The sequence below is a fragment of the Petaurus breviceps genome, unplaced genomic scaffold (genome assembly GCF_028583685.1).
Source record: "Petaurus breviceps papuanus isolate PSGF00001 unplaced genomic scaffold, PetGlider_PUasm1.0 37, whole genome shotgun sequence".
NCBI classification, from domain to species: domain Eukaryota; kingdom Metazoa; phylum Chordata; class Mammalia; order Diprotodontia; family Petauridae; genus Petaurus; species Petaurus breviceps.
This window is the reverse complement of record NW_027186296.1, coordinates 50,277,822-50,391,481: the sequence shown is the minus strand read 5'-3', so window position 1 is coordinate 50,391,481 and position 113,660 is coordinate 50,277,822. Positions and strand designations below refer to the sequence as shown.

Sequence of the window (113,660 nt, the reverse complement as noted above, 5' to 3'; positions counted from 1 at the left end):
ACACACACACACACACACACACACACACACACACACACACACACACATACACACACCATCACCATCACTACCACCAGTCAAATTGGATGGTTTAGTTTTCTATGGGTCAAAACAGCTGCTGGCTCTCCTCCATCTGTTAAAGTCACCCAGGCTCTAGCATTCACCATTTATTGATAATATATTTGGTACAGTTGAAAACACACTGGTTCTTAAATCAGAGGACCTAGATAAAATTTTACCTCTGACATTTATTATCTGAGTCACCAGGGCAAGTCACAATCTCAGTTTTCTCAGCACTAAAATGATGAAGTTGGCCTCAGAGATGGCCTCTGAGGTCCCTCTCATCTCTATCTAGAACTGCAATCCTGTGTTATTTTATGTGCTCTTTAAAAACTCCAGCCTCTCTCTTATTATCACTTATTGGTTTTCTGAGAGATGCCTACACATGCAAAACTAAAATCAATAATAGAAACTATTTCCTGGGCCAAACCCAAATCTAACAATTGTCAGCTACCTCTTCTGGGGGGAAACTTTTGCATATATCGCAATGTGATTTTTAAATGATGTCTCTGTTGAATTTGGTTTGGGAATTGCAGGCTAGTAGATAGAATTATACTGAAATCTTTCTTGACTAAGATTACTGGGTGTTTTCTACATCCCTGCTCAATTTTTTTCCCTTTTTAAAACAGATAGTGGTATGATTCAATCATATTTGTTCATGTGACATTTTGTGTATGAAAATGACCACTGACAAATTCATGGTCAACTTTTAAGTGGCAAATATAAAAAAGAAAAAGTGGGGCTCATCACATGCATCCAAAGGAACCTTGCAGCAAACCCTTTGTTGTTAGGACTCTGTCAAAGGGATTCCTCCTTCCAGTTATGGGCTACTGTTCTGACTTTCCCCTAAAATGATGGAGAAGAATTGGTGTCTCTAAAAGAGGCTGAACAAAAGAATAATGTAACCTAGGATTTTAAAGACTTCAAGTGGAAGTATTAATTGCATAGTACAGAGTCCTTGGGACCTTTATGAGTTCTTTCATATATATATATACATATATATATATATATATGTGTGTGTGTGTGTGTGTGTGTACATATGCATATATGTGTAGTGTTTTTTTTAATAGAATAAAGGAGATAACAATATTAAGTTTGCTCCCTTTCCAGGTTTGGGAGAGTGTGGGGAGGATGTGCTTCTTATCCCTTTTTTTCTCCTTTATATTTCTCAAAAGTAGAAGAAATTACACCTGAGAAAGTATCTCTCTCTCTTTTTTAAAGATGAAAATTAAAATTCCTCAAGGCAAAACTATCTTCACGATGATTAAAAGAATAGGTTGGGAGGAGGGGAAGGGAGCAAGGACAGGTATGTTAGAAATGACAGATATCATCTAAAATTGTGGGGTCATGTGCCCCCTAGTATTGGCAATTTTAAATTACCACCCATTATCTCTAGATTAAAAAAGAATGAAATAAAAATGAATTTGTAATACTTCATATCTTGGCTTTATCACTAGCTGTGTAATCTCAGACAAGTTACATTTAACCTTTCTGGGCCTCAGTTTTCTCCTTTATAAAATGAAAGGAAGCATGTGACTAAATCATCTCCAAGAGTCCCCAAAGCTCCAACTCCTATATGTTATGAAGTAGTCTTGACCCTAAATATCTCTTTGATGACATTCAATTATAAATTGTGTCTTTTCAACTAAGATTGCTAAATTCCGGGAGAAACACAAAATTTTCAGCAGACATTTGGCAGTTACAATATATAACAAAATAAAATTACATGATAATTACCTTGAATGTATATAGTGCCTTTTTACCAAGGAACTCAAAACACTTCACATATATTTATCTTCTCACTTATTTTCAAACATAACTGTGAAAGAAGAAAGGGAAAAGTATTGTTTAGATATTAATAGATACAAGAAAAGGAATTAAATCTTGGAAGTAAATATAAGGGTAATGATCCTAATAGTAGAGGGAATTTTCTTATCAGGACTTCCCAAGACCAATGAAATCACAAGTTTGGTCTCTTACCCCCTTCACAACTCACTCACACCAAATGATCATTATAGTAAGCATAAGTAATTTACAGAATAAGTAAAGTCTTAAGCCTTATCAACAATTCACATCTAATTTGTATTCTGAATTACTAAGTGTTATAGTATTGTGGCATATTATAGCTCAATCTTTGAAACAATACACTGAAGACAAGTGTTACTACTGATGTCCTGATATCTTCTAGTACTAGTTATTACAGACAAGAATGTTATGGAATGCAAGCTGAAAAGACTGTTTTGTATTACATCTTATTATCTAGCTACTGATAAAATTGTTAAGGATTCATTATAGTATTGTTCCTGTTATAAGTTTTCTCCCCAGCACAGACTCTAAGAAGAAAGTGTATGCCTCAAATGTATAGCTAATTAAAGAAAACTAAATTACTGGTAAGTAATATTAGCAATCTGGACTTTGTATTTTAGCATTTTTAAAGTTTAGTCACTTGAAGAAGAACTAAGTGTTAAATGATTTTCAGTAATTAGCACTGTGAATGAAAGTATTTTCAGGATTTTTTTTTTTACTATTTCAGTAAAAATGACTAATGGCTAAGTAACAAAGGGGTTTTGTTGATTGTTTTATCCTCTGTCATGATCAATTGATAAACTAGTAATTATTTGGTCTGGCATTTTCTTCTATGGGAAGACACCCAAAAGTCTACATGGTCCTATCCAAGGAGGGGGTGAGGGAAATGGAGAAGATATGAATAGAAAGAATGATTATAATTAATAATAACTAAGCATTCAATTTAAAATGTCTTAACATTGACAAATTAAGATGAGGCAACTTGACTCCTTGAAAACAAGGACTGATTTTGCCCTTTTTATTTATTTTTATTTTTTCATCCTCATTGCTTAATATAGTAGTGCCTAGCACAAAGCATGCACTTAAATAAATATGTGTTGACTGATTAGAGATAGAACACCTGGGTTCAAGGCCCAAGGCTGAACAACCCTGGATACATCTCTTAGATTCTCAGTCTCCAGTCTCTTCAAGAGGGGCTGACCTGGTACACTGGCAAAGAGAGGTTCCTACACAAGGGAAATCTCAGGTCAAGATCAATCAGTCAATTAATCAAAGTGAACTAATCTTTATTCTTGGGTAGAGTGTCCTTACTCTTTATATAACCAAAATATATGCTCAACTGCTATAAATTTACAAGATTTTTTGTCAACATTAAACATCATAGTGGGATTTGGGAGTGTGGATTTATGTTTGTCATGTATCTGAAACAGATTCTCTCCTGTAGATTCTCTGCTGAATAACTGGGACAAATACCTTTCTCAGCCTTTTGTCTAGTCATTAGTCCTATAAACTTAATGAGAAGAAAAGGTTGGATTAAAGCTCAAACCCTTTACTTTAACTGAAAATTTGACAGCACATGGCTATGCAAGAACCAGGCAATTTCAAATTAAGTGCAAAAACCTTTAGAAAAGAACAGTTTTTTTTCCAGCTCCACTAGAGTCAAGGGCTTCTCTCAGATAAAGCTGTCTTCCTTTTGCTGACTTCCCAACCTTTATTGCTTTCAATAACAAATATTGGAAATAATTGAACTATTTCAGAAATATCATGGTTGCTGAAGGTAATTTTTAACCCAACATATGTCCACCATCACTAGAAATCTCTGTTGAAAATTCAGGCTTCATATACAATTGTTTTTTAAACTTTGGGATCCTTAATCTATCCTGCTTCCTCTCTACCCCAACCCCCAACTAAAAGCCATTAGGATTTTAAAATTAAACTTTACTCCATTTTATTTATTTATTTGCTTTTTGGAGGGCAAGTGGGGTTAAGTGACTTACCCAAGGTCACACAGCTAGTAAGTGTTAAGTGTCTAAGGCCATATTTGAACTCAGGTCCTCCTGACTCCAGGACTGGTGCTCTATTCACTGTACCACCTAGCCTCCCCTTTACTTCATTTTAATTGGTCTTGAGTTTTATGATATGCCTGTAACCACAACAACACTGACAAAGACATGATTTTAAGGCAGTATACAAGTATGACTATAAAGTAGTGAGACTGATTCTCATCTATGACTTGTAGCAATCAATCTCACTGCTTCATAGCCCAGGACCCAGGATTGACAATTGCCCATCTTTCTAAGAACTTAAACATAAAAACATTTTAGTCAATTCTGAGCCCCAGAGCCAACATATGCATAAACAGAAGGACCTGGAAAACCACAAACTCCTATTTTGTGAGACCAATAAGAGTTTCAATGTACATGCTCTGGAGGGGAGTGGATGAAAAGAAAATAAGCGGTATTTCACTTTACTCCAGGGTGAAAAGTCCTCTATTTCTCCCCTCATCTATAATACCACAAGGTTCAAAGTTTGGGATCATTCACAGAAGTACACTAGCCATGAGACTTACTGGCTCACTAACCTGGCTTGATTTCAGGCAAAGGTTAGACAAATGCTTTTGTACAACTCAAATTTATCTTTATACCAAGGCATATCATCTGAATGTTTGATCATGTGACTGAACTACTAAATCCATGTCTAAGAGGTAGGGTAATTTCAAAGCCTATTTCAGAGATGCCTGGAGCTCTAGATAAACACTTGCCACACTCTTAGTTTCTCAAAGTGAGTAAGTTGCTGTAGAACCTTGTTAGCACATTCCTCACAAGCATGAGAATAACCTACACTCATATACATTTAAAGGTTTAGAGAGTGCTTTTCTCATAACTACTCTTAAAATATCATCCCAATTTTGCAAATGAGGAAACTAAGATTCAATGATGTTAAGGTTACTAGGATCACACAAGTAGTAACTAACAGAGCCTGCCTGGCCTTGAATGGATTTTTCCTGATTCCAAGTACAAGACTATTGTCTTTGGTCCCTGACTTAAAAGCTTAGTCTAGGGGACAGAGAGCTAGTCTCAGTCAGAAAGACCTGGGCTCAAGATCTGCCTCTAACATATACTGTCTATATGGCCTTAGGTAAGTCTCTCAACCCCTGAGCATCCCAGACAACTGACCATTATATTAATATGATTAATATTATAGAAATAATCACAATTACATCTAGATATCACATTTTAAAGTTTGCAAAGCCCTTTAAATCATCTCACATTTGAGCATCACAGAAACTCTGTGATACAGGTACTAAAAGTATTATTATCTCCATTTCATAAAAGAGGAAACAGAGGTTTAGAAACATTAACTGATTTACTTGCTCATGCTAACACAGATAGTAGGTATTAGAGAGGAAATTTTAACCCACATCTTCCTGATTCTCAGTCTAGTCTTCAATCCACTACCCATGTTGTCTCACTGTAAGTTATTCCTGACCAAAAAAAAAAATACCCAACAGCCCACATTTGCTCAACAAAATATATGTCTTAGAATTTCACAAGATTTTTTTCTGTCATTTTCAGCTTTGTCTGATTCTTTGTGAACCTATCTGGGGTTTCCTTGGGAAAGATACTGGAGTGGTTTGCCATTTTCTTCTTCAGTTCATTTTATAGATGAGGAACTGAAGCAAACAGGGTTAAGTGACTTGCCCATGGTCACACAGCTCATAACTGTCTGAGGCCATATTTGAATTTAGGAAGATGAGTGTTCATGACTCCAGGTCAGGCACTCTACTCACTTACCACCTACCTGCCCTATTGTACAAGGTGCTAATGACAAATATTAGATTGACACTAGGGAGGAACTGAGATATTAGGCATTTTAGCATTATTAGATAGGTGCAGAAAATTCTATAGATACAAAGAAATTGAAGAGGGGTTAATGAGATAGGATAGATATAGGAGAATGCCCTCCAAATATGGAGATAAGCAAAGTGCCCATTCCAATAAAAAATAAATTAAAGCGATTTCTACTTAGAAAAAGGAAGAAATAATTTTGTGGTGACATGGGGTAAGAAGGAAAAGCTTTTGAATTCCTAAATAAGTGAAGACAGTTTCATATTCCCTTTAAAGAACTCACCCCTTTGTCCAGTAGTTCTATAGATGAACCCCAAAGTAAAAAGTTTTGTATCTTGAAAAGTTCTTTAAAAATAAAAGGGAGAAATAAAAACCTGGATCACAAAGTATAAATTCTTCTCTAATGGTTGGAAAGTCCATTGAAAATAATTAATGAGTAAAAAGCCCTCAATCTGATAAATTCCAAATTTCTAGTCCTTGTGTTGTGCCATGTGTATGATGTTTCTAAAAAGAAAAATTTCCAAGAGAATATCCTTGTATTCAACAGTTACTAAGAAGTAGGAGAAATGTTTTATTTTCTCTAATAGACCACAAGGTGGAAGTTTGGTGGAACTGACAACCAGCATGCATTCTTCCAAGCATGGCATCATGTATTCTATCCTTTAAGGCAGAATCAGTTTTTTTCCCCCCTAAATGATCATAAATACCTGTTATTTTAATTTGAGTAAGTCCTTTTCAGTTCTGATTTGTAAGTGTTCAGAAATACTTTAAAATATAAAACTTTGAAACTTGCAGCCTTTTTCATATTACTTGAATTAGACTTCCTAATAAATGAGTCTCTTATGAACAGTTTGTTCAACATTATGTCATTATACAAACCAAAGCTTCTAGATCTTTTAAAGGATCAGTTTTGGGCCCCAAGATAAGGAAGGGGGTGGGGAAGCAGTTTAGGAGCAAACATTTTGACTCAACTTTGTTGCAAGGTGCTAATCTTTCAAGGTAAAAACAGGGATGAAAATATCTTTATATTCAATTCTTCCTTTCCAAATCAATCCCAACACTGGGCTAAGAAGTTTTCTTGCAGATATTAAAATTTCAGTCATTACTCTTAGACAAAAGACAATCAAGCCTAGAGAGGTTTAAAAGTTCTCCCACTATTGTTGCTTAGTTGACAATATATAAAAGAGGCTCCTACCTTTCTGAAACTTCAGTCCACAATGATGCACCTCACTAGTAAAAACGTCGCCAGAGACATGAATTTCCAACATTCATACCAGCTTCATTCTCAACAGAGATCAACACACCTCATCTCTGAGCTTTGAAATTCTTTGGGGACGCACCCTCTAAAGTTGCAAGTCAAGATTTCTGACTGAGAGCAATTAGTGACGTGATGAAAAGTGACTGGGTGAAGTTTTGAGTTCTCACAGATAATTGCTTCCTGTTTCACCAATCTGAAAAGAGAAAACTGATGTTCAGACCCCAAATTTTAAAGTGCACTAAATAGTCTAGACTTCGGAGCACTTTTGTACACATAATCATTAATCAGCAGCTGAACAGGATGGGTTGGTTGCAATAAAAGGGAAAAAAGAAGAGAAAGAAACTTGAAATACAGTTCACAACTACATTGTATGAGCTGGTTTGACAACTATATAGCAATGTGTATACTTCTGGGAGTGTTCAGAGAATGAAGAGCTTATTGAAAAATACCACCATTACCACTGATTGAAATATAAGCTAAGCAACATAAAGAACAAAACAGAGAATTTGCTCCCTTTGACAAGATTTATTTCCATGAAATTTATTTAAGTTAATAAAGCAAATAAAAAAAGTCTCACTTTAATCTTACCTTTTTATTACAATGAGATATATAACCCATTTTGCTTTTTACTTTTTTGGCTTTAAAATATAACCATCATGCAGATAGTAAGAATTAAAAAAAACCAAGACCTAATTGAATTGACATAAGCAGCACTTGGCACATAGTAAGCATTTAATGAACACTTTTTCAGTCATTAATTCATTCATTTTTGCTTTGAGGATTTCAAATTCACAGTATTGGCCAAGGGTATATAAGTGTACAAGCATTTCTTTTGGATGGACCACCTCTTTGTGTCCCTTTTTCCTCTTCTTATGTCTGAAGATGAAATGCAACCAGAAGTTCAGAATATTTAGAGGTTCTTTTCCAAAGAGGAAAACCCACAACAAGTTGATTCATGTTGCTTGGCTAATGTTATACGCCCACATTGGCAAGCTTGATTCATACTCTTCTCATTGGGCTGTACTTGTCTCCTTAAACCTCTCTTTACTTTTAATTTGCTCTAATAGTTGACTGATAAACACAGTCTAAAGACAAACAATAGAAAATGCCAGTTTTAAATGTTCAAATGAGAAACACCAATTTTTCAAATTTCGCTACTAAATTTGGTTTAAAGAAGAAAAATTGGTAAAAAAAAAAATTGATACTGCCTTGTCAAGAGAAACTGGCATTTAGATTCAAAATGATAGGTATTTATAATCCTTTTTTAGTATATTTTATGAAGTATATTTCATAATATTCTTAATCTCTTTTAAGGGAGCTCTCTATAATCATAAAAGTTCTGATAGATCATAACTTTCATGACAGGAGTTTTAAGTATGTGATATTTATTTTGATAACATTCCTACAAAGTAGGAGCTATTATTCTTCCCATTTCATTCTGGGGTTTGGGTCACAAAGGGACAAAGCCGATTAGGGAAAGCTAAAAGTAGACACTAGAAGAGTAGGAGGGATCTGGTAAATAGACAAACAAATGTTCAAGTCCAAGATAGTCAGGTAAGATAGGGAGAAACAGGAAAGCAGGTTGGGACTGGCAAGGTCCAGATTAAGGAAGACACACATCAACAGGGATCAGGAATTCAGGGTAGGAAACTGGGCAATAAGAGATTAGAATCTAGGGGACAAGCAAAGAGTACCAGTAAAAGGACAGAGTTTGATGCTACAGTGAAAACTTTAGGAGTCAAAAGAATCCTGAACACTTCCTGCCAGACTTCATCTTCAAATACAGGTGGGCTTAAGGTTGAAGGCAGTGGTTAGCAGCCAGAGCTGACTGATGTGGGAAAATAAGAGGGTTAGAAGCAAGGAGTTTCTCATATCCCATGCTTCAAAAAGACATCAGAAAAGTGCATTTGCAGGAAAAAAAAAAACCTAAATGACCACTTGAGAATCCCAATTTGAACAAAATCTATGTCTTATGTTTTAGCATAAGCTACATAAAAGAGTTGTCTCTCAGAATATAGGGGGCAGGTAGTTTCTGTATACACACACACACACACAAACACAAACACAAACACACTCTGGAAGCAAAACTACAATAATTAAATTCCAAGGTCTCAGACCGTTCACAGAAAATAACCAAGGTGATATACTGTAACAGACATATTATAGACAGATTTACATAACCAATGAGACATATATGTGTGTATAGCTATACACATTATATTTATATATATATGTATATATATATCTATAAAGTATGGTGTGAGGGCTTGCTGAGCTCTTTTCAGGCTTGTTCATACATTTTTTGTGTCCACCTGCCACCTATTTCTCACCTGTGACTTCAAGAAGCTGTAGCATACACAGCAGCCACATACCAGTAAACCATCTTGGCAGGTGGACTAAACCAGGTTAAGCATAATCAACAGGCCTCAAACCAGTGGATGAGTTAGGGGACATCTATCCGAAGCACGTGAAGACTTCCCCTGGCAGATTAGGTTGATAGAATAATTTATTCCAATGGCCATGAAGGTGGCTAAAGCAAATGCTGTGGAGCACTCAGAGCTTGGTCAGACATTGAAGATGCCAAGGTCCATCCATTTCCTTCTGGGCCATTGTCAGTCATTCTGACTTTTGTGCTGCCATTGGACTTCAACGACTCTGGAAAGGTGAGTGAGGCTAACAGCTTTGCCCAGTTCTGAGTCATTTAAATCCAATTCATGCACAAGTCAAAACATTACCCCATGATGTCACTGGTACTCTTTGAAAAGAAGGACATTTTCTACAGAATGTGCACATGTATGTATGTATGTACATACATATGTACACAGTCAAAGAAGGATTGAATCTGTTTTGCTTGACCGAATATTTGTTACAAGGAATTTGTTTTTCTTTTTTCTTCCAGTGTCATAGAGAATGGAAAGGAAAGAAAATAGATTTCTATTCATTAATAAAACAACTTTTAAAAAAGAGCAGGGAGAGTGTGCTACATATATGGAATGTTGTGTGCACTTTCAGATAAGGTGACTTCTCTCGAAACAAGCATGGGAGTAATCTATAAATGTTTGTAACATATAAACAAAATGCATCAATGAAACTTTTTAAAAACTACACACAAAACCTTACCTTTGTTGAAATGTGTGTAAGTATGGGGAAGTGGAGGGAGTTTTTGAGACAAATCAGTTATTGCCTAGGCTAGAAAATCTTCCTTGTTAATTCTAGCTCCACTTCAATCCTGGAGTAGTTTCAAATACCAGTTCACTAAGGGGATTCAAGTTGTCAGCTTCAAGCCCACTAATGGACAATATGTCTGGGTCTAAAAACCAGTTTAGTTAAGTTCAGAAAGCCTCATCGGGTTGGCCACAAGGTGTTGAATATCCCAACCATCATAATTCTCATATACTATCAATCTATAGAGAGGTTATGATGTGTGTTTGGGTAAGGAGTAGCCACAGACAAAATCCTTTCACTCTTTAATACTTAATAGGATATTGACATGCTTTGTAACTGATCTCAGGTTACTTCAGTTGTATATAGTTTGTTTCCTAACTAAATAAACTTTGAAAAGTTATACTGTTTTTTAAAGCCCTATTGTATGGTACTTAATATGATTCTTTAAACCTACATGGTAGGTACTCATTAAATGCTTCTAGCAAAGTATTTTTACAGAAATGAAACATTGTAAGTTATACAAGAGTTACAGGAATGTTGTTAAAAACAATCAGTGAGCATTTATTTATTAGCACCTGTGTTCCAAGCACTGTGTTAGGTGTTGGGTATACAAACACATATGTATTAACAAAAATTAGTATAAAGCACCTACAAATCTACCATACAAGTCAGTTAACAAGCATGTATTGAATGCTATGTGCTGGGCAGTCAGTATGCTTATCCCTGGGAATACAAATACAAACAGAAAGAGACAGTCCCTGACCTCAAGAAATTTACATTCTTATGGGAAGAACAACACATAACAGGGGCTAAAAATTGGGTGGGGGGGCGGGGAAAGCATTGAGGGGTGGGGGATGAAGATACCTAGCACTGAGACTTGGTAGAGAAAGTCCTGTGAAAATGAGTCAGCAGTGCATGCTGGAGAGAAAGGAACACATGGGGGCCCCTGGGGCCCCTTCTCAAACTGGAGGTAGTGCAAGGAACCAGCCAATCAGAGGGAGAGGCCTCAGGGGCTGAGGGTATTTCCAGTGTGAGTAGTACAGTAACCAGGATGAAGAGGTTTTTATTGTATAGGCAGAGAGAGTCCTATGAAGATGAATCAGCAAGACAGCCTAGAGAGAGGTAAAGAGCTTTGAGGTTTCCAAAGTGCTTAACAATTATCATCTCATTTTATCCTCACGACTACCCTGGGAAATAGAGGCTATTATTATCCTCATTTTTCAGATGTGGAAACTAAGGCAGACAGAAGGTACATAGAAATACACATAGAAGAAAATATGTTTAATAGGAATGTATATGTAGAGCCCACATCAGATTGCATGCTTAGGGAGGGAGGAAAGAAAGGAGGGAACAAAAATTGAAAACTTGTGAAAGTGAATATTGAAAACTAAAAATAAATAAACTAAAAAAATACACATAGAAAAACACAACACACACAATTAAAATTCAATTCAATTCAATAAATGACAAAAAATTTTTGGGCACCATGGTATAGTTGTTCTAGAGCCAGACAACATAGCTTTAAATCCTGTTAATTATTTCATGTGGGATGATGGGCAAGTTTCTTAACCTTTCTCTGAACATCAGATTTCCTCATCAATGATTATCTAATTTGTGGGTGAGACAAAACAGATAATTAACATACTGGATGACAGGATCCAAAATTATCTTGATAAACTAAATCACTGAGCTGATGCTAATAAGATGAAATTTAATCAAGATTAATTTAAAGTCTTTTACTGGTATTCAAAAAATAACATTAAAAGTACAAGATGGTGGAGATATGGTTAGAGAGAAAAGTTTTCAGAAAAAAAAGATTTTGGAGGTTAGAGTACTATAAATTCAACATGAGTCACCAGTATAATATGGCACCCAAAAAAGCTAATGTGATCTTGAGTTGCACTAAAAGTTATAACTTCTAGGAATAGGGAGATGATAATCCTTCCATACTAATCTCAACAAACATTTATTTATGCCTACTTTGTGCCAGACAGTCTACTAAGCAGTGAGGGTACAAAACAAAAAGTGAAAAAGTTCTTGCCCCTAAGAGGCTCTTAGCATTGTGGTTAGACCACAGAAGGAATACTGCCTTCAGTTCTGAGGGCCACAGTTTAGAAAGGGCATTGTTAAAATAAAGAACATTCAGGGGACAATCACTTCATATTAAGGGACTGGAAACTTGTATCTCAGCAAAAAGAAGTCCATTAGAACTGTGTTCAAATATTCAAAGAGCTATTATGTGGAAGACATCTAAACTTGTTCTAGTTGGCTACACTGGGCAGCACCTGAATCAATGGGTAGAAATTACAGGGGGGAAAATTAGGCCTGATTTCAAGAAGAAATTTCCCAACAATCAGAGCTGACCAAAAGTGGAATGGGTTACCTAAGGGGTATTGAATTTCTCCCACTGGAGCTCTTCAAAACAGTCTGGATGACCACTTCAAGGACATAGTAGGGCCCCCTTTTGGGTATGGTTCACCCTTCCATATCTAACTCTCTTCTATATCTAAAATTTCTCTGATTATATAAAACAACTATAAATAATAGGGATTAGACTAAAAGATCTCTTAGGTCCCTTACAACTCTAAAGCTATAATCCTATAAAATATTTCTTAAATTGAACTAAATAAATAAGAGGACCCAAAAACCTACTAAACATACACAAATTTAAAAAGACACACACACACATATATATATATATATAATGGAAATGTGTACAGAGACATAAGAAGCAGTAAGCAAAGAGCGTTTTACAACACATGCTTAGAACAGAAGTTGGGAATAAGTGGTGTGTCTCTATTATCTTCTAAACGATCAAGATTTCAGGAAGATTTCATTATATTTCTCCTCCTATGCTAGGAAGTATTCCATAAGGAACTCACAGAATAATTGAGGAGAAAAGGGGAGGCATGTAATAATTAGCAAAAACAGTATTATATCAACATTTTACAATTATAGTACTTGGCTGGATAATACAATTAGAGAATAACACAGTATATAAGGTACTAATAGGGCAGTAAAAATAAGTGCTAAAGGAGTTAGAAAACAAACACCTTTGTATTTGAAACTACACTTACTGTGAGGTTCCTATGCTTCCTAAAACAGCAACATAAAATTATTGATATAGATTGTATTTAAGAAAAAGGAACACTGAATTTACTGTGTACTTCTTGATTATGAAACTTCATTTCTAGTTTTCTTCACAAACAGTGTATTTAAAGATCCTAGTATGGTCACACGTGGCAATAGTCAGAATAACCCATGAATCATCCTTGCATGATAAAAGCTGTGGCTCACAGCTTCCATAATCTGCAAATACTGAAGTGATTTGATCTCACATCTTGGATCAATTCTGCCATTCCCTTTATTTTAAGTCAATAAAGACATAGATACAGTGTGGAGGAACAGACACCTAAGCACAGATCATGTTATCAATACATTAAAAACAAAGAATAATATTGAATGAACTAGAGAAAAGATACTTTTCTGCCCTACAAATACCATGTGCTTTTCAGTAAATATTTAACATAGGCTATTTCTGTACCCATAGCACTTTTCTGTTCTACTGAATATTTTTTTACTAAATGGTCACAGTACAAAATACTCTAAAATAATCTAATTAAATTATCTCTTTATGAGTTCTAACAGTTCCCCAAACACTGTATGCATTTTGATGCCTAAATTACTTCCCAAATTATCTCTAATGCATTAAGGATATCTTCTAATGCCCTAAAAAAAATCAACATGCTCAAGTGCTCATGTTTTATTTACTACCAGAGAAAGACTTGGGCACTAGGGAAAATGTAGCTCATTTTTTCCCTATAGTCTTTAAGAATAGGTATCTCCCTTTTAAATAAGCCTCAACATAAACAGATGAAATGATTTGTCTAAAATCACATGTTATCTGTGGCAGGAACTAGAAGCTTGATTTTCTTTGATTCCCATGCCAATGAAGGATGAAACAGTGTGGTAGAAGGAATCTTGGATGTCAGAAGAGACGGGTTTGAATTCTCACTCTACTATTTACTCTGTATTCATTTTCTCTGTTTGAGTCTCATTGGTCTTATATCTAAAATTAAGGCTTTAATACTGTTATTGGATGGCAAGAATGCCAAATTCCCTTCCAGTTCTATTTCATGTACTACGTTTTAAAGCCAATTCCAACTCTGCCATTCTGTCTTAGTCCTTCTTGGTTTGAAAAAAAAAAAAGTTTTGCCTGACCTTCTAAAATGACCTTGTGATCACTCTGTAAGCAGCTTATATATGCCTATATGTACATACTATCTCCCCCATTAATGTGAAAGGTCCTTGAGGGAATGGACTGTTTCCCCTTTTTCTTTCTCCAGGTGATAGCACGGTGCCATTTGGCACACAGTAAATAGATGCTTGTTGACCGATTCATGTCCTTTTCCCTTGATATTTTTACCTAACTTGTTCACATCCAATAGAACCAATGAGACAGATTCATCCTGTACAAAAGAATTTTACCACCATCTGCTTTGCATATCAATGTTTTAAATGGCATGCTGTGTTTGTGTACCTAACCTCCTACAGTGGAAATGTGTCACCACTGACCTGAAATTAATGGAATGACAAATCTCTGGTATGTATACTCTTGCCATCCTTTTACTATTAATGAGCAATATAAGTAATAATGCTCATTTACTTTTTACTGTATTTTTCAAAGAAATATCACCATGCAAACAGGAATGCAGCAAAAATCAGTGAGCAAATGGTCCCTTTAGGAAATGTGTGGGGTATGTCAGGGATAGAGAGAGTTAGAAGCTATGGTTTCATTTGTAAAAAGAACTCCCATAAAAGGAAACTTCTACCAATGTCTCTAGGCACCTTCTCTGCAACTTACTACCTAGAGAGCACTGAGAGTTAACTTGAGCCTGGGTCACATAGTCAGTGTTAGAGATGGTCCCTCAACCCAAGTCTCCCTAGTTCCAAGTTTAACATTCTACCCCTGCTGCCTTTTATCAAACATCACAGTACCCATAAATCCCAAATACTAACATTAAGATCTTCAAATGTCAGGGGCGGCCAGGTGGCTCAGCGAGTAAGAGCACCGGCTCCAGTGTTGGGACGACCTGGAGATCGAATCCTGGGCTCAGACACTCAGCACCACACCCAGAAATAACTGGCCGTGTAACCTTGAGCAAGTTACTTAACCTTGATTGCTCAATTAAAAAAAAAATTAAAAAAAAAGATCTTCAAATGTCTTAAAATACTGACAAAAGCTTCCAGAGAATCAGGTTGAATTTATAAAATTTGATTACTCCCAAGTGGCGCTCTAGTTCCAAAGATTCATACACTGTAAATTTATAATAAAAACTACCCATGAAGTGAGGGAATATGCTATTGCCAAATATTTTTTTAAAACTCACAGGCTATCTTTCCTTCTATGTATACATTTATATATTAAAACTTGTGAATATTTTGAAGACTCATTCATCTAATAAAAGATCTTACAAAAAATCGCTAAAATGTCTTATCTTTAAAAAAAATTTCTTTACTGTTAAAAGGGGGGGCATTTTATCCTTCAAATGCACAAGAGGAAAAAGCATCTAAGTATCACAATTTAGTGGAAAACTAAAAAATATAATTCAGATTTACATTAGCAGACTACACAAACCATTTTGTTAAATAAGGGGGAAAACACACCAAAATATGTGATTAGAGAAATTTTAGGATTTTTTGATTACCCCTGTCAAATAAAAAAAAAAGACTTAGAAAAATGTTCCTGCCTTTATAATTTATTGCATACTTTTAAAAGCATGTGCATATGTAATAATGTTGCATAATATTCACAGTACATGCCTCAAATGAAAAACGAGAAAGGAGAGAACCTCAAGCACCTAAGATGCACAAATGTTACGATTTTCCTAGCAATCCGTTCTGTATCACCACTTCTATAAACTGGCTATTTTCATTTTTAATGTAGACTGATGTTTTAGAATTCCACAGCCTTCAATCATTAGTCAGACAGTTCTCTCAAACTTAGTTGTATGGATGCCTAAACTTTTCCATGAAATAACAGAAGAAGAAAAGGAATGATATGCATTAACTTGACTCTCCTCTTAATGGTTTTGTTTTGTGTTCCTCACAAATATTAGGACACTCCATTTGAAGAAAACAAACAGAAACAATTTTTTTTTAATTCTGAAAAAGAAAACTTCAGATTCAGAATCATTCTTAAGCATAAAAGATTCAATTGGAATTTAGAGAATTTTGCATTCAGTTATTCTCAGAGGAAATGAAATGTTATCAACAGAAATAAAAAAAATCTCAATGAAGTGACAAATTTATATAAAATGGTAAATGATTATAAATATAGATAAAAGTTTATTTCAAAACATGGGAAGGTGTAAAGCATAAGTATCAAATGTATAATGATAACAAACCATTGATATTATCATTCTACTTTTCATCAGTAAACAACCCAATCCTTGCTATATTTTAACTTTATATTCCTTTAGGATTTAGTAGTTAAAACAATTCCCTTTTGCAAACAAATAAAGGCAAAATGACATATAAAGAACTAGATTCAATAACTGAGAACTCCTAAGTTTCTAACTTTCAATGTAATGTCTATAACATAAAATGGATGCATTATTTTCTATTCTATCTAGTTCTTAAGTCTAGCTTCCCAACTCTAAGGTTCTACCTCATACCCATTTGATTGGCAAAGATGACAAAAAAGGAAAATGACAAATACTGGGAGGGTTCCAGAACAAACATATTAATGCACTGTTGGCAAAGCTGTGAACTGATCCAGCCATTCAGAAAAGCAATTTGGAACTACATCCCAAAAGACAATAAACTGTGCATACTCTTTGACCAAGCTTTTCCACTACTAGACCTATACCCCAAAGGGATCAAAAAAGAAGAAAAGGACACACACATATTCATAACAGATTTCTTTGTGTTAGCAAAGAACTGGAAACCCAATTGGGGAAATTGTTGAAAAAATTTTGGCAAGGGATAATTTCAGAGGAACCTGGTTGTTTGAAATGATGCAAAGTGAAGTAAACATAATCTGGAGACTATTATTTACACAATAATAACACCCTAAAGGCAAACAATTTTAAAAGATCTGAGAAATCTTATTGATTCAGTGATAAACAAGTATTCCCAAGGGGACATCAGCACTAGGAAAGGAAACACCAGCTACTCTTTTAAAAGCCAGTTTTACTCTCTTGGCTTCTTCCTGACTGCAGGTAAGGAAAGACATACCATTCTAGTCTTTCTGGGCCTTTCCCACGTTCAGGATATTTGCTTGGCTTCTTCCTGCCTATGGGAAAAGGGCAGAAACGCCATTCCATCAGACCAGTTTCCTTACCTGGTGCTTTCTTCTGCCTATCTCCTATCCCACACTATTCCTGTTAGCCCGGGAAGTGTAAGGTATGATTGAATTTTGTTTCCACAGAAACTATATAAAAAGATGATTTGAAGTCATACTGGTGGCTAATGTCAGAAATAAAACTGCTTGTGGAGGGGAGAGTGGGGGAGGTTAGCCTCCTTAAAAATTAGCATATCTACTACTTGGTTCTGAAAAGACCTCTTGCTGTACATCCAAAGAACTGCTAGGCATGGTATCATTCACAAAGGATAAGTATGAGGTCCAAAAACCTAGACCTGGTCTTAGATAATGGGACTTTTATCACTGATATCCTAGGTTTGAATCTTCATCTCTCTTTGGTCAGTTCTTAGAAATTGAGGAAAATCCTTTCTCATGCTATCTGAGGCAGATAAAAGGGGAGGAAACATTTTTGGCCTTTCCTTTAAATATAAGGAAAAATGAAGATGAGAAGGGAAGTGGGAATTAAAATGTGGAAAGGAGAAGATGTAATCAAGGGGTAGTGTTTATTGAACCCTGGAATCCTGACCAACGTGGGTCAAGGTTGGAAATTTGAATCTGGAGGAATTATAAAAGGGCTTTTGGAACTAGCTTAATGTGTGCTTGCCTGACCTTTTTGACAAGGGTTAGAGGCCAAGTTACCCATCCGAAATGACATGAATTTAAAAAAATTTTTTTTCTAAATTCACTCATGGCCAAGTGGAAAGATACATCATCCCATTTTTTCCAGCAGATTGCTCCCTCTAGCATCCCCATTCTTGCATTCCTCTTCAGGATTTCCTTATCTTTAGGCTGCTTTCCTACTACCTACAAACAAGTTCACATCTCCATCGTTCTCAAAAAACCCTTACTTGATCCATTCATACACAAAGTATCTCCTCATATTTCTTCATTTTGTGGCTAAATTCCTTGAGAAGGCTATCCACAATCAATGCCTCCCTTCCTTTTCTCTTAACTCTCTCTGGCCTGGCTTCCAATTTCAGCACTCAATATTCATTCTTCTTAACCTCTCTGGAGCTTCTGACAATGATGATCACCGTCTTTTCCTTTTCTCTAGGTTTTTGGGACTCTGCTATATCCCAATTTACCTTCTAACTGCTGCTGTCTCCTTTACTGAATTTTGGTCAGTCACACCCACTAAGGGTGAGTGTCCCACAGTGTCCCCCAGGTTCTATCCTGGGCTCTTTTCTCTGGTGATCTATCTCATCCGTTTCCATGGATTTAATAATAATCTCCATGCTAATGATGCTCAGATCAACTTACCTAATCCTGACTTATCTTGACTTATCTCAAAATGTCCAGTATCTCAATTAGCCGACCTATACTAAACTCAGCAAATCTAAAACCGATCTTCAATCTTTCCCTCTTCCAAATTTCCCTATTATTGTTCAGGGAATCACCATCTTAGCCTAAGTGTCATCTTCAACTTCTAGTTTTATCTCCCAAATCCAATCTGCTGCCTAGTCCTGTCAATTTTACTTTTAAAACATCTTATATGTGCCCCCCCCCCTTCTCTTCTCTCACACTGCCACCACTCTGGTACAGGCCCTTATGACCTCACTTGGACTACAATAGCCTGCTTCAATTTTCTACTTACTCCAGTCCATCTTCCACTCAGTTGTTAAATAGATCTCCCTAAAGCACAGATCTGAACATGTGACTTCCCTATTAAAATTCCAGTAGCTTCCTGTCATAGACACAATCAAATGCAAAATTTGGAGTTTAAAAGTTCTTCTTAATCTGGCCCCCTACTTTTCCAGCCCTCTTAAACCTTACTTATCCCTCAAGTGGTCTGAAATTCAAAGACATTGGCCTTTTTGTTCCTTGCATAGGACATTCCCATTTCCACAGGAGCCATTTCACTGACTATCTCCCATGAGGGAATTCCTTCTTTATCTCTACCTCCTAGCTTTTCTGGATTCCTTTGAATGCTAGCTAAAACCCCTTCTGTGAAAATCCTTTCCCCATCCTCTAACATGCTTTTCCTCTTTTGGCTACCCTTAAATTTGTCCTATATATGTCTTGTTGGCTAATAGTTGTTTTTCATGTTTCTTACATTAAACTGTGAGCTCCTTGAGAACAAAGATCATCTTTCCTTTATATTCCAAGAATTTAGCAGAATATAGTAGCTACAATACAGTGGACAATACATTCTTGTTGACTGATTATGATTTTGCTACTCAATTCCCTACAGATAAGTGATGGATTCAAGATGCAGATTAAGACATATAGTTTTGGATATGGTCAATGTTTAAATTTGTTTTGTTTGACTATACATATCTTCCCCATCCCACCTAATCAGAAGGAAATGAGAGGGAGAGGAAAACATTAATTGAAAAGTACAATTAAAACTTACTGCAAGTCTAGCTATCCTTTATTTAGCATTATCAAGATTACTCGCACAAGCAAAAATTCTATCTGCTTATGAGAATCATTATAAGCTCTACTGTGGTTATCAGGCTATTTGTTAGTTAAGTAACTAAGTGGGTAAGGTTCCAATAAGGCATAAAGAAAGGTCTGATTTAGGCTAATTATTTTATTACATCTTAAAAAGATTAATCCTCTAATAAGATTAAGATCTCTTGAAAATAAAATTCCATTTAGAGATCAGATTCCTTATAAATGAACTCAACACACATTGAAAAAAAACATGTGTACACATACATATATGTCTGTGTGTTTGTATATACGCAAGGCACAGTGCTAGATCCTAAGGAGGGCAAGGTCCCTGTCTTAACAGAACTTCCTTTAGAAGAAAATTATTTTAAACTTGGAGAACTGAAGGAATGCTTTATGGAGATGGCATTTGAGCTTGGTCCTAAACGATAGGTATGAATTAGGCTAGTAAAACTGTGGGGAAATGGCAAAGAGGGGTACTATAAGTAAAGACAAAAAGGCAAAGAAGGATTTAGTATAATGGGACCGGAAAGGAGTCTCTTCTAGTCCCATAGTATGTGATGTGGAATAGTAGGAGACAAGAGCAGAAAGGATGGAATCAAATTATGTAGCACCTGAATGAGGCCAAGGAATCAGTACTTGATTCATTAAACAGTGGGAAACCAAAGGTTTCTTGGTGTGGAGGTTGTATAGGACATTATCAGTTTGCTTTAAAGAAAATTAATCAGCAACAATGTACAGGATGGATTAGAAGGTGAAAGGTACTGAAGGTACAATTATGAGTTAGGAGATTTATTAGTACATGTCAGACCCTCTAGTTCAAGGTATAGTGAGTTGTTAAAGGTTTAAAATAAAGGTCAAAAATGAGAAAGAAAATAAATCAATGAAGCAAACACCTGGAAGATGTGAGAAAGAATGAGATAATGGATACCATGGGCCAGTTAGCTTCATTTCTTCCTTTGAAAATGGGAGGAAAAGACAAAAAAATTCTGAGTGAAAAAGGACAGAAGTTGGGGCACTCATATAAAATGGCCTCTTTTATCAAACGAAAGTAAAAAACAGTCATCTACAGTGAGTAAAAAGGGGACAGATGGAAGTGAAATAAGTCTATGACAAATGCTGTGAGGAAAGTAATAATAAGCCAACTAAAGACGGATATGATTTTAAAGCCAAACTGAGGATCTCAGATGACATAGCATTAATTTGTTTCAGAATAAATTAACACTATTTTGTAACTTTCTCCAGCAATGCTCAGCACCTGCAGGAGGAGGTGAACAAGAGGACCAAAAGAAGGCAGAAAGGCAAGAGAGACTGACAGAGTCTATAGTGTTAGTAAAAGCAACTGAAATAATAATGAGATTTAGTCTGAGTAGATGAGTGGTGACACCAAAAAGAATCAAAGGGGTTAGATTTCTCAAAAAGGGTAAAAAAAAAAAACCCAGCAGATTTTTATTTATTCTTATTTATTGCATCAATGTGTTTTAACAATTTCAATAATGCCGAAGGATTGTATGGAAAAAGATGTCTCCTGTGCAAACGAGAAATTGCTCTTTCTAGTTCTTTCAAGCATTTCAATGTCTTACAAGATATTACAGTTTGGTAGGCAGTACTCTTTGTAGCTGCTTGACAACCAAAAGATGACCGATTAGAAGATTCTTTTGGATCTAGAAGCTTGGCAGTAGACTCTAGGTAACTCTGGTTCTTTTCTCCAGTCACACTGATAGTTTCCCTTATCTCTGTAATGTCTTGAAGGTTTAAAGATGTCTGTTTAATGTTTGATAAACATTTTTCTTCCACTGATTCCTCTTCAGAATCTTCTGAGCTGTCATAATCGACAAGGCTTTGAGAAGTTCCTGGTGAAGATGTATTATCAATGCGTAAGTTGGATTGCTTCGACTTCACAATCTGCTTGTCTTTCTGTTCCGTATTTGTTCCAAAAGCAGTAGGATCAGAGGCCAAGGGTAAAAGAGCATAATGATTTGTACCACAAAAAAGAGGATGGTGAGTAGCTTGGTTGTTGCTTCTTTCTTCAACACGTGAAGTGACAATACTAAAAATATGAACACCATCTCTTAATTCTGCTATATCGAATAACTTACAAACATTTGAAAAATTGTGCCCCTCTCCTTGGAGCAGTTTTAAATACCTAACAAAGTATTCAAGAAAGCAGGTTTCTGATGAAATTAAAAAATCAAGGAGAACTGTTGCATCAAACCCAATGTTTCTTAAGAGAAATAAAAAAATACAGTGAGGATTAAAGCCATGTTCATGTGTCTGATGGTCCCAAGTTTCTTTTTCTTGGGTCATGCCCTTAGCAGCTTCATTCCATGCTCTGTAAATACATGTAGTTATACAATCCAGATTAAATATCAGCTCAACTACCAATTGTTTTCAAAGCAAATACTTAAAAAAAAACATCCTTTTCCAATATACTTAATAATTTGATCCAAAATGACAACCAGAATGAAAAAAGCAAGATACTTAATACATTCAGTGTGACCATGACAAACTGAACATGTAAAGTTCATAGAGCAGCTATTCCAGATGAAAAAAATTCAGATTTATACAAAATCAAATCCAATTTAGAAATATTCCTTTCATTGTGAGGGAATAAGAAACCAATTTTGATATAAATAAGATAAGTTCTAAAAGCTGTATATATTTTCAAACTGGATTCATATTTGACCTCTTTTAAGCCTAGCTCAAAACGCAAAGGAATTTATGTTCTTGATTAAAATCCTTTGAAAATTTGGCCCTAATAAACATTCAGTCTCATAACAGATGCTGCCAGCAATGTCATAATACAAGTAAGTACTGGCAGCAAAAAAATTTCACTTAAAATCATTAATAAGCAAACTTTCTCACTAGCCAAGAAAAGGAATAGAAATAAAGAAAATACTTTTGGATCTCAAAGAATGCAGAAGCAGAACCAGGGTAAAAGGTCATCTGTAATTTCATAATCAATTATAGATACTGTCTTTATGAAGATGTCATCACAAAATCATTTTTAAAGAAACTAAAATTCAAAATGGAAAGTTTGGTTATATTGCAAGTATATACTTATATCTACAAATATAAAGATGAAGATCATTTTTAAAGCAAGTAGTATTTCTTATTAATGAAAAAAATTACAGAATTTTAGAACTAGAAGAAATCCTCAAGAGCATTTAGTGCAATTTCTCCACTTTAGAAATGAAATGTTAAAGCCCAGAGAAGAGAAATTATTTGACTTAGGTAACACACTTAGTAGAAGAACCAGGACTAGAATGTGTGTCTCTTGACTCAATACTCTTTTTGCTGTGCCATTTACAAAGCTGCCTCAGTTAGACAAACTTTCATTGTGAGGGCTGAAATTCGTCCTGTTAATTTATATGTATAAAATTGGGCCCCATCAGAAAGTATGAATAAACACTTAATAGGAAACCACAGTTTTAGGGCTTGTTCCAGCAAAAAAGTAATAAATGCTTTTAAAAGCAACTATTAAAGTATTCTCATTTTCCTGGGATTTATTAGTACAATAATTACTTTTAAATATTTTTACTGGCTTAACTAATAAACACTATACCAACCTAGTAAACTTTAGATAAATGCTTAATGATGCTTTTGTAGCCTCCAGCATGTCATCGTCTTGTTCTATGAAGATTTTAGAGATCCATTCACAGTGATGATGCAATTTCAGGGAAGGCTGAAGGTGCTGTTTTAAGAAGGTCAATAACCCAGACATGAATTTCTGTAATTCAGCTTAAAAAAAAAATCCCCAAAATAAAATAATTAAAATATAAGCAATACTAAAGTATTCTGTGTCTTTATACAAAACTCTTACTTACAAAAACACACTCTTGTCAATAGAAATACTAAAAAAAAATTTTCTCATGGTATCTCAAGAAGGTAACTAAGTTTTAAATGGCCAATACAAAATGGAGTTAGTCATTTAAACACAATTCTCAAAAATACTTTTTATAAATCAATAGTTTAATATAGGAAACTATGGATGAAGATAATTTTTTTCAAGTAAGTTTTTTTTTTTAATTTAAATTGGTAAGTAGAATATGTATAAAAGGTTTATAACAAGTTCTGCAGTGGAAATAGTAATTATGTAAATTCAAAAATTATTACTGAATAAATATAGATATGATATAAATAGCTGAAGCCTTTGCTAATAAGATATCACTAAAACTTGAAACATTACACCTTGGGGAATTTTTTTTAACTGCAATTACACTCTAAAAGTACATAGCAATGCCACCTAGTGTTCTAAATTAGAACTGCATGAAATAGAAATCTTTCTAGAATGTTTGCATAGAAAAATCAAAGAATTTAATTTGCAAGGCTTTTAATTTGTTGTAAACAACATCTTGGTATGAAACTTTACCATGGAATTAATATTCTCTCCAGGTAAGGCTTATATCCTATGGTTTCTCTCAAGTAAAACCAAGGAATCCTTTTTACACCTAAACTGAAATATCAGAATTTAAATGGTCTTCATTTGATAGAATATCAAAATGTAACATAATAAATTAATAAATTAACCTAACTATTCAATCAATTCAATTCAATCAAAAATTCTCTGTATGCAACAAAGGATCCTCCATAATCCCCCAAGAGATCCTGAATAAGTGAAGATTTCATGCAGCCATTTCTTTAGAAAATATGTCACTAGTCAGGTCCATTTCTAATTTTTATTTATCAACTTTTTTTATGTGTCATTCTTTTACACAGGGTTATTATTATAAAAACACAATGCTTGTGTGACTATGAATTAATTTTGTTGGTCATTTTGTTCACAGAAAACCAGACACTTAAACGATATTTTTTAAAATAATAATTATTTTCTCTAAAATAAATTTAATCCATAAAATGGTAGCTGAAGAATATGCTCATTTAGAATTAAATGAAAGCAACCAATTACACAAATTTATTTCTATATAAATGCATTAATTTATAAATTATAAAAACTTAACAGTCATTTACCTAAGTTTAGGGAAAACCTCACTGGTTCAAACTGGAAAGATTTAATAAAGCTTCAAACTTAGAAAACAGCTGGTAAGATCATGCATGTATCACTCTGCTTGGAGGGTGGGAGGCAAATTAACAAATTACCTTTTACTTCATTTGCTGACGTACAATTATGCACCTTGATTTCTAAGGATTTCAGTAAAACCAAACTTGATGCTCTAAGGATGATGAGGTCATGGACAAGACTTTTATTTCCAGGTTGAACTTCACTGCCTCCAAAGTGGCTGGGTTTTCCACTAATAGATAACTGCTTCAACCATCCCAAATTCACAGCTTGCAAAAAAGCATTACCCAAAGTTAACATGTCCATATCTAAATAAGGATCTTGTTCAGCTAAAGTGGGAAGTGAAGTATTTAGCACATCTTCACCCACTTTATGTAACAGACATCTTTTAAGAAGGACGATGAACTGCTTTTTGACTAAAGAGTGAATAGGCCAGGTAATAATGTCCAAAGCACAAAATATTTTCAAATAAAAAATCCTCTGGCAAGTGAAATATAACTTCAAGTGGATTCTGGAGGCTATAAGAATTTCCAGCAACTCCAGAAAACAAATCAAGAAATTTGTAACTTTAGGATTTAATGACATATCTTGGTAGTTTTCAAAATGCTGAGAAAAAACCGAACAGTAAAAGACTTCAAAAAGAAAATCAAAAGATGTCAAAAACTGCTTCAATATTTCTGAAACAAAAAAGAAATTATAAATGGTAAATAGAAGACTATGTAAGTAATTAAAGCACAATTAAACATACATATTAACATTTTAAACAAATTTTAAGACTGATTTTATATTTGTCACAACCAAAATCATAAGAAAAACAAAATAACTAACAATTTCTACAACAAAAGCAGCTCTATGAGGACCTTAAAAACTTATGTGGAAAGCTACTTAGTAGAAAAATATAAACCAGAATAAGATAAAAATGTAAGTATAAAGTACTCATAAAGTTAGAACTTGTAAAAGGAGGGAAGGGAAAAACTTGAACTTGAAGGCTATGTGGCATAGCAAAAAAAAAAAAAAAACAACCAACAAAAAACAAACAGGGGACTTAGATTTTAAGATTCAAATCCTGTCTCTAACAATTATTACTTATGAGACCTAGACAAGTTATTTAAACACTCTGGGAGTCAATTTCCTCTATTACTGAATGAAGTTAAATAGTCTCTTCTAGCACTAAATTTCTAATATATAATCTAAAGTTCATAGGGTGATTTAATAATTGAAAACTTCAATTTCTACTTCAAAAATACAAACTTATTTTAAAAGTTAACCTATTACTCTAGGACTTTCAAAAATGTTATAGGGAAAGCCTGTCTTTCCTATTTTAGAGATAGACGGGAAGCTGTGAAATAGAACTCATTCTATATTATAAGCATGAACTTCTTTCAGTGGTAATGATAATTATGTCAAAGAACTGGCACCTGCTTTCTGTAAACATGTAGCCTTCAATATTTCTTTTATTACAGCTGTAAGAGTCCAGAGACAATATGAGATTGTATTACTCTCAGGGTAGTCAGAAAGAGTTTTTAAACAAAAAGATGTCCATGTTTTATTTACTATAGCCTGTTAGAAAAAAGAAAAAAAAAGGAATAAGTTATGCTTTGAATTTTACCACAAACCAATTATTCTTCATGATACAAATTTAATTCCATATAAGCATTTTAAAATTTTGGTCAAAAATTTATTTTCTCTCTTGCCCTTGCCATTGGAAAATGTTTTAAAATGCAGTCAGGGAAAACAAATTTTCATACTGGTCATGACCAAAAATGTCTCACTCGAAACTGAATGCCTCACCTCTGTCAGGAGGTAGGTAGCACACTATAATAAAATATAGTATCATGGGACCTCTGTCCAGTGCTTGGTCACTATATTGTTTGCCTTTAAAATGTCACTTTTATTGCAGATGGTTCTCCTAGTTCTGCTTACATCAGTTCAACAAATTTTCCTAGGTTTCTTTGAAAGCATTTTTTCATAATTTTTTATAGCACAATGTTATTCTATTACACCAATATAGTATAGTCTGTTCAACCACTCCATTTGATAGGCATCTCCTTGCTTTCCCCTTTTTTTGTCACCACAAATAGCTGTTGTGAATATTTTTGTACTTGTAGATCCCTTTTCTTTTTCTCTGATCCCTCTGGGATATAGGCCCAGCAATGGTATAAACAGTTCAAATGGTACACAGTGTATTGAGTTTTTGAGAAGTTCTATTTCTCAGAATGACTAAATCAATTCACTGCTTCACCAACAGAGTATTAATTAGCTGTTCTACTAGAGTCCCTTCATTAGTAATTTTTCTTTTTATCATCTTTGGGATGAAAGCATGGAAAAACTTGAGAGTTGTTCTAATTTGAAGTTTTTGAATTATTAGTTTTTTTAATATGGCTAATGATAAATTTTATTTCTTCCATAAAAAATTGCCAGTTCATATCATTTGACTATTTATCAACGGGAGATTGACTTTTAGTCTTTTAATATGAATCAGTCTCTTATGTTTCTGGGAAATTTTGCCCTTATCAGAGAAATCTGCTTCAAAGATTTTTTTTCTTTTCTTTTGTCCTCTCTAATTTCTCCTTCAAAGACTTTCCTCCTCTACTTATCAGTTATTATTCTAAGTTTAACTGCATTGGCTTTATTTGTAAAAAGAAAAAAAAACTTGTTATTTTTACATAATCAAAATTCCCCTATAAAATATTTATACCAAATGATATCCCCACCCCCAATTTTAGAATTCTATGAAAAAATTCCATGAAAAATTCTATGAATAGGCTGTCTGAAATTACATATCCTAGTATTACTCAAGCCAATAAGTGATATTAATTGCTATTTGTTTATTTGTGAAGTAGAAGCTAAACTATAGGGTGGCTAGGTGGCGCAGTGAGTAAAGCGATGGCCCTGGAGTCAGGAGGACCCAATTTCGGTTCCAGGCTCAGACACTTAACACCACACAGAAAAACTAGCTGTGTAACCTTGGGCAAGTTACTTAACCCCAACTGCCCTCCAAAAGACAACAACAACAAAAAAGAAGTTAAACTATAAAAGAGGAAATGAAGCTCAACTTATTTGCATATAGTATATATGTATATGTACATATAGAGAGATAGATGTGGTAGGGGGACTATCTTAAAGGCTATTCTTAAAAATTTATGCTAATTTATATATTTTCACTAAACTTTATGATAATAATGTATTCAAGTTTTTGAATTCTGATTCTTTACTCTCACATTTATATTATTAGAATGTTATTTAGCATAATACAGTACTAATCAAAGGGTTTAGAGAATAAAATTTTATCAGTGCTTCTTAAATTGTGGGTTGCAACCCAGTCTAAGAAGCACTGAAGGGGTCATGAGTGGACAAAGTTTAAGAAGCCCTGTTTTAAATGAAAAGAAAAATCTCAAAATAATCACTTGAATGATTTTTAAGAAAGTTTATTTATAGAAGAAATATATCATTTGGTAACAATTTTCTATACTCACCTTTTCTCTGAGTTGTAAATATAAGAGTGAGGCAAGACACTTTGCAGCCATATGAGATAACAACTTATCAGAACCATGGAATGTGCCGATCTGAGCAAAAGCAAATATTCATATCTTAAAAATCTGAATTTTAAATTCTCAAACTTGATATTAATATTTTTAAGTAAAGAAAAACTTACTAATTTAGACTCCAGTTCATATGGCTTTAAAAGAATTTCAATTATATCACTATACTTCTCTTTTATACTGAATTCCATTTTTTTAGATAGTATTTTGGTTAACATCATCTTGATGACTGTTAATTGAAGCAGCATTATATCTCTGGGATTACTAACTTGAAAATTCATTTTCAAATTCATTGATGCTACAGGAGTGGGAGTGGCATCAATGTTGACAGAACTAGCTTGGTTACCATGATGAACACATGGCCACTTCAGGAAATCTGATGTGGATAAATCTTGGGCTGAAAAAGGCAGATTGAGATAAAATGCATATTCTTGGCTCTCTTTTTCAAGTGGACCTCCAAGAAGCATCTTCTTATATAACTGTTCTAAAACTTGATAGGAAGCTTCCATTTTTTCCCAAGATGTTATTTGTTTGATTTCAATTTTCTTGAAGCAACTGTAGTCTCTCCAACCTAAACACAAGCAGAATATTACTTTACATATACCTAAAATAAAAACAAATACAACAGCATTAAAAACTTAATTTGTAATACTACAAACTTAACTCTTTCTATTCAATCACTTAATTTACTTTTAAAACTGATGATATGCAATTAAAAAAATATAAAAACTTTTTAATAGCAACATGGCACAAAACACAGGCCCTGGAATTTTTAATGACTTTTTGAGTGGAATAACTCAAATAAGTTTGTAATCAACTATAATTAACATCTTTAAATGAAAATTATAGTCGAATTAGAGTCAATTTGATTTGGCAAATATTGATTGTCTACTACATGCATTACATTCTGTTAGGCACCAGGAGAAAATGTTTAGGTAAAACACAATTCTTGCACTAAAGTAACACATCTAGTAAGGAGATGACACATAGGCAAAACAAATCATCTAAATGCATAAGCAAAGTCCAAGTCAAATGCTACATGATACCCAAGTGGACAAAGGTCACTTCTGCCTAGGAAAGATCAAGGAAAGAATGTATTCTGAAAATTTGGTACATTTCCTTCCTTGGACATCTTCCAAGATGCTAGGTAAATTATAGTGGGAATTTGAAGTAAGAGTTATGGTTGGTACCTTCTAACTCTCCAGTTGTGATTTTTTTTCTTTTAAATTTTGAGGTAGCATTTCAGGTGGCTTTAAAAGGTATATAAAATGTTTTAAAGCAGAGGTGTCAGATATAAAGCTTGTAACACTCCCACCTGCTGCATGAATCAAATTAAATATTGAACAAAATAAATAAAACCATATTAAATGTAGATATTACATTTTAAAATTAAGGCAATATATGGTTCATAGGAATTCTCACGTATGGATTAATGGCTCTCATTTCTACTCGATTTTTTTTTTTGCTTTTTTGAGGAAAATTTGGGTTAAGTGACTTGCCCAAGGTCACACAGCTAGTTTTTGTGTTAAGTGTCTGGGGCCAGATTTGAACTCAGGTCCTCCTGACTCCAGGGCCGGTGCTCTATTCACTGCGCCACCTAGCTGCCCCTCTACTTGAATTTAACTCCAACGTTTTAAAGGATGCAACAGACCAGGCAAGCATGAAAGGCAAAAGGTAGGAAACAATAGGAAAAAGTACAGGGTATGTTTAGCTGCAGATAATATATGTGGAGAAAAGCAGGGAAGGGATTAGCATTTATATAGTGTTTACCATATACCAGGCACTGTGCTAAAAGCTTTCATAACCACCCTGGGAAGTAGCTGTTATCTCCAATTTACTCCAATTATTGTTATCTCCAATTTACAAAAGAGAAAGTAAGGCAAACAGGTTAAAGTGACTTGCCCAGGGTCATATAGCTAGTTAAGTAGCTAAGGTCAAATCTGAACTCAAGGCATGCTGACTCCAGATCCAGTACTCTATCCACTATATCCTCGAGCTGCCTTAGTAGCATAAGATCAGGTTAGAAAGACAGGGAGGTGGTCAGGTTGTGGAGAACTTCAATGCCAGGCAGAAAAGACTGATTTTAAGCAAAGAAGTAATCCAACAAACAATGGATTACAGTAGGCAGAGTGGAGGCTACAGTCCCAGTAGGGAGAAATAAGGTCCTTGAGCAAAGTGGTGACTATGTGAAGAGACAGGGTAAATGAGAGAAATACTGCCAAAGTTGTCTCTAGAGGACATAAAACAATGTTTTACCATAGTAGTTGCTTAAAAAATATTTGGATTTTATTGATAACTAATTGGATATGAGAGAAAGGATTGAGGAAAGGATCAAAGATAACAGCAAGGTTTGAACATGGAAGCCTGGTAGTCCCACTGATAGAAAAAGTAAATTAGGAAGGAGAATTTGGTTTTTGATCTGCTAACTGAGGAAATAGCTCTTCTAGGCAAATATGTCCTGCAAGGAGAGATATGGCTTTTCGACTTGGAAAAATAAATTAGGGATTGAGATGGAAATTTAGGAATTACAAGTATACAGGTGACAGTTAAAGTACTAGGAATGAATGGAATTGCAGAGACAATGCATAAAAGAAAAGAGAATGGATGACAAAACCTATTTAACCTATTCAAAAAAGACAGCAAAGGAGACAGAAGGTATGTTTTTGAGAAAAGGACCAAGAGAAAGATGCAAAGTCAAGGGGAAGAGGGAGTATTCAGAACTTTTAATTAATCTCTTCCGGAAATATACAATCCATTTTTAAAAAGAAAAAAATCCAGTTTTTATGAAGCTTAAAATCCTCTTTCAAAAGAGCAAGAACAAAATTCAAAAGAGCACTAAGAATGATTACAAAAACGTGACATAAATCTATATGGAAAATGCTTAGAATGGGCTTGCAAAAAAAAAAAAAAGCTAAAGACAAAAAACAATTCTTTCTTAAAGTTATGTGTAGAATAGGATAGTATTTAGAACAGGAAATGTCCTAAAATTTCATTTAGTCCAACCCCTCATTTTAAACGTGAGGAACTAAGACCCAAAGGTCTTACATGTTTAAGGTCTTAATAAGGCAGTAACAGAGCAGGCAATGGATCTCAGGCTCTTCAAATATAGGAATTAAGTGAACCCAGACACTTCACATCTGGGACTTGCTTAGGGAAAATGACACAATATTAAGAGAGGAGATGGATTACTCTACCCCTACTTATTTTCATCTTTTCCATCAAGGAGAAACCTCACTTTAAAAATGATAAAGCAAACAGCATTAAGAAAGTCTAAAAGAAAATATAAGGAAACATCTAGCCATTTTAAATTAATTTCAAATTTGTGATTTAAACAAAATATATCCTGTAGTTTCAAAAGAACTTCTAAATTATTTCCTAATCATGCAAGTTCTCACCCATGCAGTCACTGTTCACTCTTCCCTCTCCCTCACCCCTATCTCCATGTAACCATTCGACTGAATCTCTATCCAAGTGCTGTCTGACTCTATGTTTACATCTCTTATATTTGCTCCCTTTTTTCTATTCCCCTAACCACTAACTCATGTTTCTGGTCTTCATCATCTCTCACTTCAACTATTATAAGAGCCTTCAGATTGTTATCCCTTGCTTCTCCAACCCATTCTGTACACAGGTGTAAAAATAATCTTCCTAAGGTAGAGGGCTGACCATGTCACTCAAATCATTGCTATAAAAACCTTTGGTAGCTCCTTAAAGGAGGGATGCACAACAAAATATATGGTACTTGACCTTGTAGTTAAGTAAAATCTCTATAACCTGGCTCCGACCTCCCTTTCCAGATGTACTTTAGCATTATTCTCCATGAGGTAGAAGTAGGGACAAAATGTGTTCCAGGCACAGGTCAACAGAAAGACATAAAGATGCAAGTAAGTATAGCATGGTGTCAGTAACAGAGAGAAAGTTAAGCTAGGCTGCAAAATCCAGGAGAGTAATGTATGAGGCAGGAAGGATAGGCTGGTAGCAGGTTGTGGAGGGCTTTATGGAACCAGTGGAGCTTACTGCACAGGGAAGCAATATAGTAAGATCTGTACTTAAGGAAAATCACTTTGGGGTCAATGTGGAGGATACACTGGAGTGGAGACTGATGAGAGAAAGAGAGAGACAGAGAGAAAGAGACCGACCAGTGATGACGCCATTACAATAACTAAGAGGTAATGAGATCATAAGGCAAGGCAGTGGTTTTGAGTAGAACTAGATGTTATGGAGTTTGAAATGAGACTTGGCAACTGACTGGATAAGTGGGAATAGGAATGGTGAGGAATTGAGGACGAACATAGCATACCAATTTCTGGAAGACTTTCATGATTTCTTTATGGACAAAAGAAATGTGGCTCATTAATGATAATACAGTTAAACGGGTTCTTAAGTGGCCGGACAACTATACCTAAAAATTTTGATTCATTTCAGGTTAGAAGATCTCTAATGAATGATGTGCCACTAGGCATATCCTTGGCAGAGCTGGGACAAAACATCTGTCCTTATGTGGGTTTAAAAATTGGTATACTCTCAGCTTTTGAAAACAGGGTTTTGTATTATTGCATAATTACAGGTTTTAAGACTTTACTGAAATAGGACCTAAGCCATTACTTAATGCAAAAGACTCATATGCCATAGAAAATATAATTTTTTTGGCATTAAAAAAGTAGACATTGGGGCAAAAAGCTTTCAGGCTACATCTATGATTTCACTGATGTGGAATTTTCCTCCTTATTAATACAGTTTCAACTCACCTATATAGGCTTTAAAGATTGCTTGGGGGAACCAAGAGATTAACTGACTTGTCCATGATCAAACACACAGTACATGTCAGAAGACAGACTTAAGCCTGTATCTTCCTGACTCTGAAGGCCTGTTCTGTATCCATTATATAACACTGCCTTTTCAGGCTTTTATAAAAAGTAATATTTAAAAGGATTTCTCATTATGAACCTCCCCTCCCCCATAGAATTTCCATCACTACAAGTCTTCAGGTTGGATGTCAAGGGTATTTTAAGTGGGAATTTCTACTGAGGTGCTAATTGGACTAAATAACCTATGGCTTTAAAATAAGATTCAGTATAGTCATCCCTTGATATTCATGGTTTTGGTTATTTGTGGGTTGGCCACTGATATTTAAATGGGAATTTTTTAAGATTTGTGGTGTACTAAAGAAAATCACAAACATACATATGTAAAGAAAAGTAAAAAAAAAATCTAAGTCACAAATGCATAAATATATATTATTAATCTATTTTATTTACTATAATAAATATACATACATAAATTTATTATGAAATTAACTTTTGTTAGAAATTTCAGCGCACTAAACTCCAGGCTAAGCCAGGGGTGGGGAACCTGTGGCCTTGAGGCCACATACAGCTTTCTAGGTTCTTGGGTGCAGCCTTCTAAGTCCAAGTTTTACAGAACAAATCCTTTTATTAAAGAGATACGTTCTGTGAAGTTTGGATTCAGTCAAAGGGCTACACTTGAGGACTTAAGAGGGTCACATGTGGCCTCAAGGCCACAGTTCCCCACCCCTGGGCTAAGCACTCTCTTTAGGAAAGCTTCCTTTTTGTCTCATTGAATCTTGCACTTTTTGTAGAAAGAAATCTGTGAAGTAGTTATTGTAGCTACACTGGCAGCTGTGAAGAGGCCACATAGTGTACAAGACATTACTTGTTTTATGTGTTAAATAAATATGGTCAGAATTATTAAAAATAAAGGTTTGGGGATGGGGCTTAGAGTTATTCACAGCTTTTCATAATCATGGAGGCTTTTACCCCTAACCCCTACGAATGTTGAGTTACAACTGTACTGTTGTACCCTTGGCAGCAGCCTGTCTTGTATAATTCTATTCTGATCCTTGAATCTGACCTATTCAACATTTTAATTAGTGATTTGGATGAGGCCATGGAAAGTATGTTTATCAAATCTGCAAATAACACAAAACTAAAGATAGCAAATACATTGATAATTAGAATCAAAAATGATATAGTTAGGATAGCTAATTTACTGAACACTTAAGTGTGTATAAGGTACTGTGAACAGACTGACTTCTAAGGTAGAGGTTTCCCATCACTGAAGGTGTTCAAGCATACATTACAGATAACTTCCCAGGACTGTTAGGAAACTGAATGGAGGGGGAGGGAGAAAGAGGCAAGACAGTAAGTAGAAGAGTATGGAAGAAGTATGATGAGATGACAACTAAAGTCTATTCCAAATCTAAGATTTGTTAATGACCCAAGGGTCAATGTAATTATAGACTAGTTTCCTTTATCATCTACACCTATACTTACAGTATTGTATAATAACTCATGCTAAAAAGCATACTTAACTATAAAATCCTGAATAATACCTTACATTTCTATAACATTTTAAAGTTTACAAAGTACTTTACTTGCATTTGATTCTTAATTCTATGAGTTAGGTACTCTAAGATATCTGTCATCTCACTGATCTGGGTTATTTCCTCCAATATCACAAATTACAACCCATCTAGGCCTGATCATCCTGACTATTCATGTCCTCCCATAAATTCACCACAGAGGTGTTTTCCCAGTGTGCTGGTGGCCTTTCTTGAGTTCACCTAACAATAAAGGTTCATTAATAACCCATCATTTTTATCACGAGTAACCCATTTTTTTTTCCATCAAAAGTTCCTATACCTTTCTTTATATTGTTTCTTTTGACTAATTCCTTACTCAAAATATCTTTCAGTGTTGAAACTCACCACACATTTCTGGGTGATTTTCAATCCATTTCTTTGGAAACTAGTGTTGTATGACTTATAGCCATACATCACCACCTGAATATTGGCATTAAAAAAATTGGCCTTTGTTTCAAAGAGAAGTCTGGGACTATTACAAAAATTTTACAATTTCCTAAAAGCAATATAATCTACTCATTAAATCCTGTTCAAATCTGGGACCAGTTCGCTGCCGAGGTAAAGGTATTGACCAAAATACATACGCTAATTTCCAAGTTCTTTAGTTTGTCTACTTAATTGCATCAAAGTCCATACAAGCAGTGTTCTTTATCCACTTTTTTTTCTATGTGGATAGTCAGGCCAAACTTTTTAGGGGGGTGCTGGATCTTGTTTAGAAGGCAATATTCCCAGACTTGATGTAATCTTTCACCTGTGAGCAGAAATATCTGGTTCTGTGACCTAGGCTCTCTATACTAGACCACCTCCATGACAATGAGGTAAATATGTATTATACGATTTCATGCCTTGCTAGGCACAAATAACCAGAGGGTCAAACCAGGCTCTCCATAAGATTATCTCTCTTTTACAGAAGAGAAAACTGAAGTTCAGAAAAGATAAGAGACTTTTCTCTAGTCACACAGCTTCATAAGCAGCAGCACCAAGAACCAAATACATGTCTCTCAAATCTACCCATTTAACACTGCCTTGTCAGTGTGGTAGAAGACTATAGATCTGGTCTTCAATGTCACTTTCTTGGCTCTGTTACTAACCAGCTAGGGAACCCCATGGAAATCATTTCCCTTCATCATACTCTGATTTCTTTACCTATAAACCGAAAGAATTGGATGGGACCATGACTATAGCCCTTTAGCCAAAAGATTCTTTAAGTCTTTAAGTGTTTGAGGCATCTGTTTCAGAAACTTCAATTTATAAAGCACAGCTATTCATATGAAGATGACCTACCTCACAAATTCTTTACAAAATGCAAAAAAAAAAAAAGTGGTTTTTAAGTGAAAGCATGTGACCAAGAACTTAAGTTTTATTCTTAAGTGTAATATCTTCAACTACACAGATCTAGAACACTATGTTATTTTGTGTCTGCATTTCAATAAAAATTTAAGCTAATTAAGATTAATTAACAAAATTTCTAAATCTCAAGCAAATCAGAATGGAAATTTTCAATAGGTATAAAAAATATGTGTTTTCCTCAGGGAAAAACAAAAACGGAAAAGATATCTGAGAAGGGCAGATCTCTTAAAAGTACAATTTGTTCACTGGGAAGACAACATTGTCACATCATTGTAATTCCAAAAGTATCAAATGATGGGTTGCAAGTAATCTATGTCTTATATTCAGCCAAACAAAATAACAGACTCCCTTCTGAAATGCCTAATAATTTTTTGTTTCCTGATAGTTTCAGAAATAAAAAACATTACTGATACCAATTAGGAAAAACAAAATCTGAGAACTGTAGGGAAATGCAGTAATAAATGTAGGGAAAGAAATATGTGATCTGAAGTCAGAGAACGTGGATATGAATTTTTCATATTGTTACATGCTACCTATGTGACTCTAGGTAATTGACAACTTCTCTGGGTCTCAGTTTTCTCATCTGTAAAATGAAGGGGTTAGACCAGATGATCTTTAAGTTTCCTTTCAGTACATGATCCTATATAAAGTAATGCCTCTATTAATGAACAGGTTATATTCCAATGATTTTTTTAAATCAAAAATGCCATAAGCAGAGGTAAAAATGATACAGGAGACACAAATGTGCATATCAAGACAAAAATTTTAAATCCTTTAACAGTGAATAAAATAAAGTATAATAAGCTGAAAAAATATTCGTAAATCTTGGGGAAGGATGCAGATTTAGGTGGAGGTTATATTAAAATTATGAGAAGTAGAGAAGAGGAAGCCTTCAATTCTCAGGAAAGGAAAAGGGGTAAGGAGGTTTAGAAATTATTCATGGGTCATCCTCTTAAGAGTCAACCCCTCACTCTATCCTTTTGAGATTGTTTGGGATCCCAGTTCCATCATCCACATGTTAGTTATCCCTCTTATCTTCATATCCTTCACAAATTAAGCACATCACCTATGCCTTCATCCAAATAACCGAGAAAAATGCTACACAGGATAAGGCCTTATGACACTTTACTGAACACAACAGTCTTATGTTCAGTCAGTTCCAAATCAACCTACATGATAATATAGATACAATAGTACTATACCCTCATGGAATTCTCACCTACTTTCCTCAGTATTTGGTTCAAAATGCTCTCTGAATGTCCCTCCTAAAAAAGTGTACATTTCTTGCTCTCCATACTCACAGAAGTAACTACTGCAATACCTGTAGCTCCAGAGACCAATCATCCTTGCAAATCATCCCTTCCTAGAACCACGCTCCTCTAATGCCAGAAGGTCCCTTGGTTAATTGCACCTAAGCATCCCTAGTGACTTGAGGGAGAAGGGGAGAGAAGAGAAAGAGGGAATATCTGAAAAATAAGCACCAAGATTTACATAAGGCTGTGAGAACCACTTACAAATGAAGAAACTGAAGTGACCTGCCCAGGGTCACGTGTGTAGCAAGTTCCAGTGATGGAATTCAAAGTGAGGATTTCAAGACCAGATAATTACTTCCTATTATATGTCAGTATATAATGGATTTTCTCAGCTCAACTCTAGAACCTCAAGCAATCTTAAAAGGATTAATTAAGAGGTAACTCCAAGTAGAGTATACCAGTATACCCAGGGGGATTTGGGAGCCTAATCTCAGAATCTGGCTTCAGAAGTCTGAAATTCCTTTAAGGATAAGAAACAAGCTTTAATTTCACATCACAAATTTTAAAATGCAAATGTTTAGTTGCTTCTGTGTGAAATGATAACAAAAAATAAAGTGTTAATCCCCAGTTGAACATAAAAGACTAGAACTGACAACTTCAAATTTATAGAAACTAAAAGCCATTCCCCAATATATAAATGGCAAGAGGATACAAACATTCAGTTTTTAAAGAAAAAAAATCCAAGTTATCAATAACCATATGAGGAAATGCTCTTAATCTCTAATAATTAGAGAAATGCATATTAAAGCAACTTTGAAGTTCTACCTTATAGCAATCAGACTGGCAAAGATGACAACAAAAAAAAAACAAAAACAACCAGACCATGGAGGGGCTGTGGAAAAATAGGTAAAATTAGTGCATTGTTGACCAATCTGTGAATTGGTCCAGCTATTTTGGAAAGCAATTAGGAACTAGGCCCATAAATTTACCAAACGGTTCATACCCTTTGACCTAGCTAAATGACTTCTAAGCCTATACCCCCAAAACAAATCAAAGAAAGAGGAAAGGGAACTATCTAAATATATCATAGTAACTTTCTTCATGGCAACTCAAAATTAGAAATTAAGGGACTATCCTGTCATTGAAGAATGGCTAAATAAATTGTGGTACATAAATGTAATGGGGCATTATCATGCCTTAAGAAATGATGAAATGGACAATTTCAGAGGCAACCAGGAAGACTTCTGTTAACTGATCTAGAATAAAGTGTATAGAGCAAAGAAAACAATTCATACAATGATAATATTATAGAGAAAAAAAAAAACTGAAAGATTTTCGAGCTCTATCAATGCAATGATAAACCACAGGTCCAAAAGAATGAAGATGAAACACCCCACTCATCTCCTGACAGAAACATGATGGAACTTAAAATGAAGGAAAAAGGCATAAATTTTCAGACATGAGTAAACTAGAAATTTGTTTTGCTGAACTATGTTGCTATGTGCTGGTAGACTTTTTTTAGGTTTAAAAAAAATCTGGCTTCATGGGTTTGATGAATATGAACAAGATATGCCCAAGATATGCACAAAGATGAGGAACTTGTCAACATGGAGGGTAAAAAGCATAAGATGTTGGGTACAGAAGAAAAATGTCTTAAATTTAACCTCTACTCTATGGTTGCAGACAAAGGGAACTTGTGCAGAGAGGTGTTTTTCCCCTAATACAGTTCTAAATTTATGTGACTATTTCGCATGATTTATGAAGTTTTCCTTATTTTTAAAAAGGTAAGAAACAATTTTGTTCCTAGAGAATCAGTAGTTACTTGAATATCACCATAAGCAAGAACACTAGAAATTACCTACTTCTGTATGGATTGACAATTATCATTCTAGACAGACAAATTTTAAATGTTCATATTTTTAGAAATTTTATTTAGATTTCTACTAAAAATAGTTCTACAGTCTAATGTTGGACACTGGCTAAATTATATTTTGCTAAATGATTTCTTAAAGGCAAAATTGTATTAATCACTGTAAGAAAAAGTCACCTGAATTAAAAATGTCAACTTCTAGTTATGTGGCAATTAATACTATACTGAAGACTTGCTAATCACCCTAAAATACCCCCCCCAAAATAACAGAAACATTGGCAGAAAAAAAAAGTTATAGAGTAAATAATCTAGGACAAAGTAATGAAGGCTGCTAGATGGCTCAGTGGATAGAGTGCAGAGCCTGGAGTCAGGAAGATGTGAGTTCAAATCCCCCCTCAGATACTAACTAGCTGCGTGACCCAGGACAAATCACTTAATTTCAATTTGATTAATTCACTAGACAAGAAAATGTCAAACCACTCCATTATCTTTGCCAATAAAACTCCATACAGAGTCACAAAGAGTGGGGCACAACTGAATGACTGAACAGCAAAAATACAGTAAATAATCTGGAACAATGTAATGTATTGCTTACATTACTCTATCTCCGCTAACTACAAAAAAGGATTTCATGCATTTCATCAAACCCCTGCATTCTTGATGAAATAAAAGATGATTTAGAGAAATCAGAATTTGACAGCCTACTCTGCAGTCTTCTTTTTCAGGTTGTGTTTATTCATTGTTAGCATATATTAATAACAAAACTAAATTATCCTATCTTAGGATATAAAGTCTTTTTTTCATTCAAGAATTAAACTCAAATTTGAGGCACAATTTTATGATCTAAGGTATCATAAAATTTGTTCCCAATTACTTTGTGAACATGCTCATTTTTTGCTTCCATTCAAATTTTCTGTCTAAAACGAATGGAAAATATGCTAAAAAACAAGTGGTCATTGGTTAAAAAGCATTCTGCAGAAAAGTTTCCTTAAAAAATCCAAAGTAGGGAGAAGCTATCATCAAATTTAGAATGAACCAAAAAAAAGGGCAGGGGGTGGGATGGGGGTGAAAGAGGGTCAGGAAAGAAGTACTTTGCATATTGTTTCAGTGGTTTCAGTCTCATCCAGTCTTAACCCCAAAACACTCCGGTCCTAGAAGAAGCTCTTTTTGGTCACTGTTTGGGTTCTGTCTCACTCAGAATAAATGTAAATAACAATTGTTTGTTTTGGCTAGAAACCATGAGGGTCTTCTCCCAGATCTATTTTTTTTTAAAGAGGCCATTTTTTTTTAATTTTTTTTATTTTAAGCAATCGAGGTTAAGTAACTTGCTCAAGGTTACACGGCCAGTTATTTCTGGGTGTGGTGCTGAGTGTCTGAGCCCGGGATTCGATCTCCAGGTCTTCTCAACACTGGAGCCGGTGCTCTTACTCGCTGAGCCACCTGGCCGCCCCTAAGCAATTGGGGTTAAGTAACTTGCTCAAGGTTACACGGCCAGGTGTTTCTGGGTGGGTGCTAAGTGTCTGAGCCCGGGATTCGATCTCAGGTCTTCTCAACACTGGAGCCAGTGCTCTTACTTGCTGTGCTACCTGGCCGCCCCGCGAGAGGCCATTTTTTAAAAACCTTAATCACTGAACGAAGACCTGTTAAGGACCTTAGCTTGAAAATTCCAAATGCATCCTGGACCATCTCCAGTTGTCCTAATCCATATCTTGCCCCTGGATTCAAATAACCGCAGAGGAGAAAGTAAGGATGATCACTTTGAACAGCCCTCCCTCACTTAAATCCAATTCACTTGAATGTCATGGCCTCACGACCCTAAAATCATGGTCCTCTTCAAGAATAAAGGACAAACAGTAGCAGTTGTGTCCAACTCTTTGTGACCCCATTTGAGTTTTACTTGGCAAAGATACTGGAGAGGTTTGCTGTTTCTTCCTCTAGCTCATTTTACAGATGAGGAACTGAGGCAAACAGGGTTAAGTGATTTGCAAAGCATCACAAACCTAGTGTCTGAGGTTGAATTTGAATGAGTCTTCCTGAGTCCAGGCCCAGCACTCTAACCCTTATGCCACCTACCTGTCCCACTGTGCCACCTGGAAGGTATTTAAATACACAGTTGCAAATAATAAAGAAAATTAGGTTTTGATGACATGTACTTTTAAATTTTAATTCTGGACCAATATTATGGTCTGTGGTTTCATTAAAGATGACATTCTGATTGTTTTGAAGATCATTTTAACTTCAATGTTATGAGCAGGAGAAGCAGTATGTAGTAGCAAGAATCTAAACAAAACCAGAAAAACTGGGTATCAACAACTCACTCAGCAACCTTGGACAAGTTACTTACCTTTTCTGGGTCACAGTAATCTCACTTGTGATATAAATTGTTTGTAGCAGATCATCTCTCAAGCGTTCCATTCCAATAATAAAACAGTTTACTATCAATGTAGTTTCCTAAAATGAAATTATTCATTTTGAAATGTTTTGCCTGTGGAAATTAATAGTATAATATAAAAAAAATTACTAAGGATATTGAGAAACTATGTGCCACTAAAAAGTATAAGCTTTACAAATGTATTAATTCAACAGACTTTATATTAAAGGCTAGGTATAAAGGGAAACAAAAGTATAAGAAAACACACACACACACACATGATTAGCTGTTTACCCTGGGCAAGTCACTTAATCCTGTTTGCCTCAGTTTCCTCATCTTAAAGGAGCTGGAGAAGAAAATGGCAAACCACTCCAGTATTTTTGCCAGGAAAACTCCAAATGGAATCATGAAGAGGTGGACACAACTCAAATGATAGAACAACATCGGTAGTAAGGTTCTCCAGAGGTTTCTTTGCATATGATATTTTATTAACTACATCAAGTCTAGGCAGGTTTCACAGCCTCCTAAGTGATATTTATTATGGAGAGTTTGACCTACTGATCTACAAGGGTGGGAAAAACAAGCAGATGAAGAATGCCTACTGTGCAGGCTTATAAGTCAGCTATGTATAGATAAACCATCAGTAACTATATCTTGAACAGCTACCTCACCCAGGCAATGATCTAGTTCTAGAACTTCCTGGAACAGGACAGTAGGCTGGAGTGACTTTGGAAAATAACACAATGTTTTTAAGTTTCTCTCTGAAACAAAGGTTTATCTTTTTACCCTAACATTTTCTCACAGCACAGTTTAGAACTACACACACACACACACACACACACACACACACACACACACACCCCTCTCCATTCCCAGTGTAATCATTTTGAACATACTTATTTAAATACTTCCAAAATCTATTTCAAGTGGGCACACTGCAGCAATGCAGATCACAATCTGACACTGCTCAGAGGTGATTCAATGGATTGCTGAAGCCAAAAATAAACAAACTTAATTTTCTTTCCAATCCTTTGGTGAAGGGATTCTAAGAGATACTCATAGCCATTTCAGCTTAGCAAAATCTATTTCGACCTGCACTTTGCAGGCTTAACATTTGGGGACTAAAGATCAACTCTCCTGCAACAATGAAGCATTACAGTGGAAATTCAATGGGTGTCTTTTACAATGTTGTTCAGCAGTTTTTCAGTCATGTCTGACTCTTCCGGACACTATTTGGTGTTTTCTTGGCAAAGATATTGGAGTGGTTTGCCATTTTCTTCTCCAGCTCATTTTATATCTGAGGAATTGAAGTAAAGAGACTTAAGTGACTTGCCCAGCAGTCTGTATAATACTGCACTGTGGAAAACATTATAAAATTATTTAGAAGGAAGCAAAATTTGGACCTCACAAATTTGTGACCATCTGGTCTGTGCTCAAAGGTCACTGACTCAGAGCTTGTAGAGACCTCACATCACTTTAAGGCTTACTTTTTCAAACTTTCTTCATTTGAAAAAAATCCACTAAGCAAAAAACAGTAGCAAAAACGTGATAGCAATTTGGTAACATCTTCATAACGTAAATAAAGCTACTAAGTTAAATATAAATAACGCTTATTCCCTAAAATTAAATATTATTCATTCCTTGAAGTAGGTGGAGGTTTTTAAAATATAGTGGTCCATTAATTAGTCCGACTTCCCTCGGACTACAAAGTAGCAAAATATGCAATTTAGTAACAGATCACTGGCTTACACTGACTTGGATCTTTAACATTCAGAAAACGCGTTCCCCACAAAAGCACAACGAAGTAGACGGCCCAAGTAGCATTTCTATTTTACAAACTTCTGGTCCATGCTTCTTTCTAAGAGTCACGACTTTTTAGGCGTATTTAAGAAAAACAATTTGATCGATGCCGGCCCCTGACCTCGGGAAAACTCACCCTTTAGTCCCTTAAAACTTTTGGAAACGCACGTGCAGAACTCTGGGCTGGAAGGCTACGACAGCTCCTCCCAGCGCCCTCCGCGTCACAGGGAAGTAGCTTTCAGCCCAGCCTGGAAGGGCTGCCGGGCTGATGATCCGGGAGGGGCTGCGGGGCTTCCACTTCCTTTGGGGTGGGGCAGCCGCCGTCACCTATCCCTACCCTCAGCTTCCCGGGCCCCCTTTCTCCCTCCCCTAGTCAGCCCCTTCCCCTTCAGTCAGTCTTAAAAACTCCTTGGCGAAGATTCCCTTACTCCCCTGCGTCCTCCTCTCCTTCCATCACGTCACCGTTTTTATCGGCCCAGGAGTCCCATATAAGCAGCCCCGCCTTCACGCTCTGGCTCCAACAGGACCAGGGATCCCAGGAACACTGATCCTACCCTACCTCCAGGGCACCGTAGTTCGAAGAGATTCGTTCCTCCCTAGTCTCCGCCCACCGCATGCGCAGAGACCCCTCCCTCGCGCTGTCGTCGCTTAGCAACTTCCCCGAGTCCTCTCTCTAGGGGAGGAGTCTGGAAGGGAGTGGAGAAGCGGTGAGGGGAGCGGGGAGCGGAGCCAATCGGAGACGAGTCCTGGCGCAGAACGGCACGCCTCTTCCAACTGTCGCGAACGCGCATGGGGCTTTACGGCAGAGGAAGGGGGGTGGGGGAGCGGGGAGAAGGCGGAGAGAAGAAACCAACCAACCAACCAAGCCACCCCCACCCCCACCCACCTCAGACCTGGTTTACGGCTCCAGGCTCAGTCCCCTGTGAGGCAGCTGATTGGTTGGTGGGGGGTTGGTCCCTTCCCTGTGACCCCAAAGTGCTGAAGGGGGGCGGGGGTGGCCCTGTGCAAAGTGCACCCAGAAAGCCCCCTGCCTTGAGCCCCCTGGCCGGCACCTTCCCGCCTCCGGCACCCTCAGACCCTGCATGAGGTGATTTCTTCCTGCCCAGAGACCTTCCCGGTCCCCCCACAACTGCGGCTCTCCTGCCCCTGACATCGGCAACCCCCTGCCCTGAGCACCCTAACTGGATCTCCCCCCTTTTTCCTGACCGGGACTTCCTCCCTCCCCCACCCCCTGCCTTGAGGTTCCCCTAAATTAGGATTCCCTCCACCCCCTCTGCTGTCTTGATGCTCGCCGGGCTGAGACGGAGGCGCTGAGGAGAATTGGAAACACCAAGTGATTTGGCCCTGAGGTGATTTTTTTTTTTAATGGAGAAGTTGGTAGCTGTGCTAGCGGCTGAAAGGAGGAGAAGGAACAGCTGAGAAAAAAAAAGGTAAAAAAGTCAGTTATGTCCTGGGGGTGGCGGGGAGGAGAGGGAGTCATGTCTCCTTCCCTCTCACTCTTCAGTCCTTTGCCCTTTTTACCTTACCTCAGCTTCCCTTCCTCCCCAGACCCTTGTCGCTCAGACATTGCACTGACTGAGTTCTGCTTGCTTGTTTGTTTGTTTTTTTCCAGGTTAACTGGAGATCTAAAAACAGGAAGATTTCTTGTGCTATTTACCCACGGAGAGGCAGTGAAAGTGGGATAAGCTTCCAGTACAAAGGTAATCATAATAATCTTCCCCTCCCCCACTTAGTTACTGCCTCCCCCCTCCTCACTGTCGCCTGTCTCTGTAGTCAGTGCTTTATTTTTAGGGTAGAACCAAGGGAATATTCACAATCCCCTCTCCCCACCCCAGCGAAACAGAAACATTGTTTCCTAACCCTGAACATTCAATAACTTCCTTGCCCCAGGGACTGTGTTTTTCCTACTCTATACGGTGTTTTTTTGTGGTTTATGTCATCATTTCTTATACCTCACTTTTACCTTGCCTTGCAGCTTTGAGACCTTCTGTGCCATTTTATTGCTACACCCATAGGAATTTCACAGATAAATTGCTTTGCTTGTTAGTTCTGAGTAACTATAGTTTTTAAGTAAACTGTGATTTATAGTCATTTTCTCCTTTACTACCAGCCTAGCTCCATTCCTTCCTTATCTCCAAAGTTATCAGCCCTTGAAATTTGGAGGACGCTAAATGGTTTGAAAATTGATGTAGAATAATCTAAGTCCTAGAAAATCTATTGATTATTGTTATGTATAAAATTAATCTTTATACTTTGAATTATTTGCAGATGTTAATTCTGTGAGCACAGCATATAGAGAAATAATAATTTTCATTCTTTTTTGATAACTTCAAATTTGAGATGTAGATAATGAACCTTGAAATTATTATCAAAGCAAAAAGTAATGCATTTCAGGATTTCACAAAGACTTGTTACATCTCACAATATTTTGACAACAGCTGATTGTCTTTTTTTAATAGAGATGGTTAGCATTAAGGTTGGTCAGATTTATCTTAGGCCATGGTGTGATTAGAAATATGGGACTTTATTTTGGCAGTTTTAACAGTTGACCTGCTTTTTATATGTAAAGGTCTTGCAGAAAATGTGCTGGTACTATCTTAAAACCTAGTAAAGGAATTTTAAAATCCTTCATTTGGGGGTTATGTTATTGTAAGTGATTGAGACGTAAATTCAGGCATTTATACAGCCCATATCCTGGGAGAAAGAAACAGGAAAATAGGCCGGGGAAAATTTTATGTAGGAGTTGGCCAAATGAACAATATGTTTCTGTCATACAATGATATTTAAGGATATAAAATGACTTCTAATAACTTCTTTCATAATCTTTTTAACATTTCAAATTATTTAGGATGTTTCCTTTTTAGTTACAGTTACAAAGCATCACTTAATAGCAAAGGAAGTTCATAGGAAGTCTTAGCTTCATCTAACTACCTTGTGGCCTTGTGCCTTCCTTGTGGAAAATAAAAATTGTGTCATTAATGGGCCTTTCCACTGTCATTCTAAGATAATTCCCCTTCTGATATGTTGCATTTATAACTACTGCAAACCTTAATGGGAATTGACTATCAGAGGGAAAGTGTACTGTACTGAATACATTTTACAGTTACTATTTATTAATGAAAGTAGATAGTATTGGTGAAAGTTTAATGCAGTCCCTTTTGCATACTTACATACTTTTGCATGTGTTTGGAGGAAGTTGGGCATAAACATGTACAGAATCAAAGACAAAGACAATTACTGCATTTCAGTAAAACTAGGCAGTATAGTCAAGGTAAAGAATAAGTTTCCACTCTTAATTATAAAAATTTCAACTGTAGATAGTACATATATTAGGATTTTCCCCCTACACTCTTTAGTTTCTGATTCCAAATGAAGTATTCTTTGTTATGCAAGCTTTCTCACTTAAGCATGTTTCAGACTTAAATTTAATAGAACATATTTCCTTCTGAAGGTTCTTTTTATATTCCTTTGCTAAAGTACTACTAAAGGCTCATTAGGATATGCAAACAATTCTAGTTTCTGGAAGGGGATGATATGAGTGAAGCACGGCTCTGGAAGAAACTATCAAGGTGGAAGGAAATGTAATTCAGAGATGGCCCTAGTTAAATTGGGAGAGGCTCGTCACCAGAAGGTTGAACACCAAGTGACAAACTCATTTGCTCACAGCAACACATGAAGACCACGTAAAATGTGGAAGGATTGTGATCTGCATTGGTAGTAATAACCACACCAGTGAAATCAGGGGTCATTTGACATAATGAAGATTTAAAAAATGATAGTTCTACAATTAAGTCTGTAACTAAAGTACAAATCTAAGGTAAAGAAGGTTTGCCTCCTTACCGCACAACTTAGCCAGTCCATCTTTTTTGTTGTTTGTATTACACCGTTTTAATTTTATTTCAGTGATTTTTAAAATTTGTTGTATGTCTGTAATGAGTTGTTTAGCTGATAAAAATTCTAAACATCTTTTGTGTCTCTGAGAGTATAATTGAGAGCCTTAGTTGTATGAAACACTATTTTAACCAATTCACTGAAATGTCCTTTCTTTTATGTCATAATCTTGATAGGATTTTTTTAGTTTACTAATTCTTTTGAAAACTACACTTAAAATTATTTTGAAAAATATATTGTGAAAGAATTATCTAATTTCCTTGGTAACCATAAGGAGGTTATAATTTTGTAGACAGTATTTGCCATCTTCATATTAACTAATGATGTGTTAGAATACATCTTTGCCATGTTATACAGATTTTTTCTTGCTATACTTGAAAAAAGTAATAATATTGATAATTGACACCTTTTAAATTTTATTGTATGTATTTCAATCTTATATGATTTTGTAAATACATAAAAATCTAAAGCCAAATATAGCTCATGTAAACAAATCTAATTCTTGTAGATCTTAATTCTAAATTAAAATTATCCCCAGAACGGAGTGATCACAGCTTTTTTCCCCTTAAGTTATCTTCAAATACTGACACATAATACTCTTTAAGTGAAGTTCATTCTACTCATTTCCATTCTAGACAGATATGTTCAGTTGTGATCCACATCAACCCATATGTGATAATTGTGATTGAATGTATTTTAAACTGAAATCTCTAGAAATGAAGCTTTATGGTTTTTTCCTCCATTACTTTGTCCATAATTTCTGTTTTTTTTTTTAAGTCAAGAAAGTTAGAATTTGGATTTTTTCAGAATTTCTGAGTGACTGATAATGTGTTAATTATTCCTATTCAACGAAGAAGGGTAAAAAGTTTGGGGATGTGAGGGGATAGAGATTTAAGTAGATAAATTTATCTTCTTGGAATAAAAATTGGGATGTAATTGTTATTGTTATTTTTTATTGGATCTGTTTTATCATTTTAGGAAGCTCCTAGTGAGGAACTTGCTCTACCAATGCAGATCTGCACTTGCTCTGCAACATATAATGTTAGAGAATTGCCTGGGACATTAAGAGGTTAGGTGACTTGCCTAGGGTCCTGCCATCTGAATGTGTCCAAGGCCATACTTGAACTTAGGTCTTGCTGACTGCAAGGCCAGCTTTCTAATCAGTATAGCAAACTACCTTTCTCATTAAAATGTTCACATTCATTTTGCATACAGTTATTGGCTTTACAAAAGTAACAAGTTATTTTACATCCCAGCATAATTTTTCACAATAGATTTGAACACAAAATATTTAGACATACCATTCTTTATATTTTACAAGTCTTAAATAGGTGTTTCCTCAGAAAGTGATCATCACTGAAATTACTGATTTTGTTTCTCTACTCCTTCCCTGTATCTCTTTACTTGGGAAAGAAATGTTTGTTTCTTTTTTTGTGGAGCAAGCTGTTATCTTGTTTCTAGTTTGTGTGAAATCAGAAAGCACAATTCTCATTTTCATCATCTAATCAAAAATGTGTGGATTTTTTTTAGTAAAAATTATATGCAAAACGCTATTAATGATTAATAACTTTTGTAGGATCAAATTCTGTAAAAATAATATGATTAAATGAAATGAAAGTTTTTTTTTAAACTTCTGTATTTATTTGGTAGTACTTCTGTGCTTCTCATTTTAAGAGTATAGGCATTTTATGAAGATTAGGAGCAAGGCATTCTTATATAACCAAATTCAGGTTTTATTTGCCTTCTATATGGAAATGGCATATATGTGTCACATGGTTTGTAATATGGTCCTCAATATGAAAAATTAGGTTGGTTTCTTTTGACTCAATGTCAGCTGAAACAAATGAGCCTTTAGAATGAACTTTTAAATATTCTTTTGAAATAATGTAAACAATTATTTCCAATTTAAGATAACCTGGAGAAAACTTATTTTAGCTGTATAATAATACCAGTAATTTGCACACTTTGAAATTTAGATTCATATGCAGTATTTAGACTCATAGCCTCTCATAGTTTGAAGGAACCCTAAAGATAGTTTAATCTTCATTTACTGGATGAGTAAATTGAAACCTTCAGAGATAAATGGCAAAATTAGCACTCAAACCCAGTTTAGTTCCTAAACATCAAGTGTTCTTTTTTCCCTTCTTATTACTGTACAACTGGTCTTTCTGATAATGTACCTGTTTTTCTTCTAATTTCTTGGCCTCGAAATATAAAATATTTGCGGTTATTGAACCTAAGCTATGAGTTTCAGTTTTCTGTGACACCAGATGACAGTAAGGATAAGTTGTCATCTGGAATTTTCTCTTAAAATGAGTTGCATCAAATATGTCTGTATCAAAGTTGAAGGAAACATAATTTGCCATTTAGAAAACATCACTTTTGGCTTCTATATGACTAGTAGCTTACATGGAATGTGTGCTGTCAGAACCTAAGCTTAGATTTCATGAGAAAAAACAAACCCATTCCTAGGTCTCATATTTAGAATTGACTTCTTGTTTTAGTAGAGCCTTAGCTTGTTCACTCTCCCCATCCCCCTTATTTACATAGATAGGTAATTAAATGAAGAAGATCCTTGGTAAAATAATAATAACATAATTCACTATCAGGCTTACACTTTTGGCAATCAGGATATATCTGGTTACATGTCACTGACCTTTGCAATTGAAAATGGTTTAAATGATAGTGATCACCACCTTTGTGTGAAGATGTAACTGAAAAGACTGATTTACTGTGCATATACAAAGAGTGGTATATTTTTATTATTGAGGATGCAGCCAATATTTATAAAGTTCAACACAGTCAGAAAAAGGGATAAGTAATATTGTAAATAACCATATTATTTCATTTCTTTCAGTTGTCCTAAAATTATATTTTATTAAAACATAACCTAAAGAAAATGATTGTAAATTATCTAGTATCTACCATCATGCTCAGAATAGAGTAAGTGCTTAATAAATCCTCCATTGGTTAGTTGATCTATACTGGCTGTAATAGGGGCAACCATAGAATCCCAATTGCTTCAGAAGACAGTATTATTTATGCCTCTTTTCCAAGATATGGGGAAAATAACTTAGTATAGCTGCAATATTAACAATGGTTGTCTACTACTAAAACATTTCACATTCCCCCTCTATCTTCCTTGTTTTCTCTTCTTGAAATTGGTAGGCAGAAGCCAAATTTAGGAGCAATAAGGATTGGAATTATGCTGGAACATTTCTGCTCCTACTGGGTACCAGAAGCAGCCAAAGGCATTATGAAAAAAAGACATTTGGTGACATTTTCTCTAAAAAAAGTGGGCATAGTTTAATATAAAGATTGTTAAACCCTACAGGTTAAAGCATTGTACATTAATTATCATTGGAAGTGTTTACTATACACCTGTTTGCATCTGGCATTACATTAAGCACATATATCAATACATTTGTAAAAGGCATTATGGTGAAATAGATCAAAGAATATTGGGATTAGAGTCAAGAAGACCTGGATTAAGATCCTACCTTATATACTTGATAGCTTTGTTACCATAGGCAAGTCACTTCACGTTCCTTAGACTTAGTTTCCTCATCATTTTCCTCATATGGAGATAATATATCTTGTTTATGGCTTATTATGAGGACCAAATGAAATCATTTATGCAAAAGCACTTTAGCAACCTAAAATCCCAATATAAATATCATTATTATTAATGTAGAAATATTCATTTTTAAAAAATTCCCACTTTGGGGTGTTTTACATAATGGAGACGTGTTAAAATATTATATGGAGGGGCGGCCAGGTAGCACAGCAAGTAAGAGCACCGGCCCCAGTGTTGGGATGACCTGGGGATCGAATCCAGGCTCAGATACTTAGCACCACACCCAGAAATAATTGGCCGTGTAACCTTGAGCAAGTTACTTAACCCCAATTGCTTTTTAAAAAATTATGGAAAAATTGAACTATTAATATTGGAAGGGACCTTAGGGCCCATCTAATGGATACTTGAGCAAGAATTCCCTCTTTCTCTTATTGACTTGAATTGTTGAAATTCAAGATTTCCAGATAGAGCTCAAAGCCCAGAGAAATGTACCATCAGAATACTAAGTTTTTCTAGTCCAATTTTGCCCATTAATTTCATTGATAGTGGCTATTTTCTGTGTCTTTTCCTCTGAGGTCCCTCCCAACTCTGATCTTATGACCTGAACAGATATTGACAACTATACTAAGAGGTGTAAGGGTAACACTATGTCTTTTTGTTTTAAAGATGACTGTACAGGCTCTGGTGTGATATAAATAAAATTTGCAGAAATTTTAAATCTTTATTCAAATAATTTCTTGGTTACAATTCTGCATAGTAAAAGTCAATACAGTTTATCTTTTGTTTTGCTAAATAGTTAGGATTTAATTGTTATAAGAAAGGTCCCTACTTCACTGTTTGTGGAAAGTAATTATTTCATAATGGTTTAAGGTAGCAGCTTAAACTTAGCTTCTGCCTTTGCTGCATGTGGTTTAGTATACAGATAACAAAATAACAGTTTCTAAGTTGTGAAACAATGCCATTGACAATCTCAAAAGAAATTTCAAGAACCAAAGTTTAAAGTTAAATTTTCTTTTAAAAAACAAGCAAGTCTCAACAATGCTTTTATTTTTTACCTAGTCATCTACTTATTGAATATTTATTATTTACTTTAGTTTTATTTGGAATGAGCAAATGACCAGCTGTGGGAGTCAAAAACTGGTTCTTATAAAATAAGACAAAAGACATATTCTGAACATAGAGAGAAAGAAGTGTCGCTCGTTATATCTGTTTCTCAGAAGTATCTCATTTTATTTATTTTTTGAAACTGCCTTTCTAGGGAAAATACCCCTGGAAAAATAATACATTCAACAACCTGGAGATTCTATTCTAATCCATAATGAAAAGATTTTCTATAAAAATAGGCCTTAATTCTTTTTTTCTATGTGGATAGAAGAATTGTGATAAAATTTGTACTTATTAGAAAGCAGAATTTGTAGATAGGCGCCTTTGTATAGTCTTATGAACAGATTTTCCAGTGACAATTTTTTTTTCATTTAAGGTAAAAGAAGCTTATTTGCTATGTGTTCTGGACACACAGATTTAGCAGAATTCTCCAAATTGTGCCTCATAAGCACAATGATCACTGGCACACATAGCAAGAAAAGTGAAATTCTTCAATAAGGTAATCTTTTTATTCTGGGTTCAGTTTGATCTTTGCTTAGTTATATTTGTGAGAAAATTAGTTTATTTTTTAAAAAAAATTATTGGGGCAGCTAGGTGGCTCAGTGAATAGAGCACTGGCCCTGGAGTCAGGAGGACCTGAGCTCAAATCCGGCCTGAGACACTTAAAACTTGCTAGCTGTGTGACCTTGGGCAAGTCACTTAACCCCAATTGCCCTGCCTTCCCCCCTCCAAAAGACAGCAAAAAATTATTGATATTTTTTTGTTTTATATTACCTCTGGCCAAATATATACCTCCCCAGAAAACTGTCTCTTTTAGTAATGAATAAAAATAGAAAGAAATAAACACTTTAGCAAAACTGACCCAATGTACTGTTCTAGTCAGATATACATACAATCAATCCTCAACTTTCACAGAGGTATCATTTCTAGAAAACAGAACAAAACCAAAAAACGGGAATGTTTGACATATTGAACCTATGTGCAATGGGGATTATATTCCTGCAAGTACCAAAAACAAATCTTTCCCTAGAGATTGGTAAAAATACACGTTTCTGCATAAAGTCCTTTGTAACAAAGCATTCATTCTGATAATGTGCACTTTTCCTAACACAGTAATCGTGAAATAACCCATAAAATGTGTGGTACACAAAAGAAAATTGTTAACATGTAAAACATTTTTTCTTGCTAGTAGTAATTCCCTAGAATTTGGTGACCTTTAGTGCTAATATCTCAGTAAAATAAAAAATATTGGTTTCAGACAGTATTCACTTTTTATAACACCCAAAATCTACAATACCATAAATACTATATAGCAAATAAAATTCTTAAAACATTTTTTAACCTGAATTTTACCTTCCACTGTGTCAGATGGCAGAGTTAAGGTGTTACATCATATACTATATTGTCAGAAACCTCTCTACTTTGACTGCCCTCTGAAAACCAAGGGAAAAGTTGCTGGGACTTTAGTTGCCATTGAAGATGCTAAAACTGGTGAGGTCTCAACATCACCTCTGATATTATACTTCATGACTGGTGGCTAGCATTGGAGATTGTGAAGAATGCACCAGCTTGAAATAATATATTCTAGTAGGATATCAGCTGCTACGCAAACTTGCATGCATTTTGCTTCTCTTTTTTTTGCCTATAGCCACAGAAGTACATAATGCCAATGTGACAGTAAAAATGAGGTTACTAATAAAATCACACAAATACTTGAAGTCACAAAAGTCAAATGCATGAACATTGAAGATTGACTGTATGTATGCATATACAGCCATAGTCTTTCACCTATTCAAAGATGAGAGAGAAAAATTTTCTCATTTCCTCTTTGAATCTAGGCTTGGTCATTATAGTTATACAACTCTTTCTTATCTAAACTTGCTTTCACTATAGCTGATTTATACTTAATATAACTCTCTGTACCCCAGGTATACATTTTGGTATTTTTAAATTTCTTTTCTTGCATGAAGGACCTCACTTAGACAAATCAAAGAGGTTTGAAAAAAAACATTTAAAGCTTGTAGTTGTCAAAATAAAATGTTTTCTGACTAGTTAATATATCCATTAGATCTAGCTGATATGCTTTAACTTTTTATTTTATTATTCTATGTGATTTCCAAAAAGGTATGCAATGTCTTAAAATTTCTAAGTCAATTTTTATACTTTTATTTACCAAATTTATGTAGTTTGTGTCACAGTGGAAAAATCTATTTGAGCTAAATGATTAAAAACAACTATTAAAAGTGAACAGAGATCAGAAAGTCACTAATTTCTCAATTGTCTTTAAGTATCTGTTTGTTGTCATGAGACTTGTTGATCTGAATTATGTACCCTGTTAGCCAACATGAATATAGAGTCAGTGATGCTTTAAAAAATACACCAGCATAAGTTTAATTTAAATATCTGAAATTGTGATCTTTCCACTCAAAATAAAGAAAAGGTTTCCTGAGCAAATTAGCTGCGATTATAGGGATCATTAATTCATGTACTTAAAAAGGAATGAAATAAATTTCTTTTTAAAATACAGTTCAGCTAATTTGCTAATTCACTACTACTTTGCTCCATCAAATGGGTTTGCATTAGCAATATTTTAATTATTTTATATAGTTACTTAACTGCTTTCTATTTGTTTCCAAAGCAGTTCTATTGACTGTTTTAAGCTATATGCCCTATAACTATCCTTATGCTAGACTTTTCATACATTTTTTTCCTCCCATACCATTTAGTCTAATGGATAATCTCAGTTTATGTATCATTATGATTCTTGATGTATTCTTCCTATTGTATTTGTAGTCTTAAAATCGTTCTGAAAAATGAATTTGTGAAAGAATGTAACAAAGAGGATATGATAGCTAAAGTGTGATAATAAATCATATGTTAGATTGACATGACGTGTTATAGATTGAGATGGAGGTAAAAATAAACAGAAAAGAAAAATACCTACCAAAAACGTGTCAAGTATATGTGTTCTAATTTTCCTTAAGAAAAGAATTATTACTGAATATAACTTATTGTTAAATATGAATTTCTTCAGCCTCTTTTTATAATATACTTTACTCCTCCCACATTTGTCATCTGGTTATACTAACCCAAATTCATTTGTGAAATAGTCTTTATTCATTAAAACAGGTAGGACAGAAAACCTTTGCATAGAAATATTATCACTATTTCTTTTGATAATTGGTTTTTGGTTAAGAATGAGCATACAGACAGAAATATAGTTTTGGCCTATGAGCAGACTGTTCCATATTGTAATGTTATTGCAGTTCTCATAAAAGTTGTCATTGACCTTCTTTTCCAATAAGGGTTTGTTAAATGCTTTATCAGTAATTTCATTTTCTGAAGACATCTTTCTTTTCTGTTTATTATTCTAGGCTTTTCTTCTACTATGGATTTTAAGTTTTGTCTTTCTGGTTAATGTTTCTTTGTTGTTACTGGAGTACTTTTTTATAAATCATGTTTGGTGTAGAATTTTTGAATGGTATGTTACCTGTGATTCATTAATGCTCCCTTGTAACTAGCAGATCATTTTCTTTTGCAAACTACTTCCACCACTGGTACAAATATTTATCTTATCCTATCTCTTTTCTGGGCAGGGCATTCATCCTTTGTAATAGAATTATCGAATGTTTAAGTCATTTGTGTTGTGTTTCAGAAGACCCGATCTCAGTAAGTGGAGAAAGAACTTTGCATTTTAGGGATTCTAGTTTTCAAACCTAGTCTATTTTATCATTTGTTGTGTAATCTTGGGGAAATTGCTGAAATTTTCTATTTTAAATTTACATGCTCATTTATTGTATCATATATTATCTATTTACTAAGGATTTTGAGTTTTAAAAATTTGAAATTCTTTAATCTTATTTTATAAATGTAGCATCAAAAGAACCAAGTATTTTGAGTTGTGTGTTCTCCATTTGAAGGTGAATCCCTATGACCCAATGAATCTTTTGTAAAAAGTCGACTCAGCTAGGATGTTACACCACCACTGTCGAAGGAACCCTGAACTACAGGAAGAATTACAGATTCAGGCAGCAGTGGCTGCTGGGGATGTTCACACAGTACGAAAGATGTTAGAACAGGGCTATTCTCCAAATGGCAGAGATGCTAATGGGTGGACCCTGCTTCATTTCTCTGCAGCAAGAGGAAAAGAAAGATGTGTTCGAGTATTTCTTGAACATGGAGGTAAGTGTCCTTTTCTTTCCCCAAAATTTTACTCCCAAATATAAGCTTGAAATTAGTTGTAAAATAGTTTTAGTCTTAATGACCCATGGAATTCCTTGTCATTAGTAATTAGAAAATATTGAAATTAGTTGTAAGATAGTTTTAGTCTTATGGCCCATGGAATTCCTTGTTATTAGTAATTAGAAAATGTTTTAATGTTATACTTTAGTGGTGATTTTTCCCCAGTTACTTTCTAATTCTACTAAGCCCTGATTAGAACCTGATTTCTTTTAAAAGGTATCCCCAAAGTGTATATACTGTTTTGCTTTCCCATTTAATATTATTGCCAATTCTTTTTGTCTCTTTCCTAAACAACTCCTTATTCAATTTCCTAGTTTATTTTATTTCAGAAGCAGAAATAGTGCCTTTCTCCCACAGTTACATATTTAGGCAATTTTCCCCCCACAAATAATGGCTCAGATTCAGCCACCTAGTAGAGGTCCTCTTAAAGGTTATATTCTTTTGCTCTTTGAATTAAGTTCTGTAGTGATACTGGTTTAGTTTTCCTATTTTTCTTTCCTAGAATTGCCTTTAGTTTTAGTTTGTAGGCATTAGAAGAATCTGGTTCTAATTTAGTATACTTATAGGCTTATATAAGTATACTTATAGGCTTATATACTTATACTTATAGTTATGTTTTTATCCCAAGTTTTTTTTTTTTGCAAGCCTCATAAATATATATCTTATTTTTGACTCATTTGTCTAAAATTAATTTTCCTTACAATTAAGTCTCTTCATACTTTTGTCATTTACCTAAAGGTCTGTATTGTACCTCCCGCTTGTCTGAATTTTCCTTGTAAATTACAGACTAAAGCTAGTTTGGTGATGGCATATAAAATAGATAATAGGAAATAAATTAAAGGATATACAGCTAGAAAAGACCTAGATGTCATCTAGCCTAAAAAAAAATTCAGTATTTTGAGCATTAACACAAGTCTTTCAGAAACAAATTTATTAGTTATCTATCTAAGCATGGTTGCTGAATAAAAGGGGAGGGAGGAGAGAAATCATACCCAGTGTGTAATATAAGGGTTCACTCACCTATGTGGATTTAGCATGGGACAAAACTAAGGACACCTCTTTTGCCTAACAAGGGGACATTCGTTCTGTGCCCCCAAAGCTCTTAGGATTTATCCTTTCACTTTCTTCAAAAGTGTTCTCAAGAGATATTTTTTTTTAGTTGATTCAAAGACATTTCTACTCTTTGTTCATCATAGACAAGAAAAAAAGTTTCTTAATTTTCAGGAGGATCCTTCCCTGAACTTGATTGCTCTCAGTTACACCAAAAGAAATCAAAAGCTTCAGAATAGAGTATTATTTCCTTGGAATTTTGTATAAATATTGACTAGGACACTGTTGAAATATTATTTCCTTAATATTTAATAACATAAAGTGCTATATATGCTTCCACTTTGCTAATTTTACAGTTGAAGACCTGGGAAGGTTAAGTCCAAGATTTGTTAAGTTACTAATGGACCCAGGTCTTTTGATTCTAAATCCTGTACTCTTTTTGCCACATCATACACATGTATTTTTTTTTTCAGTGTACCAGATGTATATTAGCAACAACCCACTTTCATTTATAAAACATATTTTATAATGGTGTAGCCAGACTTTGATTCTAACATTTGCATAATAATTTTTTAAAATTTGGGGACCTTACTGTTGATGTGGCTGTTATCATGAATGAAATAAAAGTTAGTGTTAACTCTGGGACTAGAAGCCTTTGAAAACAGCCTCAAAAGGATAATTTAATTGAGTCTTTTGGTTTTAGAGATGAGAAAACTGAGGCAAAGAAAGTATTTGAAACTAGTTCTTCTGAGCTCTTCATTCTCTCAATTTTAATATCTCTGGGCTTTGGTATGGAGGTTAAGGGTCAGGAATGGTAGACTCATTGACTTAGTGTTGCCACAAACTGAGGAATTTGATTATGTACAGTCAGTCAGTATAATTTTTACATGTGCATTTTTATTGTCTTGCTACTCCCTGTACCTCTTTTGCTTTCACCTCACTTTTCTGTTACTGGAACCATAGCCTCTTGGTTCCTGTCCTGGTTTTGCCACTCTTCTTCTTTTCCTTGTTTTCCTTTTTCTCCCTTTTCTCCCTCTTCTTTCTCTTCTCCCTCTTTTTTCTCTTCTTCCTCTTCTCTTCTGTCTCTCTCCCTCTTTCCCTACCTCCCTTCCTCCGTCTCTTCCTTTCTCCCTCCCTCCTTCCCTCCTCTTTCTTTTTTGCATGCCTGCATATGAAATTCACTTTATAGAATATAAACTTCAGTGTCCTTTCTTTATCCTTCATAGTCTTTACTACTTATACTAATACTTGATTTAATAATTCCTTCATCATATTTTTTCACTACTTGTCTTCTTTGTAATTTGTACAGTTGTCCATTTTCTTTAGAACATGTTCTTATCATTGGCAACCCTAAGTTCTATTCCTTATTGCCTAGCATATTGAGGACCTACACAAATATTCCCTATACACTTTATTTTCTGAGCTAATGTTCCTTTGTCCTACTATTATCCTTTCTACTGCCTGCTACAATCAGATGTGATTATTCTTAAGAGCTGTGTATGCCTTAGGCATAGATTTGAAGTAGAAGCTATGATTCCCCAGCCTATTCTTTCCTGTCTCTTGTTTTCTACTACTTTTTCTTCCTACTAACAGCTTTCTCCCACATATAAAAAAAATGATCTTGTCAGTGCTGAAATTAGTGTAGCTATGGTGGTCTTTGATCACCATCATTAGAATCCAGAACTGCTTGGTAATGGCACTCCAGATACATGGAAAGGTAGGGCCTGGGCCTGGAAAGAGATTGGACTCAAACTGCTCTTCAGTATCTTCCTAGATCTAGATCAAATTGATTCAAGGGCAATTAAAATAGACTAACAACTTTAGGCACCAGAGATCTTCTCTGTGTCCCCCTTATAAGAAAAGGACTCATCTTTTCTTTTATAGTGATTGTAAACCTGCCTTTCTGTTTGTATGAGCAGCCCCAAAGTGGGTCTCAGAAAGTATCTGAATTCAAAACTGCTAGGAGCTTCATGTTAATTATTTAAGAGTTTTTGGCTCCGCAGATGAATATTTGCTACCATTGCTCAGTTGATTGTTGGGCTAGAATGAATAAAGTTGAAAGCCAGTTGAATGAGCAAGATTTTAAATATAAAGAAAAAACACTGTCCTAGGAAGATTCTCTCATTTTACTAGTAAATAAATAAGGTGGTCAGTTAGGCATCTCTAAAATGTAAAATTCTTGTTGCTACATGTTGACTGCTTCCCCATCTTTTTATTTATTTAGCCAAATCCATTTTATTTAGTAGTATTGCAGTTTGTTTTTTAAACAACATGAGATGAGAAACACTGTTATATAATTAAAGGAACACTGAACTGAGATCAGCAATTCTGGATTCTCCTCTCATTTCAACAAAAATTAACCATCAGTTACTTTTGAAGCATTGTCTTAGATGCTAAAGATAAGATGGCCAAATGAAAATGGCCTTCCAGAGCTTATATTCTCCTTAACTGTTTAAAGGATATAGTATTTTTACAGGTAAACACAAGGTCATTTGAGAAGGGAGGGAGTATTAATAACCAGAGAGATCAGGACAGGCTTCCTGTGGGAGGTGATACCTGAGATGAGCCTTGAAGGAAGCTTAGGATTCCAGGAGACAGGTGAAGTAGGAGAGTGTTCCAGGTACATGAGACAGCATGTACAAAGGCATGGCAGGTGAGAGATGGAATGCCAAGTTCAGGAAATGGCAAGTAAACTAGTTTGGCAAGAACATAGAATTCATGAAGCGAAGTAATGGCAATAAGTCTGGAAAGATAAGCTGGAGCCAAACTGTTAAGGGATTTACCTGCCAAATAGAGGAGTTTATATTTTATCCTAGAGGCAGTAAACAGCCACTGAAATTTTTTGAGCAAGAGGTGATGCAGTAAGACCTGGGTTTTAGAAAGATTATTTTAATTTTGCACTCAGTTTGTGACTATGAGAGAAGGAATCAGATGGGAGGGAAGATGTAGAGGTAGAATCAACAATATTTTTGATAGCAAGTAATTTGATATATATAGTAAGTGAGAAAGAGGGAAGATTTAAGGGTGATTCCAAGGTTGTAAAACTGAATAACTTGAAGAATCATTCAATTAATAAACTTTAATAAGTGCCTCCTGTGTGCCAGGCACTGTGCTAAGAACGGTGGTAACCTTAGTAGTAATAGGGAAGTTTGGAAAAGGATTTAGATGGATGTTAAAGTTTTAGTTTGATGAGGTTTTTTTTTTGTTTGTTTTTGTGAATGGGAGTGGATTGCTATTTTGCAATGGAGATTAACTTTGGACATGTTGAATTCATGATGCTTGTGAATGGCAATTATCAAGAAGTTGGTAATAAGAGATAGCTATTAATTTTGGGAAGAACTTGTGCAAAGCTGGTAACTGAACTTATGGGAATTGATAAGATCACCAAAAGAGAATGTAGGAAGAAGAGAGGGATCAGTACAGAACCTTCAGGAATAATCATGGTGTAAGGACTGGGATATTAATGATGGCAGAGCAAAGGATGCTGAGAGAGAACCGACAGGAGAACTAGGTTAGGTCATCATAAAAGCCAAAAAAAAAAAAAAAAAGAAAATCATCAAAAAGGAGGGGTGTTACATCAATACTATCAAGAGCAAGGGAGAAGACGAAAAGAATACAGGCTAAAACAACAATAATCAGATTTTAAAAATAGATATATGACCTTGGGCAAGTCATTTAACACTCCCCTCTAGGCCTCAATTTCCTCATCTGTAAATTTAAGGTGTTAGACTAAATAAATTTTATGTTTGCTTCTATTGCTAAAGCTCTGTGGTTCTATTCTAAAATGATTGCTTAATGACCTAGTACATTGAGACATAAGTTTTTTTTAAGCAAAATAATGCATATCAACCATACTGAGTATTGCCATCATTGGACAACAACACACAAATTAAAATATGATAAAAATTGCATGCCCCTTCTGGATCACTGCCTTGTTGTGGCAGAGGAGCAGGTGTAGTAGCTCAATGCTCTACCATGCAGAGTTACCCAAGATAGACAGGTCATAACAGAGAACTCTAACAAAAAGTGAACTATGGACAGAGGTTCACAATATTTTACAGGAAACAAACAAAAAAAAAATCCCAAAGAATAAGAAGAGCAAGAAAGCAAAATGGCCGTCTGATGAACCTTTTCAAATAGCTGAGGAAAGGGGAAAAAGAAAGATATACACAGCTGATTATAGAATTCCAGAGTATAGCAAGGAGAGATAACAAGGTTTTCTTAAAGGAGCAATTCAAAGAAATAGAAGAAAACAATAGAATGAGACCAATAAGTGATCTCTTAAGAAAATTAAGAGATATCAAGAGAATGTTTTTTGTAAAAATGGGCATGATAAAAGACAAAATTCGTAGAGATTTAATACAAGTAGAAGAGATTAAGAAGAGGTAGCAAGAATATATAGAACTATACAAGAAAAATCTTAATCATCAATAACTAACATGGTGTGGTTACTTATTTAAAGGCATATATCCTGGACAATGTAGTCAAGTAGGCCTCAATAAGCATTAACAATAAGGGGCAGCTAGGTGGTGCAGTGAGTAAAGCACTGGCCCTGGAGTCGGGAGGACCTGAGTTCGGTTCCGGCCTCAGACACTTAACACCCACACAAAAAAAACTAGCCGTGTAACTTTGGGCAAGTTACTTAACCCCAATTGCCCTCCAAAAGGCAAAAGAAGAAGAAGAAAAAGAAAGAAAGAAGAATCAACAATAAGGCTAGTGGAAGTGATGGAATTCCAGCGGTGCTATTCAAAATCCTAAAAGATGATGCTGTTAAAGTGCTATACTCAGTATGCCTGCAAATTTGAAAAATACAACAGTGGCCACTGAATTGGAAGAGATCAGTTTACATCCCAGTCCTAAAGAAGGATGATGCCAAAGAATGTTCAGATTGTCGAAGTTATGCTTCTCTCATATACCAATAAAGTTAAGCTTAAGATTCTGTAATCTAGGCTTCAGCAATATGTGGACCAAGAATTAACAGAAGTGTAGGCTGGTTTTCAAAGAGGCAGAGGAACTAGAAACTAAATTGCCACCATTTGCTGAATTATGGAGAAAGTAAGGGGATTCCAGAAAAATAACATTTACTTCTGCTTCATTGACTACACCAAAGCATTTGACTGTGTAGAAAACAACAAAATGTGTCAGATCCTCAAAGAGATGGGAGTACTAGATCATCTTATCTCCTGAGGACTCTATATGCAGGCCAAGAAGCAAGAGTTAGATCTAACCATGGAGCAGAGCCAAGATGGCCAGAGTAGAAGCAGGAAATTCCATGAGTTCCCGCCACAACCAACTCTAATGCCTGTAAAATATGATTGTAAACAAGTTTTAGAGCTAAAGAACCCACAAAGTGAGAGAGAGAAACAAATCTGCTGAAGGCAGCCTTGCAGGCCAACAGGAAGGGTCTATTGCACCAAGCTGGGAGCCGAGTGCAGTCCTACATGAGCTGTGATTCCAGCCCCAGGGCAGCCCCAACCAGCAGCCCAGAATGGCCAGAGCAGACTTCAGGAGAGTGAATCATTGGTAGGTGGGGTGGTTTCCAGACTTCTCAACCCATAAACACCAAAGAGAAGGTAAAAGGTCAATGGGGAACTCTGTTGGAACTGGGTGATGGAAGAACAGTGCGGTCTGGCCCCTGCCCCCAGGGCAAGAGGTGGTAGAGGTACAGTGGCTGCAGCTGCTGCTACGTGGCTGCCTCTAGAGTTCCTGGCCTACAGATCATAGGGGGAACACGCAACTAATCAGAGGGTAATCCCTCTTGCTTTGACTTGCTTGGATATGGGTTGCTGTCTTGGGCAGTGGTCCTAGGGTGAGAAACACCAGTGTGCCAGAGCTTCTGGTGACTGTAGAGAGGACACCCTCCTCAGATCTCTGACAACATTTGCGAAAACCCCAGTGATTTGGGACAAAGCTCTCCACTCTGGACTCAGAGTTTTACTGTGGCAAAGAGCTCAAAAGTGAAGTAATTGGCTGGCAAGATGAGCAAGCAGAGGAAGCAAAATCAGCCCATAGAATCCTTTTGTGGGGACAAAAAGGATCAAACCATGGAATCAGAAGAAGTCAACAAAGGCAAAACTTCTGCATCAAAAGCTTCCAAGAAAAATATGAATTGATTACAGGCCATGGAGGAGCTCAAGAAGGAATTTGAAAATCAAGTAAGAGAAGTAGAGGAAAAATTGGGAAGAGAAATGAGAATGATGCAAAAAAAAAATCATGGAAAGCAAGTCAACAGCCTGCTAAATGAAACCCCAAAAAATACTGAAGAAAATAACACCTTAAAAAATAGACTAACACAAATGACAAAAGAAGCCCAAAAAGCCAATGTGTAGAAGAATACCTTAAAAATCCAAACTGGCCAGATGGAAAAGGAATTTCAGAAACTCACTGAAGAGAATAATGCCTTCAAAATTAGATTGGAGCAAATGGAAGCTAATGACTACGAGAAATCAAGATACTCTAAAACAGATCCAAACAAATGAAAAAAATAGAAGGCAATGTGAAATATCTCATAGGAAAAACCACTGACCTGGAAAATAGATCCAGGAGAGATAATTTTAAAATCATTGGACTACCTGAAAGCCATGTTAAAAAAAAGAGCCTAGAAATCATCCTTCAAGAAATTCTCAAGGAAATTGCTCTGATATTCTAGAAACAGAGGGCAAAACTGAAATTGAAAGAATTCACTAATTGCCTCTTGAAAAAGATCCCAAAAAGAAAACTCCTAGGAATATTATAGCCAAATTCCACAGTTCTCAGATCAAGAAGAAGATATTACAAGCAGCCCAGAAGAAACAATTTGAGTATTGTGGAAACACAATCAGGATAACAAAAGATCTAGCAGCTTCTACATTAAGGGATTGAAGGGCTTGGAATATGATATTCTGGAGGTCAAAGGAGCTGGGATTAAAACCAAGAAGCACCCACCCTGCAAAACTAAGTATAATACTTCAGGGGGAAATATGATCTTTCAGTGAAATAGAGGACTTCCAAGCATTCTTGATGAAAAAACCAGAGCTGAATAGAAAATTTGACTTTCAGATATAAGAAGCAAGAGAAGCATGAGAAGGTAAACAGGAAAAAGAAATCATAAGGAACTTATTAAAGTTAAACTATTTACATTCCTACATGGAAAAATGTTAATTGTAACTCAAGAGACTTTTCTCAGTATGAGGATAGTTGAAGGGAATATATATGTATATATATATGTGTGTGTGTGTGTGTGTGTGTATTACATACATATATATGTTTATTTATGATGGTGTATGTGTGTATAAATACATATGTGAGTGTATTATGTATGTGTACATGTATATGTAGAGGGGGATCAGTTGAATAGGAAGGGATAATATCTAAAAAATAAAATTAAGAGGTGAGAGGAATATGATGGGAAAAGGAGATAGGGAGAGATAGAATAGGGTAAATTATCTCATATAAAAAGGCAAAAGAGAACTGTTACAATGGAGGGGAAGAGTAGGAAGGTGAAAGGGAATGGGTCAACTGTACTCTCATTGAATTTGGCTTAAGGAGGGAATAACATACACACTCAATTGGGTATCTTATCCTACAGGAAAGTAGCAGGGAAGGGGATAAGAGGGGGGGATGATAGATGGGAGGGCAGACTGGGGGAGAAGGTAGTTAGAAGCACACACTTCTGAAAAAGGACAGGATCAAAGTAGAAAATAGAGTAAGTGGAGGGAAATATAGTTAGTCTTTCACAATATATCTACTATGGAAATGTTTTGCATAATTACATGTGTACAACCTATATTGAATTGCTTATCTTCTCAGTGGGGGTGGGTGAGGAGGGAAGAAGGGAAAGAATCTGGAAATCAAAGTTTTAAAAATTTGTTTTTTACTTGCAGCTGGAAAATAAGGTATACAGGCACTAGAGTATAGAAATCCATCTTGCCCTACTAGAAAGTTAGAGAGGGTATGGGGGAGGATATAAGAGAGAACAGATTGGGGGAAGGGGTATTCAGTAGGCTTGCTGTCTTGGGGTGGGGGGTAGGGGAAAGACAGGGAGAAAATTTGTAACTCAAAATGTTGTGGAAATGATTGTTGAAAACTAAAAATAAATTTTAAAAAAAACTAACCATGGAACAACTGGTTGGTTTAAGATTGGGAAAGGAGCACGACAGGGTTGTATATTGTCACCTTATTTAACTTACATGCAGAGTATCTCATGCAAAATGCCAGGCTGGATGAATAAAAGGTTGGAATTAAAGTTGCTGGGAGAAATATCACCCTCAGATATACAGATGATACTACCCTGATGGCAGAAAGTGAAGAGGAATTAAGAAGCTTCTTGATGAGGATGAAAGAGGAGAGTGTAAAAGATGGCTTGACATCAAAAAGAAAACCCTAAAATCTTGGCAATTGATTTATCCTTCCTGGCAAATAGAGAAGAAATGGAAGCAATGTCAGATTTTCTATTCTTTGGCTCAAAGATACAGTCATTACAGCAATGAAATTAAAAGACATTTGCTCTTGAAAGGAAAACCATGGCAAATCTGGACAGCATACTAAAAAGCAGAGATTTTGCTTTGCCAACAAAGAGAGATATAGTCAAAGCTATGGTTTTTCCAGTTGTAATGTATGGCTATGAGAGTTGGACTACATAGAAAGCTGAGAGCTGTAGAATCAATGCTTTTGAGTTGTGGTGCTGGAAAAGATTGAGAGACCTTTGGACAGCAAGGAAATTAAATCTGTCAATACTTAAATTAATTCAGACTATTCTTTGGAAGGACAAATACTGAAATTGAAGCTTAAATACTTTGGCCACATAATGAGAAGACAGGGCTCACTGAAAAGACACTGATGTTGGGAAACTGAAGGCAAAGGATAAGATGGATAGATAGTGTCATGGAAGCAAGGAACATGAACTCGGACAGACTTCAGGAGATATTGGGGGATAGAAGGACCTGGCATACTATGGCCCATGAGGTCGTGAAGAGTCAGGCAAGACTGAAAAACTGAACAACAATAACAAAATTGTCGGACCACATTAGGTATTTTGAGACATTGACATATTAGGAATATAACTTTAGTAATGGCAGTGGTGATTTTCAGAAGTAGAGATGTATATAGTTTTTATGTCTATACAAAATAGGAAAGGAAAGAAAACTTAGTAAAACTGCTAAAGTTGAGAAAAAGACATACAAAGCAAATTACACAGTGGGTTTAGGAAAAACATCTCTGTCCTCATTTGGTTAATTCATTTAGCAAGCATTTATCATAGATAGAATTCTCTGGGAGGAGCCTTTAAATTGCAAATAAAAGAAGGGCAAACAAAAATAAAAACTCCTTACAGCTCTCCACACAAATATTCCCAACCCACCCATGTGCACTCATACATACCCCTCCCCCCCCCCACACACACATAACTGTTTAGGAATTCTGAGCAAAATTAGGTGTTCCTTGACATTGATGGTTTGTTGAGTCTATTCCCCTGTGTTTATTTCATATTAAGGGGACTCTTGTGTCTGTAGTAGATTTATGCAAGACAATATATTACACCTTTTTCTTTTCTTCCATTTTTCCTTTTTTTCTATTTCCCTCTCATTTTTTGCTTATCATCTTCTGTTCTTAAGCCTACAAGTACTATTAATACTAATAGACATTAACCTTACTAGTAACATTCAGATTTTAAAAAATTTGCTGACATCTATGCTTACAGATACCTAAAAGTATCATGTTTTCATATTTTTATCTTAGATATATAAACATATATAATCTGTAGACCTCTGTGACTATTTATTTGGCTTGTCTATACTATCACCATTGAATTTCTTTATTAACCACTGAGATATATCACTAACTTACTAATTATTTTGAGTTACTGCTATGTGTTATGGTGGTAATAGAAGCTAAAAATTCAAGACATATTCAGCATCCATAACATAAATTTTGGAGTCATGAAGAATAGGTAAAAAAAGTTTCAGCATAAATATATCTAGATGTATATGCTATATATCCATATGTAAAAACCTAGAGGTTGAAGGGTTTGTAATAGATTTGCAATTATACACAACTACCAAACTACATACTTTCTGTCTTTTAAAAATCCAGCATTTCTCAGGAAGTCATTCTTTTTTATAGGATGAGCATAACATAACGGTAAAAGGCCTGGGGTGAAAATAAGAAAGATAGTGGTATTAGTCATGGCTTTGCTACTAGCTTTGCTGTATGTCCTTGGCCTAGTCACAGTTTGTGTTGTTTACTTTTCCTCATCTGAGGAAATTGACTTGAACCAGATGATTGCTAAGTTAAAATTTCTTCCGTGATTCTTTGATGTCTTTAAAATCTAGAATTTAACCTAGTTAATCCAACAGCAAGATGTAAGCAAATTTTTGAAGAAAAGGAACACCCAACATGGAAAAAAATCCACACAGGGAAATGAGTTTAGATTATAGGATCTTTACTCTAACTTTATTAATAAATAGAACAGATTAGGGTAGAAATAAGGGCCACTAAAGGATACTTTACCATCTAGCTGAAATTTGTCCATACTAATGATTGGATAAGAGGGAGAGGTCCAACAATTTCATGAATAGCTTGTCATGGGGTATGTGCAGATACAGGTTAGAAATGGACAACATCTTGGCAGGATCATTCACTGCTGCACTTATTTATATCAAACAGATTTGACGAGTACAAATATATTCACTGGGTAAAATAAGACACCCCCCCCCCCAAAAAAAAAATGAATATTGGTAGTTTAGCTCATGACTGTTTGCACCAGGAGGTGGCAGTAGAATACTTAAAAAAAAATTCTGACTGCCTTCATTTTTTTGATCACATAGTTTCTCAGTTTTGTCACTTACCTCTAAGGCAAACCATGATATTCTTACTATCACTATGGATGAAAATAAAACCATATGTTCTTGGTTCTGGTCTTTGTATGTTAACTTCCCCTGATAATTTACTCTGATGTAACTTCATGGCATGGATATAATCCTTACTTCTCAAAAGTTAATGCCAGTGCAGTACAGGCTTTGTCAGGTCTTCAAAGCTGGAAAGGTTTTGAATACAAGCCTAAAGACAGACTGTATATCTTTTGTCAGAGGGCTACACTGGCTAAATTCAGAGACTACTCACAAGAAGGTTGACTACCACATGATTAAGTTTTTTGGCTTCCACAGCTCACGAAGCATCCTGTGCCAGTGAAGGGAGTATTCACACCAATGAATCAATGTATGTTTTTATAAATCTGTCTTGAAATGTTTATGTTTTTATAGCTCTCATTAACAACTATATATTTAATTGAAAATTTTAATTTTTTCCCAAATATTATCAATATCTTATGTATCATTACTTGTCTTATTCATTGAATGAATTCATTGTTTGTGGTATTTTTTTTTATTTTACCATTTTGTTGAGCATTACATGAATATTTAATTCCACAACTTTGAAGGTTGATCATTTTTCAAAAGGTTTCATGCTTTTTTTCCTCATGTGTTTCCATGAAACAAGGTAAACTAAAGAATTCTTTGATATGAATAATATAGCATTTTAATAAGTCATTTGAACTGACAGATTTAACTTTTTGCATTTAAATGCTAGCCTGATGGAAGTATGAGCACAGTAAAGTGACCTACTTAGTCTGATGATCGCAGAAGCTATTGCCCTTGTTTGGTCAGTTGGTCAGGCAATTCTGGTGCAATCAGAGTCACAAACAGCCATTGATCTAGTCTTTTGACTTAAAGAAAGGTTCTGGGGCAGGTGATGAAAGTCTTAGGCTATGGCAGTGCAAGGGTCATAAATCACAGTTTTATTAAGTCAGTCAATTTGGGAAGAGTTTTGTATGGTTTTCAAAAATGAGAATATTTACACTACTGAGGTTTGTTCTAATTTTTCACACAATGTGCTGCTTACATTCTTGTAAATTCCAAAGTTCTTGTAAAAATAATAATTCAAAACAGACTTTTCATCTTATGAAAACATGCTTTATCAAGATCACTTAAAAAACATATATCTTACATGCTTTGGAAATCCTACAGACCACAGAGAAACTTTTACCTAATACACCCTAAAATAACACAATCTGCCAGACCACAGTACATCCGCAATTTAGAATAGCAGATGTTGCTACACATGCTTCTTTTTAAGACTAAGAAGCAGCACAAGAGAAAATAAAACAAAAGTTTAAAATGGGGGGGAAACATGATAGAGATGAAGGTTTGGAATAGCCAGAAGAGAGATGTAAGCAATTGGTTTCAAATAACCAGAAGAAAAGGATGTGGCTATCAGGGAGCTATATGTTTTGTAGATCCCTTTTCAAACACTTATGTGATCTGCCATCCTCATTCCATTAAGTTACACTTGCTAACTTTCCATTAAAATGGATTTTAATATAACTAATAAAAAGAATATTATATGTTCATTTAAAATTTGATTTAAAATTTTGTTCTAAAATGTGCGTTAGGGTAGTTTTTTCTCTTAATGTTTTTTTTTTTTTTAACAATTTTTGTTTTGGTTTTAACTTTAGCTGATCCCACAGTTAAGGACTTAATTGGAGGCTTCACTGCTCTTCATTATGCAGCCATGCATGGTCGAGCCCGGATTGCACGCTTGATGTTAGAATCTGAATACAGAAGTGACATTATCAATGCAAAAAGCAATGATGGTTGGACTCCCCTCCATGTAGCTGCTCACTATGGTAGGGACTCATTTGTCAGACTCCTGCTAGAGTTCAAGGCTGAGGTCGATCCACTGAGTGATAAAGGTACAACACCGCTTCAGCTAGCCATTATCCGAGAGAGGTCAAGCTGTGTGAAAATCCTTCTGGATCACAATGCCAATATCGACATTCAAAATGGTTTCCTGTTACGATATGCTGTGATCAAAAGCAATCACTCATATTGCCGAATGTTTCTCCAGAGAGGGGCAGATACAAACTTGGGTCGCTTAGAAGATGGACAGACACCATTACACTTGTCTGCCCTTAGGGATGATGTGCTTTGTGCCCGAATGTTATATAATTATGGAGCGGACACTAACACAAGGAACTATGAAGGACAGACCCCATTGGCTGTTTCAATAAGTATTTCTGGAAATACTCGACCCTGTTTGGATTTCTTACAAGAAGTAACAAGTATGTAATATATTTTATTATAATTGTCATTGGTATTATTGCAGTTGTTGTTTTTACTTTTGCATGTTTTTTTTTTAAAGAATTTGAAACATTTACAAACTTCATGTAATATCAGGCATCAGTCATTCACAACAGCCCTGACTGGTAAGTAATGCTTTATTCATTCAAAATAAAAAGGAAATTACCTTCACATTACATTAAATATCCTGTGACAAATTAAAGGGGAATGGATGCTGCTACTGATGTTGGGGATAGCTGTAGTTGTACAATATAAAGGGGAAGAGAATGATGAAGGAGAATCAAGGAAATTACAGAAGACTCATGTTAAAACAATGGAAAACAATCCTCATTGGCCATAAGGTTTATTTTTTTAGGCTCCACAGAGTTGATATTGATATTAGAATTAACATGAGTTTTATTGTTTTTATCTAGATATAGAGTGATATTACAGTCCATGTGTAATTAAGATATCTTTTAAATGTGTTTGTTATATTTTTGTATATTGTGAACTTATATTAAAGGAACAGTCATGTTATAAGTTCACATTTAGTTATTTCATGAGCATGTGCATCCTAGCAGTTAAAATAAACATTTGTTTTACCATTTTGTTGCTGTAATATACTATTTACTTTAGTTTTTTTGGTTTTTAGTTTCTTGAAGCATATTATGCTTAGTCTTTACGGGAATGAAAAAAATAAAGTCAGACCTAAACGAAAGCAAAACAGTTTGGTGGTTTATTGAAACATTTGGTTAGTGCAGTGATAAAAATCAGTCATGGTTATTTGAATCATTGAATTGACAGTCATTGTGGAATCACAGCACTGTCAAACTAAATGTCCCTTGTTTTTGCTCTTTCCATTATCTTATTTGATATTTTTTAAGTGTAAATATTTTTAATTTTCATGATTTCAGTTTCATGGTTACTCCTTTTCCAGCAAAAATCAGGACTTTTCTTCATAAGTGAATTCATTATTCTTCTCCTTAATCATTTAGATGTATCTTGTTTCAGAAAAGATACAACATGTGGTTCAGAAATAAAATATAAATCAAATTTAGAATTCTAATCTTGGCTATACTACTGATTTCAGGCAAGTAGTATCCATCTTGACTTTCTTCCCTCTCTATAAAAAAAGGTAATTACCATGTTTTGCCAATCATCTTTGGATATTTTCATGATATTATGCCACTTGCAAAGAACTGATATTTAGAATGCCTATCTATTTGCTGTTTTTCTACAAGAAGATCGGTGTGATCTGGATATATGTTACATATCACATATCACACAGTTTTATTTTTCCTAATAGGGATCTCTGCTTTGTATCTGCTTTCTCTTGTCTAGCCCTTTTATTACTAATCATGTAGTACTATAGAACTATTGAACTTTCAGCTCACATTTATATAGTAATTTTAAATTTACCAATCATCTTCCAGCAACTTTGTGAAATAAATAGTATATTATCCCTATTTTACAGATGAGGAAGCTAAAGTATAGAAATGTTGTGATTTGCCCAAGGTCACACAGCTATTAAGTAGCATAGCCAATACTTAAACCCAGATCTTCTGATTCTAAGCCCATTACACTTTCTACCACACCATGCCTGTCATACCCCACTGCCACTATGCCTAGGTAGCTTAGATATATTACTGTTTGTACCTTGACTTTTAAAGGTAATTTTTAATATCGTACTTCATACCCATTCCTCCCCTACCCCTTTCCTAGGTCTATTAAATGTTGTATTTGGTCATTAGATGTAATTTTAACATTATCTACTTAAAATGTTAGAGTTCGAGGTATTTTGATCTCGTATGTTAAAGTTATTGCCATTATCGGTAAAATTAAATGAACTGGTCCAGCTACATAGGGAAGGGTGTTATGGCCTGCCGCATTGTCATTATTTGGATAAAATAATTTGAGCTCAACTAGAATTTGAGGAGGATTGGAATTGTATACTTGCAATGATATAGCTTCTTCTTTCTCCCTCTCTAACCCTGACCATTTCATCTGTAGTGCTATGATTTTAAAAAAAGTATTGAATGAAATTTCAAACCTGCATCTCTCAGCAACTTTCCTAACAGTCTTCATTACAGCACTGATAAGGACTTTGGTATTGTCACAGATAAAACTAACCTGATCATAATTAGAATTATGCCATACCATATCTCTCATACAGTTTTCGTTTTGTTCTTATATGGACTCTTATTTTTTGAATATTTGCTTTTTCTTCTTCATGTGTCACATTTTCTTTATCACATTTTTAAAGCTCAGTTGAATTAACCTTTATAAACCAAATCCAGGAAGATACACTGCCTTTTATTAATAAACTTCAGCTATCTCCTCTTTAACAACTATTTTTACTGTTAAAATAAGGAGAATTAGGAAGGTGAATTGCTTCTGACCATGTGCACCTAGAAACTTTGTTCCTGTGGCCTGGAGCAAAGGTTCTCAACTTTTTTGTATGTCATGGACCTCTTTGGCAACATGGAGCATAAGTATCCCTTGTCAGAATGTTGTCTTTGAAATTTATAATTGAAGAAAATGCCAAATTTCTGTTACAGATTAATGAAAATAAAGATTTTTTTTCCCCCTAAGTTCATGGGTCCATAAGATCTATCCATGGACCCCTTGAGGGTCTTTGAATCACCTTAAGAATTCCTGGCCTCAAGGATAAATTTTGGTTAGAAGAAGTAGAAACTTGTTTAAGTGTTTTTTAATAGCAGTTGAACAATTTTTAGCTGCCTATTTGCTGAAAATTTCCCCCAACAATCCTTCCCCTCACAGAGAGACATCCTATATGACAAATGTGTTTAAAGATAAGATATAGAAGGAAAAAAACTGACACAGCTTATCAGTATATACCAAAAAAGGCTGAAAATGTGTGCAGCAATACACTCATAGATCTTCCACCTCAGCAAAGGGGTGAAGTATAGGTATTTTCTCATATCTCTTCTTTGGAGTCATGCTTACTTTTTTTAATTTTGGAAATGTTCACTTTTGACTTTCTTGTGGTTCTTTCTGTTTACGTTGTTGTAGTTGTGAATATTTTTTTCTTGGCTCTACTTCATCTCATCAGTTAATGTAGACTTTTCCATCCTTTTCTGTATTTATCACATTTGTCATTTCTTATGGCACAATAATATTCCATGAATCACAATTTAGCCCTTCTCTAATTGGTGGCTTTGCCATCTCAAAAAGTACTACTATAACGATTTGGAGTGTATGGGAACTTTCTTCCTACTTGGGACTTATTTTTCAATAAATGGGCACAAGTTTCCTCAACTGTAAAATAAGGGACTTGGAAGAAGGTTTCTTCTCTTTTTGTTTTATAATTCTGTGACTATGCCTTTAATAATTTAATGTCTGTTAATCACCTCTTGAGAAGCACTGTGGCATAATGGGATAGAGAGCCAGCCAAGGAGACACACAACTAGCTTTTTAACCCTGGGGAAAATCATTTAACCTCTCAGTGCTGTAGTCAGTTCTCTTAAGATTTTAAGTTGCAGAGAAGATGCTGACCTCTGACATTGGCAGAGGAAGTTTCCTCAACTGGTAGATTTTTATTCCAATGAAATCCCAGGTCTAGTGTCTGTTCCTGCAAATCTCTTGATGGTAAATAGGGAGAGGAAAAGGTGTGATTATAGCATATTAAAGTAAAAAAGTTATAGTAAAATCTCAGTTATTCAACATCATGTCTTTTGAGATGAGCTTTATTTTGATATAGCAAAAAAAGTCATCTCTATCAAAGTACCCTCTTGATTTCATTTTATAAAAATGAAAAACACAGGAGTAAACATACTGGACAATTCATGGTCCATCAGGTTATTGCCTGTGGTAACCCCCAGAGATTTTCTATGAAAGCCTAGAAAGGTGTCCTCCTTGACATTGGCTTTAACTATTTCATCTTTTCTCTGTAGCTCTTTCTTTATGCCTCTGTCATTCATAAATTTAAGCAATGGTTGTATGGTGAATTGGAAAGGACACTGAACTCTGTCTGTAGATCAGGTTTCCAGTTTTTGCCTTTATACTCTCTTGGTGTGTGAATTTAGGCAAGTCACTTTACCTCACTAGACCTCAGTTTTCTCATCTGTAAAATAAGAAGGAAAGATTAGATGTTATCTTTCAACTCAAAGATCCTATGACTCCATTTACGTTTCCTGCCATTATTGGCTTCTGGGAGTACTAAGCCCTTAAATTTATGGCCTGCTATGTAAAATAGCACTTTCTTTCATTTTTCCTTATATCTGTCAAGCTTCAAAGTGTGTTCCTTTGACAAGCATTTATTAAGAGACTTCTATTTGCCAGATCTAGTATTTCAGTTTGTTTCTCTCTTACTCCTTTTTTTTCCCTATTTTAGTTACTCTGTTATTTAATGTACTGAAAAGTTATCTGTTGTTTATTTGAATACTGTATGCAGCCAGTCTATAATAAATATGCTATAAATGGGCATTATGTGCTGGTTAGTTGCCTTATTCTTAACATCTTAAAGAACCTTAATTAATGTAGCATTTTCCTATGATTTTCTGTAATTTATAAAAAATAATATTCTATCCTGCTTTTATTTTTCTCTTATGAATGAATGATTGAGGCTAATGTTTTTCCTAGAAGAAAAGTTATTGGTAGAAGAGAAGTTAGCAGTTATTTGGTAGGACTTTTTAAAGTCCCATAAACCCTCAATGGGTTACAAGTCACAGGATATTTTCTTTGCAAACTTATCTGCTAGGGACTAATATCTGTCTAGTTTATTCTGAAAAGCACCCAGTATACTATCATTCATAGGTGCTTAAAAATAATATTTCACAATGACAGCAGTGACTCTAAACTTCTAACTTTGTTTTAATTACAGCTATATCTTCTTTTAAATTGAAGAAGCATAATCGTTTCAAGCTTCCCTTTTACCAAACATAAAGTAACAATAAAAATCACAACACTCCTTTTTTTAAACTCAAGATAGTGAAACTTAGTCTGTGGTGTGTATTGTCGAATACAGTAAAATGCCAGGTATGTGAACTAGAAGACCGCACAAAAACTCCATTACACCAAGTGCTTTTAAATGTATTAACTCATGTATTCCTTTGAGTACTCTTCCTTGATATATCAGCTAAAAGAACCAGAGGGATTTATCAAAGCAGCATTGCATAGGAACTGTTTGGTGAAAGATTATCTGTTGGACTCTTGATTTACTGTACAAATTAAAGGCAACTCCAGATATTCAAGGCAGATCCTCCACTAGATTTTTCAGCCGAGTCTTAAAAATCACTTTTATAAGAAATGAAACATAGAATTATAGATAAAATTACGTGAGATTTTGGAATATTTCAGATTGAAAAAATACTTTCCCCTTAAATCTTTTTATTCTTTTGTGTGACTTTCTATACTTGCTCAAAGACGAATCATAATATTAGGATTTGTTTGTCATTCAGCACAACTTGAAAATGTAAGATAAGACTAATAATTTGCCTATGGAAAATGTGATTTATAGACAGAGGTCTCATTATGGCCAACACTGTGTTCTGATTACAAATTAATTAAATTGAAGTTAGGCTTTGATTTTAGATAGTCAGTGATTCTTTACTGATTCCCCAATGAATAAAAAAGACCTAGTTATGATTTTGTTTAACTTGTTTCATATTATCCCTAATGTTTTACTGTTTTAAGTTACTGTGAAATCAGAGAGTTTTAAAATAGCAGAATGAGAAGGGAATTCCAAGTCACAGGCAAGGGAGAAAACATATGTTTGTGGTGGGATTTTAAAATGAGATGGTGAGATAAAGCAAAGGAGGTACAAGAAGGCTATTCCAGATGTTGTGCTGCAGTGAAGGTCCTTGAACTAACAATAGTGAGATTGTATGAAGTAATCTAGAAAAGGGTTCAGTTTTCTTTTATATTCATATTACAAAAACTCCATAACCTTTCTTGGTTCAGTTTTTTAAATGTTATGTATCACAGATGTTTTGCCTCTTTCTATATTTTTGAGATTGTTTCTCATCTAAATTAAGAACTTTAACAAATTATAAATATTGTAATTTGGATATCAAAATTGGGTAGACTTGAATTCTAATTCCAGAAATTATGGTAATAGGTCATGGTTTGTTATGGATCTATAAGAGCTGATTTACTTCTATTTTATACCCACCCATTATGATAGTTTTCTTACAAAATCAAAATGCTAACAAGCCTTTGAATTGTTACAGAATATATTTAAATTCTCTAGTATGATTACCTTGCAGGTTTTGTGTATATCCAATAATTGATGTGATCCTTAAATTATACTTTTTGTAATCTTTCTTCATGCTTATTTCTGCCTCTGAAGTCTTATAGGCATTTGAGCTCTTGCAAACCAGATAAGGATGAAATTCTAGGATACCAAACAAGCCTTATACCTAATTATATTTGTGCTTTTCCCTTTCCTTACTTTATTTTACTCTTTTATACTTTTTCACTCTTCCCTGCCCCCAACTCCCACTCCTCTGGGTTGAAATATTTGTAAATAATGACGTAATAATAAGAGCTAACATGAATCACTTTAAGATTTGTAAAACCCTTTATATATGTTATCTCATTTACTCACAACAACTCTGGGTCAAAAAATTACATACTCTATGTATGAAGTAAATTCTTTCAACAAACATTTGTTAAATATATACTATGTGCCTAATAAACATGCCTTGCTATTGGTGAACAGTGTTTCCTAAAACTCCTGGGATTTTCTTAGTAAATTTCAATATATTTAATGATTAATCTTTTTCTGTCTTTAAATAATATTGTAATCACACTCAGATACAGAAGTTTCTGAAGTGTACATGTTGGTATAGCATTTTAATTCTCCATTCATTCAGATATGTTCTATTGCCAGTTTTTCTTCAATAATTTTCTTCTGTATGTTTTTACTCACATCCCTGCCTAATTCTATTTAGTAATGTCAGTTCTAATGTTAAACTATTAATTAGCTCTGTAGCCTTAGGGAAATCCTTTCATCTCTGAACCTCAGTTTCTTCATCTTCAGATGAGAGTAAAACCTACCTAATCTGACACCCCATAAGAGTTCTTATGAAGATTTAATGAGATGAAAGACATGAAAATATTTTTAAAGTGTAATATAGATTTGTAGTAGTTTATTTCCTAGAATAGAGGTGTCAAATTTCAGTGTCCACTCTGTGACACAAACAAAATTCCCCTAGTGTAGTCAGAACCAGATTAAAATGTAATTGGGCAGGGCAGCTAGGTGGCACAGTGAATACAGCCACTGTAGTCAGGAGGATCTGAGTTCAAATCCGACCTTAGACACTTAACACTTACTAGCCATGTGACCTTGGGCAAGTCACCCAATTGCCCTGCATTCCTCCCTCCAAAAAAATGTAACTGGGAAGTGTTTAACAGAATAAAAATACAATACAACATAAGTGTTAATTTGTGTTTTTTAAGTCAATATGTTCCCCAAAGGAATCCATTTCTATATGAATTTGACACCACTGTCTTAAATCATTAGAAGTTAATCTAGTAGATGATTTTTCTTTGTAGACTAATAACAATAACAACAATGAGAAAAGAGGTGGGTTGGGGTTTTTTTTTGCTTTTTTTTGGAGGGGGGAGGGCACAACAATTGGGGTTAAGTGACTTGCCCAAGGTCACATGGCTAGTACATGTTAAGTGTCTGAGGCTGGATTTGAACTCAGGTCCTCCTGAGTCCGGGGCCGGTGCTCTATTCACTGCAAGGAAAGAGTTTTTTTTTTTTTTTTTTTTGCAGAGCATTTGTTTTGTTTATACATTTTCTGATGTTTTGGTCAAATGAGAGAGTTGTACTAGTTCATCTTAAAGGTACCTTCCAGCTCTAAATCTATGGTTCTATGAAGCTTACAATCTTGTGAATATAAGTGGTTCTTTTGTATTAGAGTTCTGTGAAGAAATTTTTTATGCTATGTTGGATAAAATGGGGAAATTATTTTGCCAAATGAATTCAACTCAGAGGTTAGGCATTCAGGGTTTTCATTCCTACTTGTCCACGACTTTATGTGACTTGAGATACATCATATAAACTTTTGTTTCCTCATCTCCATCTATAAAAAAAAAAAATCAAGTCGGGGAATATGGAATGCCCTAATTTAAGTCACTTTTAAATCTCAGAGATCTATAGAATGCAAATTGTTACTGTTAATACTATATACTATATGGACAGACACTATGCATTCCAAGGAGACAATCACTTTACCTAGGAAGGAGTTTGTTCTAGAAAAGTATCCTTGGTGATTAAAGTTGCTGAAATTACCCTTACAGTTGTCTGAATACCTGGAGTAATTTATTTTTTTCAGCTTTGGCCCTTCTTTTAATTTAAAGGAAGTTTAAGCTTAAGGGAAGTTTTTTGCACAAGTAGCAAAAAACCCCAACCCCAAAACCAAACAAACCCCTCAGCACTTCATTAAGAAACATTTTTAATGTTCTGAAATTTAAACAAAAAGGATTAATTTCAGAACAGTAAGAAAGAACTTAACTCAATTTCTAAGGGGGAAAGAAACCAAGAACAAACTAAATCACCTTACCATTGAGACTTAGTCCTAGAAGGTACATATTCATAGAGAAGGTTAAGAAAGATGTTTGCAGAGATCAACTAGAACATAATTACATCAGAATACACAGCAATTGGGGGCAGCTAGATGGAGCAGTGAATAGAGGACCTGCCCTGGATTTAGGAGAACCTGAGTTCAAATTCAGCCTCAGACACTTAACACAAAAACTAGCTGTGTGACCTTGGGCAAGTCACTTAACCCCCATTGCCCTCCAAAAAGCAAAAAAAAAAAAAAATACACAGCAATATATCATACTTTTGACTGACTCACCTTTTCTTTGAATATATTATTGTAATGGTTTCTATAAACTAATCTTGAATACTTTGATCATCTAATGAGATGATTCATACTGTGGGAAAAAATATCATAGTTTAGCTTCTAAAATTGCATTTTTAAAAATGGGAGTATTTAATTCCCCATTTTGTGGATTAATTTCTACTCTATTACTGTTTGCAATTTATTTCAGGTATTACAGATAATCTGTATATAGCAGTAAACCTTGAATTGAAGATTTTAAGAATCCTTTTAGCTGGATAAGGAAAAATTTATGTAAGCATTTATTGAAAATGACAGTGATAGATTATTCTCCTAATAAATGTGATATGTAATTGGAGATAACTATATGAAGTTTGTATAGTTTCTGTGGCCACACAGCTGTTTTGGCTGCTGGGGTATGGAGTCAGAGACGGAGGGAGTACTACTTTACAAGACCAAATGTTTGGGCTAAATAAATATCACTATTAAGGAGAGATAATAGTAATAACAGGGTTTTTTTTTTCCTTTCCACCACAGACTCTGCCTTGGATTAGCACTTGGGGGTAGGTCGAGAGCCCAGGCAACAATGGGTTCTGTATTGTTTGAGGAGGAAAAGGGTAGATGTTTCAAACGTTGGCAGGTGTGAAAGGGTAGAAAAGGTCCTGTTTAGTTCCTCTGTCTTCCTATTTCGGTCAGCAGTGCTTGGCTAACCATTTATATGTAAACTGAGCATGCATAAAGTAAGGTCTGCCTTAACCAGTTTTAGAGTAGAAATATATACAGTATTGCTAACAGATTTATCCCTTATTACTCTCTTTCAAACTCTTGCCATGACTTGTTTTTGTAGGTACATGTCACTGTATGTTGTGTACACATGCACACCCTCAGACAGACAGACACATATATATAATACACACACATATTTTATCATATTATATATTGACACATTTTTAATCAGAATAACAGCAACAGAGTGGCAAAGTCTTTTCAGGGATAGGTTAACCATTATCCTGATAGAATTATAAAGATAAAGTTTTATATAGTTAAATTCTCTGATGATATTGTTCATTCACAAAAACTGCATTTTAGATTTACACTGTAAACAAATGCAGTTTCATCTAAACTAGCATAATTTTAAAATTGATTAAAAAACATTTTATCAGACCATAAGATCATTTAAATAATAAAATGGCCAAGAAGTCTATAAAGTATCTCTGTTTTTTCATTAGGAAGATTTTTTTATTTCCCAATATAGAGTTTATATTACTTTACAGTAAAACCTTTTCTGTGTTGCACTTAAGAAGTTGCTGAGGGGCAGCTAGGTGCGCAATGAATAGAGCACCCGCCCTGGAGTCAGGAGGACCCGAGTTAAAATCCAGCCTTAGACACAACACAAAAACTAGCCATGTGACCTTGGGCAAGTCACTTAACCCCAGTTGCCTTCCCCCCACAAGAAAAAAACAGAAAAAAAAAACAAAAATAAGTTGCTGAAAATGATTGATGAAAATACCTTAATTAAGCATATATCAGGCACTAAGCTAAACACTAAGAATACAGAAATAAATGTTTCTTCCCTCAAGATGATTACATTCTAATGGGGGACTAATCATATATTAGGAAGTGGTAGCGAAGGAAGGGTATTTTGGTCTAGAAGTTATAGGGATGGTAAGTGAAGTTATAGAATAATGAGTTTACTCACCCTTTACAGAAACAGTGATAGTGTTAATTTGATTACCATTCCCTAAGCCCAAATTGAAAAGCATGGGTGATGATAGGAAGGTTGCTCTTCATTGTAACACATGATGGCATGGTCAGAGGACAACCAGGTTGAAACATGGTTGGGAGTTCTGAAGCCAGCTAGATAAAACAAACCCATTTCACCAGTTAGAGCAGCACAGCCCCAGCACTGAAGTTTGAGGAGCAAGAGTAGAAAATATATATTGTGTTTATGTCTCTATTGGATGTGTGTGTGTGTGAGAGAGAGAGAGAGAGAGAGAGATTTTGGAGGGGGGTATTTGAAAATGGAAAAAAAAAGTTAGTCATAAGATTTTTAGTTAATTACTAGGCAGTTATGCTTTTGCCTCTGTATGATTAATTGATCAGTAATAGAAAAACAGACTGTGTAAAAGTCATTAGAAAAATGGTTCCTTGTTAGATAAACCAAAAATGCTATCTTAAATCTTGCGATTTTAGCTTTATAACTTTTTTTTTTCTAATTTTCTTTTTAGGGCAGCCCAGAAACTTGCAGGACCTGTGCCGAATTAAAATTCGCCAATGTATAGGCCTTCAAAACCTAAAACTACTTGATGAACTACCAATTGCCAAGGTCATGAAAGACTACTTAAAACACAAATTTGATGATATCTGATATCAGTGGGACATCATGAACAAGATTAGGAGATATATACCAGATACTTAAAAGGCTTGTTGCCTTGCACAAAGTATATCCTATGCAATTTCTGATTTGCTGTGAAGTCAGAAGGCAGGTATACACTTTCGGGTTTTTTGTTTGTTTTTCACTGTAGGGGAGGGATTTTTTTTTTTATACCATATGCTAGAAGGTCTTAATTTTGGTTTCTTGGTCCAAGTTTAAAAGGTCCAAGCTTTCTATACAATATTGCATTTAGAAAATTGTTGTGTTTGTTGTTATTGTTGTTGGGTTGTTTTTTTTTAAATGAAGCGTGCAGGTTTGGAATGGAGAATTTACCCTTTTCAGAATGTTTATGGTTTCCATTGGCACGCATGGTATTGTAAACCAGCTGAGCAGTTGTTATTAAGCTGAGTGAGGTTTGGAGGTATAGTTTTATCCAGGGGGGTCCAGGGACATGCTGGAAAATGCCATAAGAAATTTTAAAATAAATACAGTCACCCCATTCCATTTTAATGAATACAAATTGGCTGTTTTATACAGTTCTTTTCCTAATTGCTGTAGCTAAGATATCATAAATCTGGTACCTCGGCTTTTCTGTTAGTGTGCTCGTGTTTTTAACTTTGTTTTTTAATAACAGTAGTACACTACACAGAGACATTGTGTCTCACTTTCTCTTTGTCTCTAGTTGAATATGTTCTTTAAAAATGTTAACGGGAAAGAAAATAACTTTATAAAGCTAATCTATTCTGTTTCTAAAACAGTGCCTCCGGTGCAATAACCTTTCTGGTGTATTTTTTACATCGTTTTATTTAACATTCATCATTCCATAGCCAGCTTAGATATGTCCATGAAAGTAGGAACTGTCACTTTAATTTAGTATTGCCATACTATACTACATCCATTGAAGTTTTGGTTTTAACATCTTTCCTGGATACATTTATTTCACTCCAAGCATAAATTTCACACTCATGTTGGTAGGTCTCTTGAGAAATATAGTCCAGAATTTGATGAAAATATTTTGCTTTAATACAGTTAAATAATTTGGTGTGGTTTCAATTTTTTTCCAGTTAAATTATAATAAAATGTCTGTGGGGTACATATTTAGTAAATCCACATAATTCGTAATAAAGTAACAAAATTTCCCCTATATTTTAAAAATTATTATATTGAATAATGTTACTTTTTAAGTTGACCGGGCACATATTTGCACTGTAAACATGATAAGACATGATGAAGTGTCTTAACAATTGACAAGATTTCTGGGACCCATCAAGATCTGAGATGATGCCCTTGGAAATGTTTTCTGCACATGCTTTGGCATCATATTAGCATCAGAATGTCATTGTTCTTAATGTTTTTGTAGATTTTTCACAGTTTTAGGTACTGGTAATGAGTTTGTTATCAGAAACTTAGGTGCTGAAGCAGTTATTATTTTCTGTATTGCTAGTTTCAGATCAAAAAATGTGAGGGAAATGGTTTAACTGAAAAACGTAGCTAAATTCAGAATTAGGCCTCCACTTTGGCTTTATATCTCTAGAGCCAGAAGTAGTAACTTAAGCACAAAGCTTAATGTTAGTGTGAATGCACAATATCCAATGGCAGTGAGGATTATCTTACTCTATTGTGCCTAGGCAGTGAGCAGATTTTTAAAAATGGAGAACTATAGAAAAAATAAATTTGATAATGTAATTCATAAAGCTTTTCAATTTCAGGACACCAGTTAAAAAGTGACCTAATTCAATAATGACTGAAGAGTTATTATCTCTTGGGCATAGTGGGATTTGAGTTGGTTTGTGCTTTTTGTACTGAAAAAGTTGTATGCTTCCCAAAAATGGTCTCCAAAGAGAGGTCACATACTGAATAAAGGGAGAGTCTGAAATTAACTGCCTTCTCATACCATTAGGTGATTCCCAGGTCAGGGATTAATAAGGGTCAAATAGGGACACTTGCATTGTCTGAGTCCACCTGGTTCCTCTCCATGTATGTCAATGTCTAGTCCTATAATCTGAGGAAATTGCATCACCTAGGTATGATGAATGAGGTGAGGGTAGGATGGCATGGGAGCCTTGCACTCTTTAATTTCTCGGCATTCCAGAGCAGTAATTTAGTTATCTTAAACATAAGATTTTCCCCCCATAATTGTTAATTTATTAATTTAGTTTAAAAAGTTTTCCCCCATTTTCATTCAAAAGTTACATCAGTATTTTCTAAGCTGATTTAGCCACTGAGTTTTAGTCAGGGAGTTCCAGATAAACAAATCAGATTAAGGTAAATTCTTTGTTCTGTGTTGCTGCTGTGACTTCAGAAAAATTATGAGAGATCTTCCTGGAAATGAAATTTCTATTTAATGAAGAATTGTATAATTCCATTATTTATTGTTAGAAATTTGATTATTCTGGTAACTTAAAAAGAACACTTTATTTTATTGTTGTTAATAAAATCCCAATCATATATCACATTTAACAGTATCTAAAATTTATCTAGATCAAATTTATTGATTAAAATGCTAGTCTATATTTTAATTTGATTTGCATGGAGCCATTCTGTTGTCACAATTTGGATAGGAAGAACAAGGATTTTTAGAAAACAAACTGATTTGATTATACCAGAAAATCTTGACTACAAAAAGTTGAGACCATAATTATAATTTTCATAGATCCTCATAGTTTTCTTTTAAACTACTTTATTTAACTTATTACTAAACCTTTAAAAAATATATTTGGCAAATACACCAAAGACGCAGGCGAGTAAAAGATTATGATCATTAATGAACTGCAAACCTCATCCTTTAAAACTAAGCAGAGTGTTTTGTAAATATTTGTGTTTATAAATGTACAGCAGAGTAAGAGTGTTTTTTAGATTATTTAATTCCCATATTTCTAAACTATTTACTACGTTATAGTCCATACTCGTTAGTTTGAAAGGCTTTTTGACTGTTTTGGTTTTTAATTCATTATCACTCATGCTTGGAACAGCACTTCAGCTTAAGAATTTAGTGTTCTGGCTAGAGTTGGCAGTAGCAGAAGTGCACATCTGGACAAAGAGGAGCATGATTCATTTCTCATACACACCCTAAAAGAGAAGAGAATGTGTAGTTTGATTACCAGAGTGGACCATGAGGAAATTGAAATCCTAACTTTTCTGCAAAGTTGCTCACTAGCCCAAAATGTGATTGGGATAAGAACAACTTCCAATTTGCCCACAAATTTAGCTTCCATGTAACTCCTTGTGTGTTATATCATAATGTATTTTGTTCTTCCTTTGTAATGTAAGTTTTGTTTGGGTCAATTTAAATTTAAAAAAAAAAACAAAAAACTTAAACCTGGTTTAAAAAATATTGGAGCCTTGTCCTGTTTATTTCTAGTTTGTTTAAACTTTTTAATTTCCAGCTGTTTTGTGAAGAAAAAAGTGAACCACTTTTCATGTATCAGCATTTTGACCAGGAATTATGTAAGACAGTTATATTAGAATTATATTAGACAATTATGTTAGAAGCCACTGCTAATGTAGCTAAAATCATCAGATTAGTCTTGTTCAAGTGAACTTCATCATCCAGCCATGACTTTCAGTACTAGAAATATGTAATCTCCAAAAGTCAAGATACATTCATATACTTAACCAAAAGTTGACACAGTACCAAACTTTGGTGGGAAAATGCAACCACTCCTTCTTTGTGCCATACAGAAAGGAGATGAGGTTTGGCCCACACATTGCTTAACATACAAAAAGGCATATTAAGAAAAGTTAATTAGTTTGAGGTAGTTTAATAGATCTCCAAGAGAAGGAAGCAAAATGACTCTTCGAACTCACAAACCACATATCCAGAATAATGTAGAGGAGGGAGGTAGTTGAAACTCTAGCCACTGATTCATCACATCCTTGAAAAGGAAATTCTATATAGAATACCAGCTTAAAAAATAAAAAACACCTTCATGCAAACCTTCTCAGTGCCTGGCATATTGAAAGCCATGAATTATATTTGAAACTAAGTCTGATGAAGATCAAACAGGTGGGTCAAATTTGGAAAATTACTGAATTGTTTGGAAGTCTTAATTTCAGTTCTATTCATGTGTTATGTAAGTACCCTATTTGTTTTTTCAACTGAAAGATGGTTTACAAAAATGGCTTGATAGCTATTGACTTAAGAGATTATCTATTTGATAAAAACATTTGCAAGTCCCATACAGTTGGGTGTTGAAGATGAAATCAAATGCAACTCTACCTTGTTTGATTAAACTCAATATATAGATGATGTTCTTGGGTCACTTACTTGAGTATAAAGAAGTTGTATAGTTTTAAAACATGATTTTCATTAGTCTAAGTATTAGTAAAGATTTTAAACATTTATATTCCAAAATTTTGAGTTTCAAGACTTAAGTGGTAAATATGGAAACCTGAAAAATAGTGAAAAAAGCTTTCCTTTATCATTCACCTAATTTTGTGCTAAGGATAGCTTGAAGTTTTTTTTTTTAATTATATGTATTTACCAGAAGATTTTGGCATATTTTGTAGATATTCTTTTACCTTCTAGAAATAGTGTTGATACATGAGCAATTTTTACTGTTTTTACTTGAGGCAGATTTTGAGAAATTTATCCATTGGATAAATGGCAAGGTAGGAGAGTAGTAGCCTAAAAATAATACCTTGGGTTCCTTTTTCTGCAGTCCTTGGTTTTCCTTCTTGACATGTTGCTCTCTGAAAATGGTGCCTTGCACATAGTAGGTGCTCAATGAATAATTTTTACTAGACTAATTGTGAATGTGCCCTGTTCACATATCTGTTCTGCATTTCAATTCAGTACCTGAGAGGTAAGTTATTAATGAATATAGGAGAATGATAATGCATTTCAAATGATTGAGATAAATAATTTGTTCTATATTACTATGATACCTTAAAATTATGAAAAATATTATTCCTCTCCAAGAAAAAATATATTTAACATTTTGTCATTTGTGCATCTTAAAAGTAACATTCCTTTGGCTTAAAATTCTTTTGGTTTACAGGTATAATTTTGATTAGAAAATTGGTTTTAAATGAATACAAATGCAAATATGTTTCAAGTCTGATCTCTTTTTTTTTTTTTTTGGAGGGGGGAAGGCTGGGCAATTGGGGTTAAGTGATTTGCCCAAGGTCACATGGCTAGCAAGTGTTAAGTGTCTGAGGCTGGATTTGAACTCAGGTCTTCCTAACTCCAAGGCCAGTGCTCTATTCACTGCACCACCTAGCCACCCCTGTGATCTCCTTTTAATAGTCATAAGTAATGTAGTGACTCATTTTTTGGTGTGAAACAAGAATATTTGAATTTCAACAGAATGAAGGTTGAGCTTAGACAATGGCAGTCAGTTGAAACTAGGAGATAACTATTACATGTTGGATATACACTGTGAGTAAAACTGTAATCCAGCTGTGGACACTTCCTATATTATCTGGCAAATAGATGCAGATCTTTTCTGCTACTAGTTTTGGGGCTGATAGTTATTTTCTTCTTCCCTAGTATTTTCAAATTAGGTCAGTATTCAGTGTTTTCTTCCCACCTAGCTACCTCTTTTTCCTCCCCCCCCCCAAAAAAAAATATTATAGAAGAATAATTTACCGAGGAAGACACTTATAAAATTAGTTTCAAAAACATTAATTCCCTTAGTTTGCAGATCACTTAACTTTTTACTAAGGCCCAATTACTTTTACCTCAGAAAGTAGTCTGGATTCTGCATTAAATTATCCTTGGAGTTTTTATGCCGCTTATGTTTCATCAGTCACACTGAATTAGAGAATATCAGTCATTAAATATTTACATTCATTAAGCACCTCTTATGCTAAGTTCTAGAGATAGAAAAAAGTTAAAGTCCTATCACTCATGCTCTGTAATGCAGGAGACAACAAACAAGTATAAACAAGGTATATATAGGATAAATAAGAAATAATCAAGGGAAGAGAGGCAGTAGAATTAAAAAGGGTTTGGATTGGCTTCCTGTAGATGAATTTTAGTTGGGACTTAATGGAAACTAGGGAAGGCAGTAGGCAGAGATGAGGAAGGAGAACACTGCAGGCATGAGGGACAAAAAGAAAATGCCCTTATGTACACTTTGGTTTTTTAGTGGGCATAATATGCTGTGAATTATTCTTAATGGTATCCACTTCTACTAGGAGCAATATAAAAATAAGACAGTATTACACCGTGTAACTACTATTGAGTATTGCTATATGTGTAGTGTTGATTGAGAAATAATTTTGTGTGGCCTTATCTAATATCTTGGACTCTCATTACATGTGACTGATTATTAGTGGTCATTTGCTGCTTCTCCATTACATTCAGAGTTTGAAATGTCTAACAGTGACATTTATTTGTTATATTGAGAGTGTTTACCAGTTCATTACAAAAACTGATACCTAATTCCTCCACAAAGTCTTTTTTTAATCCCTTCATCTTGTTGTGGAAATGAATATGAGTGCAAGCTTTAGTAGGTGCTACAATGCTTGAAGGGCTGTAAGTAATCTAAGGTAAATACTGTCTGCTTTCTAAGGCCAACCTAACTAGCGACAGATTAGTTTCTGCCCAGGGGGCTGGATGTGTGGTGATGAAATTGACTGTTAACCCATGAAACACAAAAATCTAAAATAGCCTTCAATCCTACACAGTCTCTTCTATCACCATATTGGTGGCTGAATAGAAAAGGGTGTTAAGAATCACAAGTTTTAGATCTTCAGTAATAAGCATTTTGTATTTAAAATTCTGTTGATATCCTGTCCAGTGACCAATGAGAGGGTATACTAGTGAAGGAAACTGCTTTGTATCAGTCTCATAAGTGAAATCAGAATATAAAAGGAACGTGCACCAAAATGAAAGAATGAGTTGGGAGGAAGGAAATAAATGCTTATTGAAAAAAAATTTAAATTTTAAAGCATATTAAGGAATTGGCAGATTTTAGTTTTAGACAAAGGCAGTATTTCAAGGGATAATTGGTTATCTTGTGTTCTGTTGCTCATGATTTTAAAAAAGAATTCAACTAGTGTATTTGTGTGAGTCATCTGACATGACCTCAAATCACAAATAGGAAAGAAACATACTTTTCCCTTCCCATCAAAGCCTTTATTTTGCCTTTAAAATTGTCTCTCCAATTATGTTTATTGATGATACATACACCCATACATTGATATAGACAGGGACCCAGCCTTCCATCTTTTACTTTACCATTTTCATCAGATCACAGTCCCTGAAGACCTAGAAAATAGTTAGTTAGGGTGGGGACAGTGGTAAGGGAAGGAAAGAGAAAGAGACACATGGTTTGGGGCTGGAGCCTTATAAGTTGAGAAAAAGGCCCTTTGAGGAGCAGTTTAGGAGTGCCAGTGGGCACAACGTCCTCAAGGGCAGAGGCTTCCTGCAGAGTGAGACACACTGGAGAGAAAAGGACAAACATGAGAGTTGTGGAGCTAGAAATGAAAAGATTTTGCTGTTGCTTGGATGTGTTGGGTGAATAAAAGCAGTTTATATCACAGAGGTGGTAAGCCACAAGGATGGTGGTGTTCTAATCAGAAAAATGGAAGTACAAAAAAACTTGATCTCCTTGCTAAAGAGACATACTAGCCAAACTTGTTAGCAGTTGTTTGTTTTTCCCCAGAATGTGGTCTCTAGCCCACTGGAGGATTGGGGCATGACTCCAAGGGGTATTTGATTAATTACAGTGGAAGGATAGGGTCATATCTCACTCTGCCTGAGGCAATCAGTTCTGGGTGTCTCAAGTGTGTCCCCAATACAAATCACATGTACAAATCAAGATACTCTAGCAGAAGTTCCCAGAGTGGGTGATACTGGTCCCCAGGGGGCACTGGAAGTATCCGGGGGTGGGGGGGTAATAGTAGCTTCTGGTTAAATTGGAAGAATTTGAATAAAAATAGGGGTGGTGGAAAGAAGTTAGGAAAATTTTGAAAAACTTTGTACATGTTTCATCTTGTATAAAGGAGTTAAAATCATAATAATGATTACATTATTTTCCAAATGCAAGTTATAACTGCTCAGTGGTCAAGTCTGCCGACAGGTCTTAATAAGCAGGTGTTGGGGGCAGCTAGGTGGCGCAGTGAATAGAGCACTGGCCCTGGAGTCAGGAGGACCTGAGTTCAAATGTGACCTCAGACACTTAACAGAAAAACTAGCCTTGTGACCTTGGGCAAGTCACTTAACGCCAACTGCCCTCCAAAAAGAAAAAAAAAACCTAAGCAGGTGTTGGCAGGCAAGTCTGCCGTACATTGTCAGGAAGTCCAGCATGCATCGGCAGGAATATGTGCATGTAATGACTTGTTTACAACATGATACTATGTGGTTACATGGTATAATATCACACCCTCAAAATTTCAAGGCAGGATAAAAACCACAAATTTATAATAAATTATTAAACAAGAATCATCATTTAAAATATTTAATATTTTTAAAATTATGCAAAATTTTAAAAAGGCTAATGGATTAAAGATTTCTGGGGGCACTGAGTAATTTTTTTTTAATGGGGGCAGTAGGCAGAAGTTTGGGAACCTCTAGGGGAAAGGAAGGAGCATTAAGGGCCCACTATGTGCCGAGCGCTTTTCAAATACCTCATTTGATCTTTAACGACCCTGTCAGATGTTTTATACATGAAGAAAATTGAGTCATCCAAGGGTTAAGTGACTTGCCCAGGGTCACACAGCTAGTAAGTATCTGAAGCTGAATTTAAACTCTGGTCATCCTAACTCTAGTCCCAATGCTCTATTCACTGCACCACCTAGATATTTCTTGTGGTATAACCAGACCACAAGCTCCAGAGCTTGGCAACTTCTAAAGAGACAACATACCTCAAAGGCTTCTCTATTTGTACACAAAGAAGAGATATCTTCCTATATTGTATACTTTCTAGGTAGGTTACAGCCAGTTATGGAAATGTAGAAGTCTGACTGGAGGGTTAAAGGGGTGGTGATCTCATGCAAAATGGAATCAAGCTAACTACCAGTCAAAACTAGTCAATGCCAACATCTTTCAGAGAAATCTTAAGAACTCAAGACCCCCTAAATTAAATTGACATACACTTCTTTTTTCATTTTAATTTGTAATCATTAAAATAATTTTAACATTAAAAAAAATTTTGATTTCCACATTCTCTCATTCCTGCCCACTGAGAAAGCAAGCAATATGATATCAATTATAATGTGAAATCATGCAAAACATTTCCATATTATGTCACAAAACAAAAATAAAGTGAGAATATTATACTTCAATTTACACTCAGAGGTCATCACTTCTCCTTAGCAGTAGATAGCATTTTTCATCATGAATACTTCAGGATTATCTCAGATCATTGTACTGATCAGAGTAAGTCTTTCACATTTCATCATTAATATATTTTTACTATGTACCATTATGCCCTACTTCTGCTCATTTAATATCAATTCATATAGGTCTTGCCAGGTTTTTCTGACATACCTCCTCAACTTTTATAGTGTAACAGTGTCCTATCACAATCATATGCCACAACTTGTTCAACCATTTCCCAACTGACGGACATTACATTGATTTCCAATTCTTTACAAATACAAAGGGCTGCTGTAAGTATTGGTGTACATATAGACCTTTTTCCTTTACATTTCTCAAATTATTAGTGACTTAGATAACTTTTCATAGGGCTATAGGCAGCTTTGATTTCTTCTGAAAACTGTCTGTTCATAACACTGGACCACTTACCATTAGGAAAATGGCTCTTATTTTCATAAATTTGACTCTGTTTCCTATGTATCTGAGAAATAAGGCCTTTAGTGGAGAAACTTGCTTTTAAAAATTTTACATTCATTGTGGTATTTTTTAGCAAAATGTAATTTCCTTGAGTGTCTCTTTTAATTAGGTCTGTTTTTGCTATTGCTTTTGAGGTCATGATTGTTACCACTGGCTTTTTTTTTTTTTTACTTCTGCTAAAGCATGATAGATTCTGCTCCAGCCACTTATTGAACTCTATTGTGTCTTTATTTCAAGTGTGTCTCTTATAAGCAACACAGTGTTGGATTCTGCTTTCTAATCTATTCTTTTCACTACTATTTTATGGGTGAATTTATCCCATTGTCATTCAATGTTGTGATTACTATGTATTTCCCTATTTTCTTCTGTTTATCTTTCTCCCTTTTTTTTTTACTTTGTCCCCCCTCAGAAGTCTGTTTTGCTTCTGACCACTGCCTTCCTTAATCTATCTTACCTTTTATCACCTCTTCTCTTTCTCTTTCTCTCCTTCCCATCCTACTTCCCCATTTTCCCCTCCACTGTAAAAGCTCTTCCTTGTGTGAAATAGTTTTTCCCATTTTTCCTCTCCCTTCTCCCAAGGCATTCCTCTTTCTTAACATTTTTTTTAGATCACCCCAACAAAATCAACACTCACTCATGCCCTGTCTATGTAGACTCTTTTTAATTTCCCTAATAATGATAAAGTTCTGAGAAATTACATATCTTCCCACAGGAATGTAGTAAACAGTGTAACTTTATTGATTTCCTTGTGATTTCTCTTTTGTGTTTACCCTTTTATGTTTCTATTGAATCTTATGTTTGAATATCAGGTTTTCTATTCATCTCTGGGTCTTTTCATCAGGAATGCTTGGAAGTCCTCTATTTCATTAAATATCCTCCTCTCCCCCTGCCCCCCCCCCCCCCGAAGGATTATACTCAGTTTGGCTGAGTAGTTTATTTTTGGTTGTATTTCTAGCTTCTTTGTTTTTTGGTATATAGTTTTCCTAACCCTTCATTCCTTTAATTCCTGACTGTGGCTCCACAATATTTGAATTGTTTCTGACTGCTTTCAATATTTTCTAAGTTACTTAGATTTCTTAATTTCTTAAAACATGATGTCTAGGCTCTTTTTCTGATCATAGCTTTCAGGGAGTCCAATAATTCTTGAATAACTCTCTTCAACCTATTTTCCAGATCAGTTGTTTTTCCACTTAAGACATTTAACTTTTTCTTTTATTTTTTCATTCTTTTCACTTTGTTTTATTTATTATTTCTTGATATCTCATAGAGTCATCTTCTACTTGTCAAATTCTAATGTTTAAGGAATTATTTTCTTCAGTGAGCTTTTGTACTTTTTTTTTCCATTTGGCTAATTCTGCTTTTTAAGGAGTACTTTTCTTAGTGAATTTGTGTACTTCCTTTTTCATTTGACCTATTCTTCTTTTAAATGTGTTATTTCCTTAATATTTTTGTGCCTCCCTTATTAAGCTATTAATTTTCTTTTCATAATTTTCTTGCATCGTTTTCATTTTTTTTCTCATTTTTGCCTCTACCACTCATCTCTTTTACTTTTTCAGGAATTCTCATTGGGGTTGAATACAGTTTTCTTTGAGTCTTTGCTTATAGCTCTTTTCACGTTGCTGTCTTCTAAGTTTGTGTTTTGGTCTTCCTTGCCACTGTAGTAGATTTTTATGGTCAAATTATTTTGTTTTTGTTTGCTTATTTTTCCAACCTGTCTCTTAACTTTTAACTTCATGTTAAAGTTGGGCTCTGCTCACATGCAGGTGGGGAGGCACCATCCAAAGCTTCAGGCTTTTTTGTGCTGCTGTTTTCAGAGCTAGTTCTGGGGTTCTGCAAATTTTCAGTGTGCCCAAAATAATATGATCCAGAGAGAGGTGTGGTCACTGTTCTCCTGGCTTATACTCTGGTCTTTATCCAAGGAGGGCCCTTGTTACCCTGCAGCCACAAGTACTAGCTCTCCTTGTTGCCTTGGAACTGTGGACTTAAATCTGCTCCCTTGTGATTGACCACAAGCACTCCTTTTCATCTTGGAACTGTGACCCAAAGCTATATCCTTGAAACTATGACCCAGGGCAAATAGAGCTGGCAAACATCATGAAGTCTTGCACCCAGTGCCACAAAAGAGTCACTTGTAATCTCTTTCTGAACAGTTGTCCAATCCCCTTATTGTCTCTGGACTGAGAGCTTCTTAAGCTACTGCTGCCACTATTACTATCACCTCTACCTCCAAAACCCACGAGGCCGCTCCTACCCTAGTATCACAAGACCTCTCCTGCTAACCTAAGTTTTCTTAGGCTGGAAAAATATCTTACCCTGACCTTTAATTGGCTCTGCTGCTGTAGAATTTTATTTGAAGTGTTATTTCTAAGTTGTTTGGAGAAGAATGTTGGGAGAATTCAGCTGGGTTGCTGCCATAGTTGTGTTCCTCAGATCAACTCAGATAAGAAACTTATAATGATTAGACCAGGACAGCAATACATAAACTTTATCCTAGATTAGACCACTTAGGGAAAACTTTTAAGTCCTTAGCCTGAGCTATCCCTGAGACCCTGAAATAATACAATTGCTCCCAGAAAACATCAGGACCTAAGGAGCTCAAAAAGCAAGGTCCAGCCATTGTCACCAAAAACGAACAAAGTGTGGCCTTAATGCAAAGTTCAAAGTCAGGAAATAAGACTAGAAGAATGAGCCAAAGCAAGTCCTACCATAAAGAACTATGATCATGGTAGGTATGATCAATATACGGGAGAAAATAACTCCAAAACCTGAAAGAAAAACACAGCTTGACACAAGTTCAACTAGAATTCTTGGAAGAAATGAACCAAGAGATTAGGTGTTGGGGATGGGGGAGGGTTTTTTTGTTTGTTTGTTTTAAGAGCTAAAGATGAAATATATGAAATAAGTGCTAGAAAAAAATGAGTGTTTCCTAGATCATACATGATTTGGCAGCCACCCCTAAAATGGGTGGACAGTTTAAAATATTCCAGAAAGGTAGAAGGTAGAGGTTTGTAACCAAGAATAACTTACCTAGCAAAACTACAGGGGGGAAACTGGGGGGAAAAAAGAGGGTTCTGAATGAAGGAATTGGAAAGAGAATTAGCAGATAGGCACAAGAGATACAAAATCTTTACCAGGCAACAGATTCCTTGAAGATTGGAATGTATCAGACTAACTCATGAGATAGCAAGACATATTAAAACAAAAGCAAATACTGAACAAATAAAAGGTAAATTATGGCAAAAACAACTAACCTGAAAACAGATAAAAAACAAATAATTTATGAACAATTGGACTATCTGTAAGGCATGACAAAAACAGAAAAAAAGCCTATCAAAATCAAAATCCAGAGCTTCCAGGTCAAAGAAAAAAAAAATACTGCAAGTAGCCAGAAAGAAAGAAATTCCAAGGAGCCAGAATCTGAATCACACATGATTTAGCAGCCACCAGTAAAACAGATGGACAGTTGGGATGTAATTTTCCATAAAAGCAAAAGAGAGGTTTGCACCCAAGAATAACTTAACCTAGCAAAATTGAGTATAATCCTACAGGAGGGGAAAAAAATGAATCTTTAACAAATTAAAGGACTTCCAACCATTCATGATGAAAAGATCAGAGCTGTGTAAAACTCTGAAATACAAACACAGGAATTAAGAGGAGCATTAAAAGGGTAAATGTGAGCAAGCAATCAGGAATTAAATAAGGATAAGCTGTTTAATGTCAGAAGAAAGTATATGTGTTTCTAAAGAACCCTATTGGGGTTGGCTAGGTGGTGCAGTGAATAGAGCACCAGCCCTGGAGTTAGGAGGACTTGAGTTCAAATCCGGCCTCAGACACTTAACACTAGCCCTGTGACCTTGGGCGAGTCACAACCCCAATTGCCCTGCCTTCCTCCCTGCAAAAAAAAGCAAAAAATAAAATAAAGAACCCTGTTATCATCAAGGGTCAGAAAGAGTATAATAAGACAAAGAACCTGAATTTTTTTTAATGTTTTGATTATCTTAAGGAAGGAAAGGGAGGAGGAAAGAAGTACAATGGGGTAAAGGGGGAAAGGAGAATTGTCTCACATAATTTGGGTGCACAAAGAGGAGTTTACAGACAACAGAAGGATCATGGTGAGTGAATGACACAAACTTCACTTCCATCTGAACTGATCAAAGAAGGGAAGGGTACATATATATATATATATGTGTGTGTGTGTGTGTGTGTGTGTGTGTGTGTGTATACATACACACACAATTGGGTGTAGATGTACATTTCACTCAACAAGGAAACAGGAAGGAAAGTGGAGAGAGAATAAAAGAAAGGGGAGGTTAAAGGAAAGATTAGTCCTAAACAGAATAACCTCTGTCCAAAGAGAGTGGTATAGGAAGAGGATTTTCCAAGGAAAGTAAAAAATGATAAGAACTTGTGATCAGGCTCAGGACCAGAGAAAGAAAAGATGGACAGCAGAACAAAAGCAGATTGTATTAAAATTAGAACACCAGTGTTGAGCACACTTCTCTCACCACCTTCTTTATAAATGAGGGGGTGGGAAATTGATCAAAGCAACTAATCATGATTCTAGAGAATTATTGATGGATTCTGTTACCCACCTCCCAACTAGATAGTGTTCAGATTGAGAATATTTTAGGTGGGAAGGACATGACCAATTTGTTTCACTTGACTATGTTTATTTGTGATAGTTTCATTTTTCTCTTTTCTTTTCAATTGAGTGGGGGAAATAGGAAAAATTAAAAGTTTGGCAATTGGGAAAATTTTTTATTTAAAATAAGTTTATAGGGGCGGCTAGGTGGCGCAGTGAGTAAGAGCACCGGCCCCGGAGTTGGGAGGACCTGGGATCGGTTCTGGCCTCAGATACTTAACACCCACACAAAATAATTGGCCGTGTAACCTTGGGCAAGTTACTTAACCCCAATTGCTTTTTAAAAAATTAAGTTTATATTCTCCAAATGTAATAGCATTAAATTCATAAAGGAAGAATTCACTTACAAGAAGACAAAGACCATAGCACTATAAAACTAGAAGACTCTAATGTACATCTCTAAGATTTAGAGGAATCTAACAGAAAGATAAGCACAGGAAGAAATAGAGAATTGAAAATTTCTAGAGAAAAATAGGATTAGAAGAATTGTAGTGCCTTCTAAATGAAAGTATATATATATTTCTTAGCATCATGTGGAGTTTTAAAAAATTAATGATATTTTGGGCCAAAAAGATATTACAAATAAATGTAAAAACTCAGAAATAATAAACAACCTTCACAAAGTAGGTAATTTTGATCTCATGAAATTGAAAAACTGCATTTAGAATAAGAAGGGAGCTGGTCAGATAGGAAAAAATATTCATATCAAGTTTCTCAGAAAATGGTTCATTTTCCCAAATATATTGAAAATCAACCATCCAAAAGCATTAAGTGGTCAATGATTATCAACAAATAGTTCTAAAAGGAAGAATTACAAACTCTAGCCACCAAGTGAAAGAATGCTGCAAATCACTCATAATAAGAGAAATGCAGATAAAAATAACCCCAATGTTTCACCTCAACCAGCAAATTGATAAAGATAACAAAAGATGGGAATAGTCAAAGTGAAGGACATCTGGGAAGATTGGCACACTACTGCATATGAATTGATGTAACCATTTGAGATAGCAATATGGAATTATGAAAAAAGGGTAACTAAAATTTCCATGCCATTCTATTTTATTTTGGAAGGCAAAGCAATTGGGGTTAAGTGACTTGCCCAAGGTCACACAGCTAGTAAGTGTCAAGTGTTTGAGGCTGGATTTGAACTCAGGTCCTCCTGACTCCAGGGCCGGTGCTCTATTCGCTATGACTGACACCTAGCTGCCCCTCCATAACTTTTTTTTTTAAAGCAATCAGGGTTAAGTAACTTGCTCAAGGTTACATGGCCAGTTATTTCTGGGTGTGGTGCTGAGTGTCTGAGCCCGGGATTCGATCTCCAGGTCATCCTGACACTGGAACCGGTGCTCTTACTCGCTGTGCTACCTGGCCGCCCCTCTCCATAACACTTTATACAGAGATTCCATTACTAGGCATATACCCCAAGGAGGTCATCAATAAGAAAAAAGTCTCCATATGCACCAAAATAGCATCACTTTTTGTGACAAAGAATTTAAGGAGAATGAATTGTGTATGAATGTAATGGGATATTACTATGTTCTAAGAAACAATGAATTTGGTGAATACAGAGGAGCATAAGAAAACTGACATGAATTGATACAGAGTAAACTGAACAGAGCCAAGAAAACAATATACACAATGACTACAGCAACATCAAAGAACAACCACCACAGAACAATCAAAATTGAATGTTGCAAAATTATAAAAACAAGCATGCCCTCAAAGAAAATATATGAGAAGTTATTTCTTCCATTCTTTATTCAGGTGGCTATGAAATATTACATTTTTTTCCAGGATTTTCAATGCATTGATCAATTTTGATGTTTGTTTTTTCTCTTTTTTTTTTTTTGTTACCTGTGATGGCTGCCTTGGGAGGGAAAAGGGGGGGGCAGTATACAGGGATAAAATGCATTTCTAAAATAAATATCACATAGGTCCAAAAAAAGGTACACAATGGGTGTAATCAGGCTGCAATATACATACACACACACACACATACACACACACACACACACACACACATATATATATATATAACCAATAAGCAACCTTAAAGGAGAGTAGTTGTTCTATGATAGAAAGAAAAGATGGGCTGGTCACATAGGTGAGGAATGATTCCAGAATATTCTGACGGCATCTTTGTGATGACAGGGCATATCAAGGTGGTTTCCAACTCCCATGGCAAATTTTTGGTATGGCACATGACAAATAATACAAAGGATTGTGAAGTATAGATATGTTGCAATCTGCATCAGATCCATTTGAGTATGTGCAAAGGACTGAGAGGAATTGGGGATATAGAAATAATAATGAAATAGTCCCTGCCCTCAAGGATCTTATCTCCTGACAAACATTATGTTTTCCCTCCGTTGATATTATTCAATCTTCCATCTTCCTTCTCTATAAGATGTTACAAATTAGTTTTTCTCCAAATTGGTGGTACCTGGCTGCCATGTCTCTCCAGATGGGAAGAACACTTTTCTGCCTCAGGTGATTTTTAGTTTCTTTTGTTCTCCTTGTTGTAACTGTTTTTCATTGGTTAATGAAGAAATGGTGATAGTCTAGGTCAGGGGTGGGGAACCTGCAAATCTCAAGGTCACGTGTGTCCTTATAGGTCCTTAGGTGTGGCCTTTTGACTGAGTCCAAGTTTTACAGAACAAATTCTTTTATTAAGGGAATTTGTTCTGTGAAGTTTAGATTTAGTCAAAATGCTGCACTTGAGAATTTTAAGTGACCTTGAAGTCACAGGTTCCCCAAGTCTGGTGGTTGATGTCTGTTCTTTTATTCATTTCATATTTTGACATAAATTTTCTAAATGGCTCAGGTTGCAATTACCTCAATTATATACCCTACATACAGTGAACCTCATGTGTTGTGGACTCCAGGCCCTTGACTATCCTTGTTGCCTTCTTCTGAACATCCATATCCTACTTAGGCCATGGTGTCCAGAACTGACCACATTCTGCCTGATAACATCATTCCTAATATTGTGGAATATATCCTCCTAGTGACCATGTATCACAACCTAGGTTTCATTCTTAATTTCTCATTCTCTCTCATGCCCTCATATTCAATCAGTTACTTAGTGTCATTTTTACCTTTGTAACATCTCTTATATAGTTCCTTTCTCTCCTCAATCAAAGATATCACCCTGGTACAGGACCTCATCATCTAATACTTGGACTATTGCAATGGCTTGTTGGTTGGTCTCCTTGACTCAAATCTCTCCCCATTCTAGTCCATTCTCCTCTCAGTTGTCAAATTGGTATTCCTAAAGTGCAAGTCTGACCATATCAACCTCACTCCCACACCCCATTAAATCAACTCCAATGACTTCTCTGTTGCTTCTAGGATCAAATATAAAATCCTGTTTGACTTTTAAAGTCTTTCATAGCCTGGCACCTTCAAACCAACAAGTAATTAGTAATCAAGTGACACTGGACTATTTGCTGTTCCTAGCATAAGACACTCCATCTCCTTACTCTGGTCACTTTCGTTGACTGTTCCCAATACCTGGGACCCCTTCCTCGTCTCTACCTTAGAGTATCCTTGCCTTCCTTCAAGTGTCAACTAAAGTTCTGCCTTCTACAAGAAGCCTTATGACATTTCTCCTTAATCTTAGTGCCTGCCTTCCCTCTAAGATTATCTCAAATTTGCCCTTTATTTTTCCTATTTCTACATAGTTGTTCTGCTGTCTCTCTCCTTAGAATGTGAGCTCCTTGAGAGAAGGGACTGTCCTTTGACTTTTTTTTATTCCCCATTGCTTAACAGAGTATCTGGCATAAAGCAAGCACTTAATAAATGCTAGTTCATTACTAATTTTCATTTTCTAACTTAGTATTAATTTTAATCTTTAATAAGTCTCCTGTCTGACGGCATACATAGGTAATTCAGAAATGATTACCCTATCAGTAACCAGTTATTTTCTGTTTTCCAAAATATGATCAATATCATTCTTTATGACTTCATATGATACTCATCATGACTTGGGTTTTATCTCAAAGAAAGCATTGCTGGGGTAGCTAGGTGGCACAATGAGTAAAGCGCCAGCCCCGGAGTCAGGAGGACCCGAGTTCAGTTCCAGCCTCAGACATTTAACACCCACACAAAAAAACTAGCCGTGTAACCTTGGGCAAGTTACTTAACCCCAACTGCCCTCCAAAAGGCAAAAAAAAAAGAAAGCATTGTTACTATGTAGGTATGAGTTTTCTGTATACTAACAGACCTTTGGTTTCTCTTATTTCTTACTTTGGAACCATATTTTTCTTTATTTTAATATATTTTTAGTTTTCAAATTCATTTCCACAAGATTTTGAGTTACAAATTTTTCCCCATCTCTCTCCTACCCCCACCCCAAGATAATGAGCCTACTGAATACCTCTTTACCCAATCTATTCTCTCTTATATCCTCCCCCATCGCCCCTAACTTTCTTATAAGGCAAGATGAATTTCTATACCCCATTGCCTGTATATCTTATTTCCCAGTTGCATGTAAAAGACAATTTTTAACATTTGTTTTTTACTACTTTCAGTTCCAGATTCTTTCTCTTCTTCCCTCCTCACCCACCCCCACTGGGAAGACAAGCAATACAGGTTGTACGTGTGTAGTTATGCAAAACATTTCCATAATAGATATATTGTGAAAGACTGACTATATTTAACTCCATCCTATCCCACCCCTGATTTGTTCTGTTCTCTACTTTGACCTTGTCCCTTTTCAAGTGTGTGCCTCTAACTACCCTCTCCCCCAACCTGCCCTCCCTTCTATAATCCCCCCTCTTATCCTCTTCCCCCCTACTTTCCTGTAGGGTGAGATACCCAAATGAGTGTGTATGTTATTCCCTCCTTAAGTCAAATTCATTGAGAGTAAGGTTGACCCATTCCCTTTTACCTTCCTGCTCTTCCCCTCCATTGTAACAGTTTTCTCTTGTCTCTTTTATGTAATTTACCCTATTCTATCTCTCCCTTTCTCTTCCCAATATATTCCTCTCACAGCTCTAAATTTTATTTTTTAGATATCATCCCTTCATATTCAATTCATTCTGTGCCTTCTATGTATACATATACCCACACATACACATATATACACATACATCCTCCTATACCTACACATATATGTATGCATACACACATACATACATACATACATACAAATGTATGTATGTATGTATATTCCCTTCAACTATCCACATATTGAGAAAAATCTCATGAGTTACAATTATTGTTTTTCCATGTAGGAATGTAAATAGAACTTTAATAATTTCCTTATGATTTCTTTTTCCTGTTTGCCTTCTCATGCTTCTCTTGCTTCTTGTATTTAAAAGACAAATTTTCTATTCAGTTCTGGTTTTTTCATCAAGAATGCTTGAAAGTGGAGATGGAGCCAAGTTAGAGGAGTAGAAACAGGACTTTCCCACAGCTCCCACTTCCACCTCCTCCAGTACATGTAAAAAATGACTCTAAACAAACTTTAGAGCTACAGCACCCACAAAGTGACAGAAAGAAACTAACCTTCCACTGAAGATAGCCTGGCAGGCAGTCAGGAAGGGGCCAGCACAGCACTCTGGGAGCAGAGCCCAGGCTAGTGTGAGCCTAGGTTTTTGCCTCAGGGCGACCACAACCAACCCTGGCTGGAGGGACATCAGGAGAGTGGATAGCCAGCAGCTGTGGCAGTCGCCAGAATTATCAACCCATAAATGCCAAAGACAGAGAGGTCAATGGACTTTGGGAACAAGGGGTCTAGGAGTGCAGTCTGGCCTCTGCCCCCAGAGGAATAAGTGGCCATGTAGCCGCTGCAGCATGGCTGCTTCAGAACTCCTGCCCTGCAGATTGTAGGGGGACCAAGCAACCAGTCTGAGGGGAAATCGATCTTTCTATAACCTGCTTGGATCTGGATTTCTGTCTAGGGTGAAGGTCCTGGGGTGCGTGACCAGTGTGCCAGAGTGTGTAGAAGCTTCAGAGAGGGCAGCCAACTAATAGATCCAGCAGTTGAGAAAACCCCAGTAATTGGGACAAAGCTCTCCTCTCTGGAGGCAGAGTTCTACTGTGGCAAAAAGCTCAAAAGTCAAGTAACTGAGTGGCAACATGAGCAAGCAAAGGAAGCAAAGCAAGCAGAGCAATCCTACATTAGACTCCAATTTTGGGGACACAAAGGATCAAAGCATGGAAGAGGAGGAAGACAACAAAGTGAGAACTCCTGCACCAAAAGCTTCCAGGAAAAATATGAATTGGTTGCAGGCCATAGAGGAGCTTAAGAAAAATTTTGAAAACCAAATAAGAGAAGTAGAGAAAAAATTAGGAATGAGAATGATGTAAGAAAATCATGAAAAGAGAGTTAACAATCTGACTGAAGAAAATAACACCTTAAAAAACAGACTAACTCAAATGGCAAAAGAGGCTCAAAAAGCCAATGAGAAGAATTCCTATAAAAGCCAAATTTTCCAGATGGAAAAAGAGTCTCAAAAGCTCACTAGAGAGAATAACTCCTTCAGAATTCGATTGGAGCAAATGAAAGTTAGTGAGTTTATGAGAAATCAAGATACTATTAAACAGATCCAAACAAATGAAAAAAATAGAAGGCAATGTGAAATATCTCATTGGAAAAACCACTGACCTGGAAAATAGATCTAGGAGAGACAGTTTAAAAATTATTGGACTACCTAAAAGCCATGATCAAAAAAAGAATGTAAGTATCATCCTTCAAGAAATTCTCAAGGAAAATTGCCCTGATGTTTTAGAACCAGAGGGCAATATAGAGGTTGAAAGAATCCACCAACCGCCTCTTGAATAATATCCCAAAAAGAAAACTCCTAGGAATATTATAGCCAAGTTCCGAAATTCCCAGATCAAAGAGAGAATATTACAAGCAGCCAGGAAGAAACAATTTGAATATTGTGGAAACACAATCAGGATAACACAGAATCTGTCAGCTTCTACAGTGATGGATTGAAGAGCTTGAAATATGATATTCCAGAGGTCAAAGGAGCTGAGATTAAAACCAAAAATCACCTACCCAGCAAAACTGAGTATCATGTTTCAGGAGAAAATATGGTTATTCAATGGAAAATTTGACATTCAACTACAAGAAGCAAGAGAAGCATTAAAAGATAAAAAGAAATCATAAGGAATTTATCGAAGTTGAACTATTTACATTCCTACATGGAAAAATGATAATTATAGCTTATGAAAGTTTTCTCAGTATGATAATAGTTGAAAGGAATATAAATGAATATATATGTATACATACATATATATGTCTATATAGGAGGGTATATGGGCATATGAATACATATGTGAGGTGTATATATGTGTATAGGTATACAGAGACAGAGGGCACAGGACCAATTGAATTGGAAGGGATGACAATTAAAAGGTGTAATTGAGAGGTGAGAGAGGAATATAATGAGAGGAGATGGGGTAAGACAGAATGGGGTAAATTATCTCATAGAAGGGGCAAGGGAAAACTGTTAAAATGGAAGGGAAAAACAGGAAGGCAAAAGGGAATGAGTCAACCTTATTCTCATTGAATTTGGCTTAGGGAGGGAATGATATACATGCTAAATAGGGTATCTCACCCTACAGGAGAGTAGGAGTGAAGGGGATAAGAGGGAGATGATGGAAGGTTGGGGGGGGGAGGGAAGTTGGAAGCATACACTTTTGAAAAGGGACAGGGTCAAAGTAAAGAACAGAATAAGTGGGGGGTGGGATAGGATGGAGGAAAATATCGTCAGTCTTTCACAAAATGTTTTCCATAGCTACACATGTACAACCTTTATTGAATTGCTTATCTTCCCAGTAAGGGTGGGTAACAATGGAGGAAAGGAAAGAATCTGGAATTCAAAGTTTTAAAATCAAATGTTTTATATATATATAATTATAATTATTATTTTTTACCTGCAACTGGGAAATAAAATATACAGGCACTGGACCATAGAGATCCATATTGCCCTAATGGAAAGTTGGAGGGGGAATGGGGAAAGATGAAAGAGCAGATTGGGGGAGGGAGTATACATTGGGATTGCTGTTTTGGGATGGTGGGTGGGGGAGAGATGGAGACAAAATTTGCAACTCAAAATCTTGTGAAAATGAATGATGTAGGTAGAAACAGGACCTCTGCATGGCTCCAGCTTCCACCTTCCCCAATTCATATAAAAGGGAACTCTGAACAAACTTTGGAGCTACAGAACCCACAAAATGACACAGAGAAGCTAACCTCCCACTGAGGACAGCCCGGCAGGCTGGAAGAAATCAGCCAGCACAGTGCTCTGGGAGCCGAGCCCAACTCCATGCCGAGGTTTTAGCCCCAGGGCGGGCCTGACCAGCCACCGCTGGAGGGACTCCAGATCACCATCAGCTGTGGCCATTTCCAGATTTATCAACATATAGATTTGAAGGACAAAGTGAGAGATCAGTGCAGTGTGGACTTTGGGACCAGGAGTTGGGAGAACATGGGCTTTTGCCTCAGGGCAAGAAGCTGATGAGGGCTGCGGTGCAGCCCACGACACTTTGTAGCTTCAGCTCCTGGCCTGCAGACTGTAGGGGGACCAAGTGACCAGTCTGAGGGGTAATTGCTCTTGCCTTAACCTTGGATCTGGATTGCAGTCCAGGGTGGAGGTCCTGGGGTGCGTGACCAGCTTGCCAGAGTGTGTGGAGGCTTCAGAGAGGGCACCCAACTAATACCTCTAGCAGATGAGAAAACCCCAGTGTTTGGTACGAAGCTTCCCTATCTGGTGGCAGAGTCCTACTGTGGAAAAAAGCCCAAAAGTCAAGTAATTGAGTGGCAATTTGAGCAGGCAAAGGAAACAAAATAAACAGAGCAACCCAACTTTACACTCCTATTTTGGGGACAAAAAGGATCAAAGCATGAAACAGGAGGAAGACAGTGAAGTCAGAACTCCTGCACCAAAAGCTTCAAAGGAAAATACAAGTTGGGATACAGGCCATAGAGGACCTTAAGAAGCAGATAAGAGAAGTGGAGGAAAAATTGGGAAGAGAAATGAGAACAATGCAAGAAAATTATGAAATGAGAGTCAACAGCCTGACAAAGGAAAATAACACCTTAAAAAAACAGATTAACTCAAATGGCAAAAGAGGCTCAAAAAGGCAATGAGGAGAGGAATACCTTAAAAAGCCAAATTTGCCAGATGGAAAAAGAATCTCAAAAGCTCACTGAGTAGAATCATTCCCTCAGATTTAGAATGGAGCAAAGGGAAGCTAGTGACTTAAGGAGAAATCAAGATGCTGTTAAAGAGATCGAAACAAGTGAAAGAATAGAAGGCAATGTGAAATATCTCATGGGGAAAAACCACTGACCTGGAAGTAGATCCAGGAGAGATAAGTTAAAAATTATTGGACTACCTGAAAGCCATGGTCAGTGAAAGAACCTAGAAATCATCCTCCAAGAAATTCTCAAGGAAAATTGCCCTGATGTTTTGGAACCAGAAGGCAAAATAGAGGTTGAAAGAATCCACCGATCGCCTCCTGAAAAAGATCCCAAAAAGAGAACTCCTAGGAATATTATAGCCAGGTTCTGGAATTCCCAGATCAAGGAGAGAATATTACAAGCAGCCAGGAAAAAACAATTTGAATATCGTGGAAATACAATCAGGATAACACAGGATCTGGCAACTTCTACAGTGAGTGATCGAAGGGCCTGGAATATGATATTCTGTAGGGCAAAGGAGCTGGGATTAAAACCAAGAATCACTTACCTAGAAAAACTGCGTATCATGTTTCAGGGGAAAATATGGTCATTCAATGGAATAGAGGACTTTCAAGCATTCTTGATGAAAAAGCCAGAGTTGAAAAAAAATTTGACATTCAGATACAAGAAGCAAGAGAAGCATGAGAAAGTAGAGAAAAGAAATTATAAGCCACTTATTAAAGTTGAACTATTAGCATTCCTACATGGAAAAACAATAATTGTAACTGATGAAACTTTTCTCAGTATGAAAATAGTTGAAGGGAATATATATATATATATATATATATATGGCTGTATCGGAGGGTATATGGTCATATGAATACATATGTGAATGTGTATATATGTTTACAGGTATACATAGATAGAGGATGCAGGACCAATTTAATAGGAAGGGATGATACTTAAAATGTGAAATTAAGAGGTGAGAGAGGAATATAATGAGAGGAGATGGAGAGAGACAGAATGGGGTAAACTATCTCATTTAGAATAGGCAAGGGAAATGGTTACAATGGAGGGGAAGAATAGGAAGGCAAAAGGGGATGGGTCAACCTTATTCTCATTGAATTTGGCTTAAGGAGGGAATGAAATACACACTAAATAGGGTATCTCACCCTACAGGAGAGTAGGGGGGAAGGGGATGAGAGGGGGTATGATGGAAGGGAGGGCAGGCTGGTGGGGAGGGAAGTTGGAAGCACCCACTTTTGAAAAGGGACAGGATCAAAGTAGAGAATAGAACAAGTGGGAGGTGGGATAGGAGGGAGGGAAATATAGTAAGTCTTTTACAATATATCTACTATATTAATGTTTTGCATTAGCTACACATGTAGAACCTATACTGAACTGTTTATCTTCCCAGTAAGGGTGAGTGACAAGGGAGGAAGGGAATGAATCTGGAATTCAAAGTTTTAAAATCAAATGTTTAAAATTATATATATAATTAATACTATTTTACATGTAATTGGGAAATAAGATATACAGGCACTGGGGCATAGAGATCTACTATATCCTACTGGAAAAGTAAAAGGGGGTATGGGAGAAGATATAGGAGAGAGCAGATTGGAGGAGGGGATAACCTGTGGGATTGCTATTTTAGGGTGGTGGGTAGGGGGAAAATGGGGAGAAAATTTGTAACTCAAAATCTGGTGGAAATGAATGATGTAAATAAGAAGTTAATAAAGTATTTGAAAAATGAAAAAAAGAAAAAATGATATAAACTAAAAATAAACATAAAATTTAATTTAAAAAGAAAAAATTAAAAAAGAAAAAAAAAGAATGCTTGAAAGTCCTCTATTTAATTGAATGACCATGTTTCCCCCTCAGTTTTGCTGGGTAGATGACTCTTGGTTTTATTCCTAGCTTCTTTGACTTCCAGAATATCATATTCCAAGCCCTTCAGTTCCTTAATGTAGAAGCTGCTAGATCTTGTGTTATCCTGATTGTGTTTCCACAATACTCAAATTGTTTATTCCTGACAGTTTGTAATATTTTCTCCTTGACCTGGGAACTTTACAATTTGGCTATGATATTCCAAGGAGTTTTCTTTTTGGGATATTTTAAAAGAGGCAATCAATCAGTGAATTCTTTCAATTTCTATTTTGCCCTTTGGTTCAGGGCAATTTTCCATGAGAATTTCTTGAAGGATGATGTCTAGGCTCTTTTTTTTTGATCATGGCTTTCAGATAGCTCAATAATTTTAAAATTATCTCTCCTGGATCTCTTTTCTGTGTCAGTGGTTTTTCCAGTTAGATATTTCTTCTATTTTTTTTCATTTGTTTGGATCTGTTTTATAGTATCTTGATTTCTCATAAAGTCATTTGTTCCAATGTAATTTTGAAGGAATTATTATCTTCAATGAGTTTTTGAAATTCCTTCCCATCTGGCCAGTTTGGCTTTTTAAGGCATTCTTCTACATTGGCTTTTTGGGCCTCTTTTGCCATTTGAGTAAGTATTTTTTTTTCAAATGCTTTATTAACTTCTGGTTTACATCATTCATTTCCACCAGATTTTGAGCTACAAATTTTCTCCCCGTTTTCCCCCTACCACACCCTCAAAATAGTGGTCCCACAGGATATCCCCTCCTCCAATCTGCTCTCTTCCATATCTTTTCCCATACCCCCTTCAACTTTTCCAGTAGGGAATGGTGGATCTCTATGCCCCAGTGCCTGTATATCTTATTTCCCAATTACATGTAAAATAGTATTATTAGTAGTATATGTATATTTTTAAACATTTGATTTTAAAACTTTGAATTCCAGATTCATTCCCTTCCTCCCTTGTCAGCCGCCCTTACTGGGAAGATAAGCAATTCAGTATAGGTTGTACATGTGTAGCTATGCAAAACATTACCATAGTAGATATATTATAGAAGACTGACTATATTTCCCTCCCTCCTATCCCAGCTCCCACTTGTTCTATTCTCTACTTTGATCCTGTCCCTTTTCAAAAGTGGGTGCTTCTAACTTCCCTCCCTGCCCATCCCCTTCCCTTCCATCCTCCCCCCTCTCATCACCTTTCCCCCTACTCTCCTGTAGGGTGAGATACCCTATTTAGTATGTATGTCATTCCCTCCCTGTGCCAAATTCAATGAGAATAAGGTTGACCCATTCCTGTTTGCCTTCTTGTTCTTCCCCTCCATTGTAACCATTTTCCCTTGCCTCTTCTATATGAGATAGTTTACCCCATTCTGTCTATCCCCATCTCCTCTCATTATATTCCTCTATCACCTCTTAATTTCACCTTTTAAGTATCATCCCTTCCTGTTAAATTGGTCCTGTACCCTCTATCTATGTATACCTGTAAACATATATACACACATTCACATTTGTATTCATATGCCCATATACCCTCATATATAGACATATATATATATATGTATGTATATATACATTCCCTTCAACTACTGAGAAAAGTTAAAAGGGTAGCTTTGTACCAAACACTAGGGTTTTCTCAGCTGCCAGAGGTATTAGTTGGTTTCCCTCTCTGAAGCCTCCACATGGTCTGGCAAGCTGGTCACACACCCCAGCACCTCCACCCTAGACTGCAATCCGGATCCAAGCAGGTTAAAGCAAGAGCGGTTACCCCTCAGACTGTTTGCTTGGTCCCCCTACACTCTGCAGGCCAGGAGATGAAGCTACCACTTAGCAGTAGCTGCACAGCCACGGCCTAAACTAGTCTATTTTTAAGGTGTTATTTTCTTCATTATTTTTTTGGGTCTCCTTTAGCAGGCTGTTGACTGTCTTTCATGATTTTCTTGCATCATTCTCATTTGTCTTCCCAATTTTTCCTCCACCTCTCTTACTTGATTTTCAAAATCCTTCTTGAGCTCCTCCATGGCCTGTGACTAGTTCATATTTTTCCTGGAGGCTTTTGATGTAGGAGTTTTAACTTTGTTTTCTTCTTCTGGTTCCATGTATTGAACCTCTTTTTCCCCAAAAAAGATTTTATGGTCTGTCCACTTCCTCTGCTTGCTCGTCTTGCCAGCCAATTACTTTACTTTTGAGCTCTTTGCCACTAGAACTCTGCTTCTGGAGTAGAGAGTGCTGTGTCCCAAATTTCTGGGGTTTTGCACAGATGTTTTCAGAGCTGTTGTCAGGGCTATAAGGAGGATGCCCTCTCTATAGCCACCACAAGCTCTGGTATGCTAGCTTTCCTCACCCCAGGACCACCACCCTAGACTGTGACACAGATCCAAGCAGGTCAAAGCAAGTGCAATTACCTATTGAATGGTTGCTTAGTCCCCCCATGGAACTGTAGACCAGGAGTTCCAGAGGCAACCATGAGGAAGCAGCTGCAGCTGCCTCACCACCACCACCTCTGCCCCCTGGGCAGGGGCCAGACCATGTACTTTTCTCACTTAGTTCCAACAGAGTTCCCTACTGACCTTTTACTTTCTTTTTGGTGTTTATGGGTTGAGAAGTCTTGAAACCACCACCACCACAGAGATTTGTTTCTCTCTGTCACTTTGTGGATTCTGTAGCTCTAAAATTTGTTTAGAATCATTTTTTTACAGGTATTGGAGGTGGTTGGAACAGGAGGTAAAGCAAGTTCCTGCTTTTACTCTGCCATCTTGGCTCTGACCCTGGAACCATATTTTTCACTGTTCTACCTTATGTTCACATTTTCTTTGAAGGTATATAAAATTAGAGTTATGCTGATTTCATTTGGAGGGCTTTATTGAGTTCTTCATGGAATTTTCCTATTTCTTTATCTGTTTTAAGAATCATTATCACATAAATCTCAATAATTTTCACAATTTTTTTGTAAATGTTTATAATGAGATTTGCAATAGAAGATAACTGAATGTCCCATAAAATTATGTTTCTTATTGTCTTTGGACATACAAAAGAAAACTAACTCCAATTCCTTTATTTGCCTCCTCAAGAAGAATCAGTCAGCCTGCCTTCCATTTAGTATTTTCCTTTTGTCTTCTGGTTTCATTAACAGCAGGATCACAATTGATTCAGTTCATCATATGGGACCTCACAGGTTGAGTATCAATAGCTAAGTTAATATTCACTAAGGATGGAAAATTATATGATTCTTAGCACCTTCTTATCCCTTTTTTTTGCCACTCTATCATGGCTGTTGAAGAAGTTGAATAAGGCAACAAAAAAATAATGCTATCCCATAACTTTCTTTGCTTTATATGTTGCCAGGACCAAAAAAAAAGCACCAAACAATTATTACCAAATAGCCTGCCTACTGTTGATAAGCCTTTCCAGACCTAACTAGACCAGTCCATGGAAAGCAAAAAGTCTGTCATTATCCTGTCCAGGTTTGTCCTAGAGGCTTTTCAGCATAGTAGAATGTTCCAGAACTTGAACTCCACTGGCAGTCTTCAAGAATCCAATGTCACCTTCAGCAAGAAATTTAGTCAGTCAACCCAAAGAAAAAAGTCAGCTTTTGGTCATTGAAATGTACCATCCCCTGGGCAGAGCACCCCCAGGTAAGGACAGAAAGGAGAGGAGAAGAGAGGAAAGGGGAAGAGGGGGGAGGGGGGAAGAGGCTGGGAACAGGGGAGGGAACAGGGAAGGGGAGGAGCCTAAAAAAATCACTCTGGAGCTCATAGATTGGACAATAGGTCCCTGCCCTCCTAGCACAGAGTGCATGTAAATATTAAATAGTAACTGTTTCTCTTTTGGCCAGGAAGCCTGAGGGTCTTCCCCTCCCAGTTTGATTTTTCTTTTTTATTGAAGGGACCACCCCTTTGATTAACTTCTTAAAGAGGCCTATTTACTGAATGGGCATTACCTCACTCAAAGTGAGAACTGGAAAAGACCTTAGCCTACAAAGGCCAAGGTCTCCCAAAGCATCCTGGGCCATCTCCAGTTGTCCTGATGAATATCTGATCACTGAACCCAGATGACTGTGGAGGAGAAAGTGAGGCTGTTGACCTTGCACAGCCCTCCCTCACTCAAATCCAAGTCAACTGAAAATCATATCATCATTTCCCTGCTGTCATGGTCCTTTTGGAGAATGAAAGACAAACACACAACCAGATCACCTCAATGTCATGATGAGAAATCAGTATAGAACTTTGTGGAGGACATTAAGGCTACAATGATGAAACGAGACACCATCCCTATCCTCCTAAATCTCATATTTTATAATGTACACATGTACAAGATAAGGGCAAAGAAAGTCTAGAAAAAAGATTATGAGAAATCTTAGTAAAGAAGACACTTTTATCTGGGAGAATCATGGGAAGGCTCTCAGAGAAGGTAATGAATTTGGTGTCGAAAGAAGGTAATGACTTCAACAGAGAAATCTCAGAAAGGAATCTCCATTCCAAGTTTGGGGAATAACATGAGCAAAGGGCAAGAGGAAGGAAACAAGCATTTATTAAGCACCTACATTTGTGTCTGGCACTGTACTAAGTGCTATACAAAAATTATCTTATTTGCTCCTTAAAATAACCTTGGTAGGTAAGTGGTATTGTTATCCCCATTTTACAGGTGAGGGAATTGAGATAGAGATTGAGATAGAACCTTGCCCTGGGTAATTGGTAATATTAAAGTTAGTAGGAGTCTAAGATTAGATTTGAACTCAGGTTTTCCTGACCTCAAGACCATTGCTCTATCTTCCCTATCAATCTAAATGCCAGAGACACAAGGACAGAATGGTAGACAGTGAGTGACCAAGGCTGGAATGTAGAATGCAGTAAGAATAGTTATAAGGAGTTTTTTATATTTTGTTAAAAAAAAAAAAAAGAAAATGGAGGGGGAAAGGAATATACTAGAGTAGTGGTACAAACTCAAATAGAAAGAGGCCATAAATCTTTTAATGTATGGACTCACATTGACTAAGAAAAACATATACTAACATTATCTGTATTCTCTTATTTTCATTTATTTTATTCAATATTTTCTAAATATTGTAAATATAAATTTATAAATATATAAATATAAATCTAAAATATTCTAAATATATTTTAATCTGGTTTGGTTATACTCAGGCAGCTGTCTGACACCAGGAAGAAGGAGGGGGTTGACAATTATATCATAATTTTGGGAAAAAGTAATAGACTACATACATGGAGGTAAGAGGTAGTAGAGAGAACACTTGAGTTTCCTTTGTAATTGAACTGATTAGAGGAGGGGAGAAAATACATAGAATTTAAAATATAAATACATTCAACTCAATAGGAAGACAAGAAGGAATAGGACATGGGGTGGGGTAGATTCAGGAAGAAATTAATCAAAAGAAAAACAAATTTTAACCTAAGAGCTTTAGAAAAGACACTTCAAAAGAGTGAGAAAATCAAATAGTGATTTTGTATTTTACATTTGATTCCATTTAGTAATTGAGTCTATTCTGTATTTTTTATGACAACCCAAGAACTTTTCTCTGTCTCTGAGTAAAGAAGCTCATGAATTCAAAAGGTTGTCTTCCTCTCTGTTAGATACAAAAAATCAGTTTTCCTATCAATCACTTTTTATTAAAGGAAAACTCTGAGTAAATACAAAAGTCAATCACTTTTAATTGAAGAAAAAAGTCTGAGTTATGTTTAAAAGTTTAGTCCTCTCATAAAATACTTTAATTCAAAGGGAAGCTTGTTATCTTCCATACTATTAACTATCCTGATTCAATTTCAAGTCATTTGTTGTTCTCTCTATCAGTCAGCATTGTGCCAATCTAGGAAATATATTGTCTCTAGCTATTTTTATACAATTAAAAACCTTTGTTATCTACCATTAATTATTCCCACAAGGTCATTGCCAAGATGGAAGGAAAAGTCATTATCTGGCCACATTCCAGACTTCAAACCATCCTACCCCCATGATTCTGTCTGTCCTCTGACTAATCATATTGTTTTCCCCACATACCAAATTCTGTTCTTTGTTTGATGCTCATAAAAAAAGAGGCTGCCTCTCCTCCTTAGGGCCATAGGTGTAACTAAGGTAGTCATTTGACCATCTTTATTAGTAAGTGTGTGCTTTGCTAATAAACTGATCATGTTTGGAACTTTGTGCCTCAGTCTACCTGATTTTATTTGCAACAAAGAAAAAAAGAAAACACACACACAAATATACAGGGTAAAAATTAGTCATTGAAGTTTCAGAGCAGGAAAGACAAAAAGGATTGTGGAGGGGGCTGCAGATAGTATCAAGCATAGCACACTGGTTCTGAGCATTTCTTTCTCACTACCAATTTCTTCCTAAGGAGGGGTAGGGTTTGCCAAAAGAAGTGATAGTAGAAGAAAATAAAATGGGAAAAAATACAGAATTAAAAAACAATTACAACTATGAGTGTAAATGGAATTAATTCACCAACAAAACAGAAAAGGATAGCAGAATCAATAATATATTTTTAAGAAACATCCACACATTCATGAGATCTTTCTCAGTATTAGGGTGATTGGAGGGAATAGATAGATGGATAGATAGATAGATAGATAGATAGATAGATAGATAGATAGATAGATAGATAGATAGATAGAT

General features: G+C 35.6%; 3 protein-coding genes across 14 annotated transcripts in view; 1 reads left to right on the top strand and 2 right to left on the bottom strand.

Annotated features, from left to right (window-relative positions):
• The window catches only part of CERS3 (ceramide synthase 3), a 112,484-nt gene extending 105,384 nt beyond the window's left edge, over nt 1-7,100 (bottom strand). The window contains exons 1-2 of one of the 3 annotated variants that reach the window (XM_069098467.1): nt 6,910-7,100; nt 1,798-1,879 (exon numbers count right to left, since the gene is read on the bottom strand). The gene's annotated coding sequence lies outside the window, so the exon portion shown is untranslated. The remainder of the gene's footprint in view (nt 1-1,797; nt 1,880-6,909) is intronic. The other 2 variants (XM_069098468.1, XM_069098469.1) reach the window with 2 other exon arrangements.
• A 14,243-nt stretch (nt 7,101-21,343) lies between these two features.
• Nucleotides 21,344-44,077, bottom strand: LINS1 (lines homolog 1). Of its 9 annotated transcripts, XM_069098459.1 has the most exons (9): nt 43,622-44,073; nt 42,582-42,982; nt 41,659-41,765; nt 28,573-29,030; nt 28,394-28,483; nt 26,336-26,477; nt 24,998-25,594; nt 23,467-23,638; nt 21,344-22,229 (listed from the first exon to the last, which is right to left on the bottom strand). In XM_069098459.1, the coding sequence occupies exons 4-9, from the start codon at nt 28,966-28,968 to the stop codon at nt 21,347-21,349; spliced, it is 2,280 nt and encodes a 759-aa protein (XP_068954560.1). In that variant the 5' UTR covers nt 28,969-29,030; nt 41,659-41,765; nt 42,582-42,982; nt 43,622-44,073; the 3' UTR covers nt 21,344-21,346. The 9 variants fall into 9 exon arrangements, with proteins under 9 accessions (XP_068954560.1, XP_068954565.1, XP_068954562.1 ...); XM_069098464.1 differs by lacking the exon at nt 42,582-42,982 and having other exon boundaries at nt 28,573-29,063; nt 43,948-44,077; XM_069098461.1 differs by lacking the exon at nt 42,582-42,982 and having other exon boundaries at nt 43,948-44,076.
• Nucleotides 44,078-44,380: 303 nt separating this feature from the next.
• On the top strand, nt 44,381-82,150 carry ASB7 (ankyrin repeat and SOCS box containing 7). Of its 2 annotated transcripts, XM_069098456.1 has the most exons (7): nt 44,381-44,915; nt 45,098-45,185; nt 52,434-52,556; nt 55,978-56,239; nt 68,491-68,542; nt 69,837-70,442; nt 81,485-82,150. In XM_069098456.1, the coding sequence occupies exons 4-7, from the start codon at nt 56,150-56,152 to the stop codon at nt 81,622-81,624; spliced, it is 888 nt and encodes a 295-aa protein (XP_068954557.1). In that variant the 5' UTR covers nt 44,381-44,915; nt 45,098-45,185; nt 52,434-52,556; nt 55,978-56,149; the 3' UTR covers nt 81,625-82,150. The 2 variants fall into 2 exon arrangements, with proteins under 2 accessions (XP_068954557.1, XP_068954556.1); XM_069098455.1 differs by lacking the exon at nt 68,491-68,542.
• Nucleotides 82,151-113,660: the final 31,510 nt, after the last annotated feature.

Bases quoted from the DNA above. Each gene is read 5' to 3' on its own strand.
- ASB7 (XM_069098455.1), top strand. From the start codon at position 56,029: ATGTTACACCACCACTGTCGAAGGAACCCTGAACTACAGGAAGAATTA. The intron at 56,240-69,836 runs GTAAGTGTCCTT...TTTTAACTTTAG, and splicing joins AGTATTTCTTGAACATGGAG to CTGATCCCACAGTTAAGGAC. The intron at 70,443-81,484 runs GTATGTAATATA...TTTTCTTTTTAG, and splicing joins TTTCTTACAAGAAGTAACAA to GGCAGCCCAGAAACTTGCAG.
- LINS1 (XM_069098464.1), bottom strand. From the start codon at position 28,968: ATGGAAGCTTCCTATCAAGTTTTAGAACAGTTATATAAGAAGATGCTT. The intron at 26,478-28,393 runs GTGAGTATAGAA...TTTTTCTAACAG, and splicing joins ATTTACAACTCAGAGAAAAG to GCTATAGTAAATAAAACATG. The intron at 23,639-24,997 runs GTAATTTGTTAA...TTTTTTTTTAAG, and splicing joins GTCAGCAAATGAAGTAAAAG to CTGAATTACAGAAATTCATG.